General features: G+C 40.5%; 9 protein-coding genes across 14 annotated transcripts in view; 5 read left to right on the forward strand and 4 right to left on the reverse strand.

Moving 5' to 3' along the window:
* Positions 1-1509: 1509 nt before the first annotated feature.
* LOC129090307 (neurofibromin-like) lies at positions 1510-66501 on the reverse strand. Its single transcript, XM_054597949.1, is given in 59 exon segments — positions 1510-1952; positions 3113-3196; positions 3199-3240; positions 3243-3327; positions 3665-3711; positions 4572-4714; positions 5941-6041; positions 6130-6248; positions 6338-6460; positions 7373-7533; positions 7649-7784; positions 8714-8845; positions 8968-9094; positions 9864-10003; positions 11144-11246; positions 11940-12081; positions 12975-13036; positions 13636-13850; positions 14388-14667; positions 17192-17332; positions 17414-17607; positions 18879-19081; positions 19482-19822; positions 20108-20540; positions 33137-33247; positions 34098-34244; positions 34328-34474; positions 35932-36029; positions 37509-37667; positions 40483-40545; positions 42155-42290; positions 43410-43507; positions 43617-43778; positions 44481-44692; positions 44776-44957; positions 45573-45689; positions 45835-45918; positions 46455-46577; positions 47440-47579; positions 47735-48127; positions 48635-48718; positions 48822-48895; positions 49740-49986; positions 50209-50332; positions 50489-50568; positions 51318-51431; positions 51562-51699; positions 52766-52897; positions 53247-53321; positions 53871-53999; positions 55138-55311; positions 55664-55821; positions 56105-56180; positions 57038-57105; positions 57236-57342; positions 58736-58926; positions 60800-60883; positions 62270-62413; positions 66297-66501. Coding segments are annotated over 59 exon segments (8328 nt in total). The 5' UTR covers positions 66357-66501; the 3' UTR covers positions 1510-1809.
* On the forward strand, positions 24538-27963 carry LOC129090388 (protein EVI2B-like). Its single transcript, XM_054598067.1, has 2 exons — positions 24538-24673; positions 25115-27963. The coding sequence occupies exon 2, from the start codon at positions 25115-25117 to the stop codon at positions 26468-26470; it is 1356 nt and encodes a 451-aa protein (XP_054454042.1). The 5' UTR covers positions 24538-24673; the 3' UTR covers positions 26471-27963.
* On the forward strand, positions 29117-31721 carry LOC129094780 (oligodendrocyte-myelin glycoprotein-like). Its single transcript, XM_054603079.1, has 3 exons — positions 29117-29121; positions 29724-29918; positions 30776-31721. The coding sequence occupies exons 1-3, from the start codon at positions 29117-29119 to the stop codon at positions 31719-31721; spliced, it is 1146 nt and encodes a 381-aa protein (XP_054459054.1).
* Positions 66502-79824: 13323 nt separating the features above from the next.
* LOC129091545 (serine/threonine-protein kinase NLK-like) lies at positions 79825-88217 on the reverse strand (the record flags this gene model as incomplete). The annotated part of the gene is made up of 11 exons (XM_054599214.1): positions 79825-79919; positions 80927-81020; positions 81123-81321; positions 81959-82045; positions 82236-82337; positions 82878-83087; positions 84052-84137; positions 84479-84585; positions 84844-84899; positions 85044-85172; positions 87789-88217. Coding segments are annotated over 11 exons (1554 nt in total), but the record flags the coding sequence as incomplete, so codon positions are not given.
* A 5267-nt stretch (positions 88218-93484) lies between these two features.
* Positions 93485-107330, forward strand: nlrx1 (NLR family member X1). 3 transcript variants are annotated; one of them, XM_054602419.1, is made up of 13 exons: positions 93485-93535; positions 93706-93916; positions 94921-94969; positions 95871-95983; positions 96687-97077; positions 98142-98373; positions 99016-100183; positions 100854-101037; positions 101560-101655; positions 101998-102084; positions 103667-103918; positions 104165-104369; positions 105723-107330. In XM_054602419.1, the coding sequence occupies exons 3-13, from the start codon at positions 94953-94955 to the stop codon at positions 105870-105872; spliced, it is 2895 nt and encodes a 964-aa protein (XP_054458394.1). In that variant the 5' UTR covers positions 93485-93535; positions 93706-93916; positions 94921-94952; the 3' UTR covers positions 105873-107330. The 3 variants fall into 3 exon arrangements, with proteins under 3 accessions (XP_054458394.1, XP_054458377.1, XP_054458385.1); XM_054602402.1 differs by having other exon boundaries at positions 93529-93559; positions 93608-93916; XM_054602410.1 differs by having other exon boundaries at positions 93531-93661; positions 93758-93916.
* A 573-nt stretch (positions 107331-107903) lies between these two features.
* Positions 107904-116028, forward strand: LOC129094966 (Na(+)/H(+) exchange regulatory cofactor NHE-RF3-like). Of its 2 annotated transcripts, none has more exons than XM_054603290.1 (10): positions 107904-107979; positions 109207-109234; positions 110904-110965; positions 111045-111253; positions 111561-111632; positions 112272-112404; positions 113579-113715; positions 113789-113996; positions 114978-115174; positions 115252-116028. In XM_054603290.1, the coding sequence occupies exons 2-10, from the start codon at positions 109221-109223 to the stop codon at positions 115396-115398; spliced, it is 1179 nt and encodes a 392-aa protein (XP_054459265.1). In that variant the 5' UTR covers positions 107904-107979; positions 109207-109220; the 3' UTR covers positions 115399-116028. The 2 variants fall into 2 exon arrangements, with proteins under 2 accessions (XP_054459265.1, XP_054459275.1); XM_054603300.1 differs by having other exon boundaries at positions 115256-115379.
* Positions 116029-117579: 1551 nt separating this feature from the next.
* efhd1 (EF-hand domain family, member D1) lies at positions 117580-127121 on the forward strand. The gene is made up of 5 exons (XM_054599246.1): positions 117580-117656; positions 117702-117944; positions 121829-121976; positions 122201-122335; positions 123378-127121. Exons 1-5 carry the CDS (start codon positions 117580-117582, stop codon positions 123510-123512), a joined length of 738 nt encoding a protein of 245 aa, XP_054455221.1. The 3' UTR covers positions 123513-127121.
* A 1165-nt stretch (positions 127122-128286) lies between these two features.
* Positions 128287-130887, reverse strand: LOC129095253 (GTPase IMAP family member 8-like). Its single transcript, XM_054603627.1, has 6 exons — positions 130852-130887; positions 130621-130775; positions 130294-130534; positions 129263-129601; positions 128604-129184; positions 128287-128301 (listed from the first exon to the last, which is right to left on the reverse strand). Exons 1-6 carry the CDS (start codon positions 130865-130867, stop codon positions 128296-128298), a joined length of 1338 nt encoding a protein of 445 aa, XP_054459602.1. The 5' UTR covers positions 130868-130887; the 3' UTR covers positions 128287-128295.
* A 1912-nt stretch (positions 130888-132799) lies between these two features.
* usp2a (ubiquitin specific peptidase 2a) overlaps positions 132800-143820 on the reverse strand; it is a 43263-nt gene continuing 32242 nt past the window's right edge. For 2 of the 3 annotated variants that reach the window (XM_054598215.1, XM_054598229.1), the window contains 11 exons: positions 142152-142202; positions 139739-139862; positions 138462-138573; positions 138239-138349; positions 137054-137118; positions 136823-136926; positions 136367-136447; positions 135388-135466; positions 134975-135079; positions 134742-134862; positions 132800-134079 (listed from right to left, as the gene is read on the reverse strand). In XM_054598215.1, coding sequence (XP_054454190.1) covers positions 133995-134079; positions 134742-134862; positions 134975-135079; positions 135388-135466; positions 136367-136447; positions 136823-136926; positions 137054-137118; positions 138239-138349; positions 138462-138573; positions 139739-139862; positions 142152-142202 — 1038 coding nt within the window. In that variant the 3' untranslated portion in view covers positions 132800-133994. The remainder of the gene's footprint in view (positions 134080-134741; positions 134863-134974; positions 135080-135387; positions 135467-136366; positions 136448-136822; positions 136927-137053; positions 137119-138238; positions 138350-138461; positions 138574-139738; positions 139863-142151; positions 142203-143820) is intronic. The other variant, XM_054598222.1, reaches the window with a different exon arrangement.

Genomic DNA, 143820 nt, shown 5'->3' on the forward strand with positions numbered 1-143820 from the left:
GATCAGGTCAGAAACACTGTAGCCAGCTCTGGAAACCAGAGGTCAGTGCTGATTGATGGGATTTGGTATTTTCCAAATGTTTCTTTGACAGCCGAGTAGCGTTTGGACTCTGCATCAATAACTTCTAGTGTTTCAAAGAAAGCTCCACCACTTCATCGTCTGCATACAGTTTGATGGTGCAAGTTCTGGAATCAGAGACTAAAACAAGTTCACTGTTCTTCATTATTAAACCACAAAGCTGGAAAAACTCATCGATCAGACACCGTGTTGTGTTGGAACGATAGAGCTCAATTCTTTCTGATATCCTCAGTAGGATTCCGATGGAGGTCAGTGGATGTTTGGTCGGATTCTTCGTCTCGTTAACGTCTTTGATCAGATGTTTATGAGCTCGGACAAGATGAAAAAACATTTGGAGATATTTTGTTTATTTTAAGTGAGACTGGAAAGAATATTTTTTCAGTCTCGATGCTGTGATCGGTTTATTCTGGACCTAAAAACAATCACAGCATCGACCAGGAAAGGGACTCAAATTGGCTTAGCTTGTTAAATAATAATACAGTTTTGTGTAAAAAAAAAAAAAGGACGTTTGGGAAGTTAAAGTGTCTTTTCGGATGTTTCCTTTTAAAGAGCCCAAAAGGATGAAGCTCTGACGGCTGAACACACGGAGGTGTGCTGGGATTATCTGCTCAGATAGAGATGAAGGTAATCAATAAGTCGTTTGGCGTTTCACAGCGCTGCCTTCTCCTCGCTGTGGTCCATGAAGCAGTTTGAGAGTTGAGGATTATTGCCTATTAAACACTTTTCCTTGTCACTGTGTAAACAAATAAAAAATTGCTGCTGATAATAAAGTTCATACTAAAAAAAAAGAAAAATAATAATAATAATAATAATAACCGACATTAAACAGCTAAATAAAAGCAGAACGCACAACATAAAGAGAATCCCGGCTCTATTTACACGCTCACATCGCCCCCTAGTGTTCTGCAGTGTTGAGACACTCAAAGTGTTTGAAAAGATTTTTTTTTTTTTTTTTTGGAAAGAGTTTGAAAAGAGGATTTCGTGTCGCTCTATCTAGCTGTACAGGATAAATACTTTCAGGCAACAGGGTATATGGATGATTGTATATTTGACGATCATTAGAGCCCGCCCCCGCGGTGAACCCGTGGTGATGTGGACGGATCGACCTCCAGAATTAGTACCTGTGTTCTTTGTCCCCAGCAGGGTTTTTGACTTTTTACAAATTGTACACATTGAAAAAACCCTGACAAAGGCACACCATGGAGAGAACGTCGACGTCTAGATTAGCACTAAGGACTAGTTATACATAATCTGTCTATGTAAAATATGTACAGGACACGGGGGGAGGGGGTGAGATGTCCATCTGTCCATCACCCCCCCACGCTGCTGCCTCATTGGTCCATCTCGAGGGACGAGTGACGGATCAGACCGTCCGGGAATCGTCTCGGTTTGTGTCCAAACTAAACCTCAGTGTTCAGACGGTTTTTCCCATCAGGCTTAGAGGGTTTATCCCCCCACCCACCCTCCGATAGTTTCACATGTGTGACCTCCATCCCAACGAGAACATGAACGATCCAACAGAAGCTCCTCCTCCAAATGAAACATTTGAAAGCAGCACAAACAAAATAATTCAAAGTTTCCTCCTCGATGTGAAACAGAGAATCACTGCCAGAGGAGGGGGGAGACAAAAGGGAGTAAAAGGTGGAGTGCAGCATGAGGTCTGGCAGGCCGAGGGAGGTGAGGGGTGAGGAGGAGGAGGAGGAGGAGGAGGAGGAGGAGGAAGGAGGCCGATCACACGATCTTCTTGATGCTGGGCCTCTTGAAGCTGCCGGCGCTGCGCTGCTTCTGGACCTGACTGGCCGATCCGTGACGAGTCCGTCCCCCGCTGGAGAGAGCAGAGCTGGGGGAGAGCTGGACGTTCTCCTTGTCCACACCTGGAGGAGAAAACACAAAAGAGTCATCAGTAATTCTACCTTTCATGTCTATAACGGCCTTATTGACCTCCTACATTATCAGAGTTTACAGGTAGCTCACGGAGAGAGAGAGAGAGAGAGAGAGAGAGAGAGAGAGAGAGAGAGAGAGAGAGAGAGAGAGAGAGAGAGAGATGGACTGAAGTGTTGACGTGATGAATAAACATCCTTTTGATCATGAAGCTCTATGTTCCTGTGGAATTCTCTGGTGTTTTACAGTGAAGTGTATGAACTACACTGCAGACTGGATTAGACTTCCTGTTTCCTCACAGTGCTTAGTTTTTATGAACTATGATGATAATCTGTAAATGTCATCATCCAGGTGTTGTCTCACTCCACCTTCTCTTTCTTACACTTCTTGTAAATCAAACACTATTAAACTTTTGTGATTATTTTTCCTCTTTTTCTTGTTTTGGCTCTGACAGGACAGCGGTACTATTGGACTCACTGGGTGTTTGTATTTGTGTTACTGTGCACATTTCACATTTTCAAATAGTGCTGTGGGCGGGTCCTTATTCGAGGCTCCATTACGGATCCATTTATTCTTAAACATTAATATATATAAGTGATTAATGAAAGGATATGCAGATAATGTATGAACGGTTAGAATGACCGCTACGGACACTCGTAGTTATAGAACTCTGATAGTTTGAGTGTTAAAGCACCACGTTTATGCTGCATGTGTAGAATATTCTATTCTATCTGTTTATTTTGGGGAAAAATCTAAATTTTAACTTGAATATTTCCTAACTTTCCCCTGAATCAGTGGATCAGAAATGATGAGCCGTGGGCTAAATACTAGAAACTCTGAAATATTTAACTCCCACTGCACTTAAATGATGTAATAATATTTAATGATGTCAAAAAATACAAATAAAAAAGAACATTATTTGAGTTTCTTTATGGTTTCTAAGTTCAGCATTTTCCTCCTGTAATGTATTTTATGTAACAACAGGGGGCGCTGTAGCATAAAGAGATGACTCGTTACTGACTGCAGTAATAAATAAACTGAATATCATCGTATTAAAGATAAAGAGCAGTGTGTTAAGCAGATTCCTGGTTCTGTAGATTGATCTGGACCAGGACTAGAGGTCAGAGGGGTCAGCGGGGTCAGAGGGACGGACCTGGGGAGTGCTGCGAGGTGGCCAGTGAGGTCATGGAGTTGGACAGGTTGAGGTTGGCAGTGATGCTGAGCTGGCTCTGGGTGGTGGGGGGTAGGGGGAGGTGGGCGTCCTCAGCTGCTCCTCCCCCGCTCCTCCTCCGCCGCCGGCAGGTAGCTGTCAATCAACGCCTCCAGGAACTTCACGATGAGCTCGGCGTAGTCCGGGATCTGGGTCTGCTGCAGGGTTGATCAATAAGATGATCAATGACATGTGATCAGTGTCTGTCAGTGGAAACCTGATTAGATACGTTTCTATTAATTTATAGTAATAATAATTGTTATTATTATATCTTCATGACTTAGGACAACATGTTCTGGGTTATAAATATCGATTTATTACATTGTATTGATTGATTTATTACATATATTAAAGAATTTAAGTGTGTGAGTGTGTCTCTCATATATCACTTCACCAATTGGCAGGCTGGTCTCAGATCTTAGTGCTTAGTAAGCTGGATTTGTGCTGCGTGACGGAGAAAATAAAAAGATGACAGGCGGAGAGAATCATTCATACCTTAGAGAACGGACCGGCAAACCTCCAGAGACCGTTAAAGCCAAAGCCTGTGAAATGAGAGGGAGGGGGGGAGGAGGTGAATATATAAAGACACAGAGCTGTTATTCATTTCAATTTACCCTCTGAACCCAAAAAACAACAACAGCAGGATGGAAAATCATGTTGTCTTCAAACAATCGTAAAAACTACAACGTTTATCACAACCAGAAGAACTGTGATAACCGTCAGACTTTCTTTCCAATGGTCCTTGAACACATCATGTGTGATGAACGCTTCCATCAGAAAAAGCACCCAAAACTAAAAGCTTATAATTGTGATATTTTATTAAAAACATTTAAAATCTCGCCCAAAATAAACTGTTTGTTTTAACCAGATTCTGTAAAAAACATTAAATTCTGAGCTCCTCAGTGAAACTATGAAGACATGATTGATTCATCTGAGACCAACAGTCATGTGACAACAAATCTGAGAAACTTTGACTGAACTTCAGGCTGAAAAAATGTAAATAGTAAAATATTCATGACACGTAGAGCCTCGATTTTCTTTTTCCAACATTGGTAACACAAATGTTGTATACATAGATTCCATTGTTTTACATTTTTTGTAAAATAAATTTTCAAAGAAATTCAACTTGCTTTATTTTTCTTCTTTATGATTTATGTCTTTATAACTGTGTTATTCTGCACTAAAGACACGTTTAAGTTCTCTCTAGTCATGATTGTTCTGTTTCCATAGAGGAGCAGGACCTTTATTTTGAAATGAAAATCAAGACCACAGAGAGACACTGTTGGTTTAGAGGGTTAAACTCTGGGTGTCAGAGTTTTAGATAACTTCATATTTCAATAAACTAATTGTGTTCCATGCATATCACGCATGACCTGGTCAGAATAAGATAAGTGTGTTTTACTTTGTAGGTATGAGGGCTGGTACTGGGGGGGCGACTCCTCGTGGTACACCACACTCTGCACGATGCCGTGGACCGGGTTCAGCAGGTTGGTGTCCTGACACATGGACAGAACCGTGTTGATCTTTGAGTCCAGCAGGTTGTGTCTGTGAAGGACACACACACACACACACACACACACACACACACACACACACACACACACACACACACACACACACACACACACACACTATAAGTATAAAGTATAAATAAAGCTCTATATGTGAACAGAGTCTGACAGTTTGTTCTGTGGCTTTTACCAAAATAGACTTCTAGCTTTTGTTTCACCACGAGTATATTTTATATTTTGACATTGTAGTCTTCTGGTAGAAATACTTATGAGAAAGTTATCTTTAATGTTTAATCATATCTCACATCGAGAGGAGTCTCTTTGTGTCAGCAGCTCGTTCTCGAGCCTTTACATCATACTAGAGGTCAAATAATGGAAAACCAATCAACATGTAAATTGTGTTTTTATCAGTCAGCTGTTTGTGAAAAGTCAAATGATTACGTTCCCAAGTTACATAAATTCAGAAGTCCACTACAAAGCTCCGTGACCACTTGAGGTCGTGAAGATGTAATCTTCTGGTGGTTTAAATGTCTTCTATTAGAATACCTTTAGAGGTATTTGTGTGTTTGAGCTTGCGTTTACTCAGCTGGGGTATCTTTTTAATATGTCTTCAGAGAAAATATATTTTTGTGTTTTGCCTTTTTTTTAAATTATTATTTTTTAAATTAATTATTATTATTTTATTATTATTATTTTATTATTATTATTATTATTTTAAACTTGCTTTTATGGCATTCACTTGTTTAAAGTGGTGTTTTAATAAAGCTCTTATTGGGCATTTGCAGATTGATGCATTTTATTTTGAAAAGACAACATGGCTCATTTAAAAATGTAGTTAAAAACAAACCTCCTCGTCTCCTTCGCTCCGGCTTCACCACGACGACTATAAACTCAGCAATATTTCGTACCATATGTATATTATTTTTGTATTCGTTATAGTATTTTTTATTATATAGGTGTATAGTGGGCTTTCTGCCTCTTCCTGCACTGTAATATTCTTTATCTATGTTATGTTTTTATATTTTTTTCCAATTGTGCAAACAAAACAAAATAAAATAAATAAAATAAATAAAATAAATAAAATAAATAAAATAAATAAAATAAATAAAATAAATAAAATAAACTTCAAACCAGTTTGATATTAAGCCGAACACGGACCAGTCTATTGAAATGTTCCCTAAATGTTGCACTCATCAGCTGCTCCAGAAAACCCCCAAAAAACACCTCAACAAAGAGAAAAACAAGATGTCGTCTACTTACACAACAGGGAACACCTTTGGGAAGACAACGCTGGCCTCAGCCAGGTACTCGTACAGAATCCTCTGGTCGAAGTCGTCCGTGGTGTATTTCACCTGCGTGGCCTAAAAATAAAATCAGATCAACAGTCTGTAAAGAAACAGTCGTGTTCTCCGTCTTTAGCTTTCAGAGGACCATGAGGTGCTTCCTCACCAGCACAGTGAGCAGCAGAGCCTGGATCTTTGGGTCGGTCAGAACCTCCTCATCCAGCAGGACGTTGGACTCAGAGACGGAGACCTTACGGAGGTGAGGGTTTCCCATTCTTTGAGTCTCTGTAAATACAAACCAGGAGGATTTACATCAAACATCTCTCCTCTAACAAACAGCCTGACATCAGGACGCAGCAGGAAACGTCGCTCACCGATCTCGTAGTCGTTCTCCGCGACTCGCCTCATCTTAGGGGGCGTGGTCATTCCAGACTCCATCTCCGGTCTCTTTGGTGCTTTAGAGTCCGATATGAGGTGATCGAAGCTCTTCCTGGTGCCTAAATAAACAAATACAGCAGATACATTTACTGTCTGGATTTTATTCAAACATAAGCTCCTTAAGATGAGTTTTACCAATTTACATTTAGAGATTTTACAAAGAAAACCAATTTGTTTTTAGATGTTTTAGAAACATCTACATTTGAGTAAATATTCTGCAGCCAAATCAAATAGTTTACAGGATATTCAACCTTTGTTTCTTTATGATGCATTTAATACTTGACTTTGTTCTTTACAGGGTTTGTATAAAGATAATAAAGTAGTCCAGGAATATGAGATATGAGTTTACAGATAATTAAGATCCCTCCTCATCCCTGGACGTTGGTTTATGCCGGTTACACCTACAGTCTATGTTCATATCTGAGTTACACTTGTTGTCTTTTTGATTCTTGATATGAAAACAAAGCTTTACCTTCTAGTTCTGTTTGTAATGTCCACTTCAAGGACACGCTAGTGGACAAGTCTGCGTGGTCCAACAAATTGGCGGTTTGTTCTGGTGTGAAAAAGTCTTAAATTACCCAGAGTTCATAGCAGAATAGTCCTACGTAGGGCCTTGTGTCCACATAACGTCTTTTTCTTGCAGAAGCGTCGCTAACTTTTCATCTTAAAATGTTTCTATGAAAACAGTATCTCGACATCACCACTTAACAGACTAGAATCACATTTATTATATATTTTGGATGCTTTCTTTTTTTTGGACTTTGTTTTTTCACCAAACGGAGAATACGTGATCTTATAGAAGAAAAGATGAGGAATGTGTCAGAGTCGAGGTGGACGGTGATAAGAACACAGGTCCTCTGGCGTTTGAGAGAATAATGCATCGTCTGCAAAAGCTCGCACTACAGTGGCCTAGCGTGAGTATAAAGAAGCTTTAGGAGAGATCATCGTCCTGAACAGAGGATCCGTCCTACCCAGGAGCTTCTTGGTGTTGGCCTGTGAGGGCTGGCCCATGTCCAGGCTCATGGACTTGCGTGTCCGCGGGCTGATCTGGCCGACGGTGGGGTAGTGATGGGCCGACAGGTAGCGCTCCGACACCTGAGGAGACGTCCACGGCTGAGTCTCCCTCAGAGTCCTGATGGGGACGGATCAGAAGATTCATTTAAAAACCTTAAAGATAATCTGCAGAACGGATGACGTAAACCCAACGGTGACACTCTGGGATGGTGATGGAGTTCTGCTCGGCTCACCTGCAGCTGGGGTCGATGATGTGGGTGGAGTACGTTTCCATGGGGACCGGGTCCATGGAGAGGTCGGAGATCAGCAGAGACTTCCTGTGTTTGAGGCTGCAGCGACTCCGGACCTCCTCAGAGACGGTGAGCAGGGCTGCAGAGAAACAGGAACCAAAGACGGTCATCAATGAGGATTCTATCGGTGCAAATACCCTCATCAATACCGTTATCGGTTCTTTTTGGTTATTATGTTAGAAAAAAAGACCATTAAGAAAATAATCAACATTTCTTTATTATTCTTGTATGTAAACAAATAGTCTTTCTTGAGCAGAAATAAAAGAAGTTCCTAAATCTTTGAAATACATTTTCAGCTAAACAATTATCTCAGTGATGATCCTGTTCTTATGATCAAACTCTGAGATAATAAAAATCGTATTTTACAAGGAAATTGGTTGTAAATATGTCAAAGATACGAGTCCAGATAATCAATATATCCCACCATATTTGTTTTAGATTCACATATTTTCCAGCTATTTTTAAAGGATTTTCACTATTTCTTTCCACATAAATTACTAATATTTTTCCAAAATATGTCAACTAATTTAAATAATTACTTTCAAAAACAATTCAGAATTTTCACATATACTTCTAATAATTTTAGGATTTACTTTGGTTATTTTTCTGACATTTTTCCCAATATTAATTTTTTGTTGTTTATCAAATCAAATGATACAATTTCCCCTGCAATGTTAAAAGGTCTTGAGGTGGAAACTGACTGATTGTCCAGAATATCAACCGCCATAACTTCTAAAGTACAGATAGCAGACCTTATTAATTATCCAAGTTTTACTCATTTAGAACCGATTCCCTTTTCGAACCAGGTTTTTTGGGGGGAACCCTATCTACAACAAGGCAGAACCAAAACAACTTAAACAGAATTGATGATTTTAACTTTCTGTAAACGATTATATATTAAATTGATGTTAAATATGATTAGTTTTGGAGTAAACAAAGATATTATTTAGTGTAAATGTATTATATATATTATTTAGGATGTTTATGCTAAATGTCTGTGTTACGTACCAGCTAGATAGGCCACACTCTGGGTGTTGACCTCAAACTTGTCACATTTCAGATGTTTGCTGATGAGAGCGAGCAGCGTGTGAAGGATCCTCACGGTCCTCGCCACCGTGGTGGGAGACGGGTGTCTGTAGCCTGGAGACACAAAGGAGCACATGAAGACGGTCAGGACACGGATCCAGAAGGTCTGGACACTGAACCAGAAACCTCATTAACATGAACATGAACACTGGATGCTGGTCTGGAAGCAGTTTTACCTTTCAGCAGGTGTCCCACCAGAGCAAAGTTGAAGTTGGCGCTGAAGTTTAGTCCCACAAAGTGATCCATCTGCTTACAGTGCCACTCTAGAGGACGCCTGATCTCCATGAACACCTCCTCTGGACTCTGGAGGAGCACATGACAGGGGAAGAGGAGGAGGATGAGGAAGATTTGTTTAGTCGAGTCATCATTTTAAAAACATGCATGGTCATAGAAGCCCCCCCACACTCCAGTATTTGCACATAGATGTAGGTCACCATGTAGTTAATGAGTAAAAAAACGACTTTCTGAAGTTACTTTTCAATAAAATGACTCTGTGTTGCAAGCATCAAACTGTGGTTCTGAGAAGTGTGTTAAAGCTGCATTCTCTCTCCTGTCCACCAGGGGGCGACTCCTCTGGTTGTATAGAAGTCTATGAGAAAATGACTCTACTTCTCTCTTGATTTATTCCCTCAGTAAACATTGTAAACATGAGTTTATGGTCTCAATCTCTAGTTTCAAGTCTTCTTCAATACAGCATGATGTTCATTTAGTAAATGATGCTCCATTTAGAGTCAAACAGACCATAAAGCAGGACTTTAAATTCTTAAAAATGTCATCCAAGATGCTTCCTCAGATCTTAAAAAGCACTTCACTAGTGGACTCTACTTCCTTTTTTACTTTCTTACCTTTACTTTACTTTCTCTATAAAAGGGAAATAACAACCATCTGTTGTATTTTCTGTAACTAAGCAACCTACTTCCTGTTTGCATCGACACCTGCATGCTCAGTGTATGTGAAGGGTCATGTGATATTTATTTTCAGGCAGAAATCATTTCTACAGTGGGGACTTCAGGAGTGTGTGTGTCTGTCTGTCTGTGTATTTTGTGTGTGTATTGTGTGTGTGTGTGTTCACCTTGTCATTGAAGACGCGCATGGTGTCCAGCGTGTGGAGGTTCTGCTCCATCAGGGCGGTTCCGGCCGAGTACAGGTTGACCTCGTCCAGCTGAAGAACAGCGACCGCCACCCAGAACAGAGCTTTGTGCATGGGGGACTCCACGCACGCACACACACACACACACACACACACACACACACACACACACACACACACACACACACACACACACACACACACACACACACACACACACACACACACACACACACACACACACACACACACACACACACACACACAGATGACACACAGAGACCGCTGGTACGCTGATCATTCAACTACTTTAGAACTATTGTGGAAGTCTATGAAAACAAAAACAATCTTGATATTCCCTTCAGATAAAAAACACTATTATTTGACCTGTAATGACCTCTAGTCTGATGAACTCTTGTGTCCACAAAGTGCCTTTTTTATAACAGAAAAGCAGCGCTCAGTGTTTATTTTTTTAGGTTTCTATGACAACAATATCTTGACAACACATCAGCATCGTTGCATGGCAGACTAGCATCACTCCGGTGCTTTTCATTATCTATTTTTGCTACTATATATTTGTTTTACAGAGTTTTATTATCATGAGCTTCAAAAGGAGGATATCTGCTTCATACTTTGTATAAATGAGCTTTTTCACGGCTCAATCTGACAGGTGTTCCGTTAGAGCAAAGAGAGACGAGGCGTACGGTGATAAAAACACAACACTCAACACACAGTCTTGCCCGGACACTTTGCTCTTAAATGGGCATTTCGGTCTTTGTTATGAAAGTGTGTGTCCTAAATATAAAGTTCAGTATATAGAGACACTAAGACAGCTTCTTCTCCATTTATAACAGTGATGTCAGCGGGGGGGTTTCTGAAAACTTTTCATTTTGAAGAGCTCAAAGTGGAAGCACTAAAGAGGCGGAGCATTCCGAAAAAAAGATGCTGGGTGAAGATACTTTCTGTAGGCATACGTCCACATAAGCTCTCTCCTCATTAGGAACAATTGAAAAAAAGAGGCTGGCGCTCAGGAAAATGTGCCATATGGACACCACAGGTCTTTACTTTACTTAACACCAGTGAGCTGGACTGTCTGCCAGAGACACAGCATGCATGCAGATATTTAAAAATCATTCAAGTAGGCAGAGATTAACGTTCTAGAACATATGAGCAGCTGCAGGTACGGTTAAATAAAAACATATATATAAAAAACAGATAGCTATTAATCATGAGTAAACAGAGCGGTGGTTTCTTGGTGTTTACCTTGCTGAGTAGAGGCTGCAGCTTTGTCAGAGCGATGACGGTGGCCTCGATCAGAACCTGACTGTTGTAATTGTCGGGACCCTTCAGACAACTCTCCAGACCCTGAGGAGGAGGAGGAGGAGGAGGAGGAGGAGGAGGAGGAGGAGGGAGTCATTAAAGGGCATAACAGAAGGAAATATTACAGATTAGCTGTTAGAAATATGAAGTTGTACTATATGTAAATGTCTTTGAATATTTATTTTATAAACTATAATTTATTATTTTAAATTTAATTTAATTTTAATGATTTGTTGTCACATGACTGTTGGTCTCAGATTAATCAATCATGTCTTCCTAGTTTCACTGAGGAGCTCAGCATTTTATGTTTTTTACAGAATCTGTTTAAAGGAAACGGTTTATTTGTGGTGAGATTTAAAATGAGACCTGTAGAATAAAATGTATTCTTTTTGCTGCTTTTTCTGACGGAAGCATTTGTCACACATGATGAGTTCAAGGGCCGTTGGAGAGATGAAAATGTGTCAATAATGATGTTTTTTACAGCTGCTAGCTGTGATAAGCTATTTTGTTTTTGGGATTGTTTAAAGAAAACATGTTTTCCATTCCATCGGCAGGTTTTTTGGGGGGTTCAGAGGGTTAACAAAATAAAAGCCTAACACCAACTGTAATGCATCTTTTTATAGTTTCAGGAAAACATTGATGTAAAATTCATCCAGATTTGAAAAACCATCTCAATTAAAACCTGTACTCAGCCTGTATGAACCAACAACCTGTCTGTATAAGTGAGCGTTCTCTCACCCGGTCGATGCTCAGCAGAGGACTGGCCTTGCTGAGGATCCTGATGATCTGCTTGATCTGTCCGTGGCTCACCCTCTTACTGATGCAGCCGAACACCACCAGCGCCCGGGGCTGAAGGGACGGGTTGTACTGGAACGCAAACCTGGAAACAAAACACACAAACACACATTTATGTGATGCACACTACACATTCATATTCATATACCAACACTGGAGAAACCAGCAGAAGAAGATAGATTATGAGAGGATGTTTACAACTCTTGTTCCAGAAGTCTTTAAATCTGAAAAGTGGTCTTTCTCTTCAGGTCTCCCTCCAAAAACCTTCCCCCCATAATGATCATCATGAACATAAACAACAAATATGGGCTAGGCGGTACGGCCTAAAATGTATATTGTGGTATCATTTTTAAGTACGGATGGTAACGATATATATCCCAATATATTTGTTTTTTCCTATAAAGTAAAAATAAAAGCTTCTGAAGGTGTAAAAGCACGGGTTTGGAAACTTCATGACATCAACAACAATCCTGAAGTCAATAGAAACCTCCAACAATTATAAATATAACATTTTTACTGTTAATGTTATATTTGTTGTTATTTGGAAAAAACATGCAATTCATATGATAAGGAAATAAAAGATTGTATTTTTATGGATTAAAACAGATCTAGTCATTATTAGTATTAATGATGTATTATAATCTTAGAGCTAGTGTTAGGAAGTTAAACATCATAATTCATCTCTAATATCTATTTATATTAATGTGAAAACATCTCCTTCAAACTACTGGATTTATTCTAGTTTATCACCAACACTACATTTTACAGATTACATTCATCATCATGATAACTTTATAATTTACCTTCAACCAATACTCATTTTACCTGAACAGAGCCTGAACGCATCGTGTAAATGAACGCAACATCCATTATTGAATAGAATTTGAACAAATGTAACAGAGAAGGTTTGTGATAAACAGTAACCAACCCTAACTTATACATTGGTGCATTATTTATTAATAAGATGGAGATTCATACTTCTGAGCGAGTTCTGTCCACTGGTCCAACCACTTGCAGGCCGGGATGTCCCTCATACACGCCTGGAGGAGAGAAAACAGAGCAAAAACACTGAACGAAGGACACATTTAGAGAATCTCTGACTTTCAGAAGGTCGATCATGTTTGAGCTTCAGAGAGAGTTGTGTGACATGTTTTCACTTTGATAGATTTGACAGATCTATTATAAATATGTGTGGGAAACACTTGACTCTGAAACCTCAACAGGTTAACAACAGAAAACATCACATTTAGCTGGTTAAACTCCACATTAAGAAAGTTTGCTTCTCAACTGTCTAAACTGCAGCAAACTGTTTTATTTTGATAATAAATATGAAAAATTTCTTGTCGCATTTCAGTCCTGGGCTACTTCTTTCATTGTTTTGTTCCACAATCAAAATCAAATTAAATAAGCCTTTAATAAACTGAATATAGGTATATCTATATTATTAATACAAAACATACACATTTTTAGATTTTCATGGTCCTGGTAGTCTGCCAGCTTTATACTTTTTGTCTCATATTTATTATTTCATATCTCCTGACTCCTGCTGGGATCTCTGCGTCTTCCCATTTGAAATAATAATAATAATAATAATAATAATAATAATAATAATAATAATAATAATAAAGAAGAAGCAGACCTCCATGATCTCCAGTAGGGCCTCGGTGACGGTCTCCAGAGAGGACAGGGCGAACGTCTCCCTCTCGTAGGAACCCGGGGAGAACGAGCGATCTCTGTAGCTGGAGCGGAACGCGATGACGGCCGCCGACTTCACTTTACTGATGCCGAACAGAAGGTAGAACTTTGGCAGCGAGAACTCGGTCAGACTCAACCTCAGAACCTGCTTCGTCTCCTCTGGAAACATCAAACACAACAACGGCACATTTATTTAAAGTGTCCCTATTATGCTTTTCCACTTTCCCCTCTTCTTTAGTGTGTTATATATATTTTGTTACAAGTCTGTAGTCCGTAGAGTGTAAAACCTGAAGTCCACGCCTAAAAGGAGTTACCCTCCCCTCAGAAGCTTCTGAGCTCCTGAAACGGTTCCATTGAATTCTCTCCTTCACTTCTGTAACTTTTGAGGTCACAATGTAACTTTATGAGGTCACAATGTAACTTAACTTTATGAGGTCACAATGTAACTTTATGAGGTCATAATGTAACTTTATGAGGTCACAATGTCACTTTATGAGGTCAAAATGTAACTTTATGAGGTCACAATGTAACTTAATGAGGTCACAATGTAACTTTATGAGGTCACAATGTAACTTTATGAGGTCAAAATGTAACTTTATGAGGTCACAATGTAACTTTATGAGGTCACAATGTAACTTTATGAGGTCAGAATGATGAGAACATCCGTACTACAACAGGTCTTATGCTAATCCTCACCGCTGAAGTTGAGCTGCGAGCAGGTGCAGAGTGAGTGGATGATGTTGATGACCAAGCCGTGGGTGGAGGCCCGGAGGGAGAGCGGCCCGGTGGCCACCAGCAGGGTGACCACGTGGAACAGGTAGGGCAGGTGGGCCGCCACGTCCAGAGAGTTGTTGAAGGACAGCATGAGCATGTAGCGGGCCAGGATGGCGATGTCGTCCCACATGAGGTGCTGCTCCAGAGTGGGCGTCGGCGACAGACACGTCTTATCGATGATCTTACACATCCGACCAATCACCTGCCACGGAGGAGAAGAGAGCATTTAAACATTTAAACACTGAAGATTAAAGCCCAACTCTCTTTATGTCACTCTCAAAATGATGACGGCTGATGGGAAAATAAAACATTACTGGTCCAGCAGTGGATATAAATCAACTCTATGCAGGAAGCTTTCATGACTAAACCCATAAAGCATCCAAACAAAGCATCTAAACCTCCAAACTAAAGCCTCATAAATCTGCTCTCAGATAGATCAGATCTCACAGAGCAGCAGTGTTCAGCAGTCACTTCTTTTTATGTGCAAAACGGAGTCCAGACTATTTCAGGAAAACCCCCAATTTCCTGAAAATGTAAAAAAATTTGCACTTAATCTGATTAATAAATTAAAACCAAAAACAATTATTACATATTTTGATCGATTGTTTCATATAACTAACATTTTTGCTGCTAACGTTACTAGCTCTCCTCCTGTTAGCCGTTAGCGGTGCTGCTAACGTTACTAGCTCTCCTGTTGGTTTAAACACAGATTGGTTGTTTACAATGTAACATTATCAGAGATCAGAGACTAGAAAAGCATAAATGAAGTCCTGATCTCATATTTTACTGAATATCGGAGGATAACGATCGTCAGTAAAACTTTATTTTCCTTATAGTTCCTGATCTTTGCAGATAAACTACGATCTGATACACCACTAATAAATAACTTCTTGAGCTCACAGATTATATCATCGTGTAGAAGCTGTAGCCCAAAGCTACAGGAACATGCCGAATACTTTTTTAAACATGGAGGCGATACATACGACATCATTACTTCACTTATAACCAATAAGAAAACAGCATTTATTCATCTCAAGAGCAGCAGACAAAGGTTTCCATTGTGTTCAGACGGCCGTGACATCAGACAGTAACGCCGTGGAAAACACCGGCATAAAGACTCACGTTTAATCCAACAGATAAATCTAATTATTTGAATCTGATATTCATAAACTCAGTTCAACACTTTAGGTGAAACAACAGAGAATCCCTGGAGGAGAGCAGCACTTCAACCTAAACACAGACGGGCTTTTCTTGGTCAACACTCGTCACAAAGGCCTCCATTCAGAGCGGAGCGGAGTCGGCCATAATCGGAGCCAGGGCCTGCTCCTTTCTATTGTGTCTGCCGCTGAGTGTTGTGTTTGTTTCTCTGAGCAGCGGGCCGGACTCTGGACTCGCATCCAGAGAGCACAGCTGATGGACACTGAGTGGATGAGTTTGTCTCTTTGACAACACTGGACTGATTTACAGCTTTGGATTTATTTCTGTCGTTAGTAAGTAAGTAAATATTACGTTTAATGAGGGTTACTCACATTAGTGTCAATGTGGGGCAGAAACTAAAACTTTAACACTCGTCATGTCACTTCGTTATACTTTAATTTAACCATTTCTGTATAAATGTTATTGAATTTAACACGTATGTTTGTTGTTACAGTATATTCAAGTATAATTCAAACTAAATGTAACATCATTTCATGTAATAAGTATGTTGAAATGTAGTATCTATTGGTATTTGAACACAGGACTGCAAGTGGGATAAAAAAGTTGAGGAAACTAAACTGATTTGTACAATTTGAACATGTAATATTAATCAATATTATTAACTTTAAGTAAACGATGCTTCGGTTCCGAGCCTCATCAATGCATTCTGTAAGATTTCTGAATATGAAATAAATTGGAATAAATGTGAAACATTCTTGTAAATACTTTGCTGAAGCACCAACCATGTGGAAGGCTAATGGAATTAAATATTTGGGTCATAATTAAAGCCACTATTTCCAAAATCTATGAAGTGAAAACCCCCAGTTTAGTGAAGAAAGTCAGAGAAGACAAAGACGGTCTTCTTTGCCAATTGTCTCTGAGGAGGAGGACTAAAGTGGTGAAGATGAAGATTGTTGTTCATCATGTCAACCTTTTCCACGCAGTCTGGTTCAACGAGATCAAATATCTGTTCTCCTCCTTATGGTGCTAAATGAACTTTCAATGCAAGACATAGCATTAGTCCCCATTAGTTAGTTACCAGAGTTTTATGTTGGATCCACTGGTGAGGACTACAGTTGTAATGGGTTATGGATCAATAGGATAAGGGGAAATCACTGTTTATCACTTAATATTAATTAATATGAGCACAATTAAATTAGGTCAATAAAACCAGTTTATAAACAAATTAAACAGTTAAAAAAAAGAAAGAAAGAAATTTGGAAAGAAATTAACAAATAAAAAATAAATTAAAAAAAATTCAAGAAATTAATTTAATTAGTATTCTTTTTAGGTTTGCTGGCTCACTTTTCTCAAGTTTTGTAACTCTGGTCCAAACTAAAGTCCCGCCCGGGATTAATTATTTTTAGCTATTGATCCTCTGCTACCAATGTTATTGACAAGAAGACAAATTTGAATTTGGCTGAATGAATATAATGGAACCAGTAAATGATTATACACACATTAATGATGGTAACATCATGTAGAGGGTTTTGAATTACATGACACTATTCCAGAGTGTATTAGCTCACCTTGCTAGAGACCAGTTTGACGTTCCCTGAAGCCAGAGCCACTGCGGTATCAGCCATGACCTCAGCTTTGATGGATCCCAGTCCTCCTGTAGCGCTGGTCTTAATGAAGCTGTCCAACACCACATCCAGCAGGTCGGTTATCTGAGGACGCAGCAATAGAGTTAGAGGTCAGATACATCCAACACATGTAAACTCATTGGACTTTTGGTGTGGTGGACCCACCTGGCCCAGGCTGCCCCAGATCTTGGCCTGGATGGACGGGTACATCTGCTTTTCATTGATCGTCATGGTGATGAGTTTGTCCAAAATGGCGGTGACGCGTTGGCGTTTGGCGTCGTCGTTGTGCTTACAGAAGCGAACCAGGTTGAGCAGCCAGGGCGTCATGTACTCCAGACAGAGATGCTTCAGCTCGATACCTGAGAGAGAGAAACAAATACCGATCAATATACAATTACTTTTTAATATAAAAGGTAGATAACAGCCAGGTTCATACACAGGACTCTCATTCAGGAGAGAGGTGTTCCGGTCCCAGGGAGACACTTAAAGTTAACGTTGGTTTGTTAACTGGGGTTTGAAGCAGGAGGAGTGACGTAGAGACGCCGTCTACGTCTCTGGTGTGGACCTGTCAATCAGTGTGTAGCCCCGCCCTAAAGCATCCCCTGCTTTATGGTCTGTTTGACTCTAAATGGAGCATCATTTACTAAATGAACATCATGCTGTATTGAAGAAGACTTGAAACTAGAGATTGAGACCATAAACTCATGTTTACAATGTTTACTGAGGGAATAAATCAAGAGAGAAGTAGAGTCATTTTCTCATAGACTTCTATACAACCAGAGGAGTCGCCCCCTGGTGGACACTAAAGAGAATGCAGCTTTAAGACAGGAAGCTTTGACTTCAGACGTCTGAACCAGAGGTTGCCGTCATGGTTATAAACTGGAGGAGTGTAGTTTGAAAGACGTTGTTATTTGTGTTGTATCATGGGAAATGTTTGTTTGTTTGTTTGTTTGTTTAGGTTTATGTTGTAGTTAAACATATCGTAGTTGGTGGTAGTACACAGCGGGTTTAAATCAAAGAAAGGCAGAATTTAACAGCGAACATGTGTTTGTAGAGAGAAAGTCAATAATAATCAACCAAAACAAAAGAACCAGTCACTGGTAACACTTTAAAAAGCTGCAGAGCCGATTTACTTCTCTTCTTACAACTCAGTGCAGCACAATGCATCCTGACTGACTAGCAATGTATCATCTGCTTCACATAAAGTAAAAAGCACTGACTATGTGAAAAAACAAGGACTCAGCATGGTCTTTTTCTAACTTCCCATAAATAACTTAAGGATCCTTCCGAGAACTAAAATGTTTATACTTAATAGTCGGCTGTTTTTAGTCTCTTTAGTGGGAGAACAGGGCTTAAAAAACGAACTACTTGTGGTGAATGTAAAAAGCATCGTGGCTATTAGGAGCTGTTAGCAGGGTTTATAGATCATTCGTACTTGTCTTATTTCCACTCCAGTAAGGCTGATAATCATGTTATGTGATGAATATGTGACCTCTTAGTAAAATCTCCAATATGCCCATAAACATCTTTGCACAAACCCTGAAAAAAGGCAGTTTTCCAGCAAGAAGCGAAAGTCAAAACACCAAACAAGTTATAAGGTGACTATAGCAGTCCTGTTAAGTGGACTTACTGGACTTGCTGAAGCCGGAGATGCACTCCTCCAGAAACTCCAGTGTCAGATGGGGCTCGTTGGCAGCCAGCGTCTTGCTGATGGAGACGATGAAGAGGGTGTTGTTTGCCGGGATGCAGAGGCCCGACGTCTCCAGCAGCTGGCCCTCTATCTTTAGGTTGAAGGTGCAGGTCAATGCACACAGCAGATTGTAAGCTGCCGACCTGGATGTGGGATGGACAACAAGTGAGAGGTGTTAAGTCCTGTCAAGAGCAGGGCAAAAAACAGTGTTTTCAAGTTCTATCATCACTCTGTTGACTCTTTTCCAAATAGATTTGGGTGGAAATAACAACTTCTTCTTGTGTACATCAGCTCTAAACTTAAGCAACATTTGCAGAGAAAAACTAGAAGTTGCGTCTTGAAATTCTGGTATCTAGAAATCCTGATACAAAAGCAAGAGACACCAAACATATGATCTTTCTCTGGAAACAGAGAACTTGCTTTTTCTGCAGTTTGGACAACACTTTACGTTTTAGTGAAGAGTTGAACTTGTATGGTAATGGTGAGGTTGTTTCAGGTTGAACGATCTTGCTAGAATATCTCTAAAGGCCCCCAAGGACTGACCTGAGGCTGGGGTCAGAGCTGCCCAGGTTCAGCAGGGCGATGTTGAGCAGAGTACCGGGAACATCTTTGGGTCGAATCTTGGTGTGCTGTGGGATGGAGTCGGGCTGCGACAGCTCCCAGCGTGTCCGGATGTGGATGATGGACTGGACGATGGCGTCGCACTCCTGGTGCATGAACGTGAGCGGCGTGCCCTGGTTGGCCATGGTGAGGGTGAACTGGCTCTCGTCCACCAGGCAGATCTCCTCGATCTCGGAGGCGTAGTAGACGTCGTTGAGGAAGACGGGCTGGCCGAGGACACGGGTCCGCTCGGCCGAGGTCACCTGAACCGCAGTCGAGCCCACCTGACCAGCGAGAAAACAAACGTTTTAGGAAAACCCAAACCCTAAGGTACTAAAGTTCTCTAATCTTATACTTACAATCTAATAATCAGCACTTTATATCATAAAATGTTAGTAATTCAACGCTTACTGTCACACAGTTGTTCACAGCAGCTAGAGTTTGGGTATCTCTGCAGCTACTAGTCTACAATTACTTGGACCACCCAAGGACTTGAACCAGCAACCATCTGGTTCCAAAGTCCATTCCCCACAGATTGAGCAACATTCGCCCTTCGGCTGCATCCTCACCTTTATTGAGACCTTGGTGTCTTTGTGGGCCAGCTTGAGGGCATTGTGGAACACTTTGAGGTCTTCCTCCAGGGTCAGCGTGGCCGCCGGCAGCTTCTGTTGGTCCGGTTCGATGTGCTCGGCGAGCTTAGCCGGAGAGTCGATGAACTGGAGCCGCTTGCTGCCCTTCAGGCCCGTCAGCAGACGCTCGTGGTACTTGGTGTACTCCCTCACCCAGGTGTTGCAGTTGTAGACGAACACGGCCGCCACGTTCTCGTAGGCGAAGCCGGGAAAGACCACGAACCACTTGGACAGGAAGTCGGTCTTGAAGCGATTGCTGGGTCCTACGTGCGTTAGGTCCACTACTATCTCGTAGGGTTTGGCGTAGTAGGGTTTGAGAGTGAGGAGGACATGGTAGATGAGCAGGTCACCGTTGATCTGGCCTGTTTTGAACCTAAAGAAAGGAGATAAAAAAAAAAAACATCAGACAAGGTCAAATTCAGGCTTTTAAATGATGCGTGTTTGTGTTCGGGATTAGTTGTGCGACTCGTCAAAAAATGTTCAAAGCATGAGTTACAGAAACGAAAGTCCTTTCGTGGCTTCTGAGAAACATCATTTATTTTTTGTCTCTCTCTTCTTGTAAGAGCTCGTCAGAATCGGTGGTATTAAAATAACCAGAGCAGAAACAGACCCAGAGACGGGGTCAGGAAGTACGATCAGAGCGTCTGAACAGTCTGTCTGCAGCAGGAGTCTACCTCCACCACTCCACCAGCACCTCCACATAAGACCACATCAAGTAAGTATCGTCAATACCAATCAACTTTCTGGTCAGATTTGTTTGCATTGTAGATGATGCAGAAAGATTTCATTTCTGCTCTTGATTTCAGAGCACGATGGAAGGAACCAGAACTTCCCTCTGGCTGTTTCTTCTGCTCAGCCAGCTGCCGTTCTGTCCTACCGACGCGGGCCGAAACCTTTTGACCGCGCAGCCGTATTCCAACCAAACAGAAGATTACGGCGGCAGCTCGACGCCTGCCGTGGAGCCGAGCCTCGCAACCATCGACACCAATGGCACTCGGGCCGACTGCCTGATCGACACCGAGATGGGTCTGATCGCTGTGGGCTCAGCGGGGGGGCTGATTGTCTGCCTGCTCGTTGCCATCGTGGTGCTGGCGTGTCAGGTCTGCCTCCTTCAGCGCCGGGTCAACGTCCCCCGAACCTCCCGGTCCAACATGGACTTGGTGAGCGGTACAGGGTACTGGGGCGTTGACCGGCAGGAGGTGGGAGGACTGGTGGGGCCGTGTGACACCAGCGTTATGCTCGAGGAGGTGAGAGCCGACAGCGAGATGGAGGAAGAGAGGCAGGCTGAAATACGAGAGGCGAGGGAGGAGGCCGGGGGAGGACTGGAGAGAGGGGCCACGGCAACGGATTTAGAAGAGCGGGTCGGTCTGATGCAGAGCTCCAGCTCCAGAGACTCCTGTCTGGAGATTCCCAGGGATCTGGAGGATATGCCCCTGGTTGTGTGAGGAGGTAACCCCACATATGTAACCTCCAGTCCCAGACACTCCACTTTCCACAAACCAGTTCAGCTAATGTGTTTAACTTGTTTTATTTTAGTTCTTTCCAGTTTATTTCCCCTCACAGAAATTTAACTGAAACAACCTGGGTCGTTTGAAATTTGGTCAACTTGTGCCGATAAAATACCAGGGAAACGGTACCCATACATGACTGAGAAATATAAATACATATTTTAAAAAACAAACTTCTTTTCACTCAAGATGCCAAAGTTATCAAATATTCTGGCAAGAAAAGACAATTTTCTCAATTCACTCTGCACAGCATAAGACAACAATTTAGATAAGGAAAAGTTCCCCTCCAAAAAAAAACATTTAATGGAGAAAAATGGAAGAATCTATAGAGAGAGAAACTGAAGAAGTATTTATAATATGAAATACAAAAGTTGAAGTAATGAGAATGTCTGACTGAGATTTTGTGATTAGAATAGAGCTGCCAACTGTCGTCTGTGAAGAGTAAAACTGCAAAGAGGTCAACTTATTTTCAGACTAAAGAAACAAATATTTTGAAAAGCGTGAAGTGTACATTTTTCATGAGAATAAGTTAAGTTTAACTTTGAACATCTCATTTGTTATCCTACATAGTTTTACACACTTGTTTAGCAAATTCAACATTTCATTTAAGACTTCTTGATTTAGAAACAATAAATCTAAGAAAAAAGGAAGTAATGAGTAGATCAAAGGGATCCCACCACCTATTCCTAGATTTATCATGTTGAAATGATGGTCAGAAAGTTGGTAAAATATCTGCTAATAATGCTTGTTGTGTTAATAAATCTTTGTTGAACTTTTCCTTCTGTCAGCCATCTATGATCTCTTGTACTGCCGACTAATACTTCTGTTCTTTCATAACACAAATGAAACTGAGCCTGTTACAATGTCAGGTTTTAAAAAAAATGGACTTTTGCATTGTGTCAGTGTCGTTTGTTTTAAATCAATATCCATTATTTAGGCCAATGTCCTTCTTTATACTGGCTCCTTTAAGGAATGCTTAGTTATAAAAAGAGTAATTGTAAATAATGATCAGCCAGAGGGTAATGAAGTATTGAAGGTGTGATAAGCAGAAAAACACCATGCTAATTTTATTCTTCTGCTTCACTGTGCATGACTAAACAGCGGTTGTTAAATAAAGGTTTGGGTTCTTGTAAATACAGTAAAGATGCTAATCGGAGGCTCGTCTGGTCTTCTGGCTGCCGGTGTGTCTGAATTAGATCAAGGTTGATCTTCTGCATGAGCTAAAGTTAGGAGGCTCTCAGTCTCTGTGTGAGAGGATACCAAGTGTTGTTTTATCTCTTTATCATTCACTGATGAGCAACGTTGTGCTTTTAACCAGGAAGGTTCAGTACAGAGCAAAAAGAAACACAATGGTGTAAATTTGAAATAGCATCCAAAATGTAACGACTCATGAACGGTGTGCCTCACTTTGGAAACAAAGCTAAAGACCTAGTTTGTTTGTATTCACACAAGACACAATGGCAACAGATGGAGCTCAGTTATGAGCATTCACGATGGCGTTTATGCCCAACACCAGGGGGCGTACAAACTAAATATTCTGTGAAAGAGCAAGAAGTCATCAAACTCTATCTCCTTTTAAATATTCATGGTCAAATGTTATTGCCTTTATACAATAACTGGTGAAGAAAGGAGTCAAATGTCTGGAACGAAAAATGTTTTGTAATGAAAAGGTTCAAAGGTTGTATATTGTGAAAGCAACTTGATTTACCTGCAGAATATTTACTCAAATGTAGAGTTCTAATATTTTATAAGCATTTGAAAACAAATTGGCCATCTCTTTAAAATCCTGAGACATGTATATAAAATATTAAAGTGAGTTGCTTTTATCAGTATTTGTAGCAGTCATGTCTGAAAAGCTGAGCCTGCAGCAAGTGCCTCATTCCTTAAATTGTAAAGTGCACGACCAAGCGTTGCAAAAGCCTCGGTGTTTACCGCAAAACATGTGATGCAGCATTTTTGGCCTGGTTACTCGGTTCCTTTGTCTCCGTAAGTGGACTTGCAGGGTTAATAGTTTGAGGACTCTACAGCATGTGTTTGATTTTTGTAGGATTGAGTCACTGAGCATGTTTTTAGAAAGTGAGTCATGTCCAACTTCAAATGCCTTTCTGAAATAGCAGGTATCATGAATGTTTATGTGCATCCATCGTCACCGTGTTTGATAACTTAACAGAAAAATGGCTCCATATGAATTTAACGGCTGCAAAGACCTTAATGTGCAAATTATTGGTGTAACGCATCGTTGTTGATCCATACAGATCTCCCTCGTGGTTCGGCACACATTTGAACCGCAGATTAATGACACAGTTTAACGTTCACAGTGTGAAATAAAGTTTTACCGACGACCGTTATCCTCCGATATTCAGTAAAATATGAGATCAGGACTTCATTTATGCTTTTCTAGTCTCTGATCTCTGATGATGTTACATTGTAAACAACCAATCTGTGTTTAAATCAACAGGAGAGCTAGTAACGTTAGCAGCACCGCTAACAGGAGGAGAGCTAGTAACGTTAGCAGCACCGCTAACAGGAGGAGAGCTAGTAACGTTGAAAATGAGTATTGGCTGAAGCTAAATACTCACGTTTCATGATGTGTTCACATGTAATCTGTAAAATGTAGTGTTGGTGATAAACAGGTAATAATCAGGTCTTCATCTACAGAACAGAGACCATTAAAGTCATTTCTTCAAAAGGTAACTTCAGTTCTGTTGTGTACGATTCAGTGTGTGAACAGGTTTGAATGCAGTCAGGCTTTGGCGTGAAACATGAACTACTAAGTTTAGCCCATCAGACCGAGAACACAGAGCATCCTCATCGGCTTCACACGTCACACTTCCTGTTAGTGAGGCAAGAACGACTCAACCTTTCAGCAGAGAGGAGCCTTCACTGCCCCGGTGCTGCGCTCATTCAGAGGACTTTACAACATCCACTATTTAACTTTGAACACATCCTGAAGGGACACAGCTAACGGGGTACGGAGGTTATCGGTGTGAAGTCATTGGTAAGTAACATTTAATCATGAAGTATTATTGTAGCCTCAGGTATATCTAAAACCTAGAGTGCTTTGGAGTCATGCTGCTGCTAAAAAATAAAGTGTGCACTCAAAAGTGTATGAAACTGAACCAAGGAGAAGTTGAAAGTGTTTATATTTGATGGATTAAGAACAGTCCCTCCATCACAACGTAACTGAGAAATGAAAAAAACAACAATTCTACACTAAACAGAAAAGCTCATTAGTTTAAGATATTTAAATATTGTTAAAGATAACTATAGAGACTGTAGAGCTTTAAACATACCCTCTGCACCACTGACACATTCGTCTATTTACAGTTACATTTTGAGGAAACGATACAAACATCAGTTTACATTTCAACACTGCCCCATTGCTTAAGATGGTATTGCTTTGCTCTGACTAAATAACTTCCTCTGTTCTGTCCCAAAGATGCAGCAACCAGCCAGAAAACGGAAGAAAACAATGACTATCCACTTCTCAGGCCTGCTCTTCATGTGGCTGCTGCCGCTGACATCTGGCCAGAATAACAACTTCTCTCATGTGATGACGGGAACGCAGGTAACACCAAATGTGTCAACGCAGGACGAGCTGACCACACAGGAGGCGTCCAGCTTGAATCCCCTCTCAGAGGTCACAGGTCGTCACATGACTCGGTCCGTCTTAGCTCAAGAAAGCGGTGCAAAAGCCAGCAGCCAACCTTCACTGCAAACATCTCCAACAACGTCGTCAAAGACATTCAGACAAGTGATTCAAACAGCAGCAACTCCAACCAGCTCCACAGAGTCTCGCTTCAAAAGCTCAACAGAAGGCAGGAAGTCCACAACGGAGAGACTATTCAACTTCAAAACATCAGCAACAACCGTCGCTACCAGTCACTCAAGCAACCCACCCAAAACCACATCGTCCCACTTACAAAGCTCAACAGAACGCACAAAGTCCACGACGGAGAGACTATTTAACTTCCCGACCAAAACCACACGGGCGCCGCCAACACCAAGCAGCTCCGCCACAGCTCGATCCATCCACGATAGAACAACCCAACCATCTTCAAGTCCAATGTCGTCTTCAAGCTTCATCTCCACTCTGAACTCTTCTACCAAACCTGTTAAACCCACAACCATCAGTACAAGCCCATTCCCAGCTACATGGTCCACACGTTTATACAAAGGCACGACGAAGACGCCATTCAAGAAGACTTCCAAGGACAGACGTCCAGGGGAAAAGGCAGACACCAATAAAGGATCAAACCACAGCAAAGTCGTGGCATGGCTGATAGGTGGAGCGCTGGGAGCCATGCTGGTGGGGTTCCTGGTCATCTACATAAAGAAACGGAAGCTCCAGAAGCAGCAGATAACGACCACGGACTGGGCCGGTCCCTCGCCGTTCCTCGAGGGCGGAGTCGACAACGGCCAGGTAACGCTGAGGTCATCCAACCGGGTCTCCCTTTCCGGCTTCTTGACTCAGAGGCTCTCCAAGAGGCTGTCGCTGCTCCCAGACACCGACGAGGAGCTGGAGGACATGACGGCAGGAAGCACCTTTGGAGGCAAACATCAAGAGACCTCGTTCGGTGGAGAGGCGAACGGAAAGGGTGGAGGAGAAAGCAACGGGACGGCTGGAGTTGTTCCAGATGCGAAAAGCAACGAAGACGCTCCAGAGACGGCTGAGAACAGCAACTCTAAGGATGCAAACCACAATCAAGACCTTTCTGCAAAGCCCCCCACTCCATCTGCAGACGTGGAAACTCCTCCTCCTGCACCGCTGGATGACGGCTTGAGGGAACCATGAGGGAACTTGTGCATCCTTCTGTCATTGGTTGCTAGGCAACAGCAACTGTGACTGATAACACAGGAAACGTGTCATCGTTTGAGGAAATCATCAAGAGAGAGAAAAAAGATAATCATCTGAGTCTCTACTGCAAAACTTAAGACAGGAGAATATTTTAACACAGAAGATCACTTTATCAATTAAATAAAGGAAAAAAAGTCAGAAAAAAAACATCTTAAACTACAGTAGAATTAACAAAGAAAAGTATTCTTCACATTGTCAGATCCTAAATCATGTGAGATGCACAGGGTGATGTTTAAATCATAAAGCAGAATATTGAGCTTTTACCATTAGTCAGCCTGGTTCTGAATGATGGTTTCAAGGAAGGTTTTTCTATCAATTAAACTACATTTAAATTGAATTAAATAAAACTAAACTAAACTCAATTAAATTTAAACTAAATTCATTAAATTAATTAAACTAAATTAAACCAAACTAAATTAAATTAAATGTGGCTTTAGTTACATTGTTTCAGAACATTAAGATTGCTATATAATAATATATATACAGTATTATTTCCTATATTATTATATTAAAATTGCACAATTACATTTCAACAATGCATGCATGTGTTTCGGTCTCTCTGTGGGTTGTAGCATGTTGATATTGATCTGCATTATCCGCCTCTTCTTCTCCTTTTAGTATTTTAAATGTTGAGAGCTCATTAAACGCTCAAATATGGTATTACGTTGTTGAATGTTCCTTTAATCATTTAATGTTTTTATATCTTAAGGAGGAAGTGCATCTACGTCGAAGAACAACCACATTTTCTTGTTTTCTTTTGGTCGCCATGATTTGTTTTTTGTGGCTTCCTATCTAGATTTCCAGTTTATGTCACTGAGAATGAACGTGGTGAAGAAATATTTTACATCAACGTGTGAGAGTGTGAATCTAAAACACTTTCTTCTTCTGGAGTAAATATAACCACAAGGTGAATGTATTCATGTTGCAGGTGATGGAAAAGCAGAATCTACAAAGAGTTAATCTCTGATGTGAAACTGGATCCATTTTTCAAGCGTTTCTTCTTGGCCTTGAGGTTTGGTCTCACTGAGAACTTTTCCATTTAACTTGCAGCTGAAGTGTGAGATGGGAGGGTGTCACTGCCTCCACGTTTACTGGTATGTTCAATTTCACAATGAGTCATTTCAGGTCACGAGAAGAGTGTGTCAATGGATTTAATAAGTGTTTGTGAATAATCCTGATCATGAAGCTTTTTGTTAAACTATATTTTTTTAATGTGTTTTGTGTTTATTTTATTGTATCTGAAGAGAATTGTGAATGTGGAGCAGAAAAAGCTCCTGGTGGTTCTGGTTTGTGTCACATGTATCCGAGTGGTTGTGGTTTTGGTTTAGGAAGTCACATTAAAAACAAACCCACTTCCACGTATCGAATGGTTCTACAGCTGTACATTAACTGGTTTCTTCTAATGACCTTAATAAATAAACATATTCAAACCTGCCAGAGAGATTGTCATACTTATTCATTTTACTGTAAATGTACCAACCTGACAGTAACACGTGACCTGACCCTGGTACTGACTCACCCTGTTAACGTGAGCCAAGAAACTATAATTATAAGAAATATATATATATATAATATATATATATAATATAATATAATACAATACATATATATATATATATATATTGTATCGTTACAGTAAAAAACTACTAAAAGAATCCACAAATAATCTATAGATTTATTACGATGTTTAGAAGTGAAACATTTTGAATTACATGACTATTCTCACTCATTCTACCCTAAAATAACTAACTTACAGAAAGCCCCGAAGAACTTTAAATATATGCAACTTTGCTGTATACTACTTGCTGTGTACTTATACTTCAGAGGAAAAAACATTCACCTTCACTTATTGGATGTTTTACCCTGAAGAAATGACAGGAACAAGTGAGGATGTAAGGGTGTGAAAAACAAACCTCACAACTGTGAAAACAAACAAACAGGAAGTGACAACTTTTGAGGACGAAGCCTTTAAAAGACAGAACCAACATTCACGTAACGTTAGCATGCTAAATCTAGCATCCACTAGCCGTCTGCTCGCTGAAGCTCCGCCCCCTACTGCTGCACAGAGCGCCATGTGTTCATTTAGTCAAAGTTTCACAGTGAATGTGTTCAAACTGCACCAAATAAAAATACAGAACTCCATGGAGTCCACAAGAAATAAGTGTGAACTAGATTATCACACAAACAAACAAACACACAGATTTTGCCGCTTTATAGTTGGATATAATGTGAATGCTGCTGTGAAGCATGCCATTGTCAGCGCACACACGCGCACACACACACACACACACACACACACACACTCTTTCTCTCTTGCCTCATCAGCAGCAGAGTGGGCCGGCTCGATGCTGCAATTCTCCCCGTCTCTCTCTCCCTTCCCTCCTCCTCCTCCTCCTCCTCCTCCTCCTCCTCCTCCTCCACAAACCTGCAGCTGCATCGGTAACCGGCAGCATGCTTAGAGCCATGTTCCCTAAACCACAACATCCACAACATCTGGAGAAAAGAGGCTGAGAGCTTCCAACAGAAACCCCGAACAGGAGGAGATAAAGCCGACGGGAGGATGACAGAGCGACGCTAGAGAGGATGAGGTGAGTGATCTGAACCGGGACGACGAGGAGGAAAAAAGACGGACGACCCACATGCACCTGAGCAGAGAGAGAGACGCTTCATTCTGAGGCTAGTTAATGCAGTAAACCTCCGCTCTGTCACTATGCAGATATCTGCTTTTAGAAATGCATGGACACACGAATAACACAGCATTTAAATAAAAACAACAAAGGGATTTAGTGATCGCACAGCAGAGCATCATCTGCAAACTGCATAATGCAACGGTGCGTTAGCGTGTCCCACAGTCCCGTCTCTGAAAACACAAACACACATGGAGCTCTGAACCAGAACATCTGCAGTTACTGTGTCGCCTCGAATGAACCGAGTCTCACTGCAGCACTCTGAGCTCCGGTCCCTCTGGCAGAGCTTCAAGTTGGCTCTCGGGATGACTGGCACCTTCATAAGAGTTACCAAAATGTGACTCTTTGCTTTAAAAATAAGGCATATTTTGAATTTGATTGATGTATGATATCATAGAAAGCATAATAAAGATGGAAAGCTTAATACACGACACATGAAACTGTCTCATTTTCTACAATCGCTTTGAGTCCGTTCTATCTAACGCTCGTCTCTCGTCCTCCAGAGACCCCAACATGCCCGTCTGCCTCGTCCTCCTGCTGCTGTGGGGGCTGTTTGGGGGTCGGGTTCTGTCCATCTGCCCGGCCGTGTGCTCCTGCAGCCGGGGACACCGCATGGTGGACTGCTCCTCCAGAGGCCTGACCAAGCTACCGCCCGGCCTGCAGCACAACATCCACTTCCTCAACCTCTCCTTCAATAGGTGAGCACCGGAGAGGAAATCTAACTCTTCTTAGAGAGGCTGGGATCAGAGTCGAGCTTAGTTTGTGGTAGAAAGAGTGAAGCCGGCAGAAAATTACGTGATCACGTCCTGCACGTGGTCCCCAAAGTCTCCGGTATAGTCGCAGCGTTTGGTCGTGCACCTCTGAATATTTGTAACTTGGCGATACGAGTTTTACAAACGTGAATGTCACAAAAAACTATTTACATCTCTAGGGATATACAAAGATATTTTTAGATGCTCTCACAAATCTACATTTGCCCTTTCCTACAGTGCCATGCACGAGTATAAACCAGGCAGCAACGTCCAGTTCTTCAGAGTGAAGTCAAAGCTTCATGTGTTAAAGCTGCATTCTCTCTCCTGTCCACCAGGGGGGCGACTCCTCTGGTTGTATAGAAGTCTATGAGAAAATGACTCTACTTCTCTCTTGATTTATTCCCTCAGTAAACATTGTAAACATGAGTTTATGGTCTCAATCTCTAGTTTCAAGTCTTCTTCAATACAGCATGATGTTCATTTAGTAAATGATGCTCCATTTAGAGTCAAACAGACCATAAAGCAGGGGATGCTTTAGGGCGGGGCTACACACTGATTGACAGGTCCACACCAGAGACGTATACGGCGTCTCTACGTCACTCCTCCTCCGTCCATATATGGTCACTTCCGTTCGTAGGCTGCATAAAACCAATATGGCGACAGGGAATAGAGTCTATGGTATAACCAAAGCTTTAGAAAAAGTTTGTGGGAATGAAACGGTTACATCTTTTGTCGTTCTGTACATTAGGAGCTGTTCTCTTACTATAATGAATGTGTTTTTTAATGTTGCCCCCTTCCAACAGCATGCAGGGTCTGGAGAACCAGCTCACCCACTATGCCCACCTGCGGACCCTGGACCTGTCCTACAACCGCCTGGAGACGCTGCCGCCCGCCCTGCCGCGCTCGCTGTGGGACATCCGGGCGGCGGGGAACCACCTGCGCTCTCTGGACAAGAACGACACGGCGTACCACTGGAACCTCAGAGTCCTGGACCTGTCGGACAACGAGCTGGAGCGGGTGGTGTTCATCAACAACACGCTGCCCAGCCTCCAGGCCCTCAACCTCAGCCACAACCGCTTCTGGACCGTGCCCACCAACATGCCGCACAACCTGGAGAGCGTGGATCTGTCGCACAACTACCTGGTGCAGATCCTGCCGGGCTCGTTGGACCGGCTGCCGAGGCTGGCCCGGTTCTACCTGCACGCCAATCGCTTCTCCTGGTTGTCGGAGGGGGTCTTCGATAAGCTGACGGCGCTGGAGGCGATGACGCTCGGGGATAACCCGTGGGCTTGTGAGGAAGAGGAGAACATCACAAAGCTGCTGACGTGGGCGGGGCAGACCCGGGCTACAATCTTGGGCTGCCCCTGTTATACCAAACCCATCTGTGGGCAGCAGGCGGCGCCGGGGAGGGAGCGGCACTCTTCTCTGTTCACGGAGGAGCCGCCGTTCTGGGTCGACAGCAGAGACGGTCCGTCGCCGAGTTACCAGGCCAAGTGGGCCCTTTATGAGGCGGGGAGGTACCAGGACAGACGGGAATCGAACGGATCGGAGGACCACGAGGCGTTCGTCTGGACGTCGCCCACGGACTCGGACGTTTTCTCCACACAAACCAGCACAGCAGCACGGCCGCCTTCCACGAAGAAACCCAAAGTGTCTTCCTCCAGGAATAAAAGTCCCGGACTCTTCATCGAGACTCAAACTGTCAGTCTGATTATTTTCGTCCTGACCACAGCGTTCAACATCTTATGAACCACATGAACTGGATACCGAACAAACTAGAACATAAATGTATGAACAAGAAACTCCTCTTATCGTTCATTTTCATTTCTCTGGTAAAAAACTGTTGAGACTGTTACTGCCTTTTGTCACCATCATCAAGTGTATGTTCATGTTTTAACGTCTCCTATCCTGAAGTGTATAAATACTCTGAATGTCTGAATACATGGCTGAAGACGATGCTCGACTCTCAGAATAACGCTCACACCGACGTTCTGCTGTGCTTTGTGTTTTCTTCATGAGTGATGCTACGTTTGTTCCTGCTGAGTCAAAACAGGACATTATATATTACATAACGTTCACTCTATCTGAGTAAGTGAGGAGCCTCAGTAAAGTAAAGAATACAAAATAAAGAGCTGGTTTAGTGAAAGAACTGAAGTAGGAATTCAAAGCACAAGAAACAAATAATCATGTTTACGACACTGAATAGTTTAAGCGCTGACACGTAAAAAACTAACATTTAATTAGCTGTGACTCTTTCATTAATAAATAAGTTGGTGCTTCTTTTTCTTGCCGTCAACATGTGATTAGCGTTCTGTTACACCTCGATGAAAACCCTCCTACGGCGGCTCAAACAATGAAAGCAGAACAGGAAGTGGTCTGATCTGGATCACAGGTTGAACGGCCAACGTTTCAAAAATTCAGCAAAAAGAAAAAAAGGGCTTCTCTTCACATCTCCATTATGAAAAGCATTAAAGACTCTGAATGTAAAACTTCCTCCTGGCTGATGATTTAAATCATTGTCTTTCAAACAAACACGAAAAGTTTAGATTTTTTCCTCCAAACGAAGGAACGGAACCTTAAGGATTCCTGAGGTAAAAGTATTCAGCAAAACCAGATCTGAACCGAGACTTCAGGACTGTTTGTGTCATGAATAAGAATTCAATGTACTGAATGTGAATTCTATCACACAGAGAAGAACTTCAACCGCCAACTATATACTAACGTTAATAAAGGGAGTTTTAAATCGTCCACACAGACTGTTGATTTAACTCTCTGAACTCCAAAACCCTGGAAGTTGACGGATCCCATTCATTTCTATGGAGAGCAAGTCTCTAAATTTGCATAATTAGGACCCGACTTCATCTTTATACCAATCAGCTCCCAAGACAGCAGTCAAACTAGGCTGCACTGATGAAAAGTGATTGGCTATTATGTTAATTCACGGTCTATTTCTGGCCTCAAATGTGTTGAGTGAACTGTTAAGTTGTAAAATAAGAAAGTTGTGCCAAAAAACAAGCTCCGCCCACCAGACACACACCATGTGGCTCTTGAAACTCAGATCAAACAGTCAAACTAGGAAGCGCTGATTGAAATGCATGACTGTGATTCAGCACTCTTGAAACAAATATGGCGTTAACCAGACTTTAAGGAGAACGCTGTCCTACCTGCGGGCCACGTAGTAGAACACTGGGTTGCCGGTCTTGGAGGTTCCTGCCTGGTAGAAGATGTTGAGGGTCTTTAAGGCCTTGAACTCCTCCTTCTCATGGACCTGGTGCCTAAAGAACAAACCAGAGACCTGAGGATCAGTTTTAGACCTTCAGTTATTTAAAAAGGTAGAGGTGTAACGGAGCGTTGATGATCCGTGATCCGTCCTGATCGCCCTCAAGGATTAATGACACAGTTTACCGTTAACCATCACAGTGTAAATAAAGTTTAGTTTACCAATATTCAGTAAAACATGAGATCAGGACTTCATTTATGCTTTTCTAGTCTCTGATCTCTGATGATGTTACATTGTAAACAACCAATCTGTGTTTAAACCAACAGGAGAGCTAGTAACGTTAGCAGCACCGCTAACAGGAGGAGAGCTAGTAACGTTAGCAGCACCGCTAACAGGAGGAGAGCTAGCTAACAGGAGGAGAGCTAGTAACGTTAGCACCACAGGAGGAGAGCTAGTAACGTTAGCAGCACCGCTAACAGGAGGAGAGCAGCACCGCTAACGGCTAACAGGAGGAGAGCTGGTAACGTTAGCAGCACCGCTAACAGGAGGAAGTTCAGTTCAGTTACATTATGTTGCGTTCAGGCTCTCTTCAGTGAAAATGAGTATAGGTTGAAGGTAAATTATAACATTATCATGATGTGTTCACATGTAATCTGTAAAATGTAGTGTTGGTGATAAACTAGAATAAATCCAGTAGTTTGATGGACATGTTTTCACATTAATATAAATAGATATTAGAGATGAATTATGATGTTTAACTTCCTAACACTAGCTCTAATAATAATAATACATCATTAACACTAATAATGAAGAGATCTGTTTTAATCAATAAAAATACAATCTTATTTCCGGAGGACTTTTAGAAACCAGTTCATCACTGTGTTACATGCTGGGAGGAACTCTACCTGGTCATGAACTCTTCAAACTTGGAGCTGGTCAGGTTGAGACTGGACCAGTGCGTGTCAGCCACTGGTTTGTGTTCAGGAGGACCCAGGTAGGCCAGCAGGGTGGCCATCTTGTCAAAAGGTCGCCGGCCCACGGCCTTGTGGTCCCTGGAGATTAAGATCATAATGACTCATGTCACAAACAGCAGACAGATGAACAAACAGCAGAACACACTGGTGCTGATCCAGACCTGTTACTGGAGAGGTACTGGCCGATCCTCTCCTGGTTGTTCCACAGCAGGCGGTGGAGAGCCAGAACGTTCCCGTCACTGATGAACGACAGACTGTGGTTGACCGAGTCGCTGGGGGGAGAGTCGGAGGCTATGTCCAAGAAGAACCTGAGAGGGAGGGAGAGAGAGAGGGAGAGAGAGAGAGACAGACAGAGAGAGAGAGAGAGAGCACAGAGAGAGAGAGCACAGAGAGAGAGACAGAGAAAGAGAGAGACAGAGAGAGAGAGAGAGAGAGAGAGACAGAGAGAGAGAGAGAGAGACAGAGAGAGAGAGACAGAGAGAGGGAGACAGAGAGACAGAGAGAGAGACAGAGAGAGAGAGACAGAGAGAGAGAGAGAGAGAGAGAGAGAGAGAGAGAGAGAGAGACAGAGAGAGACAGAGAGAGAGAGACAGAGAGAGAGAGACAGAGAGAGACAGAGAGAGAGAGACAGAGAGAGAGAGAGAGAGAGAGAGAGAGACAGAGAGAGAGAGAGAGAGAGAGACAGAGAGAGAGACAGAGAGAGAGAGAGAGAAGAGAGAGACAGAGAGAGAGAGACAGAGACAGAGACAGAGAGAGAGAGACAGAGAAAGAGAGAGAGAGAGAGAGCACATTCACTGATTTAGTCAACACTGAACCAAAAGCTGTTTGTTTTTTGTTTATGTCACATTTTACGTCTCTGTGGTCTCGTTTCACTTCAAAATAAAAGTCCTGCTCCTCTATGGAAACAGAACAATCATGAGTAGAAGTAGAGAGAACTCAAACATGTCTTTAGTGCAGAATAACACAGTTATGACATAAATCATAAAAAAGAAAAAACACAAGATAATTTAATTTACAAAAATTGGAAAACAAGTGGATCTATATACCAAAACTGTTTCCAAGTGATTACAAGTGTTACCAATGTTGGGGGGAAAAAATGGCGGCTCTACGTGTTCTATATATTTAACTATGTACATCTTTCCAGCCTCTCCTCTCCTCTCTGTGTTCAGCCTGAAGTTCAGTCAAAGTTTCTCAGATTTGTTGTCACATGACTGTTGGTCTCAGATGAATCAATCATGTCTTCATAGTTTCACTGAGGAGCTCAGAATTTAATGTTTTTTACAGAATCTGGTTAAAACAAACGGTTTATTTGGGGCGAGATTTTGAATGAGACATGTAGAATAACATGTTTTTAATGAAATATCACAATTTTAAGCTTAGTTTCGGTTGTGTTTTCTGATGGAAGCGTTTGTCACACATGATGTGTTCGAGGACCGTTGGAAAGATTAAAATCTGCTGAAAATTACTTATTTTACAGCTTCTGGCTTTAATAAACGGTGTAGTTTTGGCGATTGTTTAAAGAAAACATGCTTTTTCATCCCAACCAGAGTGTTAAAGAGCAATGTTGCATTCAGAAAGGTCTCTGGTATCATGTTCTACTAGTAATACTCCACAGGATTCTAACTTGTGACTTTCAAGGCAAGGTTACAAGCTCTTTAAGAGAGCACCAAATATCTAGTTAACCTTCATCAAGTAAGAAAACATTTCACGTTAATAACTAAGTGTCTGAATGAGGGTATTTAGCATCATGCTGTGAGTGTCTTACCTTCTGGCTGAATCAAAGTTGCTCTTGACGAAGTCATTAAAAGGCCTCATGTGTTCTTCTTTTGTAAACAAGACGTGGTTTGCGATGCTCTGCAGAATCTAAAAGGAAAAGACAGGAAATATACAACATGAGTATTAAAAAACAATCCACAAAATAAACTGGTAGTCTAAATGAGTTTGTTCTATAAAGCAAACTGAAGAAAAGTTGGACTTAAAGTCTAAAACTGACTGTAATGAACAAATCAGTCTGGACTAGAGCGGTCCAACAAAGAGCAATTAAAAGGTCACACAATCAGACTAGTGACCAGACATGACTCTGCCTTTTTTCACTTCCTGTTCCCCCGGCTGGATGTCACTGTGATGTCTGAATGTGTTTTTGGTTAAAGTGTAAAAGTAATGTTCATTTGTAAAGATTATCTTGATGAACAATAACCCGTAAGTATCATCTTTTATGATGCAAAATCAAATGGAAGAATCCCATTGGCTGTATTCTGGAGGGAACCAGTGATGCTAACTTCCTGTTTGACGACAAAAACACATCATCCCTGCAACTCTGTATTCTGGATGTATAAAAGGATACAGCGTAGGAGTTTGACTGTAGAAACACCCGGATTTCAACATCACAGAGCATGCTCACTAGTGTATACTTTAGCATTACATTACATTACATTACATTACAGTCATTTAGCAGACGCTTTTATCCAAAGCGACTTACAGGAAGTGTATTCAACATAGGTATTCAAGAGAACTACTAGTCACCAGAAGTCATCAGTGCATCTCCTTTCTTAAACAAGCATCTAAAAGCATAAACCAGAGCAAAAGTATAGTGCAGAGGCAAATTACTACGAAAACAATAATTGCAACGAACTACTACGAATACAATAATTGCTACGAACTACTACGAATAGGATAAGTGCAGTAAACGAATACGAATTCAATAAGTGCAGCGAACTGATACGAATACAGTGAGTGCAACAACTAATATGAATACAATAAGTGCTACGAGGAAGGCTCAGGGTAGTAGCCCCGCCTCCTGGTCCAACCTCTTTCTCATTCACATGAATGGAGGAAGAAAAACAACTCTGGATTCTGCTATTAGTTAATTTTACACCTTTTAGGACATTATGATTCATGTGATATTTATGTGTTTGTACTGGGAAGTTGATCACCTCAAAATAAACTATCAGCTGAGTTATAGACGTCTCTTTCCCATCTAAGTCTATGGGAAAACGTATTTTGGGGCCTCATATCGTCACGTGACAAACCAGGAAGTTGTAATTCAACCATCTGGCCACTATGTAAAATTTGCCTCCTGGGGGCTTGAATGAGAGCAGCAGTCCACTTTAGATGATGTGGAACGCTGTGAGCGTGGGTGGAGTCATGACAGTAGTTGTAGATTTAGACATACTAGAAAAGTTGGGATAGTCGGGGGATTTAAACTAAATATTGTGATTAACCTTAAACTAAACATGTTCAAACAGCTGTAGGTTATTAACATATATATAAGAATATATAAAAAGTAAACCTCAACGCTGCAAATATAAACTCATCACAGAGCCTTCACATTCCCCATCTCACCTTGGACATGAGTTTGAGGCCCCGCTCTATCCGGGGGAGGGGCTTCTTCTCCAAGATGCCGGCCTCGTACGGAGACACGATGGCCGGGTTGACGAAGCGTAGAAACATGGCGCTGCCCACGGCGCCGATGCTGTTCTGTGGGAAACGCTGACTCACCACCTGTGTGAGGGAGGACGGAGGGAACGAGGGAGGACGGAAGAAAGGGGAGAACAAAGGGTGTAGAACAGAAGAGAGAGAGGTTTGAGCAAAGGGGGAGGAAGAATACGGGAGAATTGATTTGAGTACATTTTAAAGAGGGAATGATGAAAAACAAAATAAACATGAATCAACGTGAGCAGCAGAGTGAAGATGAGACAAGATGTCAGAGGGAGGAGGACGCATGAAGAGAGACCTAGAAACCATCCCAGTTCACTTTGGGCTGTAACAAGAGTCCTCAAAGGGTTCTCACTCCGGTTACAGTCCAAGAAAAAGAAAAGAAAGAGCAAGAAAAGGAACCCAACCGTCTCCTCTCTGCTGGTGGAGGATGAAGCAACAAAATAATAAAAAAAGGAGGCGGGTGACAGAGCAGTGAGACGTGGAGTGAAGCAGATGGAAAACCCAAAATATATATATATCAACCATGACGTCTTTCTTTAAAGAAAGCAGAGCTGTTTGTCCAGAGAGGATATGAAGTAACGTCAAGACGCTCCAGGATCAATAAAACTATAATAAATGATGATTAGCAAAAAGAAAATCTCTCATATGGATCATCAGATCTGCAGTAAAACTCAGGTTACTCAGTACATATTGTTATCCTTTGTTCCTCAACATTCTATGGAGAAGATGTAGATTTGGCTCTGAAGTTCACATTAAAGGTTAATTCAACTTTATTACAACTTCAGGATTTATTCTTGTAGTTTTGGTCATTATTCAAATCAGAAAGAAATGACATTACCCTGGTTTTTATGGATGTATTTAACACAAAATTGCTAAAAAAGGGGTCAGACAGTGATGTCATCGGTTTGAAACAAACTTAATTGGCAGAAAAAATTAAGGCAAACTAAAGTAATGACCCAAACTGTTCACATACATTAGTCCATGTTTATTTACTTTTACTTTAATACATTCTAGAGTTGCCTTTGCTTTATGACAAAGGTTCCAACCTGGGGATTTGTCTGCTCTGATGTTGTCAAAATTAGATTTACACATGTTAAACTGAAATCATAAGACACTCAGAGGTAATTTATACAAAAGTCTGTATATAAAACTACTCAAAACAATGTTTTTTTGTTTGTCCTCAGTCAAAAAACTTTAAAACCTGGTGTTTGTGCAAAATGTCAGATAAAGATCAGTATTAGTATTATAAGTATTTGTAAATATGTGTAGAACTAGATTCTAGTGATCCAACTCTATATGTGATATTTATCAATGGAAAAGTAAAAACTACACCACATTGGTCTAAATATTTACGTGTCTGAAGACATTATCTGGCCACAAAGTTGTTCTCAAAAGCATGTGTTCAGATGTATATTCTGAGGCAACATGTTAAATTAACTTTCATTAAAATAAAGCGCTTTAGACTACATGTCAACATTCACCCTTTCACACACAAACGTTCACACACTGATGGAGTGAGGTGTCCATCAGGATCTAAACTATTCCACATTCCACATGGCTCAGCCTTCAGGAGTAATGTGGGGTTCAGTTTCTCCTGACGGTCAATGGACTCGAGGAGATAACAGGAGCAGAGATATGTGCAACTCTGACATCAACACTGTTTTAATGATCGATTCCACAGAAGCTAAGGGAAGCACAAAGGTGACTCTAACACCTCAGGTAGACCTTCTTAGTCTGTGTTTGAGGAGATGATGGAGATCTGAAGAACCTGTGAGCTCCAACAGGTTAGAATGTGAAGTCAAACTGGTGCTGCTCTACATTTACTGTTGTGATATAATTTACCTTCAACCAATACTCATTTTCACTGAACAGAGCCTGAACGCATCATAATGTAACTGAACTGAACCTCCGTACATTAGCCGTTAGCGGAGCTGCTAACGTTACTAGCTCTCCTCCTGTTAGCCGTTAGCGGAGCTGCTAACGTTACTAGCTCTCCTCCTGTTAGCCGTTAGCGGTGCTGCTAACGTTACTAGCTCTCCTGTTGGTTTAAACACAGATTGGTTGTTTACAATGTAACATTATCAGAGATCAGAGACTAGAGAAGCATAAATGAAGTCCTGATCTCATATTTTACTGAATATTGGAGGAGAATGATCGTTGGTAAAACTTTATTTACACTGTGATGGTTAACGTTAAACTGAGGTTCACACCGTGAGGGGGATCAGTACGGATCACGGATCAACAACGCTCTGTTACACCACTAGTAGTGACGTATATCAACTCGCCGCTTTATAACCAATATTAACGTATATAGAGGCCTTTTTAACAAGTCGCACTCTTTCAGCCTGTGAGGACGTTTATCTGAGTGAGAGAATAATAATCCTAAATAAAAGACATTGCTCTTTATATATGGTGAGAAAGAAAAGGAGACCAAAGAGCTGAGGAGTCCTACCCATGACAGAGGGAGGCAGTTTATCAGAATGTTTCATCTGAAGACCATTTATGTGTTTCTATGTCAGCTGATGCTGGTGAGGCGTTCAGGTGTGCGAGGGTCCACGCGTTAAAACAAGTCTCATCAGATGGACAAACATGATGAAATGTTCTGATAAACGTCTCCCGGAGAGAGAAAAGAGTTCCCTGTTAATTGAAAGTACATCAGATGGGCGCCGATATTAGTAGAATGATTTAAAGAGAGGAGTGTACACAAAGCTGAGCATGGAGAAAAGAAATAAAACATTTCCAGAGAAACACCAAAATCAAAAACCAAATCTTTGAAAAAAATGAAGAAATCAAAATGAGTAAAAATGCAAAAAAGGCTTTTTTTTGCTTTAGGGGGGAAATAAAGTGTCTGAGGGGAAAATAGATTCTCCAAACTTACGGCTTTTTTGTTTTCCTTTTTTTCTTTTACTGTTGCTTTATTCAGTAGAGAGTGGCAAGTAGCCTACAGAACAGAGATGAGCACAATCATGGTCACGGCACCGGCTACACACACACACACACACACACACACACACACACCACACACACACACACACGTAGCACAGCGCTAACCGTTCAAGCTGTTCGCACATTCACATCCAGTAAAAAACACAGGAAAAATAAAATCAGAGCTGCCGTTAGAGAAGAGTCCGTCACTGCTGAGGGACTGAAGCGTGTCCATGCAGGGCCAGCGTGGTCTGACTGCATTAGAGTGTGTGTGTGTGTGTGTGTGTGTGTGTGTGTGTGTGTGTGTGTGTGTGTGTGTGTGCCTACAAAAAGGGAAAAAATCCAAGATGGAGAATGAGAAATCAAAGATGTCAACACATGAAAAATACAAAAAAAATTGTGAAAAAAAACCCAGACCTTGTTTTAAGGGTGTGAAGTGTTTAAGTGATGAGTTTATTCATTCAGACGGAGCTTCCTGTTCTCAGAAACAGGTGACGCTGGACATTCAGGTGGAAAACTGTTTTATTCTTGCATTAACAAACGAAAACTATACTTCTTTCATATTTAAAAATCTGAGCTCTGTGACTATGGATTTGTTTTTTAGGCCGTTGTGTTCAGACGTACTGTGGATGACACTATATGTAGGTGTGATGTCACTACATGACTCAGATAATATTTACGGCCATAAGTGTGAATCAGTGAACATCTGTAGAGCAGAAGTGTTTCCATTAAATGGTTGGTTGGTAACTCAGTATTTGTATATTGACTGTTTAAATCTGGGTTTCATTGTCAAACACACTTCCTGTGTTTAAACTCTACTCATTAATGGCTAAACTACATCTGTGTTTACGTAGAGCTGAAACAATAATCATTGCACTAATAATCTCCATTTTATTGTCATTGTTTTATGTTCATATATATACTTTTGGATATATATTATATTTGTACATATTAGTTAAATGTTTATGCTTACCTTTGTTCTACTTTGTTGTCCTTTTTTTGTTTATTTGTCTATTTCTGTGTTTGTATGTTGAGAGCAACGAAAAACTGGAGTCAACTGTCTTGTATGTGTACGCATACATGGCCAAGAAAGCTGATTCTGATAAGTTGATTAGAATAAATGGGCAGCAATATAATAATAAAATCAACCAATTAATAAGATTTATAATCTCTTTCTCAAAAGTCTACTTGTCAGTTTGGTAGATACTATTATCATTGTTAGCTGCAGACCTGTCTGTGTAGTATTCAGCTGTGTACCTTTATCATATCAGTGTTTTTGGTCTGCAGAGCTTCTGATGAACTACAGTAAACTATTAACTGTCATGAGGGCAAAAAGCTAGAAAAGCGAGGTCCTGTTTTAGAATCACTTGTAAGGTTTTGATCTGCTCTCATTTATCTGCGCTGTGGAGGAGAAACACTGAGCATGTGCAAACAGAAAGCTCCTAATGCGCCGTCCTGCAGAACGTACACAGAATGTGAAGCGGTGCACTGAGTGGGAGGAGCTTGAAATGTTGTCAGTGATGCTGCACACATGGGTGAGGCAGAGAGGCTGGGTGAGGCAGAGCTGGGGGCCATGGTGAGAGAGAGAGAGAGGGGGGAGAGTGGGGGAGGGGGTGGAGGTCTACCTGGTAGAGACAGTGGCAGACGCTGCGGAGCTGTGGGGGGAACTCGTTGGAGGAACCGATGATGGCCTGGAAGAACCGCTCTGTGATCTGCAGCAGGTTCCTCTGGTTGTCCTCCAGGTTCTCACCTTGTTCCAGCCTGAAGACACAAACAGGAAGCTCCCGTCAGCGAGGCGTTCAAGTCTGAGGCTACGTAACATTTTACTGAGAAATTTACTGACTGTATTCTTTCAAACAAGTAGGAATTAAAGTATTTGTATAACGAGGCTAAAAGTGATTTTGTTCACAGTCACAGTGGGATTCTTCAATTGACGATGCAATTTTGTAAAAAGCTTGACTGACTGATTTATGTTATATTATTTTACAAATGGCTGATCAGCTGATAAGATTCAATAAAAACATCGTCAACAAAACATTTGAATAGCATTAAAGCTACGGCGCTAATACCTTAGTGCACCACCCACCAAACGCTACTCTAGTCAGAGACACGATGGGGTGGAAACAGTTTGGGGTGGATGAGGACACTGTGCAGGACGACTAGAACCTGAGGGTTCACCTGGACAACAACAAGCTGAACTGGGTCAAGAACACAGAGACTGTGTACGAGGAGGACCAGAGCGGAGTTCATTGCTGCAGGTTGAGGACAGTTGATGCCAACAGATTCCACAAACCCAACTGGTTCTTATTCTGTTGTCCACATTTTTGGAACAATACAGTCAATATTAAGAAAACCCAAATCATGATCTTTCTTATACTTACATTGGTCTGACCACATCAGCATCAGGACATTTCAATATTGCAAAAATGCACTCAAACAAAGATCGTCATGGTCAATAAATGTATTAAAAACTAAAAAGACTAGAAGATCCACAAAATGAGAGATTTACATGTCAAGAAGGTTGATTAAACTGCAGAAATAGAGAATGTGTGTCTGTGCTGCCATCTGCTGACCAGTGTAGAAACCTCTACCCTAATGTGTTGAAACTAAGGAACATCTATGCATACTGCCCTGCTAAAGTATTCACCCCAATCTGTAGTTCTTTATTTTACAATATACATCACTGGGATGCGGAAGAACTACAAATTGTGCAGCTGCTCCACCGAGAACATCTGTAACACCAGCAGGCGTTTTTCACACTAAATCCCCAACTCTGAGATAAGCTGGAACAACTACGAATTCTCCTTTTGATGACAGCAGTTTTGTGTATATAATATATTTGTGAATGAGCTGCCTGACAGTACGAATGCTGGTTCTCACCTGGTGGGGTCCACCTCAAAGCTGATGTGTTCAGGTGTTGTGATGACTCCTCTTAATAAAGGCTCCAGCAGCTTCTGCAGGTACGCTGCCCCGTATACCTGACACACATAAAATACAGTGAATAACACACACACACCCTGTCCTATCAGACAGATGTTTGAGGTCACACATCTGTTTCATAGCAGCGGCTGCTGTGTGTTTTTCTACCTTGAAACAGAAGGTCATTATTTTGCTGGCCAGGCTGTTTCCCCTGAAGAGCGTCTGCATGGAGTCGGCCAGCTCCACCTCTTTGGAGAACATGTTCCACAGCAGCTGGTAGAGGAGGTGACGGGAGTCGAACAGCGTCACCAGGACTCGGGCCAGCTCATCCTGAAGACATAAACATAACAAACACATGAACGTAGAGTTTTATGGATTTATGTGAACGCAACATTTTAGAATTATATTACAAATGCATGCAGTGAATGTTCCAACATATCTGTGCTGAGCAGTCGACAATACTTTCTGCAATTCTGAGCACATACTAAATGTTGTGGTGGTGTAACAAACCGCTGTTAATCCGTGATCCGTACAGATCCCTCCTCACGCTTCATGTGAACCGCAGATTATTTACACAGTTTCAGAGTGTGAAATAAAGTTTTACTAAAGATCGATATTGGCAGATATTCAGCAACAAATGTGGTCAGGACATCATTTATGCTTTCTAGCAGCAATCTGTAAAATGTAGTGTTGGTGATGAACTAGAATAAATCCAGTAGTTTGAAGGAGATGTTTTCACATTAATATAAAATAGATATTAGAGATGAATTATGATGTTTAACTTCCTAACACTAGCTCTAAGATTATAATACATCATTAAAACTATGAATGACTAGATTTGTTTTAATCCATAAAAATACAATCTTTTATTTCCTTATTATTTAAATTGTGTGTTTTTATGAAGAAAAAAATAACAGAATAACATTTTGAATATATTTGATGGTTTACTGACTTCAGAGAGTTAAAATGATTTTTGGGGATGGTGGTTAAAATGAATAGTCTGGATCCTTGTAGACCAGCTGCTATACACACCCACTGGGACCCCGGGACCACGTTGGCCAGCGCCATGGCGATGGGCAGCTCCCCCTGGTCTCCCATCATGGTCACCAGCTCCACCAGCCTCTCGAAGCGGTCGGCCAGCACCGTCTCCGCCAGCGTGTCGAACTCCGTCCCCTGCTGCAGGATCTTAGTCAGGACCTCCATGAAGGTGGCTCGGGTCTGCAGGTCCTTGTGGTAACCGAGACCTGAAGGAGGAGGAAGGGGAGGAGCTTCTATGAAGAGAAAGCTTCATTTCTTTAGAAGCAGGAAGTAGTGTGTGATGACGTACCGATGGAGTGCATGAGGCCGCTGTCCACGTTGGCGTTGAGCAGGTTGGACATGGCGAGGACGGTGCAGTGACGGAGGGAGGCCAGGCGGCGGGACATCCCTCTCTTTCTCCCCCCCACTGCCTGACCTTCATCCTCCACCTCGCTGCAGTCGTTCAGCAGGTTCATGAAGAGGGTGAAGTACCTGAACGCCACCAAGAACAACAACAACGGGTGATCCATGAGAAAAGAAAAAGAAAAACAACCAGCGATCTTTCCTCCAGGAGACCGCAGTTCGTTCCTCATGTGAAACAAGAAGTCAACGTTTATCTATTTGACCAAACAACCATCTGTTCCTAAACCTAACTAAGTTGTTTCAAGTAAAAACTGTTAATTTTGAAAAGACTATATTCATGCAACGAGCAGAAATTCACACGTGTTTCTCAATTTTCGTAGGAAAACTCATGAAAAATGAGGATGAACTTTTTGTCAGATATCGTACAAACAGTTGTAACAGGATTCTTTGATTCAGGAGCTTTGATTTCACACACTTTCATGTCGGAGTCTTAATCAAATGTGTTTCCAGATCGTCATGACTTTAGACGTAGGGATTCCACTACTGCAGGGCCCCAGAGTGCCACCAAAATTATTTCAGATACCAGCATGTTTTTCAGTGTGTGAGGTGAAATTTTACATGGTTGCATTCATGCAGTTGCGAGTGCGTGTTTTAATGTTGTGCTGTTCGGTTTGTAAAAAGTGTAATCTTGTTAAGATGAATTCATGATTAGGTGAGGAGGATGAGGAGTAGGTGAGCTCTTACTTGAGGAAGAGCTGAGATTTGGCCTCCATCAGTTCTACTCCGTCTCCCTCCTCCGGCTGAAGGGGGAGACCAGCTAACAGAGACACCACCGCCTCCATGCTGGCCTGGTCCAGGTCCCTGCACGCACACGCACACACACACACACACACACACACACACACACACACACACACACACACACACACACAGAAAACAGTGAGGGGGGGGGGGCTCTCTGGGCTCCTCACAGAGCTTTAGATGAGTCCTCGTAGCGGAGCTTCACCTCGTCAGACACTTGATGTCGTCATCAGCGGCTTGGTTGGAGGTTCCCATCACCCAGTCCGTCAGATACTCCACCATCTTGTTCCTGCAAAACAAGAGCAAGAGTGAAAACAATGCACTCTGACCCAGGAGGAAACAAACGCTATCTGGAGTAGAACCGTGATTAAGATAAGATAAGATAAGATAAGATAATCCTTTATTAGTCCCGCAGCGGGGAAATTTGCAAGATTAGTTAAAAGGTTTAACATCAGAATGTGAAATAAAGTTTTACTGATTATTGTTATCCTCCAATATTCAGTAAAATATGAGATCAGGACTTCATTTATGCTTCTCTAGTCTCTGATCTCTGATAATGTTACATTGTAAACAACCAATCTGTGTTTAAACCAACAGGAGAGCTAGTAACGTTAGCAGCACCGCTAACGGATAACAGGAGGAGAGCTAGTAACGTTAGCAAAAAAAAAATATTGTCTGGATCCTTGTAGACCAGCTGCTATATTCAAACAAAAAAACAAAAACAATGTGTATCTGCCCATACGGATCATCAATGATCAACAATTGGTTTCGGTGTGAAAAGAAAGTGATGGGGGTTTCTAAAAGTTATATTTGCTCCCAACCGACCTGAACTTCATCTCCTGGCAGAAGGACAGGTCGTCTCGTCTCTCCATCATCACCTCCACCAGCTGACACAGCTTGGTCTTGATCTGGATGGCGTGGACCGCGTTGCCAAGGATACGCACATACCTGAGGGATGGAGCACAGCTCAGTACACTATGACCCGTCTTTAAGACTTAACACATGTAAACCTCTGAAGCTACAATGAACTTATTAGACTGAGACGTGGTGTTTTTAGGGTCCAAGAACGGGTTCATTTTGTAAAGATTGTTTTCATTATTTGTGTCAATATTATTCTGCTGTGTAATCAAATATGTGATGCTTGTAGAGGGAAGTCCATAAGTAAGTGGTTTGTTACTGCGTGAGTAGCAAACCACTTACTTATGGAGGAAGTTGGTCAGATGACTGATCTCAGAGGCAAAGAAGTTACGAGCAGAAACACTGTCACACCTAAATATTTTGAAAGGGCAACACCCAATAATACACCCTCAGACTGAATATAAGAAGAGGACGTAGTCGTCGTGATGTCACCCATTGATGTGTGAACTGATGTAATGAACCCTGTGTGGCCGTCCCCCATTTGTGACCATATATGGACTGAGGAGGAGTGACGTAGAGACGCCGTATACGTCTCTGGTGTCGACCTGTCAATCAGTGTGTAGCCCCGCCCTAAAGCATCCCCTGCTTTATGGTCTGTTTGACTCTAAATGGAGCATCATTTACTAAATGAACATCATGCTGTATTGAAGAAGACTTGAAACTAGAGATTGAGACCATAAACTCATGTTTACAATGTTTACTGAGGGAATAAATCAAGAGAGAAGTAGAGTCATTTTCTCATAGACTTCTATACAACCAGAGGAGTCGCCCCCTGGTGGACAGCAGAGAGAACGCAGCTTGAAGGAACTTTTCAGAACCAGAGGTTGCTACCTAGCTATAACTTCATCTCTCACCATTCAGACCAACTCTACCTGCAGCAGGAGCTACATACCTGACCAGGTTGAGCATCATGGTCTCGATGCTGGCCTGTCCCAGGTGTTCAGAGCTGCCCTCTGTGTGGTTGTCCAACAGGTTCTTCATGATGGCGATGGTCTGCTCCACAAACTGAGTGTTAGTGTCGTTGATGGGAACCTGGAAACACAAAGGAGGTAGTGAGATCATGTTACGCTGAGAATGTATTTTATAGATTTTTGGAACTTCTTGTGTTGCTGCTCAAGAAATACAATTTGTTTACATACAAGAGTAATAAAGTAGTATCAATAAGATCCTAACGACCCTCCACTCACCGGTCCCTGCGTGTCGAAGAACTTCCCGATGCTGTTCCTCAGCTTGTTGAAGAGCATCGGGTAGAGGGCCGGGCTGAGCTCCAGACCCAGCAGGTCCTTCACGTTGGTCCGGACGTGGAGGCCGACCCGGTCGTGTCCGCACACCAGCAGGGCCAGCAGCCGGTCCAGGAAGCGGCTGACGGGCGTCTCGCTGGAGGCCGACGAGGAGCAGGAGGAGGTGGAGGCGGAGGCGACGGGGTTGGAGACGTCACATGGTCCCATGGAGATCATGGAGTGTTTACGCTCGCTCATGGGGCCCATGGGGGGGCTGTAGGTGGCCGGGCCGGGGGTGCTGCGCTGCTGGAGGCAAACGGCGCCCAGAGCACACAGGAAGCCCGTCATGTTGATCCACTCCTGGGTTGTGATTGGGGGAAAGAGAGAGAGAGAGAGAGAGACACTGAGCAGCAGGACAACAACCCTGTGCATGTGTTATTCTCTACGTTCACACTAACATCCCACCTGAAGCTCAATGGAAAATCATAAATACACAAAACAATCAAAAGGGGTCCAAACTGTTCAAACTGAAGCTTATCTTATAGTCCCGTTTAGCACCGCAGCACGAGCTCAGAGCATGCACGATGGTGTTTATAATCAACGCACCGTTCTTTGCATTATTCTCCTTCTTCTCTACAAAATGAACGCCTATAGACAGAAGATGTAACCGGCAAAAAGCCATAAACACACCTCCACGATGAAGAGGAGGGATTGTAACTATCTTTAAACTCATATCTCATATTTATGGACTACTTTATTACCTTTATAGAAGCCCTAATTCTTGACTTCTTTCTTTTTTTACAGGGCTTGTATAAAAGGTAAAAAAGTAGCTTTAGGGTGTATGCACACTTTCTGTAACAGACTCACCTGTCCGTCTTCTGCCTTGTTTTTAGGGAAGTTGAGGATCTGTTTGGTGACCTGGTCCCATTTAGTGTACGTGTCCTCCCAGGCCTGCAGGGGGACAGACGGACATTAAACCGGACATCGTGCACAAACAGAGGACATCAGGTTTATGTACTGAAGCATGTTGGTTTGAGTCTGAACCGAGTGTTACCTCGATGTTTCCTGGTGTTGGGTGCTCTATCCTCCGGAGCAAAGCCATCACCCTCTTCTGTAGTGTGGAACGGCCTGTGGAGCAAAAAATCAAGACTGTTAATGGAGACCAACAAAAACAAAAACTGTAAATGAAAAGTAGCAGAAATTAAAACTTTAAATGAAAACTAACAAAAAAAACTGTTAATGAAAAAAAAATTGTTAATAAAAAAAAATTGTTAATGAAAAAAAAAAACAAATGTTAATGAAAAAAAAACAAAAACCTGTTAATGAAAAGTAGCAAAAGAAATGTTAATGAAAAAAACAACTAAAAAAATGAAAAAATAAATAAAACAGTTAATGAAAAGTAGCAAAAAAAAGAATTAATGAAAAAGAAACTAGCAAAAAAACTGTTAATGAAAAAAATATTGTTAATGAAAAGTAGAAAAAAAAACATAAAAAAAAAAATTGTTAATGAAAAAACCCAAAACAAATGTTAATGAAAAAAACGAACAAAAAAGTGTTAATGAAAAGTAGAAAAAAAACAGTTAATAAAAAACACTAACAGAAAAAACTTATTGAAAAAAAACGAACAAAAAGAAAATAATGAAAAAAAAACCTGTTAATGAAAAGTAGCAAAAAAAAGAATTAATGGAAAGAAAACTAGCAAAAAAACTGTTAATGAAAAATTAAATTAAATTAAAAAATGTCAATGAAAAGTAGCAAAAGAAAAATATTAAAAATGTTAATAAAAAATAAATAACACAAAAAACTGTTAATGACCAACAGTCAGGTGTGCAGAGATTGTTTTTCGAAGGTTATCGATTTATCTTATGAACAAGCAGTAAAATCCCTGAATAATAAAACGTTTCATCAGAAGGTTCATTGCTGAACAGTATTTAGATGTACTATAGGTGAGTGTGTGACCATCAGCACTGACCCGTTCCCATCATGTTGCTGACGGAGGCCAGTTCACTGAAGGTGGCGTAGTTGGGCAGGATGTTCTGGACCGGCACCTCGTCGGCGGCGCTGCGGATGTCCGCCTCCTCACAGAGGTGACGGAAACACGACATGGACACCAGCACGGCCTCGGTCTCTGGACTCCACAGGAACATGTAGAGGGAAACCTCCAGCTTCGTCTGGGCCTGACGACACATGGGGATGGCTCCGCCCATCGTGGCACACTCCTGGAGGACCAGAGGACCAGACGCACACTTTAAACAAAACAACACAACACAGTCTGCTCATCACTGCATGCAGCTATAATGGTTTATGGGTTTTGGGAGGATACATTTACACCCTAGTGGACATTAAAAATATTTTATTCTATTCTTAATGATCGGCCTGAAGGAGGACTTTCTGTTTCTAAGACAGCATCGTGTTCCTACGGTAATGGAGCAGCACTCTACCTTGTTCTTGAGCAGAAACTTGTTCCTGCAGATGAGGATCTCCCTCAGCCATTTCAGAACTTCTGTCCCGTTTATTATTTGCTGGCCGATCAGTTTGCAGCAGATGAGGAAGAGAACCTGTGAGCTGAGGAGACGAGCAAAGGAAGGAAGGAAGTTGTTATTATGAAAACTTAATCAATAAGATTAGAACATCAAGGATCATGAAGATCTGACGTTTGTCACGCAGTCATGTGGCTTCACGGGTTTGACTTTATTGAAAGATGAGACGACGGTTCAGTACCTGATGTCCCAGAACGTCTCTATGGGGGCGTCAGGGTTCCACAGCTCGATGGTCTCTGGCTGGTGCAGAACTAACAAAGCCTGGAACCAGACCAGGAAGAGGAGGAGAAAGAACCAGGAGAGGGACACAGGAACAGTGGTTTGTAGTTTTTAACGGTACAAAATGTGTAAAACCAATTATACAAAAGAAGTTAAAAAAAGAAGAAATGTTTAAAATTGCTTTTTAGACTTTAAGATTTATACAAACACTACTTTATCTCTGTATTTGAGACCCTACAGAGATAAAAAAAAATAAACAGGTATTTACCTGCAGAAAGAACCAGGATTTTATTTACATTAGAGACAGACATTTATTTAGAACGTTCTGTTATAAGAGTATATGACATCATAGTCTGTAAAGAAGACTCAAAGTTCTCAAACACAAAACAAACAACACTTCCTCCATGTTAACTTTGATAAATTCATCATCAGGGTCATGTCACCCTTTATGATTTTAAATATTTCCATTTTAAAAGCACTACAGCAGTTCAAAAGGGGATAATTCCTCCTATTACTTATGGGCTTTTACACTGAAACATCTGCAGGAAGTGATGAAAGAGTTCAGGTTATTTCAACCTCTCTTTTTTGTTCTACGTCTCCTGTGAGTCCACAAGAGAAATATAACAAACTGCATTTCTGGAGTTCCCCTTTACAGTCTGGACATAAAAACTATGTCCATGATGTTTATTGAAAATCTGATCAGTAAGAATAAAATATATTTGGTGAATTGTTCCCTCGTCCTGCCCCATAAAAAGCAGGAGTGTTGCTCTCGGAGTGTGTCTGTGTCTGACCTCCATGGCTTCCTGTGAGAGCTGGGTGGTGTTAGTCAGAGGCACCAGCTGCACCAGACCGGTGATGAGCTCCGCTGTGCTGCTCTGCATCTCTGGAGCCTGTTTCACCGGATTCTAACACACAAAGACACAAATTCAGAACATCATCCCAGGTGAGATTATTCAACATGGACGTTAGATATCTACAGTAAAAGGAAGAGAAAAGTGTAGAAGCTTCAGTCTTATGAAGACTCTGAGGACTCACATGCAGCATGAGTTTGGGGTCGGCGTGGATGAGTTTGACCAGAGCGAGGAGAAGGCACTTGTAGCTTCGAGTGTCCAGTTCTGTGGCTTTCTCTTTGAACTTAAGGCTGGTGGACATCTTCCCTTTGAACGTCAGACTCTGAGGGAGGAAACACAGCGCGATAAATAAAGAGGAGACGGATCATAAAAACTCATGGAGCGGATCAGAACAAAAGAAAAGACGGAGCAAATCTAACTTTCAGAGATCTCCGGTCAAGATCTTTTTGCTGCTGATACTAATTATCGATCAATGATGATCGTTATTGTCAGATACAGATCCATTTGTTGTTTGATTATAGCAGCTGGTCTACAAGGATCCAGAATATTTGTTTTCCACCACTGTCCAAAAAATAAATTCAACGCTCTGAAGTCTATAAACCATCAAAAATACTAAATGTTATACTTTTACTTTGTTTTCGTAATTTAAAGTGTTTTTTATTCTTCTGATCTGAACCTCTGTTCATTAACGTTACTAGCTCTCCTCCTGTTATCCGTTAGCGGTGCTGCTAACGTTACTAGCTCTCCTGTTGGTTTAAACACAGGTTGGTTGTTCACAATGTAACATTATCAGAGATCAGAGACTAGAGAAGCATAAATGAAGTCCTGATCTCATGTTTTACTGAATATTGGAGGATAACGATCGTCAGTAAAACTTTATTTACACTGTGATGTTAACGTTAAACTGTGGAATTAATCTGCGGTTCACATGAGTGAAGATCCGTGAGGGGGATCAGTACAGATCAACTACGGTCCCTTACACCAATAGTATTAAATATCTTTACTGAGATATCAAATGATGTATATCATGATAGAAGTATTTGTTTTTTGAGTTTACTCTTGTTTACTTCAACTCATCGTAGTTCTATTTAATGAGGTTTCTTACTAGTGACATTAGAGGTTTGTTTACTTTTAGTTTTACCATTGAATAAAGAGGTTTGGATGATCTTAATATATATAATAAAGTCTGTCACTGTTTTTCTTGTTCTCAACGATTACTTTGTTATTGTAACGGATAAAATGGTGAACAAAACTACAAAAATAAGACCCATGTTGTAGTAAGCTTTTAATCAAACTACACATTGAAACTGGTTTATTCCCCTCCGTCTCAAACCCTACATGACTTTACATGTTAAATGCAGTAAAGTAACGTGTTAGTGTTTTCTCACCGGGGTCATGCGTAGAGGAGGGTGGGTGCCGGCGCCCTGGGTGACCCGGTTCAGGGTGTCTGAGAACATGAAGCGGAGCTCTCCGGAGTAGCAGTAGACCGCATCGATCTTAGGCCACCAGTCCAGATGAGACTGAAAGAGGACGACACGGCGTGAGACAAGGAAGGAAACAAATCAAACTATTATACAATCACTCATGTGTGAGGGTGTCAACATTACAGCGGGACAGTCATCTCTGACTCCGACACTGGACACAGTCTCTAGAATGTGCAGCTGCATGCTAACGGTAAGCTACGCTGTGTTGTTTTTCATGTTTGTCAAGTTTATTTATTGTCCTTCTTACTAAGAAAAAAATACGGGACGATCACTGATCTTACTTTTGATTAAAAGGTTGAAATCAAAAGCTTATTTCAATGAATTTCAATTTAGCATCCAAATGGAGACACCCCTACTGATGTGTGACGACGCTGTGCAGACTCACGTTTGTGATGATTCTGTTCAACGAGTTGACCAGGACAAAGTGGAAGGTGGAGGGGGAGGAGGAGGCCAGACAGACCTTCAGAATAAAAGAGGAAACACTGGTGAGAATTAATAAGAGCAACAAATATTAAGACACAAAATAAACACATTAACCCTGTTGACCCAAAACCGCCTGCAGGATTGTAAATAATGTTTTCTTTAAACCATCACAAAAACGACATCTGAGTTTATCTGAGTGAGAAGCTGTAAAACTGTCATAATTGTCAGATTTTCATATATCCGACCGTGCTTGAACACATCATGTGTGACAAACGCTTCTGTCAGAAACCAAAACAAAGCCTAAAATGGTGAAACCTCATCAAAAACATTTTATTCTAAATGTCTCATTTAAAATCTCGCCTCAAATAAACCGTTTGTTTTAACCAGATTCTGTAAAAAACATTAAATTCTGAGCTCCTCAGTGAAACTATGAAGACATGATTGATTCATCTGAGACCAACAGTCATGTGACAACAAATCTGTTAAGCTTTGACTGAACTTCAGGCTGCTGAACACAGAGCAGAGAGGAGAGGAGGGGAGAGGAGAGGTTAATTCAGAGGGTTATCATCACTTCTGTTCGTTCCACCTTAAAGTGCTGGTTGTTGTGAGGGTTGATGCGGAAACAGGAGACGAAGCAGTCCATCATGAGCTCCACGTCGGCGTTCTGGCTGCCCGTCCCCCTCCAGAAGGGTTTGGCTGGGTTGAACAGCAGAGCCTGGTGGGACAGGGAGGACAGGGGTCACTTCAGGTCGTTCAACATCGACTCGTCTCCAGACTCAACGAGCTCACAGAGAGGATGAACTCATTCATGCTCATCCATAAATAATGAATAAGTGGTTAAAAAAAACAATCAGGTTTTCTATGTTGATGCCTGAAGTCTTGGAAGCAAACTAAAAAGGAAAGCTGTGTCACTTTTTAAAAAACATGCATGCATCAAAACTAAATATTATATTGATATTAATATCAAACCAGCCTTTTTGTCGGATAATAAGTAACAAGAATCCGGCGTAGAAACATGACAAACAGTGTTTCCATCACATAGTTCCTCCAGCAGAGAGTTGATTTATAAACTGTAAAATGTCCCGTTCAGTATTTATGTTGCTCGCAATATATTTATGGAAGTTATGTGAAGAATCTTCACTCAAAAGTCAAAACTATTAGTTTATGTTGTGTTCTAAGGTATAAAAAGCAATAACTGGTTGAATGAAACCAGAAACAATAAAAGATCCACATGTGTTCTGTGTTTCTGGTCCTTATTGCAGATTGTGTAAAGCATCTAACTAACAAACACAAGCGCACACACATAAACACAAACAATCTTTCTTGTTGTTGATAAGTTATTGTTATTGTTAAGACTTTGTTTTCTGACTCTTCCTGCACTGTGATAGAAATTATCATTGTAATATTTGTGTATTTTTAAATTGAATAAATAAACTTAACTAAAAACCTGTTGTTTGATTTTTTTTAATTTAATTTGGTTTGATTTTATTTTAATTAAGTTTAATGGTTGAAATGAAGACGGACAAAACTTCCTTCAGCAAAAAGAAAACAGACATAAACCACCTCAAATCTTTTTCCTGGAGTCTCCTGCATATTAATGTTTATCTAAAGAAACCTTCACTCCTCTAACTGACAAACTATATACAGAAACATATTTTAATAAATGTGTTTAGTATGTAAATGTATCGTTTACAAATCCCTCTTTCAGTTTCTCGTTTTGCCATTAAGCTTAAACAATAAATCAAACCATCAGAAGGATCTCAGTCGAACAATTCAACCGTCCAGCAACTGTGACCAAAATAGAAAACTAAACATGAAGAGAATAAATGTGTGTTTTCAGAAGCAGGTCAGACCTTGAGATCCATGACGATGGACTGGACCAGCAGGAAGATGGTGGAGTGGTCCTCCCAGTTGATGTAGGTGGAGGCTTTGCACAGTTTGACGCAGGCGATGGCGGCGCTCTCCATCAGCTGTTTACTGCCGCCCTGACCGGCCAGGGCTTTCCTCAAACTGTCCAGAAACAGCTTCTGCACACACAACATAAAGCTCGTTTATTTCCCATGAAATTTGTCTGTCTGAGTTTATAGAGGACGATCTTATTTATCAAGCACGATCTTCTTAATTCTAAAGATGGACAATTATAGTAAGTTTTATTTTCTGTAACTAAGCAACCAATGTACTTCCTGTTTACACCTGCATCTGCATGCCCAGTGTACGTGAATAGTCATGCGATATTTGTTTTCAGGCTGCAAGTCTGAACGGAAATAATTTCATAAACGGTACTGAAACTTTGTAAGTTCAGTCTCTGTTCTGTGTGTGTGTGTGTGTGTGTGTGTGTGTGTGTGTGTGTGTGTGTGTGTGTGTGTTGGCTCCTCCCACCTTGTTGGCCTTGCTGTCCTCCACGGTGTCTTTGGAGATGGTGTGTGTGATCTCTGGACAGAGGATGAGGAGGATGATCTGCAGAGGCCACACGGCCGCCTTCCTCTTGGCGCTCTCTGCGAAGCTGTCGACCAGATCGAACAACTTCTCTGCTGCTTCTGAACAAAGACGACAAAAACAAACACAGTTAATGATGAAACAGAACGAGACAGTATCGCATTTTTCCGTCCTTTAAAAAAATAATAATCCTGTTAATCACAGAAAACATTGGGTTAACGCGACCTCTCCCTCAGAATCCTGACCTCAGACTGTATGTCTGCACTCTGACTTCTCCTCTGCTCTTGGATTTTTTTGTGCAACAACCCTGTTAAAACTCACCAGCCAGATGTAATGTTGAATAATCGGTCTAAGTTGAGTTAAATGGTCAGAATCCGTTCCTACCTGCCATATCAGCCTGAGGTCTCTGGTAGAGCATGGTGAACTCATCGGGGTAATTCTCCACCCAGTTCCAAAACGCCTGTAGAGAGACGACAGCATGAGCAGAAGAACAACCTGAACACAGCTGAATATACATTAAGGAACATTTCTCTGATAACAAGTGGCTGCAATATTCAGCATTTTTTTTGACTAATAGAATCATTATTTTTTTATCTGACAGAGGATCATATTTATTAATTTAATAATGCACTACTTTGGCACTAGACTGGAGCTGCTCCAGTGAGGCAACACATGTGGCTGGAGTTGGAATAAACATCATAATCATCTACGTTAAAGTTGGACAAACATCCAGAGGATCCGTTGGTGTAAAAACAAATATTTAGAGAAATATGGTGGTAGTTACTAAATGTACGATAACTCAAGTACTATGAGTGTGAGAACTGTAAGGAGAGGAACATGGAGTGAAGCTTTGTTCATAGCTACGAGCACGCACAAAGGTGTTGATGCTCAACGTGTTGTTTAATAAAATGTAGATTTCTATGATTTTCAAAGCATTTAAAAACGAATTGGCCTTCTTATTTTAGTAAAAAAGTTATTCATTATTTGACATCTTATTTTAAGTTGCTTTATCGGTATTTGTAGCAGTCATGTCTGAAGACATTTTTTGGTTTGATCACTGTGGACACTACGGCGAGTATAAACCTAAATTGAAACAGCACCATGAGATGAGAGATGTAATCCATGACCAGCTGTCCTTCTGTTAGTAAAGACTTCCGTCATACGGTTGAGGAGAAACAATGAACTTCATGATCACAGAGAGATTTTGTATCACGTCTATATTTTGACTACGCCTCTAAAACGAAGAGTTTAAGTTCTGTAAGAGCTATTAAAAGGTCAAGTATCACAGTTTAAGACAGAAACAGGAAGTAGAGGTACCTTCTCTAAACTGTTGATGACGGCTAGCTGGGCCGGCTTCTTCAGAGCTCTGAACTTCAACACAGTTTCTGGAAGAAAACAAAAGCAGGATGGACACACGTCCATCACAAACATTGGTTCAACCTCTGTCTCAGTTTCTTCATCTTCTCTGAGTCTTTACATCTGAAACATGACACAGCTCTCTTTAAGAAGTCCTACCTTGCAGCAGCCTCTTGAGCTTGGAGCAGTCCACGTTGATGTACTGCATCAGCTCGATGTCGTGGACGTCCACGTTGTCCTCGGAGCAAACCGTCAGCTCCTGCAGCCTGAAGAGACAGAAAGAAGCACTCGTTAATGTTCTGCTGCATTCAATGCAGTCAGGGAAATCAGGAAACTAACTCTGACTTCACCTTCCTCTGATGAGCACACAGATTTCTCTTCTCCAGCATCAACCTGCTCAACATCTACTTCTCGATTAAAATGATACTTTCTGCTACACAAATACGTAAACAAATGAAATGTGAAATATCAAACTGATGTGAAATGTGGTCAGTTATGTCGCTTTACAAACTAAATCTAAATTGCAGCTTGTTCAAGATAATTCAACATGAATTTGTTAATATCTAACATAATGATATGATTGTCTGATAAAAGTCCACATAGAATATTATTGAATTAATAACGTGTCATCATTCACAAGAAAATCAAACATCATCATATTTTTAACCAAATATCTCAAAGAATTGCAACAATATTGTTATGTGCTTTCACAAAATATTTCAACAATAAGATGACTATGTAATTAAAGCAAATAATATAATATAATATAATAGGACAGTATGGTAAATTCAGAAGGTTACATCACTTTACTGTATTGCAGCCTTTATGTTATCTAAAATCAAAAACCATATTGATAAGATATTGATATGTTGCCCAGTCCTACAACTAACAATTATTTTCATTATAGATTAATCGTTTGGTCCATATAATGTCAGAAAACAATGAAAAATGCCCCTCATTGTTGCCCAGGTTGACACATTAAAATCACTTCTTTTCTCCAACAAACCGTCCAAAACCCAAAGAAATTCAAGAACTAACTAAGAAATAAACTTGTAGTGAAGGTTTATCTTGCGATCTTCGAAATAATCATACATTGTCACATCACCAAACAGGATCTTTCTCCATTATTCAGGTTCATGTGAATTCAAGTCAACCAATTTATATCCGATCCTTAACGTAAAGGGGATTAAAAAATAGAAAATAATTCAAGTAAAATGCAAAATGCTTTGTGCTGGAGGAAGATCTCTAATATGTATTTTATATTAATGTGAAAACATCTCCTTCAAACTACTGGATTTATTCTAGTTTATCACCAACACTACATTTTACCAGATTACATTGAACACATCATGATGACGTTATAATTTACCTTCAACCAACACTCATTTTTACTGAGTAGAGCTTGAACTCATCATGCAAGTCAAAGCAACTTCTGTAAACAATCCTAAACCTAAAGATTTGAAAAATGGAAAATTGGTATTTGATCCACATACACCATTAAAGCCCAACAGAAACTGAAAGTTCTCTCTGTTTTTGTGGTATAAAATTGGAACATTAACGGTAATAAATGCATTTATATATCAGAACCCTCATATCAGAGGTCGGTCACATGTCATCACAGAGTCCAGAGGCGTCTTTAGTGAGGAACAGAGGAGCTACCTGGTGGAGATGCGGCTGAAGACGGCGTTGAAGTTGTTGCAGCTCAGAGAGAAGAGGACGGCCGACGCCGAGGCCCGGAGCTCGGCGGCGTGCTGGTGGCCTTCACGGTACGTGTGGATGAAATGGCAGATCTCCGGCAGCAGCTGTTTGACCAGCATGGTCTCGTCCAGACGGAGGCAGTCCTTGGATTGCTGAGGACGGAGAGGACGGAGAACGTCAGGACAAAAAGGTCACCGTCGGAAGCTTTGAGGATCCTTAATGTTGTCGTTATCCGCCAATATTCAGTAAAAACAACATTTATGACTTCAATTCTTTGATCCATGATAGTGTCACATTGTGAACAACAAATCTGAGAAGAGCTTGAATGCACCACGCAAGTCAAAGCGACCTCCGTTAACAGAAGAGCATGATGGGAATGAATCACAATAGAATAAGTGACTGATTGTTGTTCCAGATGTTTTTAAGTTTGTTCCTCAACGGATTATTTTGGACTTGCAGTCGTGACAAATTGAAAACTTTATGTCTCTTTCACTCACAGAAATAAATTGGAAATATGAAACTGATCAGCTGATCACGAGACATTAGCACAAGCTAATTGGTAGACGCGCTCCCACAGTTCATGTTCTTCAAAACAATCAAGTTCATCATCAACTAAGACGACCACAGCCGAGGAGAGATCGAGAGCATTTCCTACTCTGAGGAGGAGATGAACCTAAAGCTAGAATAAGCTAAGGTGGCAACATCTATTAAAAATGATTAATTATAAGAAAGAGACAGCTGCAGCCGTTGCTTTTTGGATTTGATTCCTTTGAAAGCCACATGATGAACTGAACAAGACAAACCAAAGTAGCAGAGAACCAGCAGAACCAGAACCAGGTCCCATTTACAACATTTCACCTTCACGTCTCAAACCTGAAGCCAAACCCTTCTGTCCTTTCTTATCTATGAAGATGAAGATGGTCCTGAGTTGCGCCACGTTAGGTTTTACAGTGACTATGCTACTTCTGTGCAGCATTTGAGACCTTAACATGGTGATGATGGTCCTCATCATAAACCCTGTCCGATATCTCCAATCCACAATAATAGCAGCTCGATCATAAATTACTTTATAAGACACTTTCCTCGTCCTGAGCTAGCAGCGACAGGATAACTAAGGTACTTGGTTTCCATCTGAGGCTACAGCCACACTATTACGTTTTCGTTTTAAAACGCATGTCTTTTGCTACGTTTATGGCTGGCGGTCCACATTACACCTAAAACGGAGACGTTTGAAAACGCTACTGAAGTCGTTTCAGTTTGAAAACGGGGAGACTGAAAAATTAGAGATTAAAAGGCGTCGCTGACCTCGCTGTTTTTACCAGCAGCTGTTGTTCAGTTAAATTCTGCATTTTTAAAATTCTACTTCTGCCCACATGAGGAGGAAGCAGCTGTTATTGGAGCGATTAGTGAGCGGGGTGTCCAGCGGCGTTATCAAACCTACGGAGCGGATTGTGACCTTCACAAAAAAACCGTAAAGGAACAAAAGCATAAATGTTCTCCAGTACGGCAAAGACTTCAGCGGCCAGCAGAGCTACGAGTGAGAACAGACAACAACGAAACCGAGAGGAAACGAGTGAGAGACGTGTTGACACCATCTATTGACCCATAATCAGGTAAACTTGTTCATTTTAAAGTCTGAGAGATCATTTAAAAACGTTTTAGTGTGGATGTAGCCTGATTATTACTGCTAATGACAAAATCCTGAACAGGAAGCTGAGAGCGGATGACAGTGCTCCAACCAAACGGCTGCAAATGTAATCCAGAGCTTTCTGGTTCACAGAAGAAAACCTCCCAGAGAAGAAGAGCATGTGATGGATGGAGGATAAGTACATTAACAGAGGTTTGTGTCCACAGGGTGAGCACAAACACAGCAGCAGAGATCCCGAACCATTCCAGAGTCTGACTTCATAGTGAAGCACAAGGACCAGACGTAACAAGACACAAAACAAGGCGTGGATCACTGGTCTTTAAAAATGTATATTTAGATGTTTTGTTTTCTGATAGTGCTGAGAGAGGAGGACTCACCCCAGCCAGGCACTTGTCCAGGGTGTCCAGGATGATGAGCTGGGAGAGGTAGAGGTTCTTCTCAGAAGCTTCTCCGAATATCCGCTGTGGAGACAATCAGAGTAAAAAAAATCAGAATTCATTCAGCATTCAAACATCAGGACACAGCGTAAGGAAACTATGTGTTAGTGCGGCACGGTGTTGGAAAAAACTCACATTGCACTATAAATGTTTCTGCTATAAATATATTGCAATTAAAAAAATATAGGAATATTCCTAAACCAATTTTTTATACATTTTAAAGTTAAATGAATCAAACCTGGTGGACTTTGAGAGCAAAACTAAGACTCTAGATAAACTATTGTGTACACTAGTAAACAATTTAATCATAAAACACATTGGTTGTATAGATATGCATGGTGATGACACAGCAAAAAAATCATATATATATATATATACATAAATATATTATGTTTTTAAATTTACTGCCAGGGTTGCAGGTGAGAGAATGAGGCTAAAACGCCATCATTTCACCAACGAGATGATTTAAGTTCAGCTTCTTTTCTGTGAATCTTTTCTATAAGAACACATCTAAGCAATACATTCATTTAAGGGAATACACAAAGGGGTGTAAAGCGGGTCGTCCTTTAATCACAACGTTGGCGGTTCGATCCCCGGCCCTTCTGTCAGCATTTTGAAGTGACCTTGAGCGAAATATTGAACCTAAAGTTGCTCCCTGAGAGCTTTAAAGATTGCAAACCCCGCCCCTTTTATGTAACACACTCATAATGAGATTGACAAACCGTGGGTTGGCCTGTGTCATGTGACCATTAAGGGATATTAAACCAGATAAGGAAGAGATATCAGGGTATGTTGAACTTCGTATTACGGCTCTCAGGTGAGCAGAGAAGTTAAATTGGAAAAGGATATTAATTTATAGCTTTCTTTCGCAATCTTAACACAAATACAGTACCAGTCAAAAGTTTGGACACACCTTCTCCTTCAACTACTCTGAAGAATCTAAAATATAAAACATATTCTGGTTTGTTGAGCATTTGTTTGTTTACCACATAATTCCATATGTGTTCCTTCATAGTTTGGATGTCTTCAATATTAATCTACAATGTAGAAAAAAATAAAAATAAAAATAAAGAAAAACCATTGAATGAGAAGGTGTGTCCAAACTTTGGACTGGTACTGTACTTCCATCCCTTTGTGTTTAAATACCAGTGCAATACCATAAATACCATCAAGGAAAGCCTGTCCAACAAGTGTACCAGCAGCAGAGCCTGCATTTTCAGTTTCAGTTCAGAGAGTCTGGTTAGTCCAGTTTACAATGTGCCAGCCATAGACTGAATATAAGAAGTTGTTTGTTTACATCACATTGACTTTATCGTCATGTTGGTAATCATACTGGAATATGATAGTGCATGTAAACGTTGTCATTGACAGAACTGTAGACGGCGTCCACAGAGAGAGAAGCCCACTCACCATGTTGTTGACATTTTTGAGGATGGTGGTGAGGCCGCTGATGACGAGGGAGAACTTGTACTTGGAGATGTTGATCAGACATTCCTTGTTGTGCTCTGTGCTGACTTTGGTGTGAGTGTTCTGGTGTCCGACTTTAATGGGGAGCTGGAGGAGAAGAAGAAAGAGGACGATGAGGATGATGATGATGATGATGATGCAAACAATACGCTGTTCAACTCGTGGTGTTACATTACACTGAAGTTAATTCACCTTCATGGAATATCATAACAGCTTTGATATTTTCATCATGCTGCAATCTTCACATACTGTAGCGTTCACATTCAGATCATACTGAACATGTTTAAAACATATCATTTCAAAAGGTTTGTCCTAAATACGCTCGACACAGTAAAATGATCATAGTCTGTAAATAAGAAGTGGACGTAGTCATGGTGACGTCACTCATTGGTTTGTGGAAGGATGTTTTTAAAAACTTGAGTTCCACATTTTAGCTGTCACTTTGTTGTTTTTTTGCAACCAGTGAACAGGAAGTGACCATATATGGACTGAGGAGGAGTGAAGTAGAGACGCCGTATACGTCTCTGGTGTCGACCTGTCAATCAGTGTGTAGCCCCGCCCTAAAGCATCCCCTGCTTTATGGTCTGTTTGACTCTAAATGGAGCATCATTTACTAAATGAACATCATGCTGTATTGAAGAAGACTTGAAACTAGAGATTGAGACCATAAACTCATGTTTACAATGTTTACTGAGGGAATAAATCAAGAGAGAAGTAGAGTCATTTTCTCATAGACTTCTATACAACCAGAGGAGTCGCCCCCTGGTGGACACTAGAGAGAATGCAGGTATTGAAGGTCCCTCAAAACCTTCAGTCCGGGTCTTTCAAAGCCAAACTAGAGACGGTTACAGCACAACAGAGGAAAGGCGCCCAGTGAGGGTCTACAATAAGGATCCTCCAACACTGGCAAGCAGCAATTTATGACCCACCGAGTTGAAACTCTCAGACATTTGCAATATTTTTCAGATCGCTAAGAAACTGTGGTGGGCTTTGATTTGATTTTAATTAAGCTATACAATAGTTGACTAGGATTGGATAAAGGTCCAACATGTTAGACGCCATGGGCTGAAACATCACCAACGTTCTATGACCGGTTCTAAATGAGTAAAAACCCAGAGTAAAACGTTCTGCAATCCGTACAGTGAGACACACATCATGTCAGAGAGAACACAAAGATCCAAAGAGGTTCTACACGTTCCTCCAGTAGACTCTGAGAACTCTCGTTGTCTCAAACTCAATAAAGCCCTCACAAGACTGGAAGGCTTCAGTTGGAGCTTAGTGTAACAATAACCAAGTATCGGATAAAACACCTTAAACCAACGGCAGTAATCCAAGCTGAGCCGCTAAACCCCGGATACAATCCATAATCTGTGGAGACTAACACCGGAGTGAAAGACTTCTGGAGACTTAACAAAGCTAAATTACTTTTTAATGGCAAAACACTTATTCCCCATCAACACACCCTGGATGTCAGATTTCCCTTTACAACAACAAAGCCATTTACTTTTGGCAGGTCAAACTGATTTGAATGATTGACATAGTTAAAGATTACCTACATCTACCATTTTACTAAGTAAATATAGTTTGACCATAATAGAAGCTGTTCAGTTAAGGGCTCTAAGTTTAATGTGACAAATAGAGATGTTAATAATCAACCGTTTAAGCGTTAAACAACAAGATTAACAGTTCTGAAAAATGTTAAAATTCAGAAATGGAGACCAGCAGGTCGACCTTAACGATCCGCCCACCTTGAGTGTTGAGGAGTTTTAGCATTTATTCACCTACAAATAACCTATAAAGTTACACACACTGTGCTGCTAATGTCATAAACACACAGCTGACTACCTTGCAGATGAACGAATTGATGAGACTTACTGGGAAAATAGATTCATGTGTTCACAACAATGCATTTAACCCCTTGGCTGCTAACTCTCTAAGATGGGTGAACTGGGACTCAAACACTGCAGCTGGTGGTAAATGTCGGATTTGTTGGGCACGTACACCACAATGCTTTAAAGCTACACCAGTTAGAGAAACGTATCTGGCTAGCGAGCTACAGTCTAGTATGCCGCTAGCGAGCTGATTCCACCATGATTTTGTGCTACGCTGTTAACAGAAAATACGCTGGCTAGCGAGCTGGCTAGCGTACAGTTGGCTTGTTCATTCCACCACGCTTTAGTGCTACACTGGTTACACCAAATACGCTGGCTAGCATTCAGCTGCGTAGGTAGTTAGCTTGCTGGTTCCACCACGCTTTAGTGCTGCACCGATTATAGAAAATAAGGCAAAACAAAAGGTGTCAAATCTTGCGGTTACAATACATTTTGACATATATTCACTCCCTTCATTTTAAACTGTTCCGTCACCGTGGTTACCATGGATGAAGCAAAGCACTCTGACACATCAAAGCTAGTCAATTAGACTAATCACCCCTGTTAATTAGTGCGTTATTCGTGATAACAGGGCGTTATTGTGCCGGTATGAGCTGCCACAGGAAGCAGACGTTTTGACGTATATTCACTCCGGCATTTTGACGTATATTCACTCCGGCTTTGTAACGTTACGATACATTTTGACGTATATTCACTCCGGCTTCGTAACGTTACGATACATTTTGACGTATATTCACTCCGGCTCCGTAACGTTACGATACATTTTGACGTATATTCACTCCGGCTTCCGTGATACATTTTGACGTATATTTACGTTACAATACATTTTGACGTATATTCACTCCGTTACAATACATTTTGCGTATATTACTCCGGCTTTGTTCGTTACGATACATTTTGACGTATATTCACTCCGGCTCAATTCCCGTAACGTTACGATACATTTTGACGTATATTCACTCCGGCTTCGTAACGTTACAATACATTTTGACGTATATTCACTCCGGCTTCGTAACGTTATGATACATTTTGACGTATATTCACTCCGGCTTCGTAACGTTACAATACATTTTGACGTATATTCACTCCGGCCGTAACGTTACGATACATTTTGACGTATATTCACTCCGGCTTCGTAACGTTACGATACATTTTGACGTATATTCACTCCGGCTTCGTAACGTTACAATACATTTTTCCGGTTACAATACATTTTGACGTATATTCACTCCGGCTTAGTAACGTTACAATACATTTTGACGTATATTCACTCCGGCTTCGTAACGTTACGATACATTTTGACGTATATTCACTCCGGATACATTTTGACGTATATTCACTCCGTTACGATACATTTTGACGTATATTCACTCCGGGCTACGATACGTATATTCACTAACGTTACGATACATTTTGACGTATATTCACTCCGGATACATTTTGACGTATACGTTACGATACATTTTGACGTATATTCACTCCGGCGTATATTCACTCGTAACGTTACAATACATTTTGACGTATATTCACTCCGGCTTCGTAACGTTACAATACATTTTGACGTATATTCACTCCGGCTTCGTAACGTTACGACTCCACTGCTGGTTTTAGTCGTCAGTTTGTTCAGAGGTTAGTTATGCACCAACAAAAATGGAACCAATATGGCCGCCGCTCTCCCCCTCCTGCTCCCTTCATTTTAACCTGTTGTCACCGTGGTTACCACGAATGAAGCAAAGCACTGACACATCAAAGCTAATCAACCAGACTAATCACCCCTGTTAATGAGTGCGTTGTTCGTGATGAGGAAGCAGGAAGCAGCCAGCAGCCACTGGGGCAGGGCAGTGGGACCACAGAGGAGCAGCCACTGGTTCCACGGTGGCCCATTTGTTTACATTACACAGGCTAGGCCATGCTAACGTTAGCCGCCTAGCCTGGCGTTGCTTTAAACGCCACAGTCCCCGGATGTGAGCGGCTTTATGGTGCTTGTTGTGTACCAGCTGAGGGGGGGGTGTAGGGAGGAGGGGGGGGGTACAGACTCCCCCCCTCCTCCTCCTCCCCCCACACCCCCTCGTCTTTACCTGCTCGTCGAACCTGGTGATCACGGCCTGGACCCACTCCACGGGTTTGTGCGCCGCCATGGCCGCGCGGAGGGTCGCCGCGACGCGCGAGCCGCCTGGATCCGCGACGGGAGCGCGAGGCCGCAGCTGGCGGGAGATTTATGAATGAAACGCGACGACGCGATGCAGCACGAGAGCGATCCGATCAGCAGCCCCGTGCCTCCGCCATGACACTCCGCCGGAAGTCCGGGGGGGTGTACCTGGGAGGGTTATAAACGACTAGTAACGTTCAGGAGCAGAGAAGGCTGTGTGGAGACACTGTTGTTTCATTTATTTATTTTATTTATTTATTTATATTTATATATATATATTTTTTAAAGGCTATTAAAACTGTTAAATACTTTACAACCTCCAGATTTATACCAAAAAACTAATATAATAATATTTATATTATAATATTTTTCTTTTAACTGCTATATTTATTAAAGTTTGTTATTTTTTGTTGTCTTATTTTGAAGTACTTCCGCTCTAAATACATCCATGTCCACAGAAACCATTATATGTTTAATAATTAATAAATACACCTGGAAATATTATAAATAACTACTAATGTTTAAGAACAGTGAAGGCTTAGTCAAAAGTATTTTATTTTATTTTATTTTATTTATTTATTTATTTATTTATTTATTTATATATATATATATATTTTTTTTCTTTAAAGGATATTAAAACTGTTAAATAGACTTTACAACCTCCTGATTTATACCAAAAAACCTAAATAAATAATATTTATATAATAATATTTTTCTTTTAACTGCTATATTCCTTTAACGTTGGTTATTTATTTTATCTTATTTTGAAGTACTGTCGGCCCAACTTCCGCTCTAAATACTGTTTTTTTTTCTTTTTATATATATATATATATTTTTTTTAAAGGCTACTAAAACTGTTAAATAGACTTTACAACCTCCAGATTTATATCGACAAAGCTAAATAATAATGTGATTATATATTCTTTTAACGTTGGTTCTTTTTTTTGTCTTATTTTGAAGTACTTCCGCTCTAAATACATCCATGTCCACAGAAACCATTATATGTTTAATAATTAATGAATACACCTGGGAGCGTTAGAATAACAATTAATGTTTAAGAACAGTGAAGGCTTTGTCTAAAGTATCTTATTTTGTTTTTTATTTATTTATATATATATATATTTTTTAAAGGATGTTAAAACTGTTGAATACACTTTACAACCTCCTGATTTATACCAATAAACTAAATAATAATGTGATTATATTTTCTTTTAACGTTGGTTATTTATTTTGAAGTACTGTCGGCCCTACTTCCGCTCTAAATACTGTTTTTGTTTTTTATTTATTTATATATTTACATCTGCTTTAAAGGATACTAAAACTGTTAAATAGACTTTACAACCTCCTGATTTATATCAATACACTAATATAATAATGTGATTATATTTTCTTTTAACTGCTATATGTTTTAAAGTTTGTTATTTTTTTTGTCTTATTTTGAAGTACTTCCGCTCTAAATACATCCATGTCCACAGAAACCATTATATGTTTAATAATTAATAAATACACCTGGAAATATTAAAAGACCAATTCACATTAAAAACATAAAAATCTTTGTTAAAAGTATTTTTTTTGTTAAATTATTTTTTTGTTAAGTAATTTTTTTGTATTTTAAAGGCTATTAAAACTGTTAAATACTTTACAACCTCCTGATTTATACCTATAAACTAATATAATAATGTGATTATATTTTCTTTTAACTGCCATATTTTTAACCTTTGTTATTTTTTTGTCTTATTTTGAAGTACTGTCGGCCCTACTTCCGCTCTAAATACTGTCATTTGGCAGATCGTTTTAGTGCGCATGCGTCAAACACTGCCAGGCCTATCAGGATGTTTTCATTAATAAATCTTAGTCATTCTAAATGTAACAACAAACTAATGTCTACAATTAAGACACTTAATATTATTTCATGTAAGGAGGACAGAGCCGCATCCATGTCCACAGAAACCATCATATGTTTAACAATTAATAAATACACCTGGAAATATTAAAATAACAATTCACATTAAAAACATAAAAGTCTTTGTTAAAAGTCTTTTTTTTGTTTTTTATTTATATATATACATCTGCTTTAAAGGATATTAAAACTGTTAAATATACTTTACAACCTCCTGATTTATACCAATAAACCTAAATAATATTGTGATTATATTTTCTTTTAACTGATATATTTTTTAACGTTGGTTCTTTTTTTTATCTTATTTTGAAGTACTGTCGGCCCTACTTCCGCTCTAAATACTGTCAGGATGGCAGATCGCTTTAGTGCGCATGCGTCAAACACTGCCAGGATGTTTTCATTAATAAATCTTACTCATTCTAAATGTAACAAAAAAACTAATGTTTACAATTAAGACATTTAATATTATTTCATGTAAATAATGTTTCAGTATTTTAAGGTTATTTTTGATGCAAAAAAAAATAAACCTAGTATTTTACATTTCCAGAATCAGAATTTGTGAATAAGCTTCATTGGCCAAGTATGTGTATATGAACCAGGAATATGACTTTTTCATGTTGTTATAAAATAATAAAAATACAACAATTCAAGTAAAAGTAATAATAATAATAATAATAATAATATATATGTATATATTTATATAAGATAAGATAAGATAATCCTTTATTAGTCCCGCAGCGGGGAAATTTGCAAATACATATATATATATATATAAACAAAATTAAATCTAAAGAAGAGTTGTATCTTGAGAAAGATTTGTTGGAATCTACAGTGGCCACATGTTTTAGAAAATGTATATTTCTGGTTTTCAAATATTAATATCTTCAGTATGAACAAATAGGCTTATGGCTGCACGATAAAAAATACTCAGTAAAATACTTAATTCTAACTGTAATCATCCCACCCTGTTTGAAAGTTAATATGCACATTATTAAAGTGCCTGACGAAGCAACACATTAGACATCTGTTTTCCAAAGAGAGGACATTGATAGGTTCAGAAATGTCGGATTGACAGGTCGACACCAGAGACGTATACGCCGTCTCTACGTCACTCCTCCTCAGTCCATACATGGTCACTTCCTGTTCACTGGTTGCAGAAAAACAAGATGGCGACGGCCAAAATGCTGAACTTGAGGCTTCAAAACCATCAGTCCACAACCAGTGAGTGACGTCACGACGACTCCTTCCACTTCTTAGATAAAGTCTATGGTTCTGACACACAGCTTGACAATGGCATAAGTCCCGCCCCTTGCTCTGATTGGCTAATAGTAAGTCACCCCCTCTTTGTTTATTCGTCAACTACTCTTTAATCAAGAAAACGCTATTTCATGTCACGATACCAGACGGATCAGTTGACCTGAACTCAAAGAGTGAGTGGATTCAAAGGTCTGAAGTAAAGAGAGATTATTTTAAAAAGTCATTTATTGAACTGAAATAACACAGTTTGAATCTGTTAAGGCACGTTATCACGAGTGACTCAGAGGCTGTCAATAACTTAATGGACACAAATTGGGCGACATTCACATTAAAGATGAGCAGATTCAGGCGAGTTTGAACATGTCGGGGACTTAAGATCCCACATTCATCAGTTACATTCATCGTAGATCCTCTACAGATGCATTCAGATGTAGCAGTGGTTCATGTTGAACTGATTGTCCAGAACAGCAGAGTCAAAAAGAGTTTAACATTTCTTAACACCTCGGGTCAAACCTGACGAGCTGCTCTCCGAGTCCTTTGGTTTAGCGTCATATATATTTATTTATTGCATCGATTGTGGAGGGATATCTGCTAAAGGCACTGAACTGTTTCTCCTCCCTGCAGCTGAGGACAGAGAAAAGCTCTTTGGGGGAAGCTTTCATTAAGACGAATGGGCGGTGTGTGTGTGTGTGTGTGTGTGTGTGTGTGTGTGTGTGTGTGTGTGTGTGTGTGTGTGTGTGTGTGGGTAATCCTTTGGGTAAAGCCATTGTCAGTTTTGTCAAAGTCAGTTTGGGAGTTCATGTCCTGACGTCTACTCGATGTCCCCCGGCCTCGTGGCCACGTAGACGAAGACGACGATGAGCAGCACCAGGACGGCCAGCGTGGGCAGCACGATGGTGGCCACCTGCTGCCGGGCCTCCTGCATGGCCTGCTTACGCTCCTTCTTGTCCCGGGACGTTTCCTTTTTGGGTTTGCCTTTGAGCTGCCTCATGATGTCCTCCACGACCGGGTCGAGCTCCAGGTCTCTGTGGAGATAGCAGAGAAAATTAAGGACAAGGAAACACAAATATGAGACTGATTTACCGCCCCCTTTTCTAGTTTGACCACCACAGGACCTTATCATGTAAAAAATATATATATATATATATATATATATATATATATATATATATAGTAGTCAATGTTTAGAGCTAATAATTATTTGTTATTATTATCCTCTTTGAGTTGTATTGAATAGTATTTTAAACTGCGACTGACTGGTGTCACTGGAATAACACGGTTTACTCTTTAAATAACCTTTAACTGTAACTTATAGTAAACAAGAAAGTTAAACCACTTCAGTTGATTTGCATAAGATAGATATATGTATACGTATGTTTATGTATATATGTATGTTTATGTATATATGTATGTTTATGTATATTATATATGCTATTGCGTATAGAAACATATACATATTTATACATATATATATAGGGATATATATAAAAATGCTTATATATATATATATATATATAATATACATACATACATATATACACAGATATATATCCATATGGAATTGTAAACAATGTATATATACATACATACATATATATATTTTTCAACTCTGTGGTGGCATCAGCCATCTTTCATGCAGTGGTCTGCTGGAGCAGCAGCATCTCAGCAGCCGACAGGAAGAGACTGAACAAGCTTGTCAGGAAGGCCAGCAGTGTGCTGGGGTGTCCACTGGATACGGTGGAGGTGGTGGGAGACAGGAGGGTGATGGCCAAGCTGTCATCCCTGATGAACAACACCTCCCCCCATGCAGGACACCCTGGCAGCTCTGTGCAGCTCCTTCACCACCGGCTGCTTCACCCCCGGTGTGTGAAGGAGAGGTACTGCAGGTCCTTCCTTCCTGCTGCTGTCAGGCTGCACAACCAGCTCTGCTCCCAGCAGACCACATGACCACATTACACTAATACACTAACACAATAATACACTAATACACTGTGCAATAATAGTTATACTGTCTGTAAATATAATATTTCAGTTATTGTTGTTTTTCTACTGTTTCTTATTGCTTATTTATAATACTTTATTTTTATATATATATATATATATATATAAATATATGTATATATATATTATATATTTATATATATATATATATATATATATATGTATATATTATATATATATATATGTATATATATATATATATATATATATATATATGTATATATATATTATATATTTATATATATATATATATATATATATATGTATATATATATATATATATATATATATATATATATTATATATTTATATATATACACATATATATATATGTGTATATATATACATATATAAATATATGTATATATATATTATATATTTATACATATATATATATGTGTATATATATATATATATACATATATATATATATATGTATATATATATATATATATATATATATATATATATATATGTATATATATATATATATATATATATATATACATATATATATATATCTTATATATATATATATATATATATATATATATATATATATATATATATATATATATATATATATATGTATATATATATATATATATATATATATATATATATATATATATATATATATATATATATATATATATATATATATATGTATATATATATATATATACACATATATATATATATATATATATGTGTATACATATATACTTGCTATGAGTAGTTATTGAGTATTCTACTTGATTATAGTTTAGTTAGTTTGTTGAACAATAAACAATAAACACGTCAGTTGGTGGGCGTGGCCTAACGAACGAACGTAACGTAACGTAAGGTTACGTTACGTTCGTTCTGTTACGTTCGTTCCGTTCCGTTCGTTCCGTTCCGTTCGTTACGTTCCGTTCGTTACGTTACGTTCGTTACGTCACGTCACTCTCCGTCAACAGTCAGTTGGGGACTCTGCTCAGCTGCGGTCACGTGTCTCCGGCGGGTCGCCTCGTTCTAACGTCAGTGAACCGTTAAGGTGACGTCACAGGCGTGACTGAGCAGCCCGGTGTCGGTCGGTACCTTACGGGCAGCGAGGGGCTCCTCCGGGGTCTCCTGACGCTCCTCCGGGGTCTCCTGACGCTCCCTCCGGGGTCTCCTGCTCCTCCGGGGTCTCCTGACGCTCCCTCCGGGGTCTCCTGCTCCTCCGGGGTCTCCTGCTCCTCCGGGGTCTCCTGCTCCTCCGGGGTCTCCTGCTCCTCCGGCGTCTCCTGCCGCTCCGGGGTCTCCTGACGGGTCCAGCAGGGTTCAGAGTTCCTTCGTTCCTTCGTTCCTACGGAGCGACGTGGCAGCGCGTGAACAGCGCCGGAGAGCTGGCGAGCGCGAACACACGCGCACTTCCGGTCATGCCCTTCAAAATAAAACGCCACTTGAAGGCGTTGCCATTAGAACGTAATATTAATAATATTAATATATAAAGACATTAATATTACCCGTATTAACGTATTAATTATAAACACGTAATATAAACTTAATTTTAAATTAATAAACATTTATTTAAAATATTAATCTTCATATTAACATTAATATTTACATTAATAATAAATAAAAATAGAAATAAACATATTTTAATATTAACATTTACATTAATATAAATTATATTACCATAAATGTGTATTTTAAATATTAATCTTCATATTAACATTAATATTCACATTAATAATAAATTAAAATAGAAGTAAACATATTTAAAAAATATTAAACATATTTAAAATAAACATTTATTTTAATATTAACATTTAACATTAGCATTAATATAAATTATATTACCATAAACATTTATTTATAAATATTAATAAATATTAATCTTCATATTAACATTAATATTCACATTAATAATAAATTAAAATAGAAATAAACATATTTCAAATCAATTTAACAAAATCATTAATATAATATCAGATATTACATAAACTTTTTTTATTTGAAAGCTTAATTAATATAAATAAAACATAAACAGAGAAATATTTAAATCCATTAAAAAGCATTAATATAAATTATATTTTTATTTGAAATATTAATCTTGAATATTAACATTAATATAAATTAAAATAGAAATAAACATTTAAATCTTAATATTAACATTGACATTAGCATTAATATAAATACTTTTACCAGATATGTTAAATTAAAGTTTGTGGACCTCTTTGTTACCTGAGTGAGGATGAAATATTGAAGAGTTTCCATTAAAACCAGTGACTAAAGTCTGAGAAGGGCAGCAGGAGTGTTATTTAAAACCACTGAACGTAAGGATTTAGTCATAATTTGATATAACTTGGAAAATAACCCTTTTTTTTAATGCACGTCAAAAAAGATTTATTGTGAAAGGTTTTTACAAAAACTGGTAAGAAATCTGAAATTGAATCTACTTTTTTAAATGCTTTTGATAAATCATTTTATTTTAAATCTTAATGAACATGAACTCCTCTTCCTCAGAGACAGAAGCTTTTGTTTGGAGTCTGGACTCCTGCAGAAGAATAAACCACATGATGGCAGTGTTCCAGGCACCAAAATAACAAAATTATACAAATGTACATTTTATTGGGAGAAAAACATAATATGTGAAATGATATGTATATGAACAAAAAAAATATTAAATGTTATTTTGGGGTCCTTGATGGGAAATAAATAAATATACACATTTTAGAATGTGCACATATAAATTGAAAATAAAGTAATTGATTTAATACCTACATAAGGGAATATTTATTTGATTGTTTGGTCTATTGATTATAAAAGTAAGATATTGGAATGATTCAAAACTGCTCATTAAGCAATAATAACTGAGATAAGTCTATTTATTATCAAATTTAACCTTCACATGTGGATTTTTACAACAAAATTCAGAGGTTTTAGAGAGAAATCTACTTCAAACTATTAAACTCCTGAAAGAGACGATAAAAAACATTTTCCAGGCTTTCTTATTTAAAACATTATAATAACTATATATATCTAAACTAAACGTTTCATGTTTCTGGTGCTGCGTGATGTTAAATTACAGACAACAAGCTTCTTTAAACGTCACATTTAATGTGTCCATCGTTATTTGATGACCTAACACTTTTCAAACATGGCTGACGTCTAGTCCTTCAGTCTGATTTACAGTGCAGCTTCATAGATACGCCTCGGTTCTGTATATATACACATACATACATATATGTATATATATATACTGCAGGTTTTATTCAAATTACAATGCATCTGATTAAAACATCAAATATACAAACATTGTATAGGACAGAAAATCAAAGGAATCCAGATGCTTTCTGACTCACACTAGTTATTAATCTACTCATTAAAATCATTTCATTCAAGTTCTTCATTCAGACGGAAAATAAAAACAAAGGAAACTTTTATCTACACACAGTTCATACAGGTGGCGGGGGGGAGAGTCCGTCCACTGAAGACGTGTTCGTTCCTGAGAAAGTCCTCGTTAATATCCCTCGTGTTTCAGATTAATCCTCGTTAATATAGATATTAAAGATCCACTACGATGAATAATAAACACCACTAATGTTCCGTTATTCTTTATGTTAGATTATCTCACGTTAAACTACGGCAACATAACAGAAATCAGATTATGAGCCTTTCATTTATTATCCTTTAACTTTACCACCAAAAATATGATTTGAAAAAACAAACTAATTAATAAAAACATTTAAATTAAGAAAACGTTAATCTATATAAATCTGATTAAATCTATTTAATTAAAGCCTTTAATTTCAAAGAGACTTTATTATTTAACATTACAACAACAAATATTAAAAAAAAGAAACGGAATTAATAAATCAATGAAATTAAGAGAACGTTAATCTACGGTCACATGACATAAATCTGATTATGAGCTTTTAATTTAAAGATACTTTATCCTTTAACATTAACACAACTAATATTATTTTTTTACAAAATTAATAAATCAATTCAATTAAGAAAATGTTAATCTACGGTCACATGACAGAAAATCTGATTAAATGTATTTAATTAAAGCTTTTAATTTAAAGAGACTTTATTATTTAACATTACAACAAATGTGTTTTTTTCTAAATTAATTATTAAAACATGAAATTAAGAGAATGTTAATCTACGGTAACGTGACAGAATTCAGATTGCGAGCTTTTAATTTGAAGAGATTTAATACTTTAACATTAACACAACTAACATTTCTTTTGTTTACGAAATTAATAAAACAATTAAATTAAGAAAATGTTAATCTATGGTCACGTGACAGAAATCAGACTATGACCTCATCAGAGTGAATCAATAAAATGTAGTAATATTTATAAAACAATTCAAATTAAGGAAAAAACAGAATCAAACAGAGAAACACAACTAAACTAAATCAGAATATCATTCTTATTAATTCAGTAACTAAGAACTATTGTCAGAAAGGACTTAATAATAAATAAAAATACTTAATATAGCAGATAAAACAGAAACCATCTGTTTTAATGGACTGAAGCTTTTAAACCGTCTGTTCTCTGATCGTTGAACACGTGTGGAAGTCTCTCCCCTCCACAGAAACAGTGAACGAGGACTAACAGTCGGGAAACCTTGGCTATCGGTAGGACTTTGTGATCGTAATAATAATAATAATCATAGTCATAATAGTAGTAAAAACATTAAATGTCAGGTGTTTGCTGTGAGGGACAAAAAGGTCTGCAGGGAGAACGTGACAGAATTTCAGTATAAAAGCTTCAAATGGACATTCAAGTGTTTTTTTGTTGTTTTCAAATTCGTCCCCACGTGAGATCAGAAAAAGATGGAGGTAAACAGAAGCCGAGTTATTGATCTGGAGAGGTAGAGAGCAGCCCGGTGGATCGATTCCGTCCGGATCCACACGGAGCCGCTGTGGTGAATCCGTTAATCCGTCAGTAACAAAACAGGAGGCTTCTCCTCACAGGTAGACACACACAGGAAAGAGCCGACGGGGTTTCCTCTACACCGACGCAGGGGTACAAACCGAGAAAATATATATACACAGTTTGTATACAAGTCGTTTTAAAAATAAGAAGGAAGTTCACAGCCTTTAAAAACCTGCAGGCTAATACAGCTCATCTATACAGTGGTTACTGTTGAGTCAAACATATTTATATATTTATACATACATGATGTAGGGGGGAGAAAGAACAGGACTCATAGAAAACACCTCTAAAAATATATATTAAATAATTTAACTTTTCAGGAGGAGGAGGAGGAGGAGGAGGAGCTTGCTGGATTTAGATAAACCCACAGAGGAGAGCGAGCCGTCGTTCTCTCCGTCATTCAGATGCTACTTGTGTTGAATGAAGTCCAGGATAAAAATATTCAAGAGGACAGAAATAAAAAAGAAAAGGAGGACGGTGCTGCTCAAACTGTTTCTTTTCTCATATTTTGTGAGAAGAAGAAGAAGAAGAAGAAGGTGTTTCTAGAGGGTTTCTTTACAGTCTGGGTCTCATAGCGTCGGCCATCTTTCCCCCATCAATTAGGAGAACAGAGTGAGACAGAAAAACTCATTTCAGTTGATTCTCATCCTCCTCTGCTCGTCTAAACATCCTAGATCATCGTTTAAAAACTGATAATAATTGGTCCAAAGTTGCTGACATCACATCCCCTCCAGATGTTTTACTTTCTGTTTGTTTGTGAGAAGCAAACCTTCATTTTAATCCAGTTCATTTACACTTTATAGCTCCAGAGACTGATAATCTCTCAGTCAGAGTCCAGAAACCAGACAGGAGAAGCAGAAACAGAGGGATGAAATAAAGGTTTTCTCCTCGACTCAAAGCTGAGTTTTTGTTGTGATTAAATAAATGTGTCTCACAGACAACATCCCAAAATGTTCCCATAAACGACAAGTAGGAGGAAAAGATGGCCGACACTGCAAACATGTTTCTTTGACACTAGAAAGGCCGACATGCTCCGTGATAGTGGTTTGTACAGAGAGGGACTCAAGCGAAGGTTCATATAACGACGTTAGAGACTTCATAAGAAAAATATATATCATTCCTGAGCGGGGAGAGGGGGATGATATTCTGAGAGGAAGAAAAGAGATTAAAGTGGTAAAAATACTCAAATTTGTGATGATAAAGTTGTAAATGAATGAGAATAAGTCTGAATGTTGTTGCTCCAGCAGTTGTGTTATCAGCGTCACGTCATTAAAGGACATAAACATGTTTTCTTTCATGTTTCTTTCTGAACTCGTAAATTTCGACTTTATAATCGACCAAAACTTCGGGAGTTCCTCCTCTGAAATTTGCCACTTTAATATAAGAGAATATTCAAGTTTTTCCTCATAAATTTACAGTTTTTAATCTCACAAATGTGTGATTTCTACTGCCATTGCCATTTTAATTAGATGGAAAAGTCCCAAAAAAATTGCATAAAGTTAAGACTTTATAATCTCGCACATTTGAACAAATGTAAAAAAACAAACTCATACATTAACCACTTTCATTTTGGAGAATATCCAAGATTTCTTCTCATTAATTCACAAATGTAATCTCAGATATTTAGATTTTTCTTCTCAGATTACGGCCCGTCTCCTCGGCTCCGTCCATCATTTTTCTCTTTGGGGTTCAATTTGCTCAGTTTGTAAATTGTTACCCTTCTGTCCAAACGGTGAATTTATGAATCACAAATTCACGTTTGGAAGCAAAACGAGGACCGACGGTTTGAGTCTGATCCTTTGTTAAACACGTCTTTTCACAGAAACATACACAGTAACTGTTCTTCATGAAACATTTCAGCGTCTAAACCTTCAAGACTGAATCAACAACAACTCCTCTAAAAACCAAAGCAGTGAATGTGTCTCCTGATCAGGGATCAGTTTCAGTATTCTGCTGTTGTTGACCTCAATATCAAAAACAATATTCATGAACAGATATTTAGGGGCCTCATGTATAAACTACTGAATACATTTATACACTTCTATTCTTATACATGTACATGATACATACGAGTAAAACTTCAAACAATTCCTCTTTTAAAGACGCTAAACATGGAATTCTTCAACCTTAACAGTTGATATTTAGTTTAATTATATTAAAGATGTTAATTCAGAATGCAGACTGAGATTAACTATCAAAAGAAGGAATGACAGATTAGATATCAAGTGTCTCTGTGTTTAGACATTGTGTACAAACATAACAAATCAAAAGTAATCAAGCGTGACTTTAATATAAATGTTGCTTCTGTTTAAAGCTGATTCTCTCCTCTTTTGACCACCAGGGGGCAGATTAACGCTAAAACATTCCAACGCAAGCCCCGCCCACTCCCCTCATCTCTCTAAAAATAATTAAAAATCTTCAATTTGATTAAAGTGATTTAGTGTATAATTTATTATTCTTTTCTTTTTTAAATCGACTCTTAAAGTCTATCAGCAGACGTAAACAGGTTGAAACCTTCTCTATTGAACCCTTCTCACACTGAACAGGTCGTCACATCTTCTCTCAACAGACGACACGTTTGTCAAACTAGTTTTCTTCAAACATCCTGAAACTCTTTCCTGAATCCAAAACTTTGCATTTTGTCCCACAATCTTAATATTTATTCCATTTATACATGAGGCTCCTGATCTTTGGCGAATTAATCGTTAAATAAGTGCAAACTATGGCCAAATATGCAGCAGGGAACATATGCCTGTCACAACTCATGTCTTATTAAATGAGTAGAATATAAAACATGAGCTTCTTTCAGTTGGAGAAACGTTTCCAACGCGTTACAATCGATTGTCTGGTTACGTTTCGTTTCATTCACCAGTGCAGAGAAGAAGGGCGGCGTTAGAGCGCAGACGAGCCTGATTACACGGGAAATGTTAAAATAGAAATCTTCTTTTAAATTTATATTAATATATATTTATAGCAAAACAAATGTACAATAACTGCTAAATCTCATCCACCCGGAATAACCAGAGGAAACATTCTGATTTGGTCAAAGCATTCATATCATATAATAACCCCCCGACCCCATAAAGCATCGACCAGTGGTTTCTCTTCATGTGTGTCGTGTCAGAACACACACACACACACACACACACACACACACACACACACACACACACACACACACACACACACACACACACACACACACACACACACACACACACACACACACACACACACACACACACACACACACACCACACCTGTGAGTCCGGCTCTCCAGTGAAACGCTACGATAGAAGACAGAAGACGTTGAGACGCTCGTTCTTGTTCCCAGTTTAGCAGCTTGTCAGTCGGGTAACAGGAGGAGGAGGAGGAGGAGGAGGAGGAGGAGGAGGAGGATGATGGTGGTGGTGGCGGTGGTCACTCCCACACCAGAGGAGACGGAGGCATTTCAGAGGGCTGAGCCACCGTGGAGCTGTTCAACAGGACGTTCACAGTTAGCTGGTCATGTGTTGTACGCTTACATGTGCAGCGGTTGGATATGTAGTGGTTCTAAAATGTGTGAAGAGAGGCTTCTTATTCCACAAATGTAATTATTTTGCTGTGTTCACATCAAACACAAACACATTTTTCCCACAATGCAATTACATACAAACTCAACGCAAAGACGGGAATGGATGCGAATAGAAGGGAATTTGCACGAGGCGGCAGAAATGAGACGGAAAGCAGAAACCTATCAGCGTTCAGATTCTCCTCCTGTCATCACTGACGCCGCTCTACGATACCTCATATAAGTAGAGACATATTTAAAAACAATAACGATTATGCTGTATTTACTCCTATTAGACGTTATTCAATGTTAGCCTAGCCTAGCACCAGTCAATCCAAACTCCATTCAGAAAACAAGCGTTTTCAAAGTAGTTTGTCGTCTTGCAGAGACTTTACAGGCATGAAAACATACTTTTTATTAACCGGCATTATTATGTAGTTATTTCAGCATCTTTCTTTGTCCATTTATTGCAATTTAATCCCAAATAAAATGTTTATTTCTGGTTCATACAGCTGTAGTAAACCAGCCGACATGTGTTTGTCTAGAGAGAGAATCCTCTTCTAGATGTTATGAACCCAGAAAAGACAACATTTAGTTTCCTGGATATCTGAGACTTCCTCAACATGCTCCTCTCCAGCACAAGTGACGTGAATAAACACAAAGGAACCAGCAAACAAACTCCTACCAGTGCCGCACTGCAAACATTTGCTTCCCGTTGGTGTGAACACGGCACACTCGCTGTTATCAATGCAACATATTCAGAATGAACATGCAGCTCGTTAGCCTAGCTTAGCACAAAGACTGGCTCCATCAAAAGGTAAACAAAATATAAACATCTTCCTTCAACTGTGACGCTGCCTGATGAACATGTTGAATCTTTTCTAGGAAACAGAATCTTAAAGTTAAACTGCTGAGAGTTGAAGAGCTCCTACCTGATGAAGCTTTTGAAAGCAGCAGATTGAGGGTTAATGCAGAGCGGCACTCGATTCCCCTTCTGCTGCTCCAGAATGAACTGATGGATGATGTCTGGGAGAGGAAACACAAACCACAACTGATGTTAACCATGTGACAGATGTTACAAATGTCTTCAGAACAGCAAACATGAAGCCAGCCAGTAACTCCGCTGACCTTTGACCTGTCTCACAGAGCTCAGGTTCTTCTCAAAGCCGTCATCAAACTTGGGGTTGGTGACGGGCTCGAAGTCGCTGGTGTAAACTCGGCCGGAGGACGTGGTGTAGCAGCATTTGCACATGCAGGTGTGGTAGCGCAGTCGGCCCTCGTCCAGGTACGGGTGGGCCAGGGCGTCCTTCGCCGAGATCCTCTTAGACTGGAGACCAAAACGCCAAACAAAGACCAACTAGACGGTTAACTACGCTTCATATTCACCTCAGAACACTTATGAAGAGAAGTCAAATAAAAACGTAAAGCTGCATTCTCTCTCATGTCCAGCAGGGGGCGTGTCATCTTCTACCTGTGGTCATCAAACCGTATTTCTTTTTTTTCTAATATCAGTGTGTAAGTATCACTTTGTTTTTTATTCTATGTTGTTGTATTTTACTTTCTCCAATTTAGTTGAAGTATTGCTTTATTCATTTACCGTTCTCTTATTGCTATTGTTTTCTATTTTCAATGGTGGTGGTATTATTTATTTTACACTTATTAATTGGTATTCTATTGTTCATATATCTTTGTATTTTTATTCTAGTGTTTTTGCTGCTTAATCTTTAATGAAACTCTTGCACAAGAATTTCCTTAGATATTAATAAAGTTGTATCTGATCTGATCTGAATCAACTGAAGCTCAGGCGTAAGAACAACGAGCAACAGTCTCAGTTGGACTTTGTAACTTGCTTCAAACAGGCCGTTGTCATGACTGCGTTTATAGTCCAAATCCATAATTACACTTCAGTGACTCACTGAACGGGTTTCATTCATTATTAATCTATGTTTAGCAGAATGACTCACCGGGTCGAACACCAGCATCCTGCAGAGGAGGTGGACCGCTTCATGAGTCGCTTGGCTAGACAGCGTGTACAGAACAGGAAGTGATGGCTGCACACGGAAAACAAACGTCACAGCATCAACCCGACTCCTTCAGCTCATCAGCATGTGTTTAAAATGATATATTCTAAGCTATCGCAGTTCTTGCAATTTGTAAATGAGAAACTAAATATACAGATTATTTTTAGACACATTTGATGCCAGTATTTGACAGCGGCAGGTGTGACCGCTCTCTGTTTACCTGTTTGTGAGGTCCTCTGAGAATGTGTGAACGAGCGCCTTCACACGCCGTCCTCATGGCCTCCATAGAGGGCGTCCCCAACAGGTCCGTGATTAAATCCAGCTGCAAGCAACAAGGAAACAAAAGACGCATCAGGACGTGTCTAAAGGAATACGAGCTGACTCCACAGAGCTTCATGTGTTAAAGCTGCATTCTCTCTGCTGTCCACCAGGGGGCGACTCCTCTGGTTGTATAGAAGTCTATGAGAAAATGACTCTACTTCTCTCTTGATTTATTCCCTCAGTAAACACTGTAAACATGAGTTTATGGTCTCAATCTCTAGTTTCAAGTCTTCTTCAATACAGCATGATGTTCATTTAGTAAATGATGCTCCATTTAGAGTCAAACAGACCATAAAGCAGGGGATGCTTTAGGGCGGGGCTACACACTGATTGACAGGTCGACACCAGAGACGTATACGGCGTCTCTACGTCACTCCTCCTCAGTCCATATATGGTCACTTCCTGTTCACGAACAAAATAGATGGCAACGGCCAAATCAAAGAACTTGAGGCTAAAAAACTAGCAGTCTATTTGACTCTAAACGGACCATAAGGGCCATGAGAACCCTTATGATGGGTCATTTCTCAGAGAACTGGTTGACCTGCTGAATGGGACTCTGGGCTTGGAAGAGGATGCGTCTCCCGAGCAGCTCAGCGAAGATGCAGCCCACGGACCAGATGTCGATGGAGTTGGAGTAATGGCGGCTCCCCATGAGGATCTCTGGAGCTCTGTAGTACTGCGTCACCACTTCCTGAGTCATGTGTCGAGACTCGTCCGACTCCTCCACCCGGGCCAGGCCGAAGTCACAGATCTGGAAGACATTCAGGGTTAAATCTCTCTTTAGTTTCTCTACAGCTTTATTCTGTTTGATCAGATGGAATCCACCGCTGAGTGTTTCACCCTGTAGCAGTCGGACAGGGTTCCACACTGTGGCTGTCAACGTCGGTCTGCATTGTATTCAGGCAGACGTTCATAAAGATAGTTTGACTTTATCCAATTTGTTTGGTCCAGAATATGAACAAATTAATGTAGAATGCATTAAAAACACCCGTCAATAACTTGTATCTGTTTAAAGCCTGTGAGGTTTAGAATTTGTTGACAGTGTGTCAAAGACGCATTGAAAAACTAAAAAGATTTATGACTTTTACAGATGTCAAAAACACCAAAGTAAAGCCCGGTCCACACCGTCTCTCACACACAGATGATGTTGTTGCCTCCAGACCTTTTTTTGTCTTTCATTCATTTTCATTTCATTAAAAATGTAATTTATATATTTTTAAGAAAGTTTAAGAAGCGTGTTCTCATTTGTAAATGATAAAAATCCACAATTAAAAGCCACTACTCGTTATCTTTTATTTATGCAGCCGTGCAGGTCAAACAGAAAAAAGGACGTTTTGCAGTTTAAAACAAATTTGACCTTTTTTCATGTCTGTGACATATTATCAAGATATAGAGAATATAACTGAAGCAGAGACGGGTCATAAACGAGAGGAGCCAATGAGTGTCCGCTTCCTGTTTCTGTGACACCAGAACGGACCACTGCCAACTATGAACACATGAAACACTAAAATGACATCAGACAGAAAAATCAAGAGGAAACTGACTTTTTTTGGAGAACTTTCTGTCTCAGCATCACACTCTTGTGAGATGTGTCAGCTTACGTTTACTCATTTTCTTAGTGCTAAATCTGTTAGCTGTGTAAATATCTAGGATAAGAAAATAGAAATACATATAATCTGCTTCCATCCATCCACACAGCTTGTTGTCTGACGCACCTTGAGCACACAGTTGCTGTTGACCAGGAGGTTTCCAGGCTTGATGTCTCGGTGTAGAATGCCAGCAGAATGAAGGTATTTCAGTCCTGGAGGAGGGGAGGACGTAGGAGGAGAGACAACAGGACAGAATGTTAGGATCCTCTCCTCAGGTCTCTTTGTGGAACCATGACTGACTCAAGGATTTATCATTTCTCTTTTACATCCGTCTGTGTTGTTTTATTCATATCGTTTTGTGCTGATGTAACTGGAAGAACTCAATGCTGAAAGATACTGACAATAAATCTTGTCTTACATTCTTCTCTGGCTTTAAAACACAAATCTGCATATTTCATCTTTATAGCTGTTTAAGGGAGAAGATATTAAAGAAACACTTGAATTAATGCAACAACAACAACAACACGTCGATGAGCTGAAGGAAGAGCCTCACCTCGTAGAATCTGATAGAGGAAAACTTTGGCGTGGTCCGAGCTCAGAGGCTGAGGTGATACGATGATCTTATGGAGGTCACTTTGCATCAGTTCAGTCACCACATAGCTGAACGACGGGACGTTAAGGAGGAGAAACAGAAAGACGTCCGAGAGCACAGACAGAAGAGAGAGCTGATGTTCTAAAGATTAGTGTCATTATCAGCTGCTTCCTTTTAGACACTACCTTCATTTCAGCTATATCAGGATGACAACAAAGCTAGACAATGTGAATACTAGAAATGTTTGTTCTCACACGCAGCGTGTCACTTTAAGGGTCAGCATATAAATAAATATAAACTCTGAATCCATCAACAGAGAAGGATACATCTCTTCAAAGTAGTCGATGTGAGGAGGTTGAAGAATGTCCAGAGCAGAGAGCACCTGAGGACACAGTGAAAGACGAGGTCTGTCTCTACAGGTTGATACCAGGAGACAGGTGGAGACAGGTGGAGACAGGTGGAGACAGGTGGAGACAGGTGGAGACAGGTGGAGACAGACGGAAACACATCTCATCTGCGTACTCACGTTTTCATGTTTGAAGAAGCACAGCATCTTCAGCTCCCGAAACACCCTCTTGCAGGAAACAAGGTTTTGGAAGACATTGGGCATCTTTTTGAGGGCGACTCTCTTTCCGTCTCGGGGTCCGTCACTGACCTGCACGGTGGAGACGACAAACACAGTGTTCACACCAAACAAGAACACTTACAAGAGGCCATGCAGAGATACAAATAAAAGCTCATTTGCGCGAGACGGCATTCTGCAAAAGCTTTTAGTGTTGACACGGTCTTTCTGTCTTTCTGACATCTCCTCCTGCAACTACATAAAAAGGATAAAAAGTTGCTTGTTAAATGTTTCGGTTACTTGATTCCTGCTTTGGTTGCACTTTACTGTGAACAGCAAAACAGCAATCTCATCTGGATGATGCTTTGAACCAAGACACACAGACGTTCCTGTTTCAGATGTTTGAAACAGAAACAATACCGGTTATTTCTTCTGGTAATAATATATTAGGGGATGCCATAATATATTATACAAACTGTGTAATCCTAGCCTGGAATCAAACCAGTCAGACGGGGTTGTGAGCTTTTTGTTCAGGTTTTAGCAGCCAGGATGTTTGTATATATTAAGCAGCAGGATAAAAGTGAGATATTGAGTTTAGAGGTCTTTCCTCAGGAACATTTGAAGGTTTTGATTTAAATCTATACAATTATTCATCATTTTGGAGCATTATTATACATATACAACTATAAATAACTCCCCAAAAAGCTAAAAGACAAAACTTGAATACTTATTTTATAATTTACACATCTGATATCTTCGTCTGAACATTTAATTCAACTTGAAATGTTTTCCCTGTAAGACATATTTTGTAAATCAAAAGAGTAGATTCAGAAACCCTTAAATTATGTTTCCTTAATTATATTTGATTAGAAAAAATAGCACGTTTTGAGTGAACACGGCATAAAACTCAGCGGCTCTATTGACCATTTAGTACTTTCATATTGTTCATATCTATCTCTGTGGCTGAGGGCTAGATCTCCATGATATTCGGACATTCATGGTCCCAGAGGATGATCCCTAATACTCGTTTGTGAGTCCACTGAACTTTTCTATTACATCACTAAGAGACTAATTCCAATTTACTAAAATCTTGTTTTACAGCAAGTTATCTTGGAAACTAAAGGCTGAAATTAAATGAAATATTTTGTGTATATTCAAAGTCCCCAGAGAATGATTCATAATGTGTTTGTCGACCCTTCTGGCCTTTTAATGGTCATTAAATAATGAGAAATGAACTCTGGAGATGATGGATGGAGAAAACACACTATTGTCCTTCAGCGTGTTTGTTGTTCGTGCACGTTTCTTAGAAACCTCTGAAGTGCAGTGAAGCAGAGATCAGAGCTTTGTGAGGACTCAGCAGGTTTAAGCGAGAGCTCTGCAGCGTCTTCCAGCTCGACCTGGTCAAAGAGGATCAGTGAAGGCCGACAGATGGCAGCGACTAAGGTTTAACACTGTTCTACAAACGCCTTCTCACAGCAGAGGGACGGCTCAGTGGCACCAGCGTTTAAAGAGAATGTGTTTGTTTACTACAAAACTCCTCATTCCTTTAAGTCCTGTTTTAGCTTTGTGTTCTTCTGCTAAGCTTCCTGCTAAATGCTGAATTAAGAGAACACATGCGGTGGACTAAACACAAGCAAATCAAGAAAACAGCTTCAGTTTCAATTTGACAACTCATGCAGAGCTTTTAGAAAAACTGCAAATAGAGAAAACGAACCTGACAGGTTCTAGAAAAAGTGCTACAAATAGTGTGAACAGATGCAACTTCAGAGTCAGATTTAAAACAACTATAATATCATATTTTGCCGTGTGACATTTCTTCTAATGAGGCTGCTAAATACTTAAATTCACACTTTATCAGATCTGTCAATATGGAATTATTATAGCACTTGTGTGACAGGTGTCTGCTAAACCACGGAGAGGTTGCAAAAAAACCCTCAGAAGAAATGTTTTACATATTTCTACTCTTGATTTCGTAGACAAAAACTAAGTGTTTCATGTTTTGACTAAGATATATGTCAGAATATTACTTGAATTAGAAAGTACAGATTATTGGTATTTATAAATTAGTATTATTTTCACTCATTAAGGTCTCCCTACAAAAACACCCCCAAAATGATCATGACAAATGTAAACAACAAACATGGCTGCTGTTAGAACCCAATCATTAAATATGACCTCATCAAAAGATTGGAGGGTCTTATTAAAGTCATGTGACTGATGAAAATCACCTCTCCTACCTTTAAAGGCCTGGTGGTGTTTACAATACTTCAAACACAGCGGTGGGAACATCCTTCTATTATAAACATCAGTTTGTGTTTGCATGTTTTGCATATTTTATACATCTGGGCCACTTTCTGTCTTCATCTGTGGTCTTCTACCTGTTCTACTGAAGGAGTCACAGTAAACACTTCTGCATGCTGGAGGCCACTTCCTGCACAGTGTTTAGGCTTCATAACAGCTGGCTGTGGTTTAGAGTTTGAGCAGATGTGTGGATCGTTTTGTTGAAGACGAAGAGGTTTAGAAAGTGAATTGACTTAAATCATCACCAGGTCTTCTGTTTGTTGTGCACCAACCAGTGTTTGCATCTCAGAAATCTGCACTTCAGATCAGTTGATGGTGATGCAAACTAACTAAAATGTACCTGACTAAACGTGACTTTTAAATGGGTTCAAACCTGCTGGTGTGGTCTGCTGTGGTGCGTTCACTTACCAGACAACCCCAAACGCCCCGTAACCGATGGGCCTGTCCGGCTCGATGTCCACCAGCGGCTGCAGGTGGTGCGTGTGTTGCTGCTGGCGGTGATGGTGAGCTTTGACACCGGCGGAGGCGGCTTGAACCTGGGCCGGAGCCGCCGCGGCCGCCGGCCCGGGGGCTTGTCCGGGTGCTGGGGACGGGAAGTAGGGCTGCTGCTGGCCGGGGTTGAGCATCACCACCGCGGACGCAGCCGTGGAGCCGTGCTGCTGCTGGACCGAGTGCACCGCGGCGGCTGAGCCCGGGTGCTGCAGGTGATGGTGCTGACCCGCGTGGTGGTGGTTGTGGTGGTGCATGTGGGGGGGAGGCGGGAGGTGCGGGAGCTGGTGGAGATGCGGGTGATGGGCGGCCACCGTCGAGGAGCCACCGTTGTAAGCGGCCATCATTTTAGAGACATTTGTAGCCGTCGTGCCGCAAAGAGCCATCCACTGATGTTGTGATGAGGAGGAGGAGGAGGAGGAGGAGGAGGAGGAGGAAGAACTTATAGGAAGCAGATCTGCGGGTTAAACGAGCCGACGCCTGCTGCTGTGTGTCCGCTGTGCCTCCTTGTCATAGTGCCACCTCTCTGACCCGCCTCCGCCTAGATGAAGCCCTCCGGCATGAACACCACCAAGCAGCCTGCAGCCAGGAGTCCAACCACGACCTGTGAGCAGGAGACAAGCAAACACTGGATGAGAAGACAACCCAGAAACTCCACGATGTCCCGCATGGTGCAGGTGCAGGTGCAGGTGCAGGTGCACCACCAATAACAGTGTGATCTAAAGGGGGTCACGTGGGATTCATGTTTGGGTGTCTAACTTTGCAACACAGGTGTAGGTGCAGGTGCAGGTGTAGTAGGTAGTAGGTGCAGGTGTAGTAGGTGCAGGTATAGGTGCAAGTGTAGGTGTGTAGGTGTAGTAGGTGCAGGTATAGGTGCAGGTGTAGGTGTAGTAGGTGCAGGTATAGGTGTAGGTGCAGGTGTAGTAGGTGTAGGTGTAGTAGGTGTAGGTGCAGGTATAGGTATAGGTGCAGGTGTAGTAGGTGCAGGTAGGTGTAGGTAGGTGTAGGTGCAGGTGGTAGGTGCAGGTGTAGTAGGTGTAGGTGTGCAGGTGTAGTAGGTGTAGGTGTGTAGGTGCAGGTGCAGTAGGTGCAGGTATAGGTGCAGGTGTAGGTGTGTAGGTGTAGGTGTAGTAGGTGCAGGTATAGGTGCAGGTGTAGGTGTGTAGGTGTAGGTGTAGTAGTAGGTGCAGGTGTAGGTGTAGGTGTAGTAGGTGCAGGTGTAGGTGTGTAGGTGTAGGTGTAGGTGTAGGTAGGTGCAGGTGTAGTAGGTGCAGGTGTAGGTGTAGGTGTGTAGGTGTAGGTGTGTAGGTGTAGGTGTAGGTGTAGGTGTAGTAGGTGTAGGTGTAGGTGTGTAGGTGTAGGTGTAGGTGTAGGTGTAGGTGTAGGTGTAGGTGTAGGTGTGTAGGTAGGTGTGTAGGTGTAGGTGTAGGTGTAGGTGTGTAGGTGTAGTAGGTGTGTAGGTGCAGGTGTAGGGTAGGTGTAGGTAGGTGTAGGTGTAGGTGTAGGTGTAGGTAGGTGTAGGTGTAGGTGTGTAGGTGTAGTAGTAGGTGTGTAGTAGGTGTAGGTGTAGTAGGTGTAGTAGGTGTAGGTGTAGTAGTGTGTAGGTAGTAGGTCTTGTGTACCATTGCCATTGCCTTGACTCCTCCTCTTCCTCCTCCTGGTGCTGCTGGTGTTGTTGTTGATGTTGCTGCTGGTACTGGTGTTGATGGTGTTGATGGTGTTGATGGTTCTGGTGCTGTGGGCCCGGGGTGATCTCCAGCCGTGATTATCTCTCTCTCTATGTCTCTCTCTCTCTCTCTCTCTGTCTCTCTCTCTCTATGTCTCTCTCTCTCTATGTCTCTCTCTCTCTGTCTCTCTCTGTGTCTCTCTCTCTCTCTCTATGTCTCTCTCTCTATGTCTCTCTCTCTATGTCTCTATGTCTCTCTCTCTCTTAAACACGCGCCCTCCATCACTGCGGCTCCTCGCGCTCCTCCTCGGCGGAGGGTCACAGCCAAAAACAACCGGTTTAAACGTCCACGTGACGCGCCGGAGACGCGTTGTAGCGGGGACTAGCTTCTCTGCCTCCGCGTCCGCAGATCCCTCCGCCGCCGCTCGGCAGGGAGATCAGGCAGCAGCGCGCCAGCCAATCAGCGGCCGCTCCGCCGGTGACGTAGCGGGTAAATCTGTGCTCGTCAGGGCGCATGCGCGTAAATCTACACAGAAAGTTTTATAAACATTAAAGTTTACATTTACAAGACAAGGAGATTTTTTTTTTGTGTGTGTGTTTTTTGCAAAGAGTTTGAACAGTGTATAAAAAAATATTAAATTATGTAGCAACAGTAGAGCCATAAATATATATGATAAGATAAAATAAGATAATCTTAAAATAATAAACCTTCCTCGTAGCACTTATTGTATTCATATTAGTTTATTGCACTTATTGTATTCATATTAGTTTATTGCACTTATTGTATTCATATTAGTTTGTAGCACTTATTGTATTCATATTAGTTTGTTGCACTTATTGTATTCATATTAGTTTGTAGCACTTATTGTATTCATATTAGTTTATTGCACTTATTGTATTCATATTAGTTTGTTGCACTTATTGTATTCATATTAGTTTGTTGCACTTATTGTATTCGTATTAGTTTGTTTCTATACTTTAGCTCTGGTTTATGCTTTAAGATGCTTGTTTAAGAAAGGAGATGCACTTATGACTTCTGGTGACTAGTAGTTCTCTTGAATACCTATGTTGAATACACTTCCTGTAAGTCGCTTTGGATAAAAGCGTCTGCTAAATGACTGTAATGTAATGTAATGTAATAATCCTTTATTATTCCCGCAGCGGGAAAATTTACAGGATTACAGCAGCAAAGAGGATAGTGCAAAACAAGAGACATAGTAAATAAAAAAAACACAAGATCAAAATAAGTATTATAAATAAGCAAATGAGCAATAAAAAACAGTAAAAAACAGTAAAGAACAGTAGAGAATCCACAGTAATATTATATATACAGACAGAAACTATTATAAATATTATATTGCACAGTGTATTAGTGTATTAGTGTATTAATGTATTAGTGTATTAAAAAAACAAAATCACTTAAAATTGTTTTTAAAAACCCTTGATGTAACATACTCTTTGACAGTGGATGGCAGAAACTTTTTATAAAAACAAGTTTAAATTTACAAGCCAAAGACCTTTTTTTGTGTTTTTTGCAAAGAGTTTGAACAGTATATAAAAACTATTAAATTCTGTACCAATAGTAGAGCCATACATATATATGATATGTGATATATATGTATGTAATTACACAATCAGAATGTGTGCCTTAGTGTTTATGACAACATTCACAAGTCAGTCACAGAGAGAAGTGATAGAGATGAATTAATGTAGAGAAGAAGATGTCAGTGTTTCTAGGTTAAAGTTACTGGACCATTTATACATCAGGAAAAAGACATGCAGTGTCAGACTAACTGTTTAGCTCGTGCTCATACGTTGTTGAATATTTGAATGAAGCTGGTTTAATATCCAGAATATAACTTCATCATGTAATCATAAAACAAAATTAAACTTGTTTTTAAAAAGCCTTGATGTAACATACTCTTTGACAGAAGATGGCAGCATCCACCTTCAGGTTAGCTCACAGTCCACCAGGAGGGAGACACATGAAATGTTTCTTTGGTGTCACGTTCAAACCCTCCAGTAAGAAAACTTAATCAATAAGAATGCTTCTGCTTCAAGTCGAGCAAATCAAACACACAAAATATAGAATTTAGATTAAATTAAATAATCCTTTATTAATCCCACGGTGGGGAAATGTGTCGTATTACAGCAGTGCAGTGGTTAGTGCAAATAAACAAGAGACATAAGGACAAATAAAGTATAATAAATAAGTAATCAAACAGCAAAGGCATGATAAAAAAAGTAAAAAACAACAAAATATTAAAATAAAAAAAGTAAAAATAACAACAAAATATTAAAATAAAAAAAGTAAAAAAACAACAAAATATTAAAATAAAATAATTTGTTAAAATAAAATACAAAACAAACATGACAGCAGGGCTTTCTCAGATTAAGTTAAAGCTGTGAAATAAAGAAGACAACTTCTGAGCGTTCTTGTCTTTAACAGGTTTATTCTGAAGCACATCCTACATAGTGGCCAAACGGTGGTATTACAAGTTCCGGGTTGGTCACGTGACGCCCCGATCCGTTCCGCGCATGCGTAAAGACTGCATCCGTTATTTTTATTTGCTTTACGTTACAGTTGGTTGTGACTGAGAAAGACCGGACCTGGATCAGATCCTATGGACCGGACCGACAGAAACGGACCGTTTAATACTCTTTATTTGGAGATCATTATTTGAGAAACATTGTCAGAAACTTCTTCTTCTACAGACTATAGAGAGTTCATATTTGGTAAAGATTGTATTTTATATATATTGTTTTGATTTGTATGTATACATACATATATGTATATATATTCATATATACACATATATATGTGTATGTATGAATATATGTGTATGTATATATATACAAACATGTATATATATACACATATGTATATATATACAAATATGTATATATATACATATATATATATACATATATATATATACATATATAGATATATATGTGTATGTATATATATATACATATATAGATATATATATGTATATATACATATATATACATATATGTATATATATGTATATATATGAATATATATATGTATATATTCATATATATACATATATATATATATATATATATATATATATATATATTCATATATATACATATATCTATATATCTATGTATGTATATGTGTATGTATATATATATACATACACATATACATTTATGTGTATGCCATTATTTGAGACAGTCATATATACATATATATATATGTATTTGGAGATCGAATTTGAAATTTGAAATTTGAAATTTGTATATATTTGTATATATTTATATATATATATATATATATATATATATATATGATATATATATATATATATACATATATATGTAAATATATGACTGTATACATATATATACATATATATGTAAATATATGACTGTATACATATATATCTTCAAGTTTCAAATTGGATCTCCAAATAAAGAGTATTAAACAGTCCGTTTCTGTCGGTCCGGTCCATAGGATCTGATCCAGGTCCGGTCTTTCTCAGTCACAACCAACTGTAACGTAAAGCAAATAAAAATGACGAAAATATTCTACGCATGCGCGGAACGGACCGGGCAGCTTGAACGGAAAATCCGGGTATTTTCATCTGAAACGTCATTCTCAGAACCCGGAAGTAGCAGGCAGACAGTTATATGCATGGTCACGTGACTGTGAGTCACAGAGGAGGTGAAAAGAGTGAAAGTCAATAAGATAACAGGACGACAAGACTCTGCACCTAGTGGTACCATGTGTGTGAGACAGGCTGTGTGGTGAGACAGGCTGTGTGTGAGACAGGTGAGACAGGCTGTGTGGTGAGACAGGCTGTGTGTGAGACAGGTGAGACAGGAGACAGGCTGTGTGAGACAGGAGACAGGCTGTGTGGTGATACAGGCTGTGTGTGAGACAGGGAGACAGGAGACAGGCTGTGTGAGACAGGTTGTGTGAGACAGGAGACAGGCTGTGTGGTGAGACAGGCTGTGTGTGAGACAGGTGAGACAGGAGACAGGCTGTGTGGTGAGACAGGGTGTGTGTGAGACAGGAGACAGGCTGTGTGTGAGACAGGTGAGACAGACAGGCTGTATGGTGAGACAGGTGAGACAGGAGACAGGCTGTATGGTGAGACAGGTGAGACAGACAGGCTGGTGAGACTGGTGAGACAGGAGACAGGCTGTGTGTGAGACAGGTGAGACAGACAGGCTGTGTGTGAGACAGGTGAGACAGACAGGCTGTATGGTGAGACAGGTGAGACATGAGACAGGCTGTATGGTGAGACAGGTGAGACAGGAGACAGGCTGTGTGGTGAGACAGGTGAGACTGACAGGCTGTGTGGTGAGACAGACTGCTAACCTGTCTGTGGCTGCAGGACAGCAGGTGAGTGTCTGTGTTGGTGTCTGTGTTGGTGTCTGTTGGTGTCTGTTGGTGTCTGTTGGTGTCTGTTGGTGTGTGTTGGTGTCTGTGGGTGTCTGTTGTTGTCTGTGTTGGTGTCTGTTGGTGTCTGTGGTGTGTGTTGGTGTCTGTGTCTGTGTTGTGTCTGTTGGTGTCTGTTGGTGTCTGTTGGTGTCTGTTGGTGTCTGTTGGTGTCTCTGTTGGTGTCTGTTGGTGTGTGTTGGTGTCTGTGTTGGTGTGTGTTGGTGTCTGTTGGTGTCTGTGTTGGTGTCTGTTGCTGTCTGTTGCTGTCTGTGGGTGTGAGCTCTGCAGAGGAGCTTCCACTGGTCCGGACGTTGTGTTCTGTTTATTTATAACCGTTCTCTGGTTCCTGACTTACAGGGACGTCAGCTTGTACTTGTAGTTACAGAACGCTGATCAGAAGCATGTTCACACTTTATTCTCCTGTTTAAAGAGAAATAACAAGTCAGAGCGTCTTTAGAGGCTGCAATGCATTTCAATTGATGCGTCTTTGACAAAGCACAGTCATGATCTTTCTGATTTTGGAGTAAAAACATGTAATTATTTGTCCTGTTCATTCATGTAAAAGCTGCTCACTTGGTGGAAACAACAAGATATCATCCGACTTCCAGTTGGCTCGCTAAACACATTAAATGGCATTAAATATTTAACTAAGAGTGCACTTCTTTATTTTTGTCATTACTGGATGTTTGTAGTGTAAATATAAAGATTGTATATAAGGAGAATGTCTTCATGGGTCAGTGTGTGTCACATGATGTGTGGAGTAGAAGTGTTATTTATAATCCAAATGGTTTTATTCACAAAACACATAGTTTAGTTAAAGTTACTATAAGGAACTTTTATTGTTTTGGTTTTTTTGGTGCCCCCTGTGGGCAGAAGTGGTATTACCTCTGAGCACCAGAGTCCCTTTAGAAAACCTCATTTTCCTGCTGTTGTCTCACTTTGTTTGCTAACTGTGTTTTTTACAGAACCGGCTGTGAAGAGGTAGCAGAACAGAAGGATGAGCTCACTGCACAGGTTGGTGACCATATTGTTGTCTGCTGGATGTTTAAATGAGCAACTGTTTGCTAATATATCAACATAACAGCTTTCTTTGTTGTGTTTTCAGCTTGTTGCACTGCCCATAACTGACCAAAATGAACGATTAATATCAAAATGTGAACAGCTATGTGTGCTATTTTATCTTAAAACAACTGCTATTGTCACTGTCACGCCTCCTGAGTAATAAGAGGCAATAAAGAGCCTTCTGGGAAAATAACGTTAATCATATTGATTCATATTACTGAGAAAACAATACAAGGAAAACATTTTTAGTTAAACTTGTGATACCATTTGGAGCTTCCTGCGTGTTTAATCTCTGCTGCTGTACTGGTGTTATTTTAATCTTTGAATGTGAAACATCTGCAGGAAGTTCTGAGTTTTTGAACAATTTAGCATCTGAGCATTACGGTAAAGTTTATGAGTGGAAGTTATAAAACGGTGATCAGACGTGAAACCAGAAGTCAACGTTCATGTTTTATGTCACGTAAAATATGAGATTAATTATTAGCTTTTTAACTTCCTAACACTAGCTGTAAGCAGATTCTAATCACTTGTTAAACCATTTTGAGCTTTCTGTTTGTTCATTTCTCACAGAAGCATGGGACAAGTTTTAATTGAGCGTGATTGTATAAAAGGTCATTGCTTTCAAGTTATGTCGGTGTACCTGCTTTAACCTGCACACAGCCTAATTTACAGCAGTTCTCTGCCAAGAAACTACCACCTGAGGCAGATCTAGGATCAGTTTCAATGCGCCACATTGTGAGGACCGTGGATTGTTGACTGTGGGATTAAAGGGACCTTTCCAGCTTGTCTCTGTGGATTAGCATCATATAGAGATTGTGAACCGACCTGCCTGTTGTGTCGTGTTCTTTTGCAGACAGCTGAGTCAGCTGCTCGGAGCATGGAGGAGGAGGAGGAGGGTGGAGGATTCTCTGTACGCAGCCGCTGGTTTTCACTGCAGGACCTTCTGCTCCACCACTTCAGAACCAGGTGCAAAACCCAGTTTGACAACAACATACAACATACAACTACGACATTAAAAAACCCTTTGAACCCCAAAAACATGCTGGTTGGATGGAAAAGCATGTTTTCTTCAAAGAATCACCAAAATTAAACCGATTATCATAGCTGTAAAAAAACGCTCTTTATCGTCAGATTTTAATTTTTCAAACGGTCGCCGTATACGTCTCTGGTGTCGACCTGTCAATCATTGTAGCCCTAAAGCATCCCCTGCTTTATGGTCTGTTTGACTGTAAATGGAGCATCATTTACTAAATGAACATCATGCTGTATTGAAGAAGACTTGAAACTAGAGATTGAGACCATAAACTCATGTTTACAATGTTTACTGAGGGAATAAATCAAGAGAGAAGTAGAGTCATTTTCTCATAGACTTCTATACAACCAGAGGAGTCGCCCCCTGATGGACAGCAGAGAGAATGCAGCTTTAAGATACTTCAGTATTGACTTCACTCTGCAGAACTGGAGGTTGCTGCCTGTGAAATACATAGTCTCTTTGAGACAGTCAAGAAACACTAAGCACTTTGACTATATAAAATACACAATTTATACAGAAAGATAGAATATGATACAATGGAGATCAAACACAGAGCGTATGAAATATATAATGGTTAATTCAGAGCAAAAGCAGCACTCCAACAAGTGTTTTCTCTTTTTTTTTCTCTTTCAACAGAACTCCTAGAGATCCACAAGAAGAAGCTCTTCCTGTGGTTCAGCCACCTTCCTCAGGAGGAGAAACAGTTCGGGGGTTACTTCAGTCCAGAGACCATGCATGTGGACCCCCTGATCCTGGAAAGAGAGGCCGAGGAGAGGGCAGGAATGCTCATTTCCCCTCTCAAGACCGTGACCCCCTCCAGCCCCTCTGTGACCGTGGAGCAGCTGTTTGAGCCCAGCGATGGCTGGAGTGAAGGTCGGGGGCTCAACGTGTTGCTGTACGGAGCTGTGGGAACCGGGAAAAGCACGGTGGTCCGGAAGCTGGTGCTGGATTGGTGCACTGGGAGAACCCTGACCCAATTCAAGTTGCTGGTCCCTTTCTCTTGTGAGGACCTCGGTCAACTATCAAAGTAAGAGGATATTCTCTAACTCAGGGACATTTTTTTATTGTGTGTTTTATCACAAATATCTGATATTTTGAGATTGGAACTGTGTTATATTTATTGTTTCCCTCATGAGAACCAATCACCAAGACTTACCCTATTTACAAACTGGTCGATCAACAAGACCTGTCCAGCTACCGACCTACCCACCCACCAACCGACAGACCAACCAACCAACCAGCCGACCTAACTATGCAATGGACGTACCTAAATAACTACCAAATCCTACCTACCCACTGACCCACCTACTTACCTACCTACGGACCAGATCGACCTACCGACCTACCTACCTACCTACCTACCTACCTACCTACCTACCTACCTACCTACCTACACGACCTACAGCACTTGGGTACCCTACCGACTTACCTACCTACGAACTGGACAGATCTCCCAACTCTACCGACCGACAGACCTAACGGCCCTATTTACCTACTGACCGGACTGATCTACCTCCCTACCGACCAACCTTCCTATCCTACCTATCAACGGATCGGACCGATTTACTAACCCTACCGACCTAACGACCCTACCTATGGACCGGACTGATCTACCAACCCTGCCTACCTACTGACTGGACAGACCACCCAATGGACCGGACCGATCTACCTACCCTACAGACCTCACTGACCAAGTTACCTACCTATCCTACCTACCCTACCTATCCTACCAACCCTACCAACCTTACCTACCTACAGACCAGACTGGAGTGGTGCCTACAACCCGGACCGGTCTACCTACCCTACCAACCGACCTACCGACCCTACTTACTTCGGACTGGACCGACCGTTCTACAGACCGGAGAGACCTACATACCCAATCCACTGACCGACCTACCTACCAACCTACAGACCGGTCTAACCGTCCTACGGCTGGACAGATCTAATGACCGGCCATCCTACCGACCTACCTACTCACCCTACCTATTCTACCGACCAGTCGACCGACCTCACCGACCACGGCTGCGTCAAACTGTCGTTTGGACTGTGTGTTTGTGGTAAGGTTCACATGATGAATCTCTTCCCTCGTAGGGTGGCTTCCTTAAGGGACCTGGTGAGCAGGAAGTACCTCCACCTAAGAAAACACCCTCTGCTGAGTGGGGAGGGAAACCAGGCCAAGGACGTGCTCTTCCTCTTCAACGGGATGGAGAAGATGAATCTGGATTTCAGAATTGGAGCCACAGAGCTTTGCAGTGATCCTAATGAGGCGCTGTCTCCAGGTGTGGTGGTGGTCAACCTGCTGAGGAAATACCTCCTGCCTGAGGTAAGGGACAGTCCACCATCACCGCAATGTCATTCGTCTTTTCAGTTTCTCTGAAATCCGTCTTAGACTGTCATCTGTCTATTTGCCAATGCCGCACAAAGTTTCGTTAGTAAGCTAGAAAATATTGAAAAGAAAATATCGAATAGTTAAAATGGGTAACTGAAGGCTAAATAGTACTTTCCTGCTGTAGAGGACCAGGTTCCTTTTCTTAAACTGAGAATTTGAGTAATGTTGCTGTCCTGGAAAATTGTGTGACGGTGGTGGTTTAAACCGTGAAGACTCTTTTTCTAAACTCAACCACATAGTTATGTTGCCTCAACTAAATTGTTTCCTGTGAAGACGGAAGTTTATTTTGAAAAGATGTATTTACAAGAAGTAGAAATTGACGTGACAATTCTTTACCTATTTATTTGAAAGACAATAGCAAAGTAAAAAGTGAACCTATCCAAATGAATATACCTTGATATATATAACATTATTGTCCTTTAGGCCATAATTGTCTCCATCTTTTATTCCTCTTAAGGAACAGACTGAACGTAAAGTTTGTAAAAGTATCCTACGTGATCAAAACCATATAAATTGAATCCTGTTATTTTCAATATGTGTGATTAATGTTAATGTCAGTTGCTGTATGTTTCTCAGGCCAGCATCTTGGTCACCACCAGACTGTCTGCCCTGGACCGGGTCCCCCAGAAGTATGTGAGCCGCTACGCACAGATCTGTGGCTTCAATGACCCGGACCGCCAGCGGGCCTACTTCAACAGCCGCCTGCTGCAGCAGAGCGGCGAGTCGGCCAGAAACCAGGAGGCCAACGCTCTCATAGAGCTGCTCTACCTCAACCTGCAGAGAGAAAGCCAGCTGGCTGCAGCCTGCTTCCTCCCGTCCTATTGCTGGCTCACATGTGCTACCTTACACTTCCTCCACTTCACCGACGCCAAGGCGCCCATCCGCACGCTGACCGGCATTTACACCAGTTTCCTCCGGCTGAACTTCGGAGGCGAGGTGCTCGGCGCGAGAACAGGAACCAATGTGCCCCTTCAGGATCACCACAGCTCTCTGATGTTGTACGTGGTCCGTACGCTCGGGAAACTCGCGTTTGACGGCGTGACTCACAGACGCACGTCGTTCTCGGAAAAGGAGCTGGAGCAGTGGATAGGAGGTAAGACCAAGACGGACGAGGAGCTACGTCAGCTCGTCATGTTCCGCACCGACGTGCTCGACTTCTTCTTGGCTCCCTGTGTAGAAAGCGGCAAGCATTTATCAGAAAAACCCGGTGAGAATGACAAGAAGCGGTACGTGTTCGCTGTCCCGGCCATGCAGGAGTACCTGGCGGCTCTCTACGTGGTTCTAGGAGAGAACAAATCGGCTCTGGAGAAGCTGACCAGTCAGGTGACTAAGGCCATCGGTCAGGCCAGTGAGGATGTCAACACCGTCGTCAACATCTTCTCAAAGTTCATCCCCCTCCGGATATTTGCCGTCTTCAACCTCCTGAAGCTTTTTCCGAAGCTCTACGAGAAAATCAGCAGTCACAACAAAGGCAACATTGCCAGAACGATGGCCTCTGAGATGTTCCGCACCGAGGACAGCTACAACGAGGACGTCCTGGACCAGGTGGAGCAAAGCCTCCTGGGAGTCCACGGCCCGAAGCCGAAGCAGTACAGCGAGGGCCAGCCTTTTGAGCTCTACCCCATCTTCATGGGTGGACTGTTGCATTATGGGAACCGTGTCCTTCTCCAGCAACTTGGGTGCAGCATTCAGAGCACCACCGTGGCCCAGATCACACACGCCCTTAGGAAGTACCTGGTCAGAGGTAACGTATATTTATTTATATTTATACGTTTATTCAGTCTTGCTTGTACAGTTTGCTTTGTTTTTCATGTTTGAAGAAGTTGAACCTACCTTAGTGTCAAATATTACACATCTGATGTTTTGAATTTGTAAAATTTAGGGAGATTTATTGGCAGATAAATCAGGGGCTGAGGGGTATGTGGTTGCAATCTGCATCACACCACTAGATGTCACTAAATCTCACACACTGCTCCTTTAAACAATGTTTAATACATTTTAGGTAAAACTTGAAACTTCCTACACTTCAAGTCCATTCAGACCAACCATGTCTTGAAGAAATTGGATTCTGGAGTGTTGATTACTTTCAAATAAACTTTTACTGGACAGATATTGGACATAATCTTCTCGTGTTGTCATGGGTATGGAGCTAAAACAGTAGCTCAATCTAGTCTGAAAAAATCACGACCTTCAAAGGATGAGTTCACCAGCAGTTGCAGTGTGAGTTGAACAAACCAAATCTAAAAATCTAAACTATGGGAGGAGATCAGCTCAAAATTGCAACCAGGAATAATAGCATTTTTGTTCGAGTCCTAGGATTTAAGTGCATTTTGTCCGCTATCTACACTTTCATTTTTGTTTTAGACTCAAATCTTTATAAATCAAGCCTCTCTTTTCCCTTATTTGTATTCTAGAGCTCAGCAAACCACAGCCTCCAGAGGAGCTGATGGATCTCCTGGTCCTCCTGTACGAGTTTCAGAACCCCAGAGTGACCGCAGAGGTTCTGGCCTCGATCAGAACCATCAACCTCGCCAACATCCGTATGACGCCACTCAAGTGCTTCGTGCTGAGTTCGGTGCTCTCGTGCACTCCTGCAAGGTAAAGTGTGGATTGTGGTTCTACTGATAAATGTTCAGTATGTAGGTTTAGTATATTTGTGGTGCTGTATTAATTGCTTTTTATTCACAAAGTGCATCCAAAAGAATATCCTTCTGAACTGGAGCTGCAGTTTTAACTGTTAATATGACGTTATAAATAACATTAGTGAGATTTCCTGTTGCAAAATCTCACTTCTCTCTTGTGCAAAACTATTTATATAGCTTTTTCTGAACCTGTCTGCTCTGAGTCTTGGTGTTACCGTCCGAGCCTTTACTGAATGAGTCCAAGCATAACTGACTGTGTAAAAGGTAAATTAAGTATTTGCACACTTGCAGACTTTCGAGATACGTCTAGAAAAATAAGATCCTAAAGCGTCCATGTACAGCCGTTAACATGAGATTGCATGTTTCAAATCGTTTTGCAGACATTACAGTTGGTCAGTGTATCTCTATATTAGATGCACATAATAAGTACGTTAATATATATATATATTTTTAAATGCATATTGTTATCTTCCTGTAGTTATCACCTGGAAGCGATGGACCTGTCCTCCTGCCTCCTGAATCACGACATGCTTCAGATGCTGTGGCCGGCCTTCAGACACACACACAACCTCAAGTAGGACAAAATCAATAACTGTTTATGTTGAGGTTTGCAGTGAGTAACAAAGGAAACATGTTTGTTTTTTGGGATTAATATAGTACATATAATACTACTAAGAATTGACCAGTGTTCTTTGAACCATAGCAAAGTAAAAACATGAAGAGTAGAGATGCACGGTGTAGTTTGGGCGATTGTTTAAAGACGACCATCCGGTGGGTTTTTCTGATGTTTTTAAATGCATTTTTCCTGACTTTGGATGACTTTGGATGACTTTGGATGACTCCCGTTGCTCGTCCAGCATGTGTTTGCTGTGTGTGTGTTGTGATTGTTGCGTCTGCCTGTCTCTGTTGTCCTCAGTCTGCAGTTTAACAGCCTGGGTCCTGAGTCCTGCGTCCTCCTGAGAGATCTGCTACTAGACCCCATGAGCTCTATCAGATCTCTACAGTAAGACCACACCTTTATTCACGTCTTCATGTTGTTGTTGTTAAGCCAAAGGAATCCTCACTTTATGCTGTCTTTTGATTTGGAATATTCAAATTTTTACTTTTTTTATACACAGTATTTGACTGTTTTGACTGCAACATTTAAATATTTTAACTTGACAACAGGTGGAAAAGAGAGGAACAAAGGTTTTATCTTTCACAGGCTCCAGTGTGAATTGATTCCATCAGCAGGATGTTTTTGTGTTAGGAGTGACATTATTTAACAAATGTATGTGTATTAGAATCTGTCTGTCTGAAACAACTGGCCTTACCAGAAAACGATGTAACCAGGGCCTGCACGAGGTGCACTTCGGAATTTTTGTAACTTGTCATGCGGCACAAATATTTCACTGATAAAAACACTTTTTACATGTCTATGGTTTATACTAATTCCATTTTTAGATGCTTTGGAAACAGAATCTACATTTCAGTAAATATTTTGCAGCCAAATCAAATAGTTTACAGGATATTCAACCTTTGTTTCTTTATAATACATTTAATACTTGACTTCTTTCTTCACAGTTCTTGAATGAAAGTAATATAGTAGACCATGAATATGAGATATGAGTTCTCGGCATAGTGGAGGTTGGTTTATGGTGTTTAGCGTTTAGACTTGTCCTTTTCTTCTCACTTAATTTTTTTGTTTGTGTCGGAGAACATTTTTACGCACAGCTGATAGAATATAAACGCCTCCGTTCATGCTCAGAGCTCGCACGCCATCTGTGGAAATTCACACTACGACGCCAAGCGTGGGTATAAACAGAACTTCATCCTCCAGACTTTGGAGATGAAGCTCAGATCAGAATCCTCCCCAAATCCAGAGCTTCATCTTAACTTCAGGGTTAAACTGTCTCTTTTCTTAGCTGCTAGTAAACTAAACTCAGAACACCTGCCTGATCTAACTGCAGACACAAAAACACATCTCAGAGTTCACACAAGACATTATACTACTTTTTTTACAAGTTGAGTTATTTTGAAGCAGCCGGAGGAAATGCAGTGTAGTTTGTCAGAAGAGTAGTTAAGCTTTTCTTGTCAATTTCTAACACAGGGCTGCACAATAAAATGCCACTTGAAGTCACTTTTTCTTCACAAGAAAACAAAAGATAAGCAGTAACGGTGCTGTTCAATAGTAAGACAACAAGATACGGACACATTAAACAGTACAAATAAAAATACCGGCCACAGCAGGAAATGTATACTATTTATGTTTACTTTCACTTTCACCGAGGAGAAACCACGTAGATGGTCAAGGTTGCTTTTCCTCGCCTCACTGTGAGTGCTCTCCATGATGCAGAAACACAACCTCATGCAAGAACAGTTTGGATTCCTATCTTAACTGTATCTTACTATTTTTGTACCTAAGAGAAAAATTAAAATTTTCTCCTAAATCACTTGTACATGTGGTTCTTGCATGAAACCCAATGAGTGTCCCCATAAAACAGAGTCCACTCTACCACAGTCTCTGGTAGGTTTCACCATCTTTATGCTCAGTTTGTTCTAAACAGAAGACCAGCGTTGTCTCATTATTCCTTTGTGCTCCTCAGACTGTGTGACAACCCTCTGCTGGAGTCCGGAGCCTGCACCCTGCTGGGGGCTCTGCCAGAGAACCGGTCCCTGACACACCTGTCCCTGATGCACACCGGTCTGGGGGACCAGGGGGCCCTGGAGCTGGCCGAGAGGCTCCAGCAGCACGAGGGGCTCCTGGAGCTCAACGTGGCCTACAACAACATCGGGGACAACGCCGCTCTGGCTCTGGTGGACGCCTGCAGGGAGCACCCCGGCCTTCACACCGTGCAGTAAGCGCTCCACTTCTGATATACAGTCTGTGGCTGCGACGCATCAGAAAACTCAGTTTCAGAAAGAAATGTAAAAAGGCCTTGAGGATTTTCCAGAATATCGACCTCAGTAACTTCTAAAGTACCGACAGCAGAACCTTTAACTCCGGACTCTTATAACCGGGTTTCTGGGCTCATCCATAACTGATACTTTAAAGTACAGGATGTGATCTATTAATACGTGTCTTTGTTGGTGTCTTTGTGCAGCTTGTATCTGAACCCTCTCAGCGACGTTGCTAAACAGTCCCTGTATGTCCGAGGCGTTCCCAAGAGCCAAGGCGGCCGGCGGGTCAAGGTCCTGGCTTCAGTCACCGAGGGCTCCGACATCTCCGAGGACTGGCACCCGATCCTCAGCGTGATCCGGAAGAACGCCTCGTCCTGGGACCGGGAACGCGTCAAGCAGCAGCTGAAGGTAAACGCAGAGATGCAGCACGAGGGGGAATCCTCAGGATGCTCTCTGTGGTCTCTTTCTTCACTTCAAAATAAAAGTCCTGCTCCTCTGTGGAAACAGAACAATCCTGACTAGAAGTAGAGAACTCAAACATGTCTTTAGTGCAGAATAACACAGTTATAATGACATAAATCAATGGAATCTAAAACTCCAACATTTACCCAAGTGTCCAGACGTGTTACCAATGACGGAAAAAGAAAATGGAGGCTTTACGTGTTATAAATATATTAAACTATTTACATATTTACAGCCTCTCCTCTCCTCTCCTCTCTGTGTTCAGCCTGAAGTTCAGTCAAAGTTTCTCAGATTTGTTGTCACATGACTGTTGGTCTCAGATGAATCAATCATGTCTTCATAGTTTCACTGAGGAGCTCAGAATTTAATGTTTTTTACAGAATCTGATCAAAACAAACGGTTTATTTAGGGCGAGATTTTAAATGAGACATGTAGAATAAAATGTTTTTGAGGAAAAATAAAATTGTTTGTTTTTCCTGACGGAAGCGTTCGTCACACATGATGTGTTCAAGGACCGTTGAACTTGAGGTTTCTTCCTTATTTTGGAAGTTTTTTTGGTGAGAGGGTCCAAGGACAGAGGAGGTCTTATGTCTTATACAAATAAATAGAAGTGAAAGATGAAAATGTGACGAGGATATCTGTTCTTACAGCTTCTGGCTCTGATTTTTAAAAAAGGGAGTAGTTTTGGGTGGTTGCTTAAAGGGTTAACCAAGCAGAAAGCTACTCACAATGAGAAAGCATGACTGCATCAATAAGCAAGCTCTCTCTCTCTCTCTCTCTCTCTCTCTCTCTCTCTCTCTCTCTCTCTCTCTCTCTCTCTCTCTCTCTCTCTCTCTCTCTCTCTCTCTCTCTCTCTCTCTCTCTCTCTCTCTCTGGTGTCTCTCTCTCTCTCTCTCTCCCTCTCTCTCTCTCTCTCTCTCTCTCTCTCTGTCTCACTCTCTGTCTCTCTCTCTCTCTCTCTCTCTGTCTCTCTCTGTCTCTCTCTGTCTCTCTCTCTCTCTCCCTCCCTCTCTCTCTGTCTCTCTCTGTCTCTCTCTCTGTCTCTCTCTCTCTCTCTCTCTCTCTGTCTCTCTCTCTGTCTGTCTCTGTCTCTCTCTCTGTCTCTCTCTCTCTCTCTCTCTCTCTCTCTCTCTCTCTCTCTCTGTCTCTCTCTCTGTCTCTCTCTCTGTCTCTCTCTCTCTGTCTCACTCTCTGTCTGTCTCTCTCTCTCTCTCTCTCTGTCTCTGTCTCTCTCTCTCTCTCTCTCTCTGTCTCTGTCTCTCTCTCCTCTCTCTCTCTCTCTCTGTCTCTCTCTCTCAGGTGTTCCTCAGGGATCTGGATTGGGGCCGTCAGCAGCAGCAGAGCTTCTGGAAGAGGCTTCACTTCAGACGGGTGGAGAAGGGCGTCCGTCAGACGCTGCAGCAGCTGGAGAAGGACGATCTACCTCCGTCATCAGGATACGGAAGATGAGAGAGAGAGAGAGAGAGACAGAGAGAGAGACAGAGAGATTGTAAAGAAGATGACTTTGTTTTTTGCACCAAACTCAGAGATTAAAAAGCCTCGACAGAGAGCTCTTACATACTTTAAGGTTCTGAGGATGTATGAGGGTGTAAAATGTTGCGGTTATAGATTATGAAACTGAATCACCGTTGTGTTATGAATATTCAGTTTACAGTGCGTCGTTTTTTTAAATCTAATGTGGATTAGAACAAATACAGCTGTTATTTAACAGATGACAAAGAACAAAAAAAGGGATATTTAAAAACGAGGTAATGCAATAAATAAATAGTCCTCGGAAAAGTCCTTCTTGAAATACATCAATAATATTATATCGGTTCCAAAAACAAACCATTACTGTAAATATTAAAAATACTATCTGCATGTTTTTAGAACATAAACTGAAGATGAAGCCTCACATCTCACTGTTTGTGATTAAGAAAAGGCCCAATCCCAGTGTCTCCTTTAAAGCCTTAACTGTAAGATACCAATGAGGAAAGCACTCTTCCTGCGACATATCACGTTACCATGACAACGTCATAATTCCGGTACAATTTGGGGTATTTTTTTCATATTTTATCACCCCTCATGTGAACGTCATGTGAACGTCTTCCAGGGTTTTCCCCTCATGAAATGAGAGCTAAATGTTGAATAAATCTATTTACTCGTCTTTGTCGTAACGGGTTCAGTAAAAACGTTCAATGTTTGATGAATAAAACCAGCCGTGTAATGTTCTTTATGTTACATCAGGTTTATGGATCGTCTTTAATCCTTCAAGGACTTCTTGCAGTGCTAGTTGGCTAAGCGCTAACATGCTAACTGACCTGCTAACATGAGTGAACAATAGAAAAGTCACGTTGGTGCCTCTTTAAAGTCTTCCAGATGTTTGGCTGATGTTTTATTTGGAGCCAAAATCAATGTGAAGCCATATCAATAATTATGAAATGTACTGTTTATTGTTGTTGTTTTCCCCCTTGGACCTCTTCTTCCTCCTCCTCCTCTTCCTCCTCCTCTAACATGTTCACTTTACCGTGTTTGCCGTTGACTGTAATCTGTATTTGTTTTCTCTCTGTTTGTTTTTGACTCCATTAATGTTTTGATTTCAGTAAAAAATGACTGAATTGTTTAATTAAGAATATTTTAAAAGTTAAAGTTAAACAACGGTTTGTGTTTAGTTAACGTTTCTGTTAAGTGTTCTAGTTAAAGGAACAAGTGAACAAGAACCCAAACGGTTTGTGTTTTTGTTAAAGGTAAATCTAAACAGACTGATGTCAGATGTTTATTAAATGTTCAATTCTGCTTATTTAGTTTTTTATGTCCTATCAGATTTGTTCTCAGAGCAGAATGATGCATGTTCAGTGCTGTGTAAATGAAATAGGCCTGTGCTGTGATGTTGGTGATGAAGTGCATTAAAACATGTTGCATTAAAGTGTTAAAAGGACTATTTGGTCATAAAACAGTATTTGATAAATGTTTATGATAAACCTTCCGGTATGAAAGACGACGTCGACCTGATGGTGGCGCTAGACATCACGAAGAGTTCAGAGTCATCAGCAAACATCCATCAGTGAAACTTAATCACCTCAACGAGAAACACTTTGATCCTCAATTATTCTTTTAATTCAGTTTATAAAAGAAGATTTTGTTGATTTGGCAAAACCTTTAGTCTTCTTCCTCCTCCTCTTCCTCTTCCTCCTCCTCCCTTCTCCTCCTCCTCCTCCCCTCCTCCTTCCTCCCTCCTCCTCTTCCCACTCTTCCTATTCTTCCTCCTCCCTCTTCCTCCTCCTCTTCATCCTCCTCCTCCTCTTCATTCTTCCTCCTCCTCCTCCTCTTCATCCTCCTCCCCTCCTCCTCCTCTTCCTCCATAATGTGTAACACCACCAGGTAAATGTTTAACTCGTCTAACCTGTGTGGAGAAAGGACCGTCTCACCTGCTGAAGGCGTCGTTTATTGTGTGTGTGTGTGTGTGTGTGTGTGTGTGTGTCTGTGTGTGTGTGTGTGTGTGTGAGAGCTGTGAACCTTGTCCGTCCACAGTGTCCTCAGTCTAAGCAGGGACACAAACACACTCAGGACTCCACAGGTAAGCTCTCTCTCTCTCTCTCTCTCTCTCTCTCTCTCTCTCTCTCTCTCTCTCTCTCTCTCTCTATCACCGTATATCATTTATAAGTGAAGTCAAAGTACCTGATTGTTCTTTTTATGTTTTTAAAGACCGTTTGAAATCTGATGAATGCTTCATTAAACCTCTGACTTCTTCCATCAGTATCTGAATTTGTCCTTTTAAGAGCGTTAACTCAACAATAATTAATCTTATTAACATGCGTTTAACAATAACACAAGAGAACCCTGTCAGCTAAAACAACATTTAAAGCAACCGGTTTGAATTTCTCTCTTATCACCGATGTTACACAAGTAGTTGTTTCATTTCATATACAGTGCTGAACATGAATCATTTGACTATTTCAATATTCAAAAATGAGAATGAAAGTCTTGATATCTCTCTAGAGGAGAGTCTTCATGGTGATGGAGGTTTGGTGTCTACATCACCTGTGTGTGTGTGTGTGTGTGTGTGTGTGTGTGTGTGTGTGTGTGTGTGTGTGTGTGTGAAGGTAACCTCACAGCACAGATCCTTCTTTTCATGTTTTGAGATCTGATATTTCCTACGACTGCTTCTGGTTAAACAGTTACTCCGTATGTTTGTGTTTGAGACATTTCTTTAACAGAAACCTCTGCACACACACACACACACACACACAGAGGAAACAGTTATACAGTCCGTTCTTACCGGTTGTTTTTTAAATGTCCTTGTTTGCACTGGACCCCCCCCTCACCCGGTCCCTTGTTTACGCTATAAAGGAGGTTATTTATTACCATGAATGAACTAATCGCTGACTTCCTGTTCCTCTTGGTGTTTTCTGGAGCGATCCGAGGAAGGTCGGTCTCTCTTCACATCCTCAGGGTTCAACACAGGAGCAATAAGGCTCCGGTGTGGGGTTATAGAACATGAGGATGACTGGTTTGTTTCATTAAGGCGGCTGCAGAAAGCCCACTGTGATGGTGAGAATTACATTTCTGGAAAGAACGTGTCACAAAGCTCAAGACCTTCATTCAATAGCCTTGAACTCTCGGGTCAAAGAGGGCTAATGAGCCAATAAATCAGTCAATCAAACTTTATTTGTAGAGAACCTTTCACACAGGTGAGAGAAGTTCAAAGAGCTTCACCGACACGCTGAAGAATGAGACGAGAGGAAGGTTCAAACATCAGAAAATACAAAAGCAGAATCTCATAGTGTCCCTGTGTTTCCAACAGGCTGCCAGGATGCGATGGAATCTCCACGGTAAGAACTGATTTATGCTCTTCGTCTGTGTTTAAGATCTTATGAAGAGATTTATCTGACTAGAAAACAAGGAATCTGTCTTCCTTCTTCACACGTCTCCATCAGCTGATCTACTTCACACTTTACGGGTGTTTTGCAGGAGACCCAACGGAGTGCTTTTGTTGAATTTGGTGCAATTAAGAAACAAAATATTAATAAACTTGAATTAAAACAAGCTAATAGCAGCGAGAGGAGCTGCAGACTTTACAACCAAACTCTTCTTCACTTTCCTGGAGTCAAAGAGCTGACAGCCAACTGGAAGTCCAATCAAACCAGAGTGTTTTTCACTGATGTTACTGAACGAGAGCATCACTGTATGTCCTCGCTGTAACTTCATACCAACTTTAAACACTAATAACATTTCTGCACCATCTGTGACTCTCATTACATTTATAGTCTTTTCAAAATAAACTGCGTCTTCACAGGATACTACTTAGTTATGTAACCCTTAAATATTTTGAAATACAGACCTGATGTCTCTGAGTCTCACAGAACAGTTTTAATTGTAATTATACTTTATGAAATCTGTTGTGTTCACAGTTATGCAGCGATGACAGAACTTTGATATCACAGAAGCAGATAACAGCTGAACTGTGAGCTCCTTATCGACTCGATACTTTGACAACAAGGACGACTATTCTCTCAGCAACATGTGTTCATCGTCAGCAGAAGAGTTGATATTCAGTTAACCAGTATGGTGAAGGCGAGGTTTATGACAAATACATATTGTACTGGGCTTAATGATCCAACATGAATATAGTTAAAGGGGACAGATCATTAAAATCTCACTTTGCCTAGTTAGGTTTAAGAAGATATGATGAAAAGATCAACCACAGAAGTACCATAACTACCTTACACAACCTACGCAACAAATAAATGAAAGTTGACTTCCTGTTTCATACGAGGAATGAACAGGTTCCTTTTGACGAAAGATCCAGGTTTGTTGGAAACATCCACCTCCTTTCCAACTCGCACTGTGTGTGATTATGTGGACTTTATACTTCCTGGTTACGTGGATCACGAAATTATTAAATTGGATATTTACGAATTACAACACATTCTTTTTTGTCGGTATCGCTACGAATGCTGGGTGAGACCAAACTGAACTGATGCTCCTCATCACCAGGAAACCTCAGTGAAATAATAATAATAATAATAATAATAATAATAATAATAATAATAATAATAATAATAATTTATATAGCATCTTTAAAAACAGAGTTTACAAAGTGCTTTGACAGACAAAGCAGCAAAAGCAAGACAATAAAACAACAGAAGACCAACTAAGGTAAAGGTTAAACCTGATAAAAGAGTAGAATAGATGAAACAATAAAAACAATCAATAGGATAAAAATAGACTAAGAAAATGAAATAAAATAAAATAAATAGAATTAATAAAATGAATAAGATGAATAACATAAATATAATAGATAGATATGAATGTAAACCACTGGGTTCCTGTTTGTTCAATTGATTAAAAAATATATCTTGAATCACATGATTCTTTTAAATGATCAGAAGTGAGTCTACTGGAATGAAATATAACGTCCAGAACACTGATATGTTCCTTTAAAAAACAGCCATTTGTGTTTTTATATAGAAGCTGAATTCTATTCTGTCCTTCTTTCAGTTTTACCTTCAATCCAAAGGAAGGAATCGATAATCCGGCTCTGGTGATCACAGATGACCCTGGTGAGAACACAAACCTTCACATTGACCTTTAATAAATCATGCTTTCCCTGTTGATGATCTTCACTCGCCGTGTGTTCAGAGCCTCACAGCCTCGCGCCCAGACTCTGCCACCTGAAGCGTCTGGAGGGTCAAAGCTTTGGCTTCTTCTTACGAACGGACCCGAGAGGCCGGAGCTTTGAGGTCAGAGACGTGGAGCCGTGGAGCCCCGCGGAGCACGGAGGCCTCAGGGAGGGGGACCGGGTCCTGGAGGTCAACCAGGAGTTTGTGCTCAACGTGGACTTCTGCAGGGTCGGTGTCCACAGCCTGGTTCATAAGAAGTCTGATGTCTGGAGCAAGATACTGAAACATCTGCTGGGCGTCTTTTAAACTCTGTTTTTATGTGTGTATAATGAGCTGAAACTAAGAATTGTTCATTTCATTTAGCTTAAAAAAAGCGGTCGTCTTCCACGGAGTTAACTTCATAGACTTCATTCTTCATTCTTCATAAAACAGTTATTTTAATCAAGGATGGATCTAAATATTTAAGTAACAGTGTTTAACATGAAATGGAGTTTATTCACTTAATCATCTGTGTCTCTCTGCAACGTCCTGACAGATTGTGAGGAAGATCCAGTCGTGTGGATTACATTTGTTTCTGCTGGTGTTGAGAGGAGACGAGTATGAACAGGTATGAAGATTAAAATCATAATCTTATTCTCGTGCCGCATTATGAGGACACTCTGCTGACATGACGTCCTTTTACATGAAACCAGCTGGAACTGGCACCAAAATAGAGACTAACCAGATCTTATTAACCACTATGATATATAAACTGTAATAACTATAATAACTCTGCACACCACAGTGCAACTGGGAATCCATCCCAAACACAGACTGTATAGAAGAAGAGGACGTAGTCGTTGTAACGTCACTCATTGGTTTTGGTCTGATGTTATGAGGCCTTGGGTTTGCCAATTTGGCCGTCGCCATCTTGGCTTTTTGGCAACCAGTGAACAGGAAGTGACCATATATGGACTGAGGAGGAGTGACGTAGAGACGCCGTATACGTCTCTGGTGTCGACCTGTCAATCAGTGTGTAGCCCCGCCCTAAAGCATCCCCTGCTTTATGGTCTGTTTGACTCTAAATGGAGCATCATTTACTAAATGAACATCATGCTGTATTGAAGAAGACTTGAAACTAGAGATTGAGACCATAAACTCATGTTTACAATGTTTACTGAGGGAATAAATCAAGAGAGAAGTAGAGTCATTTTCAAAAACGATGCTAAAGAGAGTAACGTGACAAAACAAATGTCTTTATTTCCAGGCCGTGTCTATCGGTTTGGATCTGCAGAAGCTGGCCAAGTCCTCCAAAGGGGACGGCTGGTCCAGACCCAGACTGTGTCACGTCAGCGGACACCCGGAGCTCGGCCTCGGGATGACCTTCACCTCAGTGGAAGGTACCAACACACAGAGTGTTAACTACTCATTCACAGACAGAGAGGCTGAATACAGTCTGATGTTCAGGGCTTCAACTAGTTCACAAGAACCAGAATGAATGCCAGAAGATCTTGTGACAATCTGCTCTCCATTAATGATTCACTTCCTGCTCTCTAGAAGAACCGGCTTAAAAAGGTCCTGAGGCCAGGCTAGCTGTTTCCCCATGCTTACAGTCTTTATGCTAAGCTAAGCTAATCACATGACTCCAGCTCTGTGCTTGAAGTGACAGTGAGGAACTTCTATCTGGTTCTGATCCAGTCTCAGTTTAGTCCTGATCCTCTATAGACCTCCATCAGTAAACAGACCATCAGAGAGAAGATCGTCTGTTTCTATAAAGTTATTCTTAAAGCTCGTCATCGGAGCCACCGGGTCGGATTCTGGAGAAACCAGATGAGATCATGAAGGTTCACCAGAAACTCCTTCAGACCAGACTCCAGCAGAGACCAGTCCACCGTGGACAGACCCAGATCCAGCAGAGACCAGTCCACCGTGGACAGACCCAGATCCAGCAGACCAGTCCACCAGTTCCGTCTTCATTTCAGCCTTTAACCTGCAGTTGGAGCTCCGGAGGGAGGAGGAGAGCTCAGCTCCCGGCAGCAGCAGCGACCTCCTCCTCCTCCTCCTCCTCCTCCTCCTCCTCCTCCTCCTCCTCCTCCTCTTCCTCCTCCAGGAGCAGATCTTCTCCTCTAATACAGAAGTATTTAAAAACATTGGACAGTGAAGCAAAAAACTATTAAATGAAAAATAGAAAACAAAATAGGAAGTGAAACAAGTTGATAGTGATCAAAACAATTTTAAGACAAAGAAGAAAACAAAAATATAAAATAAATATAAAATAAATATAAAATAAATATAAAATAAATATAAAATAAATATAAAATAAATATAAAATAAATGCAGCTAGAAAAAGATGGAATTAATTAGGTTTTTCTTCAAACCATAAGTACAAGTATCTGGTTTTATTTGGACGATAATAAGAGTTTGCTCCAACTAGATGACGTCAGCAGGAAGCCTGATAATTAATTAACTTTCTCTGTAAACTCCAGTTTGCTGGTAACAAAGGTCACTGGTTTTATTCCACAACATACTGATAATAATGATCATGATGGTTATGATAATATTCTGTGTCCTCAGGTCAGAAGGGCCACTTTACGGTGAACACAGTGACCGACGGTCCGGCAGAGAGAGCCGGCGTCTGCTCCGGAGACCGACTGATCTGGATCAACGGCGTCCTGGTGTCCACGCTCACACCGTCCACGCTCAACAGAACCGTACGAGTCCAGATCCCTCAGTAAACCATCCAAACCAGTGTGTGTTAGACATTAACCAGTACCGGTCCTTCAGGTGAAGAAGAGCGGCGACTCGGTGACGGTGCTGGTCATCGATCGGGGGGGCGAGTCCTGCAGCGTCCGGAGGAAGACGCCCGTCCTCCCCGTGGTGGCAGAATGCCGCGGCCTCCCGCACGAACCCAAAACCATGCGTCTGGTTAAAGGACGCGACGGGTACGGCTTCCTGCTGAGACAAGAGAAGCTGGCAGGTTCTCAGAGGAAAGGTGAGAAACAAGATGGTCACATGACAACAAGATGACCTCCAGTTCTTCAGAGTGAAGTCAATGCTTCATGTGTTAAAGCTGCATTCTCTCTCCTGTCCACCAGGGGGCGACTCCTCTGGTTGTATAGAAGTCTATGAGAAAATGACTCTACTTCTCTCTTGATTTATTCCCTCAGTAAACATTGTAAACATGAGTTTATGGTCTCAATCTCTAGTTTCAAGTCTTCTTCAATACAGCATGATGTTCATTTCTTCAATACAGCATGATGTTTTTTTTTTTTTTACAGAATCTGGTTAAAGCAAACGGTTTATTTGAGACGAGATTTTTAAATGAGTCACATAGAATAAAATGTTTTTGATGAAAGATCACACGTTTAGGGTTCAATTTCGCAGCTTTTCCTGACAGAAGCATTGGTTACACATGATGTGTTCAAGGACTGTTGGAGAGATGAAATTTGACGATAATGATTTTGGCTGTGATTAAAGGATGAGACGCCGTATACGTCTCTGGTGTCGACCTGTCAATCAGTGTGTAGCCCCGCCCTAAAGCATCCCCTGCTTTATGGTCTGTTTGACTCTAAATGGAGCATCATTTACTAAATGAACATCATGCTGTATTGAAGAAGACTTGAAACTAGAGATTGAGACCATAAACTCATGTTTACAATGTTTACTGAGGGAATAAATCAAGAGAGAAGTAGAGTCATTTTCTCATAGACTTCTATACAACCAGAGGAGTCGCCCCCTGGTGGACAGGAGAGAGAATGCAGCTTTAACACATGAAGCTTTGACTCTGGAGGTTGTCTCCTGGTCAGAATTGTATGTCAAATGCAGTTTGCCAAAAATACAAGGATGTTCTACTAACTTGTTCAAAGAAAACATGTTTTTCAATCCCACTGGTGTTCTTTCCTTCATCTCAGTGATAATCAGATGATTTCAGTTTCTCTGAACTTCTTACATTTCCTCTCCCGTCCTCCTCCAGTTCATGTGCTGAGGGAGGTGGATGAGGGCAGCCCAGCCGAGGCGATGGGGATGGAGGACGGAGACCTTCTGCTGGCCGTCAACGGGAAACCTGTGGAGTCTCTGGAGCACGACGACATCGTCACAGAGATCCGACAGAGCGAAGATAAAGTCGTCCTCACCTCCATATCTACTCCAGGAAGAGCCTTCTACAGAGAGGTGACTACAGCGCCATCATCACACACAAATCTGCGGCAGAACTCGTCTTCATCTGTTTTCTGTTGTTTGTTCTTCAGTTAGGTATTTCTCCGCTGTTGTTCTATGAGGAGGGTTTAGTCCAGCAGAACAAGAACCAGAGGGGAACCCTTCAGAGAGACGGAGACGGATGTCCAACGATCCACATCCAGGGAGGAGAGGAGACGAGGATCTGTCAGGAACTTTAACCACAGAGGTCATATATTCATTACATCCTAGTATCGTTTCTTTTCTTCTCCTTGTGGTCTTGTTTTTCACTTCACAAACAAAGTCCAATAACAAATCACCATGTGGGTTCAGATCAGCCCGACCTCTCCAGAGATATGTGCTCCTTCTGAATAAATAACTTCATCACATGATTGTATGTTTTTGTGTTTTCCAGCCGTCAGAGAACAGGTTTTGCTTTCTTCATCAGCAGACGAGGTGCTCAGTTGATGGAAGTAAATGTTTTTCCTGCTGTCGGAGGTCAGATGCTTTGAAACAAAGTCGTGTTATTGTTTTGATTTATTTTAAAATCACTCTCCAAAATCTTCTGTGTGTAATTGTCCTCTGAGATCAGCTGTTTGGAACATGATGCTCCTCTAAATATGTAATGAGATCCCGGGAGAAACTCTCCTTCTGTACATTCTGATCCATATGTTTTTATTAATTATAAACAGTGTTCATTATTTAAGCTTACTGTGTGATTAAATGAAATGATTAAGCTCCATAAAAGCTGAACATGGTGGTGCTCTTCATGGTCTTATACGATGCACTCTGATATGAGCCTTTATATCAGTATAAACGTTGTTTTTGTTGTGGTGTTATTTATTTTGGGGTGGACAATATTCATGGAGGTCCAGATATTATTAAACAAGACATCCCACAACAGCAGAAACTGTTCTAGTCTCATATTTTCATTTTTGTTGTAGTGAAACAACAAAAAATACTAGTTTTGTTTGGTAAAAAGTATAGAAAAAATAAGGTTTATTTAACAGTTTATTGCCGAGTGTGTTTGCACATACAAGGTATTAGACTTGATGATTGGTGATAATAAACACAAGACTTAATCAAAATAAAATATGAAAATGTACAATAGATTATGATAAACAAACAAACAATATGAGAGTTATTAAAGTGTTCAGTGTCTGAGTTTGGTTATGCCATAACTTCTCATGTAAAAATGTATAATGTTTTATAATGTGCACAATCAAACTGGATTAAAAAGAAGAATATCAGACAGAATATTTAATTTACCTTTAATACTTTTTTTTAAATGTAGTTTTTTTGGTAATATTACCCCAAACTTTCATAAAATAGTAAAATAAATCAGCTGTAACTGAGGAAGAGTTTTAACTCAGCAGGATCTGAAACATGGAAGTAGCATCTTTAATTTAGACCTTACAAACTAATGTTTCTCTTATTTTGGAATAGTGCAACCGGAAGCTGTCCCTCTGTCTTCCGGTCAGTTTGAACTACGTTTCATCTTCTTCTGCTCCTGTTTCCTGTGAAGATGGAACTTTATTTTGAAAAATACTATATTCATGTAAAGAGCAGAAATTGAACAAATTACACATATTGATCAGAGGAAACATCAATAATACAATAATTCAAAATTTGACAGAAAGGTCGGGAATTGAACAAATTTTTGACAGAGGAAACATCAATAATTAAAAAATAGACAGAAAGGTAGATAAATATACGTCATTTCTTTTCTATCTTATTCTGAAAACAGTGTGACCGGAAGCCGCTCTGCTCTGCGGTCACTTGACGGTTGGTCCTGGAGCTGGAACTTTATTTTGAAAAATACTATATTCATGTAAAGAGCGGAAATTGAACATATTGATCAGAGGAAACATCATAAATACAATAATTAAAAATTTGAAAACAGTAGAGCTACGCTCTCGTCTTTTTTTTCTGATCTTATTTTGAAAATACTATATTCATGTAAAGAGCGGGAATTGAACAAATTGATCAGAGGAAATAAAGTATATAAATATATGTCATTTTCTTACAATAATAAAGAAATAGACAGAAATGTATAAAGTATATAAATATGTCATTTTCTTTCTATCTTATTCTGAAAACAGTGAAACCGGAAGCTACGCTCTCCTTCTTCCGGTGATCATCTGAATTGTTTCCTGTGAAGATGGAACTTTATTTTGAAAAATACTATATTCATGTAAAGAGAGGGAATTGTACAAATTGATCAGAGGAAACATTTTGCAAAAAAAAAAGAATTTCCAGAATATACGTCATTGTTTTCTATCTTATTCTGAAAACAGTGCGACCGGAAGCTGCGCTCTTCTTGCTCTGCGGTCAGTTGACGGTTGTTAACGGTGTTTAACGGTGTTTAACGGTCGGAGTCGTGCAGACCTCCACCCGCAGACATGGCGTCGGACGAGCTGGCGAAGAAGCTGCAGTCACGACTGACCGCCACGCAGCGGCACGAGGAGGAGCAGGAGCAGCACGAGGAGCGAGGAGGAGCAGGAGCAGCAGCGAGGAGGAGCAGCGAGGAGGAGCAGCGCGAGGAGGAGCCGCGGCCCTCGCGCTTCCCGCCGCGGGAGCAGCAGCAGCAGGAGGCCTCGTGCGGGGAGCCTCCCGCCTCCTCGGAGCTGAGCGCGGTGTTGACCCGCAGACATGACGTCACCGCCGGCACCGCCGCGCCGAGACTCACGCGGGTGTTCAACCCGTACACGGAGTTCAAGGAGTTCACCCGCAAACAGATCAAAGACATGGAGGCGATGTTCAAACGGTAAGAACGACCAACGAACAACCGTTAACCGTTAACCCGTTAACCGCCGACCAACCGTTAACCGCCGACTAACCGTTAACCAACCGCCGCTAACCGCCGCGCAGCAGCAGCGGTTGGTCAGCGGCGGCTGAAGCTCCTGATGCGATTAAAGATGCTGCTGACGAGCTGTCACTCACCGTTACCAGGGCAACGGTTAACGGTTAACGTTAACGGGGCAACGGTTAACGGTCACCAGGGTAACGGTCACCACCAGGGTAAGGGCACCAGGGCAACGGTTAACGGCTCATTCAAATGAAACCAGAAGCTATGGAGGTCCACACGTGACACTACATGAAATAACATAAGAATTAAAAACCTAAAACAACTGAATGTTTGTATTAAGTGAGTTCATATTTCATAAATCAATATATTAATGTTCAATATATATATATAGATATGTGTGAAAATGTTATTTTGGAGTCCAATGTACACTAAAGTCTAAAATAATTTAAATATATTTATTTAAATATGAGTCGTATTAAAGTAAAGAAATGCAACAAATCCTTTAATTAAAAACCTGGAACATGTAAATAGTTCATATAAAAATCAATACCCTAAATGAGTTCATTTAATAGTTATATAGATATGGAGTGTTCTTAATGTGACACTAAAGTATAAAATTTAAATATATTTAAATATGAGTCGTATTAAATGTAAATAAATGCAGCAAATCTGTGTAATTAAGAACCTGGAACAAGTGAAGATTTGTATATTTAAACTCTATTTATTAATCAATTAATCATATCAGCTCTCAATTAAAAGGCAGTAAATATATCCTATGGAGGCCCAGATGTGACACTAAAGTCTAAAATAATGTAACTAACAGTCCAAAATACAAATATATTTAAATATATCAGTCGTATTAAAGTAAAGAAATGCAGCAAATCTGTGTAATTAAGAACCTGGAACAAGTGAATGTTTGTATAAAAGTCTGTATCCTAAATGAGTCATTTATTAGTTGCAGCTTAATTTTAAAAAATCTATTTATTGATGTGTGAAAATATTCCCAGATGTGACACTAAAGTCTAAATTAAAAGTTTGAACAATATTTGAATACATAATTCCATTTCATTCCCTAAAGCTGTCAGGTTACATGTAATGTTTCGTTGGATCAACAGTCCAAAATACAAAGATATTTAAATATCAGTCGTATTAATGTAAAGAAATGCAGCAAATCTGTGTATTTGAGAACCTGGAACAACAACTGTTTGCTTTGTGAGCATGTTAAAATGTTTAACAGTCAAATATCAGCTTTAAATATTTAACAAATATGGACAAATGTAATTAAACCCATAACAAATAACAGTGGCTAACACTTGTATTTGGTTAATACAAAGTCATACAAAACTATTGATTATACTGTTTATTTTTACATGAAATATAACCCATAATCATCTTACCGCTAAATTCACAGACGTTTATATTTATTGTATCTTTTGTAAACGTGATACAGAAACAATTCTTTGTGAAAAATCCCACAAATTTTGGACAGACCTGGAGTCTGTTTGTTTATTTCTTTAATCTTAAATATATGATCTTTTACTATGCAAATCTAGATGAGGTACCTCCTGAATATTTGATTAATTTCATTATTTAATATGCCAACATTTTTTAAACATAAACAAAAATTATCTTATTTACTCCGTTTTTACTTTTTTCTCTTCAAATTTAACTTTCTTCTCAACTCAGTTTACTGGACGATGGCTTAATAGTTGTGTATATATATATATGTTTATATATATTTTAAAATATACTTGTATTATTTGTGTGTATTCGCGTTAAACGACCTTCATTTGTTGCGCTACAAATGTTTGTTTTTTTACATTTTCCCAAAGAAAACCAAGAAAAGAGCAGCTGTTATATAGATATATATCTATATATATATATATATAGATATATATCTATAGATATATATATAGATATATATCTATAGACATATATATTCACATATAGATTAAAACAAAACGCTGCATTGTGTGGCTCCGTTCTCCTTCAGGACCGGAGTGAGATAACGAGCGTTCCTGTGGTTCCTGTGGTTCCTCCTCATGGTTCCTCCTCGTGGTCGGATGGTTTCATTCCTCCAGCATTCCCACAAACAACAGCTCAACTTAGTCTGTTTTCTTTGTGTTCCCAGAACTGGAACGCTGCCCGGACAGGAAGCTCTTTCTCTGGCTGTAATCAGTCCTTTATGCAAATGAAGGGACGATTGTGGTCGATTCCAACCCGGTTAACGATCTGATTCAATGGTGACAAAGACAACGTAACTAAATGCAACTTCTTTGTTCTACATTGAGACGCTTTAGAACAACAATTGGCTGATAATCGTTCAGGAATCACGGTGATGAAGCAGGAGATAAGTTGTGTCATCGCAGATACAAACAGCTCTTTGTCAGAAATGCACTGAATGCATGAACTCTTCTTCTTGCTCCTTCCATGTTTGTAAAGTTTTGTAAAACGTGTTTTTTGAGCCATAAACTCGATGATACGACTATTTTTTTAAAGAAACAAATCAATGCTCTTGTTGAAATTGTAGTTTTTGGGACAAACCAGCTGTTTTAGACATGTATTTGTATTGAGCACTTGGCTTTTCAAAATAAAAGCTGAGGGCTGAGAAGCAAATTTAATCTCTGACCCACTGACCAGGTAAAAAGGTGCCAAATCCTAAACAGGGTATGTTTCGATCGTATTTAAAATGCATCTTAGATGTCAAGGGCTAGTAGTTTAACAGAAAAGGGGGATTTAAATGTTTTATTTTAATATAAAGCTTGTCTAAATGCTATTTAAATACTATAAAAGTATCAAAACGTTCAATCAATGTAGAGAAACACACATTCTGTTTTCAGAAACTGTGTCTTTTAAAACAAGACGTCAGTAAGTCTGAACAACTGTGCGACATATAAACCATTCCGCCCATTTTAACCGTGTCCCAGTTTATTTCGGGTCACATTGTTTGTCAATGACGTCCGCTGACAGGAAGTATGAACATAGAAATGAGCCTGAAGCTCCACAGCACCCAGTGAGACAGCTGTTATCACCAACTGCACTCCACAGAGACTGAATCACTGATAGGACCAGTATTTATAGACGCTTTAGACAACTGTGTGTGTGTGTGTGTGTGTGTGTGTGTGTGTGTGTGTGTGTGTGTGTGTGTGTGTGTGTGTGTGTGTGTGTGTGTGTGTGTGTGTGTGTGTGTGTGTGTGACAGACTAATCTGTTCAGTCCAGAAACAGAGCAGTTGTTTCATTCCAGCTCTCGAGAACAATCCTTCTATGTTCTCAGTTTGAAATCTCACGTAGCTCCGTGAACAATCAGCCTGATGACATCATCACATACCGTAACCATAGACTGTATATACGAGGTGGACGTAGTCATCGTGATGTCACCCGTTGGTTTGTACCCGGCCGTTATGAAGCCTCGAGTTCGGCAATTTCGCCGTCGCCATTCTTGGATTGTGAACGTCGTAATGTTGGTTTGAACAGGAAGTGACCATATTAGTGACGTCGAGACGCCGTATACGTCTCTGGTGTGGACCTGTCAATCAGTGTGTAGCCCCGCCCTAAAGCATCCCCTGCTTTATGGTCTGTTTGACTCTAAATGGAGCATCATTTACTAAATGAACATCATGCTGTATTGAAGAAGACTTGAAACTAGAGATTGAGACCATAAACTCATGTTTACAATGTTTACTGAGGGAATAAATCAAGAGAGAAGTAGAGTCATTTTCTCATAGACTTCTATACAACCAGAGGAGTCGCCCCCTGATGGACAGGAGAGAGAATGCAGCTTTAAGACACTCTTTAAAACACCCTGCTAACACTGTGATGGTTTTTTTTTTGTGGTTTGCAGGTACGACACCGGTAGAGACGGCTTCATCGACCTGATGGAGCTGAAGCTGATGATGGAGAAGCTTGGAGCTCCACAGACTCACCTGGGCCTGAAGAACATGATCAAAGAGGTGGACGAAGACTTCGATGGCAAGCTGAGCTTCAGAGAGGTGAGAGTCAGACTTTAGCAGTGTGAACTTCACTGTCCTGTCTAGTGATTTCATGCATATCGAGGAAGCTTAATATGAACTTTGGTCTTCATCTTTAACTTTTGCACACGTGCTAAAGTCATAACTCAACGTTCTGAGGTGGACTAGCAGTGAATGAGGATGATGTTTAGAGAAACAATATTGCACGAACACAGCCAGACTTCTTCTGATCAAACTCTCTTCAGTTCCTGTTGATCTTCCGGAGGGCGGCGGCCGGAGAGCTTCAGGAGGAGAGCGGTCTGATGGCTCTGGCCAGACTGTCTGAGATCAACGTGTCCACAGAGGGAGTGATGGGGGCCAAAGACTTCTTTGAAGCAAAGGTATGAGTCCTCTCAGACAATTTAGGACTAGAAGTATAACAGACCATAGTTGAGCCGTGATCCATACAGATTATTGACACAGTTTAACCATCACAGTGTAAATAAAGTTTTACTGATGGTCGTTATCCTCAATATTCAGAGCTGTTTAACTTCCTAACACTAGCTCTAAGTAGATTATAATACTTCAATAAAACTAATAGTTTTGGATTTGTTTTAATCCATAAAAATACAATATTTAATATCCTTATGATTTGAATTGTGTGTTTTTATGAAGAAAAAAAACACAATAAATGACTTTAACAAAGTAAAAGTATAACATTTAGTATTTTTGATGGTTTACTGACTGAAGATTTTTGGGACGGGGCAAAAAAAGAGATTTGGATCCTTGTAGACCAGCTGCTATAATGAAACATCAAAGGAAACTGACTAAATGGATCATCAATGATCAATCATTAGTATCAGCGACAAAAAGCATGATCAGAGATCTGAAAGTTATATTTGCTCTCTTTCTTTTATGATGATCCGATCTGTGACTCAAAACAGTGATCAAATCTGAACTGTGAGTTTTATGATCCGGTTTGTGTATCAAGTCCATGGAAGTCTCCACAGACCGCCAAAATAAAGCTGTACTTGGGCACAGATTAACCAGATGAGAGGTCAAAGTCTGAAGGAAAACCGTGGTCCCTCCTTCTATCTTTTTAAGATAAGATATTGTATTGCACAGGTTTTTATTGTCATGTGGTCTACTGGGAGCAGAGCTGGTTGTGCAGCCTGACAGCAGCAGGAAGGAAGGACCTGCAGTACCTCTCCTTCACCACCGGGGGTGAAGCAGCCGGTGGTGAAGGAGCTGCACAGAGCTGCCAGGGTGTCCTGCATGGGGGGGGAGGTGTTGTTCATCAGGGATGACAGCTTGGCCATCACCCTCCTGTCTCCCACCACCTCCACCGTATCCAGTGGACACCCCAGCACACTTTCTTTTCCATAAGTAGTTGAATAAATGTGCAGTAAAAGTATCACAGAACTCTGGTTTTGTGTGTCACAGATGCAGGCTCTGTCTGTGGGCAGCAAGTTCGAGGCCGAGATCCAAGAGGAGAAAGAAGAACGCAAGAGACAGGAGGAGGAGAAGAAACAGAGGCAGGCCGCCTTCAAGCAGCTGCAGTCGGCCTTCTGCTCCTGACGACCTCTGACCTTCACGTCCAGTCGGTGTTACTGAGGTTAAACCAACAGCTTCTCATTCCACTCACACTTTAATCAGCCTCACGATTCGGGACGAAAAATAGTAAAAGATGCATTGAAGTAGATACGCACTAAAAATACTTGAAAATGCCTCGTATCACGTCACAGATAAGGTTTAATCATTCCAGACGTTATGCAGCTGTTCCATAGGAAACAATAAGGCAAAAACAAGCTCATCAAAATGTGAAATCACAGAAATATCATAGGTTTATTGTGCATTTCTGTGGACTTTTCTTCTTTGTGTCCAAACTGGAAGTTTTCATCTCGAGGTATTTTTACTTGTTAAGTCAGATTTAAACTGTGTTCAGTACGTTCTACATATGTTTGTTGTTTTTAACTTCCTGTTTCACTTTGTTCTCATGTTCCTCACCTTGCTAACACTGTTTTAATGGGTGTAATTAAATGTGCACCTTCTCTGCAACCTGCAATGTAATAGAAACAAGTACAGTAATAGATAATAACTATATCATAACAGTGTAATAACAGTAAGTATTGACGTCTAATAGTGTCGGTGGAAAATGAATCCTTATGCAACTTTGACTCTTTGCTCAGTGGTCTGATCAAACACTAAACAGGTTGTTTTTCATGACTGGTTTACAGTCTGTAGATTGAAACAGTCGGAGCAGATTGATGATGATTTGAAACTTTAACTCCCTGGTTTTGATATTGTGCATAAAAACAATCCCCAGATTACCACTAAAACTCAACTGTGAAGTGTCACCTTTCAAAATCAGGGAGGTTTTTTGTTTAAAGGAATAGTTTTGGGGTTTATTTGCTTTCTTACACAGGTGGAGTTGGGACTTGGTTAGCCTAGCTTAGCATAAAGAAACAGCTAACCTGGCTACACCTTCAAAGCTCACTAACATGTTGAATCTCATTTTTCTTCAATCTGTACAAAAACAGGAATTTTAAAATGACAGTTTGTGATTTTTAATTTGCACTTTTGCTCTGGAACTGTCATGAAGAACACTATTAATATCGGTAGTTCCAAAGCACACAACTAACCCTAAAAACACATCTTTTTATTATCACATTCCTGTAAATATACAGATGGAATAAATGAGATATAACGTGTGAATCAGAGAGCTCCACAGGTCTCCAGTCTTTATGCTAAGCTAGGCTAATCGTGACCTGACTCCAGCTCACTTTATCTCAGAAGGAAAGCAAATAAACCCAGTTTTTCAAATGTTAAACGATTCCTTTCAACATGTTTTCTGCGTCTGCACCACGGTGGACAGACTTCAGCTGCAGCAGTAGAAGCACACGTTCAGATTAAAGATGGAGGAGCGGCCTCCGTTAAACACGCGTACCTGTTGAACCAGGGTTCTCAAGCTCGGCTTGTGATTCTGTTTTTAGGATCTAAATTCTCGGCACCCCAGAACATTTTGCACAGTTTGATAAGTTGTCATGTGAATTTTTTGAGTCTGGTGTAGTTTAAATATTCTGTTTCCCACAAGCATGCAATGCATGCAGTGTGCAAGTGTCAACGTAGGCTAGATATTCTAATATATTTTAAATCAATTTAGCTTATGTCAGTGTAAAATAGATCAATGTTAGGAATCTACTGCAACCATGAATGCAGAACAAATGACTGAAGTTAGAAACAAGTGTTAAGCCTCACAGTGAAGCGTTCAAACAGAAGCTTCATGTGATTTAAACTCTAAACACAGACGACCTTCGACCTCACCTGTAGGTTTGCTTCTGATCCTGAACTGCTTTGTTATTGTCTCTGTAGTGAAAAGGTTTACTGGAACCATCAGTCTGCTTTAGTCTCTGTGGACACTAAATGAATCATTTATCTAAAACAGACACTTTGACGTGCTTCACACTGTGACATGAGACTTTATATTTGGTTGTCGTCTGATTTGTAGCTTCTCAAAGCATATGTAGTGTGAGTTTAAAAGGGAAACTCCAGTGATTTAATATTGTACTTTTATGAAATGAAGGAAGAAAAGACTCCCAAAACACTTGATCCTACATTCCCCATAATGCAAAGCTTGATGTCAGTGTTGATCGTCCTCTCCCCCTGAAGGTAAATGTCCAGTTCTTTAAAACGCTAAAGCCCCGTTTATGCAGCAGCAGACCTTCTGTTCTGAATTTAAAGCCCACAAGCTTGATTACATCACTGTGATGTCATTTTCTGAGGCTGCACAGAGCTCCTTCAGAGGACGTCATACTCTCTGCTTTCACGAGCTAAAGAGGACTTACCTCCTCTGGGTGAAATCAGTCATTCAGTGTGTTTAGTCTCTACAGCTGTTCTCTACACGTCTCTCTCTGGGACTCAAAACTTAAAGATTGAGATTTTAGCACTAAAAGGCTGCTCCACATGCAGCTGACTAATGAGGTCACTGATGACTAGAAGAAACTAGAACACTTTATTTTAGTGAGAGAACAGAAGAACAGCTGACAGTTAGTTCCTCCCATGAAAGGAATATTTGGGGAGATTCTCTTTCGGAGAGCGAGATGAGAATATGGATATTAATCTCATGTTTGTGTGTTAAGTACAGAGCTGCTGCAGCAACAAATACACCTACAAACACCAGTGAAGCTCACAGACATTCTGTTGTGAAGGTTAAAAGTGTTGAAACACTTCATTTCAACCCCGAAACTGTGGGGATGAAATGAATGTTGGTTCTGTTTACAGACACTAAAACCAGCGTTCAGTGACTGAAAGTGTTGTTCTGCAAAAAGTAGTTCCCTCGTCCAACTTCCCCTGAAGCTCACATTTCTGTTAATATTTAGTTTAAACAAACAAGATGTAAGCATTTTAATTGTTGACTTTTGGAGGGCTTGGTTGGCTTATTTCTGACAGATAAACCCTTTGCTTCTGCTTCCTCTACTTCCAGATTTAATGCTAAGCTAGGCTAACCATTTCCTGATTCCAGCTCTGTATTTTACACACAGAGATGAAGTGGATATTAATCTCCTAAATCTCACAAGGGAAGTGTTTTCTCCCCAAAATATTGAACTTTTTCTTTATAATGTGTTTTATTTTGTAATCCTTTGGACCACAGACGGGTCGTGGTGGTTCTGTTTGAGGACCATTGAGTATGAAGTTCACTTTAACATTCTCAACATAATAAACACATCTCCAATATGTGAAACCTAAAAAATGCGTAAAGAACCTGCTCGCTCCTTCGTCAGCCTTGGTACTGGAGTCCGTTTGGGTCGATATACAGATGTTCTGTACTGATGTTAAAGAACGCTGACTTAGGCAGCGCTCCACGTTAAGTGCAGTTCATGTGTCTGTCCCTTTATCCTACTCCGCAGTAATGTCTTTCATTTGTAGCATGTTTGAGTTGTCCTATAACAAAACTACTGTGTGTCACATACCTTCTTCGGTATTTGTTGTGGAAATTGACAATGTATTTTTTCATGAATAAATTAGTATATATTGTTAATTGTTTTAGCAGAGACTTATAAGTTGCCAAATATAAAAAAAAAGGTCAGTGAGATATATTTTTTTGGGCACTTGTAAAGATATTGTGTTGTAGTCCCTGTCAGAATGGAAGTTTGACTTGATTGCAATGAGGGATAAATAAAACTGATATTAAACAAAACTGAATCCATCTCGTTACTCACGAAAGACACTATTTGTCCTGTATGTATATAGTATGTCAAATAAAGTCATAGTATAGTATGTCAAATAAAGTCATAGTATACTATGTTGAATAAAGTCATAGTATAAAAAATAAAGTCATAGTATAGTATGTTGAAAAAAGTCATAGTATTTAAAAAAAAAAAAATAGTAAAAAAAGTCATAGTATGTTGAAAAAAGTAATTTTGTATAGTATGTCAAAAAAAAGTCAGTATAGTATGTTGAAAAAAGTCAGTATTTTAAAAAAAGTCAGTATTTAAAAAAAAATAGTCAGTATTTTAGTATTGTATGTTGAAAAAAGTCATAGTATTGTATACTAGTATATAGTGTTGTGTTGTGTTGTGTGTGTGTGTTGTGTTGTTTCAGGTTGTGTGTGTTGTGTTGTTGTTGTCTTTCTTTCAGGGTTCCTGGCTCCTGATTGGTCAGAGTTTGAGGCCGTAGAGTAATTGGAGTCAGCTGACCACTGCTTCCAGTCCATAAGCCCCCCCCATACTGGGAACTGTGGTCTTATTCCTCTGGCACCACCTTGTTGTATGTCAGACAGTTGATATGCTGTATACTTTATTTATTATTACCTTATTTAAACTGGCAGTATGTTTACCTGCCAGGATCTTTTGTTCAAATTTGCATTTTGGTTACAAAACTTTTATTCTAAATAGATTCTCTCTCTAGTTGATCTCTGGCTGACTTCCTTTGTTTTCTGTGGTTTTAGAGCAGGAACGTAACAATAGTATCTCATTAAGTGTCACAGTATAGTATGTTATAATAGAAAACCATAGTTTATTATATCATAAAAGTAAAAGAAACAACATAGTATAATATGTCCAAAAGTCATACAAAATAATATTAAAGTATTTTTAACAATTAAAAAATAAATCAAAGGTGATTATGTTATTAAAATATCACAAAAAATCAAACTTATAATGTTTGTCATAAACAGTTAATGAAAAGTCATAATAAATTACAGTCATTCCAAAGTCCCAGAGAGTTTCTTCAATAGTTTTCTATTCAACATTTTGATATTCAGTTCACATTCTCACCACATGAGGGAGCCTGAACGATCCTCTGTCCTTACACCCTCACCTCCTCTGTCCTTACACCCTCATCCTCTGTCCTTCCTCTGTCCTTACACCTCCTCCTCTGTCCTTACACCCTCACCTCCTCTGTCCTTACACCCTCACACCCTCACATCCTCTGTCCTTACACCCTCACATCCTCTGTCCTTACACCCTCACATCCTCTGTCCTTACATCCTCTGACCCTCACATCCTCTGTCCTTCACCCTCCTCTGTCCTTACACCCTCACATCCTCTGTCCTTACACCCTCACACATCCTCATCCTCTTAGACCCTCACATCCTCTGTCCTTAGACCCTCTGTCTGTCCCTCCTCCTCTGTACACCCTCACATCCCTTACACCCTCACCTCCTCTGACCCTTCTCCCAGGATGAGCAGCATAGCAGAGCTCCAGCAGCCGGTCCACTGGACTCCTGTCTCCGGTGTTTGTGTCCAACACCTGCTGTCGTTGTCCACATCTGTCCATCAGCCACCGTAGAGGCCGTCCTCTCCGCTCCACCTGTTCCTCCACCGTCCGTCCTCTCAGCTCCGCCCCGTAGGTGAACAACACCACGGTGCTCCTCCACACGTCGTTACCCAGAATGCCGAGGAACGTCTCCACGGCTTTCCTGTCCTTCTCCCTGAAGGAACCGACGGGGACGACCAGCAGGAAGGAGACTTTGCTGGCCTCGGGGCAGAGGGAGGGGCTCCGGCTGATCTCCGTCCGGACCTGTTGGGGGTCGGCCAGACCGAACAGACTCCACCCGGGGGTGTCCACCACGGTGACGCTCCACCCTGACACTCTGCCACACCCTGCAGAGCACCTGGTGGTCTTCACGTCCGTCTGAAACTCCTCCCTCTCCAGGATCATGTTCCCCGCTGAGCTCTTCCCCGACTTCCTCCTTCCCAGCAGGATGAGGCTCAGAGCCGGCTTAAATCCAACTGGTTCTACTGGGAATCCTGCAACAACACAGTGAAGTAGTTTTCACAACCTATTCTAAATGTCGGCGTTCTGATTGTGGGCGTAGAAACTCAAACCTCTGGGTTGATAGTTCCATCCTGAGGCGGTCTGCTCCCTCTGTGCCGGCCTCCCATCATGCATCACTGTCATTTCCATCTCCTCTCGTCCTCCCTGCGTCCTCCTCGTCTCCTTCATGCTCACCTCTCGCCTCAGCTCGCTGTACATCCGGTCCTGGACCTCTCTGGGACGACTGTTAGCCTCCATCATCTTCTGGATCTTCTCAAAGAGCTCTGAGACCTGAGCCTCCGAGGCCCCGGACTGGTACGTCATGACCTGGTACCGGTTCCCACATCGATCCAGCAGCCAATGAAGAGTCCGGCCCTGATTCCTGATGTGATGCTGGATGGGAAGACCTCCTGCAGCAGAGACCAGACCTCGTTGGTTGAGTTAGACCTCAATGGACTGAGCTAAAGGACTACGGCTCTACAGCTCCATGCAGCCTGAATACAATGACAATGCTAACGTACTTTAGCTCTGCAGGCCATTTCACCGACGCCATGATGTTTATTTTGCAATCAATGAACAGGAAGTGACCATATATGGACTGAGGAGGAGTGACGTAGAGACGCCGTATACGTCTCTGGTGTGGACCTGTCAATCAGTGTGTAGCCCCGCCCTAAAGCATCCCCTGCTTTATGGTCTGTTTGACTCTAAATGGAGCATCATTTACTAAATGAACATCATGCTGTATTGAAGAAGACTTGAAACTAGAGATTGAGACCATAAACTCATGTTTACAATGTTTACTGAGGGAATAAATCAAGAGAGAAGTAGAGTCATTTTCTCATAGACTTCTATACAACCAGAGGAGTCGCCCCCTGGTGGACAGGAGAGAGAATGCAGCTTTAAGACATGAAGCTTTGACTTCACTTTTTAGGACCGGAGGTTGCCTCCTGGTTGTGTCCTGATGAATGTAAGTCTTTCTTTCTTTCTTTTAATCATCTTGTGTAACCACCGTAAACATGGATGAACAACCCAACAAACACATCAATAAATCCCAGTGACACATAAACAGAGAATAAAGAAAAACAAATGATCGTTAGTTCACCTAGCTGGTCTCCGTGGGTGAAGAGGACCATGGCCTTCTGCCAGATGGGCGTCTGCAGCGCTCTGAGCTGGGCCTCCATGGCCCTCCACTCATCCTGGCCGAAGGTGGAGGTGGAGGGCAGCACCAGCAGGATGGCGTGGGGCTCCGGGTGGCAGAGGGTCAGAGCTCTGCTCAGCTCCTCAGATACTCTGTGAGGAGCGACGGAGCGGGGGGGCCACCCCGGGGTGTCCACCACCGCCACCTGGAGGATGACATTCAGTCAAAGTGGGCGGAGCTTCAGAGTTTAAAGGGAGTAAATATCAAAACTGTTAAATGAAAAACATTCACTTGTATTCCGCAGACGCAGCCGTTGGCTTTGGAGCTGCGAGTTGTTTTCTTTTGAAAGGCCGGTCTCCCCAGGATTCTGTTTCCTGCCGAGCTCTTCCCACTTTGTTTCTCTCCCAGTAACAGCACCACCACTCTGGACTGGTTTGGCTCCACACCTGACAAACAGACACACCACTCATGCAAAACTCAAAAACAGCTGTTCACAAAGCGTTTTTAATTTGAGTAACTCACGGTAAGAGGCAGCCATGTCGAGCTCCAACTCTCTCATGAAGCTCTGTGGATGTTTATCAAGGTTTAGCCGGGACACGTGATTACTGCAGCAGAGTCTCAAAGGTCACCAGAGAGAAACTCCTGAGAAGTTGTTTTGGTTAATAAAACTCTGCAGAGAAGATGAGGTCACACAGTAAATATACAGTGCTGCATCTGCTTAGGGGATCATCTAAAACTGAGATTAAACTGAGTCCAAATGTTGAGGTGTTCTTTATCTATCTGAGCTTTAATAGCAAGAAAAAAACACATTTAATGCTCTAACATGAGAAGTTTGATTGATTTTTTGAAAAAATGAGTTCATTTAATACACAAACTTAAACAGAATTGTATGAGTCTGTAACTTCAAATGTATTTCTAAAAAAAATCCAGAAAGTTTCCTGGAGAAGAATATATAATCTCTAGTTTCACATGTGTGAGGTTTGATCCTCGGCTCCAACTGTCCGAGGGTTGAAGTTTCCTTGAACGTTGCTTACAGGGAACAATGAATCATTTAGTGTTGATTCTGGCGCTCCTTGTGGACTAAAGTGGTAGTGTTCCTTCACCAGACTCTCTCTGCTGGATCTGGGTCTGTCCACGGTGGACTGGTCTCTGCTGGATCTGGGTCTGTCCACGGTGGACTGGTCTCTGCTGGACTGGTCTCTCTGGTCTGAAGGAGTTTCTGGTGAACCTTCATGATCTCATCTGGTTTCTCCAGAATCCGACCCGGTGGCTCCGATGATGAGCTTTAAGAATAACTTTATAGAAACAGACGATCTTCTCTCTGATGGTCTGGTTTACTGATGGAGGTCTATAGAGGATCAGGACTAAACTGAGACTGGATCAGGACCAGATTAAAGTTCCTCACTGTCACTTTAATATTATAACATTTCTATCAATAGATCCCTCTGAATTCTTCTCTCTGCTCCTTCAACGTTTCCCTTCATGTATTTATTTATTGTCGGTATTTTAAACTTCTACAGATATGTGAGGCGTGGGGATGACGGAGCAGGAAGTAATGGTTACTGAGCCGCCAGTAAAATGTTGTGTCTGTGGAGTTAAGCTGATAGGAAAGGTCAGAGTGAATTATGTCATAAAGATGAATTATATATCAAGTGTGATTCCACTATGTGCAGCACTAAAAAAGAATGTTACGTTCAGTTAGAATTACACCCTTTATGGATTTCTACTGAAAACTCTTTATTTTAAATTGAATCGATAAAAGAACATAATTATTAACCTTCATGTAAATAGTTTAATTCTCCTTTAAAGTAGAATTTCTAATAATAATAAAATATTTATTCTTTGCCGTTCTACATACATTTGTACATAGAAAAATATTAAACTGTATTAATACGGTGAAATGAAAAGAAAATGTTTCCCCAAAAACATTTTTTGCAAGAGAAGTAAATACTGGTCCTGACATCTAAGTCTGTGGTTTGTGTTCAAGATCAAAGAACACTGGAGACTACATTTCCCATGATGCAACACAACAACTACTAGCAGATTTTCATTGCACCGTCTGTCCCAGTAAATGTCTGTTTCATATATATATAAATATAGATATATGTATGTATACATAATATACATATACATATATATTGTTTTAATTCACCATGTCTAAGCAAATATACACATATATAGTTTTATATGTATATATTAATATATACATATATAAATATACAACTATATTATATTAAAAAACACCATCTCTAAGCAAATTATTTTCTATAGATATATATATATATAAAATATAACTGTGTTTAAGTCACCATATCTGAGCAAATATACATGTATATTTTATATATATATATATTTATATATACTTGTGTTTTAAGTAAACATGTCTGAAGATTCTCCGTCATTAAAGAGACAAACACAAAGCAGAACCACTGTTTTTTTTAACTTTTATTCATTCATACATATATATATATTCATATATATATGTATATATATATATATTCATATATATAATATACTCGTGTTTGACTGCCACTGTTAAAAAGTGTGACTCATCACATTATATCACCAGTCAGCATAAATAATAACTCTTTTTCTCTCTTGAAACCTGGTAAATAAAGTTATGGGTCGTGTTCAGCACCATTGAATAGTACATTCTCTGTATTGCATCAGGATATAAAAATATACAGATATAGTGTTTCTTTTTTCTTCTTCTTTAAAACATTCTTTTACGTGTTGTTCAATGGCCTGAAAACAAGAGAGGAAGAAAAGACCTCGCCATGACGACGTCGTCTACGTTATTCGTCCTCAGCTCGTCCGTTCACAGCAGTTTAGTTAAAAACATCAGTAGCAGCCACACGAGACACAACTTCAATAAAAACACAGGAGGGTCGTCCTCTCAAACATGTAACGCTCACAGAGCCACCGGGAGACAGAGTGAAGAAGAAGAAGAAGAAGAAGAAGAAGAAGAAGAAGAAGAAGAAGAAGAAGAAGAAGAAGAAGAAGAAGAAGAAGAAGAGTGTTGTTAGGAGGCGAGCAGGCCGGTGGGCTGAAGAGCTTCTTGTAACCACGACTGTCCAGTTCATCCACAGTTCAAAGTGATGATGATGATGATGATGATGATGATGCACCCAAAAAAAACAATATAAATAATAACCAGAAAAAAAAAAAAGGTCAGAATTGCAACAAGTGAGTTTTTTTTTTTAATGTTTTGAGGCAAACGAGAAGAGCTGAAGAGGAAGATGAGAGGTGTGTCTGCAGCAGTGCATAGAGAGGGACGGACGGGATTATTGCCCTGTGACAGCCTCACACACACACACACACACACACACACACACACACACACACACACACACACACACACACACACACGCACACAGGCATACAGTGAACACACACCTCCACCCAGAATGAGAAGGACAGATCAGTGAAGACGGAGAGAGAGAACGTGGTTCCTGTGGTTCCTCTCTGGTGGAGGGAAGCAGCCTCCATGCTGGTGGAGGTGTGTGTGTGTGTGTGTGTGTGTGTGTGTGTGTGTGTGTGTGTGTGTGTGTGTGTGTGTGTGTGTGTGTGTGATAAATGTCCAAAAAACAAGTCCATGCTCCACCAGCACTCTTATTACCCCCCCCGTCTGTCCGTGCGGTGACTCCGTCGTCCTCGTGGAGGCTTCACATCCGCGAGGAGGAAGCGAGCTCGTAGAACAAGACGTAGGCGTCGCTGCCGCGCACTTGGCTGGAGGACATTGGCGTTACTCTGGAAAGAAAAGACAGAGGAGAGGGAAACGTTGCATTGTGGGTAACCAGAGTGATGCTGAAGACAAAGACAGAAGCGTTTGACACCAGGGTTCCCGTCATCCTCGTTTAAGACACACAGTCTGTATGTAAGAAGTGGATGAAGCTGTTTTGAAGCCACGATTTCAGCATTTTGGCCGTCGCCATCTTGGATTTTTGCAACCACTGAACAGGAGTGACCATATTTGGACTGTGTCTATAATGATCCCTCAAATCCATTGTTGTCAATGTAGACTGGAGTTTAAAAAATGTCATGTTCATATTTCTTCTCTTTAAGGTATCTTTATTAAAGGTTTTATAAAATATCATTTATAAATGACATAAAGAGCTGAAATGTTTCCATAAAGGCTTCGAAAAGCTTCTGTCTCATGTTGAATTCACCTCTATTTAATAATCTCCATTAACAGATGATTGGTTAGATCATAGAGTGCAGGTTACTTTTCATTTAAAAAAATCGTAATTTAGAAAAAGGTGAAAATATAAAGACAGTTGCATTAAATTCACAGACTGTTTTTACTGGTTGTCCGGGTCCTTACAGGTGTATCTATTTCTCTGTGATGTGACCTACATTAATAGATGATGATGATGATGATGAAGATGATGATGCTGGGTGTTCAGACCTACCTGGAGTCATTGAACGTGTACCATTCTCCCGAGTTGGGGTTGCGACAGTAGGCTGTGTAGTGACCTCCCATCGTGGTGCCTGAGTGGTTGGACACTGCGTACAGGTTGTAGACTGCATCTACTGAGACGGGAGAGAGAGTTCACAGGTCCTTTAGCATCATCAAGTGTAGTCATGATGAATAAAATCTAATATCTGGTTCATTCTCCAGCTTTGAAATGAAGTCGGTACTTACTGCTGTTTTGGGAGGCGAACTCCCGCAGGTCCAGGTCCTTCATGGGGAAGTTAACGAAGGTGGACAGTTTGCTGGTTCTACGAGCCTCAGAGAAGCGTTTCAGGTCTGCAGAGGAGGAGGAGTCAAGGAGCAACAGCTCGTATGTAACACTCAACACGCTACAGTACAGCTGTGCTACATGCTCACTAACTCCTAACGCTAGCTTTAGCCTGCGTTGTCTAACTTATTATCATACAGTCTCATCATGATCATCGTCATCCTCACTGGTGCTTTAAGAAGGAAGTTAATTGAAGTTTCGGTCCTGATTCCATTTTCCAGTTTGTAGAAATCCAAGAGGAACATATATTAGACATATATCTAATATAAGATGTCTAATATAACAATATTAGTCATCATCAGACAGGAAAGGATACGCAGCACTAAGATCTTGGGGAACTTCTGTATGGTGAACTTCTTGGTGCATCTCCTCCGGGCTTTACACCTGTAGCACGTCTGAGGAGAAGAACAGTCGGCTCACTGACTGGTTATAAAACAAACCACACAGACTGAACATCTGGAATCACATAATCACAAATCTACATCACACGGATATAGAATCTGGTTTTAAACAGTCCTTAACATCTCTAAAGCCAAGTGGAATTAAGTTTTAGAGTGTCTCTGTTTAAACATACATGTGGCTGATACAAAGCAGTAAGAAATGACACATAGGAACTATGTGAGGTGGAAGAAGTTCTCATATCCTTTTTCTTTAAACACCAGTTTGAAGGATTATTGAGGATCTGTTAGCAGAAATGAGTCCACAATGTTTCTACAGGAGCCCAGAAGACACAAACTGAACTCTAGAGGGAGACATTTATACGTGAAATGAGCAAAGCCACAGTACAGAAATACCTCTTATGCCTAAGTTATACCGCTTATTATTAATGCATTTATATGTACTTTACTTTATTGTGAACAGTAAATGGACTTGCATTTATAAAAAGCACCTCTCTAGTCTTCTGACCACTCAAAGTCCTTCACTACATGTCAACATTCACACTTTTACACACTTATGAAGTCGTATTCTTCCCAAGGTCACTGCAGCATGCGGACCGGAGGAAACCCAAGCTGTTGTTTAAATGCAGAGCTAAAACTCATGTATGTACCTGTACGCATGTGACCGTTGTAATTAAGTTTTTTTTTTACTACTTTACTACTACACTTGTACTTGCGTCCAGTACTTTGAGTTCATGTACTTTGAGTTCATGTACTTTGAGTTCATGTACTTTGAGTTCATGTACTTTGAGTTCATGTACTTTGAGTTCATGTACTTTGAGTTCATGTACTTTGAGTTCATGTACTTTGAGTTCATGTACTGGAGGAGGACTCGCCCGTCTGTTCTCGGACTCTTACCGGCTTCTCGTCTCCGTCCAGGACGTCTTCTTTGGTGAAGAGCCGCATGCAGTCCATCAGGCTCACCTCACCGTAGCCCTTCTGAGATCAAACATAGACGCATGGACATTAGCACGCACACACACACACACACACACACACACACACACACACACACACACACACACACACACACACACACACAACAACAACACACACACACACACACCAAAGCAAAGCACAAACAGAGACAGAGGGAGGAAACCAAAGAGCTGATGTTAAAGAGAGAATGAGAAGATAAAGAACACGGCTGAAAAAACAGACATCCAACCACCAGCTGTTTATGTGTGTGTGTGTGAGTGTGTGTGTGTGTGTGTGTGTGTGTGTGTGTGTGTGTGTGTGTGTGTGTGTGTGTGTGTGTGTGTGTGTGTGTGTGTGTGTGTGTGTGTGTGTGTGTGTGTGTGTGTGGTTCCTGACCTTGGCGATGGGTAGAGACAGATCCCAGAAGGGGTCGAAGACGGTGGAGCAGAAGCCACAGTGGCTGCAGGTCAGAGAACTCTTCAGCTGCCCGACGAACACATCTGGAGGAGAGAAGAGAGATCACATGATGAATATTAAGAAAATAAAGTATTTAGACATAAAAGTGTTTGATGGTCATTTAAAAGATGGCCTTTAAAGTTAGCAATGCATTGATGCATTTCTACTCACCGACTATTTTACTGTCTTCTCTCTCTAGATATTTACTCCACATCTTCCTCCCTTTCTCTTCATCCCTGAAAACGGAGCAGAAATGTCACTATTATTTATCTATTTGTATTTATCTAACCAGATCAAATAACTCACAATATGTACGATATATAAAAAACAAACGAGCGAGAGACCATAAAGATCCATAAGAACAGAGCTGGAGACACAGTGATGATCTCTGACTCAGTAGAAGGTTTAATAATGTGTCTCACAGAAAACACTCTATTTATGGACCTGACCTACTTTATTAAAGGTGGCAGAATAAGAGGATTCATAACACAAACTGTAAACGTGTCAGCGTAGTTTTTAATATTTAGTGGAGCAGGTTTTTAGGGTAAAGATGCAGAGATTACCTCCGACCCTCAAACAAGCTGCAGTTAGATAACTGATGATTATTATTAACAGAAGAATTGGAGCATTAAGCTGATCAGAGAGGGGAAACTGTCTCCATTATTAAACATTAAAGCTTCATGATGGAGCTGTGGTCATGTTTACATAAAACAGAACAAGGCTTCTTCTCTCAGTTTGATGTTTGTTTTATTATTAAGTTAAGATAAGTCTAATTCAGTATTCACGGTGTTGACTCTATTGGACCCAGAGATTTGTTTATTGGGTAAATTTACTAAATCCAACCATGTTTTGGGGCGTTTGTTTGTTTCCTGTCACATTTTACTCTCTGTGTTCTTGGTTTTCACATCAATATAAAGTCCTGCTCCTCTGTGGAAACAGAACAATCATGACTAGAAGTAGAGAACTCAAACATAGAATAACAGTCATAATGACGCACTACGTGTTATAAATATTAAACTATTCACATTTTTACATGATGATAAACGGTGTCGTTATGGTGATTGAAATGGTTTCAGTCCTGCCGGCTTGTTTGGGGGTTCAGAGTGTGATTCTTGGTACGAGATGATCGATGACGCCTCCTGTCTCTCATTGTTGTTTATTTGACTTTAACTTTGAGTTGTTTGTTTGTCGTCTCGTTGACTTCGTACTATTATTTATCATTTAATGGCTTTGTGCCCAATGTCAACGTGTTTGTTCTTGAAAAAGCAAATAAAATGTCCCGTTTCCAACACAACACATCTGTAAAGTCCCCCAGTGTTCCCAGTGTCACCCCAGTCACCCCACCGGACGACTTACGGCAGGTGGTCAAAGTCCTCCACGGAGCCTCTCGGCCGGACGGTGACCCTGTTGACCTCGTTGTGAAGCCCGTCCAGGAGGAAACGCAGGAACTCCTGAGCGTCCTGTTGGCTGCAGGAGGAGAAACATCATATATTATTATTATTATCATTATTATCAGAGGAGATGTTTAATGCTCCTAATAGACGTTGTGACAGGTGGTGAACATTGAAGCGAAGCTCACTTGTATCCCACGAATCGGGGAGCGTATCTCTGGATCTGAGTTTTGAATTCAGACGGACTGACGGCTTCACTGCTCGACGACGTCCACATGGTCTGAATCAGCTTGGCGAACTCTGCCGGGACAGAAAAGACTTTGGTTCCTCAAACACTGGGACGTTAAATAAGATGTTCTTATACATTACATGACTCTACATAACCATCAGGGTTTAGAGGAAGAGACCATTCATGTAGGAAACAAGGTTCTGATCTTCAGAGTTTCTGAATAGATCCAAAAAACTCACATTTAATACATAATGTTATTTTGTGTACAGTCTATTTTTGTAATTTTATTCTGAAGTTTCTGAGAAATAAAAAGGCAGGTAGGCTCCCAATTTCATGATTTTCTTTTATTCTGTATAATCTCATTATTCTGGAAGTCACTGAGAACGTTTGAGTAAAATGTGTTTATTTGTGCATGTTTAGCATGAATGTGTGGGTGTTACATTATTGCAGTCAGTTGATATAACCTTTTAAAATATCAAAACTCCATAATCTTCAGCACATTGAACTGTCACACTGTCAGACTGGAGAAGATCCTGAATCAGCAGAATATGATCTGAATCAATCGGTTTGAATTGAGTTTGAATGAATTCGTGAGAAAGACTCCCCCCCTTTACAACAACAAACAGGAAGGAAGTATTTACACTGCGACACAATTTCTCACACAACTCCCAATGGATGAGAAATAAGCCGCCTACATGTTGTTGAGGTGAAGACGTCCAGCTTTAATTCAATGGATTTAACAAAAATATCACAATAAGCGTTGCGGTTCATGTTTCTGCCTGATAGGTTTGTTTATTTTTTTCGTCCTAATAATAATAATTGGTCCACAAGGACCGGCTAACAAATGACTCCAGACCTTATATCTGTTTCTAATCTGTCATAAAATAAGGAACAGGCCTTGAAACTGTTTGTCAGACAATTGTCCAATTACTTTTGAGAATTCCTGAACCATCAATGTGATATTTTTTTATAAAAATTGTGTCACAGTCCAGATACTTATGGCCCTGACTGTATGACAAAGTATTAATGTTGATGTTGAACTGAAGATACAACTATTCTTCTTATCCTGAGTCATTCTTTATAACACTTTGTCAGTTCCTCTCCTGTAAAAGAAGAACTCGTGTTATTATAGACGTAAGCCTCCTCCTCCGGTACAGAGGAAGCTCTACTTGTTCTCCTCGGGGAGCAGAACTTGTGTTCTCTGGCCTCTAGGGGGCGCAGTGCCTCGTGGCTCACCTTCCATGAGGGCCGTGTTGGTGCGGCTGTTGTTGTTAAGGTCTCTGCGGTGCGCGTTGTGCAGGCAGTAGTCTCTGAGGCTGTGAGTGTTGCTGAGACACTGCAGGATGCTGTTCATGAAACACTGCAGGAACACACACACACACACACACACACACACACACACACACACACACACACACACACACACACACACAACACACTATGAGTTCTGTTCATACACGACTCTGAAGACATGAAGTAATGACAGCCAGTATTCTTGTTATCTAGTGATAGTCAGGATAAACTTTGATTAGTCGGTCCGTCCTCAATTAAGGAAATGAAATAGTCGACTAACAGTCATATGATTTTATCAGCTAATTAATTAGTTGATCTTTAAAACTGAGTTTCTCCAAAAAGAATTACACAAAAGCACCACTTTAAATCTTGTACTTCCCAGAGATGTGCTCATTAGTTTCCTGGAAATAAGTCATCCAGCATTCAGAGACTTATTCTGCTGCAGGCGACTAAGACCAAAAACAAGCAGCTCTACTCATGTTCATGCTCTCCAGAGCTGAATCTAGCTAATGAAAGTGTAAAAAACATTTTGGGAAAAAGCAGTGAGATGAGCAGACAGCTCTCTGATGTCTGTCCGCTTAATATGAAGATGTGGCTAACGGCTTAGCTTAGCTTAGCATACTGGACGCAGTGTGAATGTGTCTGTCACAAGTCTAAGAGATATTCCTGCACATGAACAATGTGCTGCTTTAACACCTGTTAGCTTAAGCTAAGCTAACAGGCTGCTGGCTCCAACATCATGTTTCCATCAGACATGAAAGTGATTTTGATTTTCTCCTCTTAACTTACAGACAGAAAGAATGAAGAGTGTTTACCAAAACCCTTAAATCTGATCTCTGATCCTGTAATGTGAACTGGAGACTCTGATTTTCCTACTTTGTTGTTGGTGTTTCAATAAATATCTGACCTCCTTTTAAGGGAACAATATGTGAATTCACACCTGAGGGTTTTGATATATTTAAAGGGAATATTCTGTACAGTCTCATGTGTGACTAATGAGGACAGTTTTCTACGTAGGTCCAGTGTTGAAGGAGAGAAACGTGCTGTAATCAGTTTAAATAAACTCCTCCCCTCAGTGTCCGTCCACTAAAAGAGCTTTTTGTTTCCACTGACAGACTCAAAATATTATTATAAGTATCTGACAACTTTATGGAAAAAACCCAACAGAGAAATAAAACCTTTTTCTTTCTGTTCGTTATCGTGTCATGTGACTTGTTGCTGGAAAATGAGTGAATGATGGAGAGAAGAGAGTCTGTGTTTGTTAGAGTTTGTTGAGTTGGAGGACAGAAAGTGTAGCGTTGTGTTATTTAAAAGATTTTCACTATGCTGATGAATATATGATTATTCAACAATGTGGATGAGACATGAGGCTTCAACAGACACGATAACAGACAGAAACAGGTTGTATTTCTCTGCAGGATTCTTTCCATAATGTTGTCAGACTCCTTCAATAACAATCTGATTCTGTCAGACGCTGGAGGATCTCATTACAGCAGGTTTAACGTCTCCTTCAATACTGGACCAGTGTAAAACTATTGTCCTCAACAGTCTCTTAGACACACAAACATGAGAAAACAGGGTTGTAAATACAGACGTTACCCTTTAAATACATCAGATTACAGTCTCACTGTGTGTCCTTCAGGCCTCATGGAACTATTCTGTTCCACCTCTGTTTGGAGCAATTAACATATATCTGGAAATGTATCACAGCTAATTACAAGGCGTCCAAGACAAATAATCCTAGTATACACACACACACACACACACACACACACACACACACACAGTGTCAGACACAGCTCTGTGGACATTCTGCTGGGACATGTGATGGTTGGTGAGATCAAACCAGTCAGGGAGAGAGAGAACCAGTCCTCCCTGGTCCAGAGTTCAGAGCTCTGTGATTAAGTTCACACACACACACACACACACACACACACACACACACACACACACACACTCACACACACACACACACACACACACACACACACACACACACACACACACACACACACACACTCACACACACACACACACACACACACTCACACACACACACACACACACACACACACACACACACTCACACACACACACACACACACACACACACACACACACACACACACACACACACACACACACACACTATCACACACGCTGTTTATTTTAGGATCTTGTTGCCTGGTAGACAGACACTCTGCTGGACCACCAGTCTTCTGTGGACTCTGCTCTGTGAGCAACACCAGATGGATTATGGGTAATTAATCCATCTGGTGTATATATATATATATATATATATATATATATATATATATATATATGTGTGTGTGTATATGTCTGCTGCTGTACTTACAGTGTTTCCTAGGTTCTTTAGTCCCACCAGGCCTTGGGCACTCTTTGAATTCTGAAAGACAAAAGACACGATATTTAGATTATTAACTTGAAGACAAATCCACTTTAAAAAAACTGTTAGAATGAAACCTTTACATTCTATATGTGCCGTGCTTTAACAGAATGTTAACTATGATGTGTGATTGTTTTTAACTGTTATCTTCTTTTGTCTTATTCTTGTGTTTATGTGCATGAATAACATTCAAACTTTGAGCCTTTGTTTGCAGTTAGTTTTGATCTGAAGTGAAATACACAACGATTAATATTGTTGAAGCATTCTCAGCTTGAAGTTTCCAAGAGAACTCATGAGAACTACTTCTGTTTAGTAGTTCTCATTGTAAAAGAAACTTGTAAAGCAAACAATATGGAGAACAAACTAACTATTTATAACCAGAAGAGGAAGAACAAATGAAACCACATTTGAACACTTGAAACAAAACTATATTTTCTTATATACAGAAGATATTCAGAGCTGTGTTTTTCCACTGAACAACCCTGGATTGTAACGTTCATCTCCATCAGCTGTTCTCTAAAGCTAAAGTGACTCATGCTGGATTCATTCTTAAGTCCTCAGGAAACTGCAGAATCAACAAAACACAGACATGTGACAAAGATGTGATCCAGCTACTCGTTAATGTTGAATCTTGTGTCTGTCTTTTCTAGTTTGTTCCCTCACAGACGACAGATATCAGCAGATATCACAGAATCAGTTCACCTCAGAGATGTTTCAGCTTTTACTGCTGCAAATTCTCCCAAAAACAAACCGTTTAAATACAAACGTTTGAGCTCAGAGCAACGCGACAGATGGCAGAAAGCACATTATCATGATTTCAACATTTTGAAAGCGGTACAAAATGCTTTGCAGAACTTACGTCATCACATCGCTGCAGTTAGACTTGGTTACATAATAAGTTGGTTATATAATTGAGTAGATAGAAGTAAGAACGTGTGGGCGGATAAGGAAAGCACTGAGGAGACGATTAATCTTTAAGAAAACACAAATACATCGGAGAAAATGTCATATTAATCAACTCTTTTTGTGTTTCATAAGTAAGATCAAGAGAATAGCTGCGTCTTAATCATAACACAGGAAGTATAGAGCGACTATAAGATGATTTGAGCAGCTGACTGGTGTCCGAGCAGAGACACGAACAGTGAGGTAACCTGAGCTGACAGAAGAGCAGCAGCCACCTGATCTCACCTGCTGCTGAAATCTATCCAACTCACTGTTACCGCTCACCTGTGGAGAAGCTAGAGAAGCTTCACTGAGAGAAGCAGCATGGAAACTGTCCCATCAGCCAACACTTCGACTCACTAAGTCAAGCAGAGCGTTACAGAACGAGTTAAAAGGAAGCATAAAAAGTGTGTTAGTGTGAGACAAATCCTCAGTGAACAAAAGGAAACAGTAACTGTGTTGACACTCTATGATGTTCATTCTGTTCACATGACATCTGTTGCTCTAGGGCTGTGCAACAATATCAGAATAATATATTTTTAAACAATAGTGTGACAATATGTCCGTGACTACTATCGATACATTTACGAAAACTCATTTTGCACGGCGGTCGTCCTGAGGACTCGTCCTCTGGAGCTGGGAAACTGTGAGAGAATCCTCAACCTGCTGAGCGTCA

This window comes from Anoplopoma fimbria, chromosome 1 (assembly GCF_027596085.1).
Source record: "Anoplopoma fimbria isolate UVic2021 breed Golden Eagle Sablefish chromosome 1, Afim_UVic_2022, whole genome shotgun sequence".
NCBI lineage: Eukaryota > Metazoa > Chordata > Actinopteri > Perciformes > Anoplopomatidae > Anoplopoma > Anoplopoma fimbria.

What these genes read in the sequence shown, in the direction of transcription:
- nlrx1 (XM_054602419.1), top strand. An exon ending in TAGGAAGTACCTGGTCAGAG is followed by an intron (nt 100,184 to 100,853) that starts GTAACGTATATT and finishes TTTGTATTCTAG; the next exon opens with AGCTCAGCAAACCACAGCCT. An exon ending in CTCTCGTGCACTCCTGCAAG is followed by an intron (nt 101,038 to 101,559) that starts GTAAAGTGTGGA and finishes ATCTTCCTGTAG; the next exon opens with TTATCACCTGGAAGCGATGG.
- LOC129095253 (XM_054603627.1), bottom strand. An exon ending in CACCCACGGAGACCAGCTAG is followed by an intron (nt 129,602 to 130,293) that starts GTGAACTAACGA and finishes TCTCTGCTGCAG; the next exon opens with GAGGTCTTCCCATCCAGCAT. An exon ending in ATGGAACTATCAACCCAGAG is followed by an intron (nt 129,185 to 129,262) that starts GTTTGAGTTTCT and finishes GTGTTGTTGCAG; the next exon opens with GATTCCCAGTAGAACCAGTT.
- LOC129094780 (XM_054603079.1), top strand. An exon ending in CTCAACCTCTCCTTCAATAG is followed by an intron (nt 29,919 to 30,775) that starts GTGAGCACCGGA and finishes CCCTTCCAACAG; the next exon opens with CATGCAGGGTCTGGAGAACC.
- LOC129094966 (XM_054603290.1), top strand. An exon ending in GGCAGGTTCTCAGAGGAAAG is followed by an intron (nt 113,997 to 114,977) that starts GTGAGAAACAAG and finishes GTCCTCCTCCAG; the next exon opens with TTCATGTGCTGAGGGAGGTG. An exon ending in GAAGAGCCTTCTACAGAGAG is followed by an intron (nt 115,175 to 115,251) that starts GTGACTACAGCG and finishes TTTGTTCTTCAG; the next exon opens with TTAGGTATTTCTCCGCTGTT.
- efhd1 (XM_054599246.1), top strand. Translation starts at nt 117,580, where the DNA reads ATGGCGTCGGACGAGCTGGCGAAGAAGCTGCAGTCACGACTGACCGCC. An exon ending in ATGGAGGCGATGTTCAAACG is followed by an intron (nt 117,945 to 121,828) that starts GTAAGAACGACC and finishes TGTGGTTTGCAG; the next exon opens with GTACGACACCGGTAGAGACG. An exon ending in GCAAGCTGAGCTTCAGAGAG is followed by an intron (nt 121,977 to 122,200) that starts GTGAGAGTCAGA and finishes AACTCTCTTCAG; the next exon opens with TTCCTGTTGATCTTCCGGAG.
- LOC129090388 (XM_054598067.1), top strand. Translation starts at nt 25,115, where the DNA reads ATGCAGCAACCAGCCAGAAAACGGAAGAAAACAATGACTATCCACTTC.